General features: G+C 45.1%; 3 protein-coding genes across 3 annotated transcripts in view; 1 reads left to right on the top strand and 2 right to left on the bottom strand.

Moving 5' to 3' along the window:
* Nucleotides 1-14,949, bottom strand: part of CENPF (centromere protein F) — a 22,048-nt gene extending 7,099 nt beyond the window's left edge. The window contains exons 1-12 of the mRNA XM_075267077.1: nucleotides 14,876-14,949; nucleotides 13,442-13,633; nucleotides 12,582-12,778; nucleotides 12,248-12,455; nucleotides 11,780-12,071; nucleotides 11,171-11,373; nucleotides 9,850-9,975; nucleotides 9,592-9,720; nucleotides 9,188-9,310; nucleotides 7,734-7,869; nucleotides 2,876-5,010; nucleotides 442-2,637 (exon numbers count right to left, since the gene is read on the bottom strand). Of these exons, the coding sequence (XP_075123178.1) occupies nucleotides 442-2,637; nucleotides 2,876-5,010; nucleotides 7,734-7,869; nucleotides 9,188-9,310; nucleotides 9,592-9,720; nucleotides 9,850-9,975; nucleotides 11,171-11,373; nucleotides 11,780-12,071; nucleotides 12,248-12,455; nucleotides 12,582-12,778; nucleotides 13,442-13,603 (5,907 nt within the window). The 5' untranslated portion in view covers nucleotides 13,604-13,633; nucleotides 14,876-14,949. The remainder of the gene's footprint in view (nucleotides 1-441; nucleotides 2,638-2,875; nucleotides 5,011-7,733; nucleotides 7,870-9,187; nucleotides 9,311-9,591; nucleotides 9,721-9,849; nucleotides 9,976-11,170; nucleotides 11,374-11,779; nucleotides 12,072-12,247; nucleotides 12,456-12,581; nucleotides 12,779-13,441; nucleotides 13,634-14,875) is intronic.
* Nucleotides 14,950-33,821: 18,872 nt separating this feature from the next.
* Nucleotides 33,822-104,751, top strand: PTPN14 (protein tyrosine phosphatase non-receptor type 14). The gene is made up of 19 exons (XM_075267099.1): nucleotides 33,822-34,043; nucleotides 55,025-55,346; nucleotides 64,200-64,369; nucleotides 76,196-76,293; nucleotides 77,454-77,521; nucleotides 81,370-81,440; nucleotides 81,823-81,910; nucleotides 83,288-83,376; nucleotides 84,475-84,562; nucleotides 89,679-89,761; nucleotides 90,242-90,299; nucleotides 91,718-91,784; nucleotides 92,509-93,986; nucleotides 96,226-96,369; nucleotides 98,213-98,431; nucleotides 98,663-98,791; nucleotides 101,737-101,971; nucleotides 102,743-102,906; nucleotides 104,490-104,751. Exons 2-19 carry the CDS (start codon nucleotides 55,173-55,175, stop codon nucleotides 104,616-104,618), a joined length of 3,552 nt encoding a protein of 1,183 aa, XP_075123200.1. The 5' UTR covers nucleotides 33,822-34,043; nucleotides 55,025-55,172; the 3' UTR covers nucleotides 104,619-104,751.
* A 7,166-nt stretch (nucleotides 104,752-111,917) lies between these two features.
* On the bottom strand, nucleotides 111,918-136,863 carry SMYD2 (SET and MYND domain containing 2). Its single transcript, XM_075267158.1, has 12 exons — nucleotides 136,598-136,863; nucleotides 128,881-128,944; nucleotides 126,405-126,515; nucleotides 122,144-122,204; nucleotides 121,914-122,038; nucleotides 119,460-119,527; nucleotides 118,686-118,788; nucleotides 116,050-116,160; nucleotides 115,829-115,949; nucleotides 115,355-115,529; nucleotides 114,680-114,788; nucleotides 111,918-112,750 (listed from the first exon to the last, which is right to left on the bottom strand). The coding sequence occupies exons 1-12, from the start codon at nucleotides 136,762-136,764 to the stop codon at nucleotides 112,673-112,675; spliced, it is 1,293 nt and encodes a 430-aa protein (XP_075123259.1). The 5' UTR covers nucleotides 136,765-136,863; the 3' UTR covers nucleotides 111,918-112,672.
* Nucleotides 136,864-144,179: the final 7,316 nt, after the last annotated feature.

The raw sequence follows: 144,179 nt of genomic DNA, 5'->3' as shown, positions 1-144,179 counted from the left end.
TCTAAGTCCGGGATCTGCAGAGCGAATACTAAGATGGATCTTACAGAACCTTAGATGGTGAAGATGATGATGCCAAAGGTTCTGGAAGTGGCACCAACTGCTGCAGATAAGATGATGACCTGACTTTGAAGTGGAGGGAACTATGGGCAGTATGGAAGTGAGGAGAGCTAAAACTCCTACGCGGACCTGTTTCCAGGGTAAAAGACTACAAACCCCCCTCTGTAGTCAGACCCAGCAGTCATACTCATTGTATCGCCCTACTTCTTACATACGTACACTCGGTAGGTTAGAAAGAAGTAGATCTCACAAACCTACTGTAGATGCCTACAAGCAATCACACTAAAGAACAGTGAACTTCCATAAGCAATGGCCGGCCGGAGCTAATGGACACTAACTAAAAGACAATGAACCAAGGGGAACAACAATGGACTAAGTCTTTACCTTATCTAGAAGATTTTGTTTTTCAGTTTTGGTGGATTCCATCTGCGCTTCAAGATCACTACAAGAGGTTTTCAGACCAGCCATGGTGGACAGAAGAGTCTCATTCTCTTCGGAAAGGGTCTGAACCTTCTCTTCTAATTCTTCTACTGCAGTCTGTAGACTCTTATTTGTGTTCCTCAAATTTTCACATTCAACTTCCAACCGGGAGACTTCTGAAGAATATTTGGTCTCCGACTGCTCTGCGTCTTTTATTTGGTTCTCGAGGGCCACCAGTTGTTGAGTCTTCTCGTCAAGTTGAAGTTTACATTCTTCTTGTTCCAAAGTAAGCTTTTCAAGAGACATCTTCAGGTCACTGCTAGACATCTGGGCCTGTTCCAACTCTTGCTGCAACTGTTCATTCTGCTGCTTCATCTTGGATGAAATATCGGCATATTCAGCCATGGTGGTTTCATGTTTTTGGTCAGATAGGGCTTTCTGGGCAAGTAAGTCTTCAAGTTCTACTTGAAGCAAATCCTGTTGTTTCTTGAAGTCGTCCCTATACTGAGTACACTCAAGGTCTTTATTCTCCAAAGTTTTCATAATGGTTCCAATTGTGGCTTCTAACTCAACAATTTTCTCACGGCTCCTCTCAAGTTCTTCTTCCAGTTCCTCGATTTTCTTCCGTAAACAGTTTAATTCGATTTCTAAAGCTTCTTTTTGCTCCTTGACTCTCTCCACTTCCTCCTTCGCCGTCTCCTCTTGTAAGATGGCGTTCTCCAAATTCTCTTCAGACATGACCAATTCTCGTTCCAAGGACTCGATCTTGTCATTCAACTTGTCAAATTTGCGCTCTGACTCTTTTAGCTTTTCCATTGAACGTTGCTTCTTCTTCTCATCAGCTTCGATCTTGACTTTAAGCTTCTCTATTCCAGTACGCATCAGAGTAACCTCTTCCTGAGCAGAATTCAAGCTTTGGCCCAGCTCCTTCTTCTCATGTTGACATCGTTCCAGAGTTCTCGAAAGCTTCTCGTTTTCCGCTTGCATCGTACTTAGTTGTATCTGGAGATCTTCTTGCCCAGTGACCAGTATTTTCTTTTCTTCTTGAATTCTTAGGACCTCGTTCTTCAACTCTTGAACTTGTGTCATCTCATTTTCTTTCAAGCCAACCATAGAATCCCTTTCTTCCTTGAGTTGTTCTGCAGTCAATTTTGCAGCTTGAAGTTCTTCCTTCAGTGTTCGTAATTCAGCTTCCAGAATCTTTATTAGCTCCTTGGAGCTTACTTTACTAGATTCCAACTCCTGTTCCTTTACCTTAAGCTTGTGATACATTTGATCAAGCTCTTCCTTTTCTTCCACTAAACTCTCCAGTTCCCGATTTAGCTGACATTTCTCCGCCACAACAGTATTAAGATTCTCCCGAATCTCATTAAAGGACCGTAAATGGCCTTCGCTTTCCTCTTGTAAGCGCTGGCACTTGGACTGAAGGGCATCCAGGTCAGCTTCTAGAGATAACGCGTGGTTCTCAATATTTGCTTTATCAGATTTCGCCCGCTTTAGCTCAAGCTCTGTTTGAAGATAATTTTCTTTCCATTCTTTGCTAGAGAGCTCCAAGCTTTCTCGTATATTAGACAACTCGGATAGTTGCTGCTTCAGTATCTCCATGGCGTTTGAAGAATTCTGAAGCTCTTTTTCAAATTCCGCAATTTTATTTGCCGACTCCGATTTCTCGCTAGAAATCAACTCAATTTGTCCTAGTAATTCCAATCTTTCGATTTCGAGTTCTTTCGATTTGTTGTCAAGGTCTTGGATTTCTTGGTCTCTATTAAGAAGTTCCTCCTTTAGAACCTCAATTTGGGCCGACAGGTCTTTGATTTCCATCACCAGACTCTGGTTATCTTCTCTGTCCTTAGTCTTACAAAGATTCTGCTTCTCTTCCGTCTTGAGCTGGAGATTTTCAGGGGCATCTTGATCTTCTAGTTTGTCTACATGAGCTCCTCTAGGACTCTTCCTTCTCTTTCTCTCCCGGGAGGAGTTCTCATTATTTTCTATTTTTTCCTTAGGACTTTCATGATTAACCATCTTGGTTATGTTCTCATCGACAGCTTCGCTTTTAACTTTTGGACTTTGCTTTAGATGTCCTTGGTTGGCGAGAGAAAGGCTTCCGATGGGCAGAACGGTGCAGATGGTTTGATTGGCGGTATCGAGTTTTCCAGTTAACTAAAATAAAAAAGTCACTTAAAGTTATTACAACGTAGAAAAAAAAGTTTTATTTCAAAAAGTCTAGTTCTAGACATAGTCTTACGAAGCCAACCAATTTTTCACACCCTACGTTGAACAACTTTTTGGAATTTAATGAAAAATTATGGTTATGGATAAGTAAATGGCAAAAAGTTTGCAGCTTTAAGTCATCCAGAGGAAAATATCTCACAAAAAAAGTTTCCCCACGCACACTTACATCATCATTATCGAAGGACAGCAGGGAACGTGCACTTAAGTCGAAAACCTGGAGTTCAAGTCTTGCAGCCTCCAACTCCTGAGTCAAACGCTCCGTCACAGCCTTCTCAGCCGACAACTTGGTCTCCATTTCCAAAACTTGTTCTTTCAATTTCTCCTGCCACGTGGCTATCTCCGACAGGTGCTGTTGTTGCAACCTACTCAGTTCCATTTGGTAGACCATAAAGTCTTTCATTTCGTCAGATTCGTTGCTCTTTACGTCCAAGCTTAAGGCCTGTTGCTGCTGAGGAGGAGACTGCTGGAGGAGCAAGTCAACAATCTCGCTGGTAATAGACTTTCTACTTTCATTTCTGTCCACCCTTTCCTTTGCAGGGGGTGATGTAAAAGGTGACAAAACTGGCAGATTTTTGATGGCAGGTTTTTTGGACTCTCGCTGTGTAAGATCTGGTAACATCAGCGTGGTGTCATTAGCTGAAGCCAAAGAAAGGTGGTCCATGTTGATCAGTAAGGTCAAGTTTTCTTCTCGGTTCTGCGGCCCGACTGACTGATTGAATAGAGAAATATCTCCAGTGATATCCAAAAGAGAATTATCCATAAAGATTCCATCAGTGCCGATCAGCGCGGTGTCATCAAGACTATGGAAAATGGTCTTCTTCTCTTTTTGACTTTCAGGACCATCTTGAGAGACCTTCGTAGACTGTGAGCCATTACCATTGTTTGGTGGGCTCTGAAGGTCGATCAATTGTTCCTGGACTCTTTCCACTGGAGGATCTTCCTCTTTACCACTTTTGTTCAGCAATTCTAACTTCGTTTCTATGTTTCTTAAAGATGTTTCTTTGTCCTTCAGACAAACCCGTAAATCTTCTAGACTCTTATGTAGCGAACATTCATTTTCTCGAAGCTTCCCCACCAACGAAGACAATTCTTCATTAGCCCGAAGCAGACGACTATTCTCTTGCTGAATTCGGGAAACTTTTCCCTTCCATTCCGCAACTTCTCCTTTCAGATTTTCGTCTTGGCTTGCGTTTTCCTCTCTAGACCTATCGACCAGGCTATCTTCTGCAATGCTGTCGCTCTCTGAAGTGTCAATCTTTGCAGTCTTGAGTTGCGTCTTCTCGTTCTTCAGCACATTGCAGGCTTCGCCCAGTCTTTTCTTTTCCTCTGTCAGCTTCTCGATGTCTTTTTGATAAGAATTAATTGCCTTGGCCAGCGTTTCCCTCTCAGCAGACCAGGACTCAGACAACAGATTCAGCTCTTGTAGCCTATTTATAAGTTCTTTGTTCTTCTGAGATACAGACTCCATCTCTGCTTTAGCCAAGTTTAGTTTTTCTGATAATGTGTGGATTTCTTCTTCTTTTTCCTTGATGATCGATGCAAGACAGTCAACATTGGGCTCGGATGATCTGGACTCGTGCTTTTCTTCAACTTCAGACGCCTGTTTTTGGATTTCTCGTTGACTTCTCAGAAGAAGGTCGTGTTGACTTTGCAATTCTGAGTTTATCTTTTTCTGCGTCTCCAACTCGTTTTCCAAAAAGGACACCTGGTTTGACCAGACTTCTTGAGTCTTACGTTGTGTCTCCAGTTCAGATATTTTCTGTAGGAGGTTTTCTATTTCTTTTTGATATTTTTGACTTTCCGATACCATCTGGCTGCTCAGGTTTGCGCAGTTTACCTTCTGGACCTCCAGATCAGACGATCTTACATCAATGATATCTTGAAGGGTCTTTATTTGGGTGTGTAAGTTTTTCTTATCGTTCTCCAGTAACGTTATCTGATCTGTTAGACTCTGGACCTTCGTATCCAAGTCTTTGATCCTTCTAGACATTTCATCCTTCTCGGTGAAGAACTTGATGGTATTATTTTCATATTCGTTCTTCCACTGAGCCAAGTCTGTACATTCTTGCTCTTTACAATGAAGATGATTCTTCAAAGTGGTCAGTTCCTCGGACAGTTTCGCTTGGGCGTTCTTCATTTCGGTCAAGTCGTTCTCTCGCTTCTGCAGCATTTCCTTGGCAAAATCTTTTTCTTTCTCCAGGTTTGTCATGGTTGCTTTAAGATTTTCTAAGCAGGACGTGTCTTGGTAGTTAAGTTTCTGCACGGCCGCTTTCATCTCCACCTCCAATGTATTATTTTTGTCTGTAAAAGCGATACAGAAAAATTACACAATTGAGTAACGTCTTGGCTAAAAGTCTATCTCCAACTCTAAGCAACGTCTTATAGTGTATAAAGTCAAGCTACACAGAAAGTCGTCATTTTGTACACCCTTAACATTATATATCTTGTGCTGATCATAAGTTACAGTCTGTAGTCTACTCTAAAGCTGCATTCAGTTCTGTAGCCTTCAGAGCTGAAACCCTGAGTCTTTACAATCTTAGAAGTCATCTATACACCAGGTACTGTAAAATAATTTGCTAAAGACTTCCCTTCTTCCATAAGATATGTAGATGTGTGAACTACCTATGTGACCCCAAAAATCCCTTTCAATAATAACATTTTGACAACCTGAAGGTGCCACTAGAGGGAGCTTATTGTATCCAGAGTTATACAGTTTTGACTAAACCGCTCCATTCAAAAAGGAGGGGTGATGGGAGACTGCCCAGAATTCTTTATTTTTTTTTTTAAAGGGATTCTACCATTAAATAGCTATTTTTTCGGCTTTAGACGTTGGAATAGCCTTCAGAAAGGCCATTCGTCTCTTACCTTTAGACGTGGTCTCCGCAGCGCCATTCCTTACAAATCCTGGTTTTTACCAGTATGCTAATGAGTTCTCTCGCAGCAATGGGGGCGGCCCCCAGCGCTCAAATGGCGATGGGGGCATCCCCACTGCTGCCCGAGAATTCTCTCCAGCGACGCCTCCTTCTTCAGCTGCATCCTCCCTTTCTCTGTCGTCTTCCTTCTGCGTCAGCTCCGACGCCTGCGCAGTCGGCTCTGCCAGTGAGACACTAGTAGAGCCGACTGCGCATGCCGGCCGGCGGCCATATTTTTGAGGACACAATTGCGCGCACGCTCCTCGAAGTCTTCACCGAACAGAGCGTACTGCGCATGCTCAGTAAGGTCTGTACAGACCTCCGACGCACGAGTGAAGTCATCCAGGCTTCGGAGGGTCTGTACAGACCTTACTGAGCATGCGCAGTATGCTGTGTTCGGCGAAGACTTCGAGGCGCGTACTACGCGTGCGCGCAATAGCAGCCTCAAAAATTTGGCCGCCGGCCGGCATGCGCAGTCGGCTCTACTAGTGTCTTGATGGCAGAGCCGACTGAGCAAGCGTCGGAGCTAACGCAGAAGGAAGACGACAGAGAAGGGGAGGATGCAGCTGAAGATGGAGGCGTCGCTGGAGAGAATTCTCGAGCAGCAGTGGGGACGCCCCCATCGCCGTTTGAGCGCTGGGGCCCGCCCCCATTGCTGCGAGAGAACTCATTAGCATACCAGTAAAAAACAAGATTTCTAAAGAATGGCGCCGCGGATACCACGTCTAAAGGTAAGAGACGAATAGCCTTTCTAAAGGCTATTCCGACATCTAAAGCAGAAAAAAAATAGCTATTTAGTGGTAGAATCCCTTTAATGTGGATTGTGAGCCCCATATAGGGATCAATGTACTTTTTTCCCCCCTATCAGTATGTCTTTGTAGAATGGGAGGAAATCCACGCAAACACAGGGAGAACATGCAAACTCCTTGCAGATGTTTTTCCTGGCGGGATTCGAACCCAGGACTCCAGCGCTGCAAGGCTGCAGTGCTAACCACTGAGGCACCGTGTTGCCCCTTTACCCAGAATTCTTTTGATCCTTGGCAGGTCCAGAATTTGGAACCCACAGCTTACAGACATATCACTCTAAGGACAACCCTTTAGGTTACATTCACACAACCAAAACGGACTTGGCTAAGCGAGTGCAGGATCCATGCGGCACCCATTTTTTCATGGATGTGTTAGTCCACTCTGTAAACAAATAGCGCATGCTCTATTCATATAGATCTCAGGTGCCCCGTAGCCGATGTGCTCAGTTATCCGAATGACGGGTTAAAGGGGTTGTCCAAGATATTTTAGTATTGCAGCAGAAGGCCGGGGAAAGTGAAAAAAAAAAACAAAAAAACACATACTCTCCTTTCCCCACTGCTGCAAAGTCCCAAAATGCTGTCCGTTCCTTGAAATTTTCCCCCAGTGACCGCTTTGGCCAATCAGCAAAGGAACCAGGACGACCCCGTTCATTTCCATTGGTCGCAGATTGGTCTCAAAGGACTGGGCAGCGGCTTGGGATACTGGAGCACCAGGGATAGGCCTCCTGCTGAAATACTAAATTATCCTGGACAACCCCTTTAACTGTACCTATGATATAATGGGATTCGATGGTTTATAGAAATCTCCGCATCCATAGACAAGTTAGGCTATGACAATAAGTTCGCCGCACCACAGGAACTTTATAACGGCCCCCAAATATTAACGTCTACAGAAAAACATGGATCAAAAAATTACAATGAAATTGCAAAAAGAAAACAAAGAGCGGCCTGTGAACATGAAACCGCTGAACCCTTTCATTGTGGCTGTATTACAAGCATAAAGCAGCGGCGCTGGCAGCACAGTCGCGCGTTCTGTCTGTTTTCACACTACGCAGATCAGACTTGGGAGCTCGCACGTAGCCCGGGGCTGAGATTTTCTCATTACACCAGAACACATTTATCAAAGTCGCCGCTTCTGTATTTCTTCCAAAAATCTACTTTGTGTTGTATTATTAGTAATTAGCATAACAGCGACGTCTAAGACGCCGCGATACGGGGATGGCGCAGAGAGGAACGCACCACGGCCCAATAACTCCAGACCGGGGTGTATTAGTGTCATACAAACATGCTGCAGGGGGGCACTTACTTTTCAGCTCATCTATGAAGACCTGGTTCTGCCGCAGAGTCTGATTTGCTGTTCGGAATTCTTCGTCTAGTTTCGCGTGTTCTCTCGTTTTCTGGTCGAGTTGACTTTTAAGCGCATTTTGCTGAGACCTGGCGTCCTGAGGGCAACGACAAGGAGAGCAAATCCGGTTACAGAGGTTCAGATTTGGTTTTATTAATTCAGATTTTTTTAAATTCTATTTTCTGTACATGATTGTGGAGGCGGCCATCTTGCCCTATAGGCTATACAGCAGCCACATGGACAATAGAAGCCTGTAGTTTGGAGATGACTCCTTGGCTTCTATGGGACAGTGTTGTGGGCATGCTCTGTGACCCGTGCAGAGGTCACCGTGCAGGGAGGGGGAGGAGGTGAGCAGTGCCTCCTCCCCGAGATGTCCAACTCCTTTAATGTATAAACCATATGCAATAAGTGCCCTCTAGTGGTGGCTACAAGCAGTCAGATTTTTTTTTATTTAAAGGGGTGACCCAAATTTTAGTGTCAGAACTGGGACTGAACTGCGCGCCCAGGCCAATTGACCAATGAACATGATGTCACACGGCCTGTGAATTTGTTGCCTCAAACAGCTGATCTACAGGGGTCCTGGAAGTCGGATCCCCACCAATTTTATGATGGATATCCTATGCAAACGGAAGTCATGAATCTCATAAGCCCAGAAAATCTCTTTTAACGCTCATGTTGATGCAAAGGCCACTAGAGTATACACCAAGCTGTGTACTTGCAATATTAAAAGGGGTTGTAGCTAAAAACAGCGCCACACCTGTGCACAGGCTGCATCTGGTACTGCAGCTCAAAAGCATTCACCTCAACAAGTGTGGTGCCGTTTTTGACAGCACAAGATGACTAGCTGCAGCTAATGGGAGCTGTAACACAATGGCTGCCGCTTCTTACAGCGAGTCCGATCTGTGTTCTTTTGCTTCAGCTTGTCCTTCTGCACTGTGTATTTTAGGATATGAGGCAGTAGACACCCACCTACTATTATAGAGCAGAAAATCACAATTCTCCACCCGTGAAGCCTCCACAACAACTGTCACGGAACATCTTGCGATGGGGACGCTCAGATTATATGCAGTGCCCTAAATCTTACGTGGAGGTCAGGAGAATCTCCTTGGCTTCACTGAAGTGCAAAATCCAGAAAAATAAAGCACAAAATGGATAATCTGCAGCTTAGTGTGGCCGTGTGATATGACCGGGCACACACGTATGTACAGAAGCTGCACATTAGATGGCACATCCCATAATGGACATTTATTACCTATATACAGGATAGATGATACATGTCCAATGACTGGGCCCCCACAGATCACTAGAGCAGGGGTCCCACGTTCCCCCTCAAGGCATGACCACGATGAGTGGCGGTCACACATGCACTCTGCAACGCCTATGAGGCTGATGAGCGCCGTCTCCGGAACATTTACCTCCAGCTCCTTCTTCAGATCGCTCACTTGATTCTGGATGTTGGACGCGGTTTGTTCTGCTCTGGATAATTTCTGCTTTAAATCTTCTGCTTCGTGTTCCAAAATCTTCTTCCCATGAGTCACCTAAAGCAGAGGACAAGTCACGACCATGGAGGGAAGCAACGTCTGGATGTGCAGAGATACAAATAGAATTTAATTGGCGCCCAACACGTGACTACTGAGGACAATAATATGGTCGCCTGAGCCCCAGCAGTCCAAGGACCGGAGGCACCAATGGAACCGAGCACCACAGGTAGGTACTCATCATTTCTTTTTTTTATTTTATTTTACCCCCTCCTGTGGATTCATACAACACTGAAATTTTTATTTTATGGGGAATACTCAATGATCAGCAGACGTCTTACCCGGTCCAGTTCTGACTGAATGGCGTTAAACTCGTTCTTGGCTTGCTGGGACTCTTGGCTCAGTTTGGTTCTCGTCTGGTTGAGTTGTTGCTCCATATTCTTCAGGGCAGTCTGCTGACGGGACAGCTCCTGTATACACAATGAGAGGTGTTACACGGCAGCCAGCAGGGGGCGATGGCCGCTCGGGGTCTATGCCCTGCACACAGCACTGACATCCCAGCGGGCAGACAGGAGACAATACTAATAGAAGCAATGGACCTGCTGATGTTCCTTCTCCTGCTCCTTCAGTTTCTGCTCCAGGGTCAGCCGGGCGCTCTCGGCGTTCTGTCTCTGACAGCTCAGCTCTTCTGAAACCTTCTTCAGCTTCTGCTCGGCCGACGTGCACTGAAAAATAACAATGGATAGGTTAGATAATAGAAGACCAAGGAGATGAAACTGCCCGCGAGAAAAATACTACAAGAAATACTGGAGACGAGACAGACTGCAAAGGAGAAGCTAATTACCTATTGTTAAAGGGATTCTATCATTAAAATGCAATTTTTTTCTGGGTACCACGTTGGAATAGCCTTAAGAAAGTCTATTCTTCTCCTACCTTTAGATGTCTTCTCTGCGCCGTTGTTCGATATACATACCATTTTTCGTCGGTATGCAAATAAGTTCTCTCGCAGCACAGGGGGCGGTCCTCAGCGCTTAAACAGCACTAGGGGCGTCCCCAATGCTGCAAGCGAACTCTCCAGCGCCGCCTCCATCTTCTTCTGGAACGGCCTCTCTTCGCTTCTTCTTCCGGAGCTGGCATCAAACTTCTAGGCCTCACCGACTGCGCATGCCCGCCGGCCACTAGAAAATGGCCACTTACACAGTATTGTAAGTGGCCATTTTCTTGTGGCCGGTAGGCATGCGCAGTTGGCTCTGCCCGAGGCCTAGAAGCCAACCCCTTTGAAGCCAATCCTGGAAGAAGACGCGCAGAGAAGCCGTTCCAGAAGAAGATGGAGGTGGTGCTGGAGAGCTCTCTCTGAGCGATGGGGATGCCCCCAGTGCTGCAAGAGAACTCATTTGCATACCGACATAAACCGGGATTTCAAGCGAACGGCGGCGTGGACAAAACAACAAAAGGTAGGAGAAGAATAGCCTTTCTTAAGGCTATTCCGATGTGTTAATGAGAAAAAAATGTGTTTGAATGGTAGGATCCCATAGACAAGCACTATCAGGAGGGGAGGGGACGTTCCTCCCCGCTCACACAGCACAGCACGATAGGCGCTGCTTTGAAGAAGGACGTTACTGGCAGACTGTCAAGAACGCCCTTCTGACTGTAAAGAGCTACGGTAACGGGACCGATAGCTCTTCACCCGGGGCACAGATCGTGAAAGCCGATAGTGCGCTGAATTCACTGCACTGTCAACTTTCCAGCAGTATATAGAACGGCCTGTGCCTAAGTCCTCTTTAAGGAACAGCACAGTCCCTTCAGTCAGGTGATCAGTGGGATTGCAGGGGCCCCCACCATACATCAATGGATTATACTAAGGATATGCCATCAATACTGTATTCTTGGACAACCCCTTTAAGAATGACATTTACTTACCTTGTCTATAGACTGCTCATACTGTACAGTCACCCGCGCCAGGTCATCGCGGCTCTTCACCAGGGTCTTGTCTCGCTCGGCCAGCTCGGCCTGCGTCTTCTCCAGCAGCTTCTGAGTCTCCTGCAGTTTGTTCAGCTGATTTTTCAGCTCCTTCTCTTGGACTTGCACTCGCAGCTCCAGATCACCGACTTTAGATCTCAGCTCTGCAGAAGGAACGGAAGTAGATGCAGCGATCAGTACAGTACAGGGGTATATATGTATACTGCAGAGATGGCGATGTTCACCTATACGCCTGATGGGTGTTATTTCTGTGTTGCACCTATATACAACTCCAATAATAACATTCAGATACGATATTATAAAATGACTATTCATGTCTTATGTGCTCAGTTAAAGGGGCTTTCCAGGATTAACATATCGAAGGCTTATCCTTAGGGTAACGCCATACATATCTGATTGGCGGGGGGCTGACAACCTACACACTGGTCCATGGCCACCCATCTGTGCAGAGAACTAAAGGGTGGTAGGGGGTCGGCTGCAGTAACATAGGGAAACGTGGTGGTCCTAGAGGTGAGACCCCCACCTACAAAACAACCCATGGCCGCTCACCTTGATTCTGGTTCCTGAGCTGATCGTTTGCAGGATTGTTGGAGGACTCGGAGAAACTCCTGTTCACGCTGTCAGATTTGAGGCCTCTTTTGCTCGGCGTCTCTTCTTGCTCCCACGGATAGTGGATGGAGCTGTAATTCCTCTTCAGGGAAGCGTCATGGCTGCTGGATGTCGTGCGACTCGGCGTTCGCTCTTGCTGCCACGAGAACACCGAGGAGGAGGTCTGGTGACGAGCGATGTCGCGGTGGTTCATTGTATTCTGGGGCGTGGGCTGAGGCGTCTGGTTCACCAACTGCACAGACGGAGGCAGAAAGAGCTCGGTCATTGCAGACACGAGACAGGTACAAGAATACGAAAAAGCAACGACTGGAAACAAGCAGAGCTGCAGTGTAAAGCAACGACACGAGCCAAGACCATCTAGGCCATCACGTTCCCCTCACACCCTTCCTGAGGGAACACCTTACTTACCTTAATTTGCAGTATTTTTAACTCCGTCTCCAGCCTCTTCCGCTCTTCCACCTCCTTGTTATACTTTTCTTGCAGATCTTCATATTTAGACTCTGTACAAATATTACCATTAAATTTGACCGGCGTGATCGCGGCAGTAAAGCTTTTCTGAGGGGTGACGCACACAGACATGTCCGACTGCTGGCTCCTCTCCAGGTCATTCTTATACCTGCGGGACAAAAAGGGAAGGTCCACCATAAAATCCAGTATTCACCCCTTAACTCTGGTCAGATATATACATTTCCATGCTCCTCGTGGGAGGGGCCTAGCACACATTAGCCCCGCCCCTGCTGACCTCTTCAGCTCTTGCTCCAGTTTCTCTATGTGCTTCTTGCTGGCGCTCAGCTGTCCCTCCAGGAAGTTGATCTGCGTGTCCTTCACCTGCTGCTCGTGGCTCAGTTTCTGCCGCGTCTTCTCCTGGTTGTCACATAACTCTATCAAGCTCTGGTTCTCTCTTTTCAGCGCCGTGACTTCACTTTTCTCACTTTCAACCTGTTAAAGGCACAACTTGAGGTTACAAAAAGCTAAAATTTCTCTCCATCTTTATAACAATTTTTTTCTTAGCTTACACAAATACATCTTGAATATGAAGAAACTTTATAAAATGTTCGTATTGCGTACACAGTTCCCATGCAGACTAATGTGTTAGCATGGTTACAGACTACAAACACATCCCATGTAGTCTGCTTGATGGCAGTTTACCAAATGTATGTAAGCATGGGGTAGGAGGCCAAAAAGGAATAGGACTGCAGGATCAGACTGCGCAGGATCTGTTTGTGGTCTGTAACCATGTTGACACATAGGCTAACACAAGAGCTGTATACACAAAACGGTCTGATATTTAAGATGGACATCTCCTTAAATTATTGTATAAAGGTTTTGCTCTGTGTCTATTTCTCATTAGATATCTGCTTGCTGTCAGTGACTGAGAACATTCATAGATTAAAAGGGATTTTAGGATTCGGACCCCCCTGAGCTATCCAGTCTAGGCAACCCTCTAGTCTGGACCGTACAATGATATAAGTTACCTGAGCTGATACATTGTAACAAATAGGAAAGAGATTTGCACTGCTGTATAGTGAGAGGATCTCATGGGGGCCCCTGTATCAGCCACACTGGGGGACATAGATGGGATCTAACGTGTAGCCCCGATACCTTCTGTTTCTGTTTTTGGAAGGCCGCCTCCAGGGACTCCAGCTGGAACTGTTTCTGCTGTCGCTCCTTCTTCAGCTTATCCAGCTGACTCTCCAGCTCCTGGATCTTCTGCAGGGTCTTGGTGGGCAGACCCTCCTTCCACTCCTCCACCACCCAACTCATCGTCCTGCTCTGCGGGGTCCACTTGTAGTTCTGTAACATAAGAGAATCATGAGGTTCCGATCTACAGGAGCCCTAGTGATGAAAGGGGAACTAACGGGGCGTGACATTCACATCCAATTATACGAGCCTGAGTATATAGCGCCCAACAAGACTGGAGACCCACCACATATAAGGCAGGTGCTATATACAGCACAGGGGAGAACTATCTGATCAGTGGAGGGCTGACCACTAGGACCCCACTGAACATGACGTCACAGTACAGGGATAATACACACAGTGATGTCACAGTACAGGGATAATACACACAGTGATGTCACAGTACAGAGATAATACACACAGTGATGTCACAGTACAGGATAATACACACAGTGATGTCACAGTACAGGGATAATACACACAGTGATGTCACAGTACAGAGATAATACACACAGTGATGTCACAGTACAGAGATAATACACACAGTGATGTCACAGTACAGGATAATACACACAGTGATGTCACAGTACAGGATAATACACACAGTGATGTCACAGTACAGGGATAATACACACAGTGATGTCACAGTACAGAGATAATACACACAGTGATGTCACAGTACAGAGATAATACACACAGTGATGTCACAGTACAGAGATAATACACACAGTGATGTCACAGTACAGAGATAATACACACAGTGATGTCACAGTACAGGATAATACACACAGTGATGTCACAGTACAGGGATAATACACACAGTGATGTCACAGTACAGGATAATACACACAGTGATGTCACAGTACAGAGATAATACACACAGTGATGTCACAGTACAGAGATAATACACACAGTGATGTCACAGTACAGGATAATACACACAGTGATGTCACAGTACAGAGATAATACACAGTGATGTCACAGTACAGAGATAATACACACAGTGACGTCACAGTACAGAGATAATACACAGTGATGTCACAGTACAGAGATAATACACACAGTGACGTCACAGTACAGAGATAATACACAGTGACGTCACAGTACAGGATATTATATCACTATGTTACTGGAGGCAGAGTTGAAGTTATTTTCATTGCTGTATACTGTATGTGAACTTGTCACTGCAGTAAATAGCGGATCATGTGACCTGCACGGACGTTGTAGTAAGGTCTGATGACACGATCACATTGTATAGGACACCAGATCTAGTCCATTATGATCGGGCGATAAGTCCCGGTCACTATATAGTGGTGGACTGTCCTCCCCTGCCGGGGGCGCTGTTGTTCCTCTCACCTGTCTCTAGGATCACCGCCCGGCTCCCGTCATCTCATCCGCTGCGATAACGAGTCAAACACCGCGCTGTCCCCAGCACACAACAGACACACAGCGGGACCGCCCATGTACGGATGAATCGCTGTGATTGGTTCATACGCGTCCCTTCACCCTGTCATTGGACAGAACGCATCATAATATCCCGCCCCCCAATCAGACTCACATCGTGGAGAGAGCGGAGTGGGCGTGGCTTCAATTCAAATATCTCACCGGGAAATATAAGCCTGAGCGCGATTGGCTGCTGTGAAGACGAATGTGATTGGTGTTTGTGCTGTGACCTCATTGTCCAATCAGAGCAGTGCGTGGGGAATTTTAAAAGCTGGAGGAGACTGCAGTGGGCACTGTGTGAACAGGCGCGTATGTGGCGGACGGTACCGGGGCTGCTATAGAGGAGTCTGAAGGCTGGGACATTACTAATGTGCTGGTTTCCGTCATCAGTGCTTTGTGGCTGCGTCTAATTTTAATCGCAAACGATTTTTTTTTTTTAATGTACACTTCTTTTCACCAGTATAACCTGTCTCTGCTATCACTGCCTGTCATGGCCTGTACAGGTGAAGCCCTCTGTGACTACCACAGCCATGTGTAATGGACCTTTAGCTCTAAGGGCTTGTTCACACACAGTTACTTGACCGGTATTGACACGTTTTACATGCACTGCAGTAAGTTCCCATCTGCTTCTATGCATATGATGGGAGTTTTTTTCCCTCTGTTGTATTGGAAGACCCAAAGCAACATGGAAATGTGCCAAGAAAAAATGTGCACCCATTATTTTTACTATGTCTGGGAAGATATAAAAGAGGGGAAAATGTCTGTTTTTCACTTTTCATTATTATTATTATTTTTTTTATTAAACACAAAGTGATACTGAAAAACTTTATGATATAGTTTTTACTCTCTGTTACGGTCATTTTTAGGTTTTATGGTGTTGTTAGGGGTGGGGCTAGAACCTTTAATAAGGGTGTTTTACTAGCATTTTTTTTTTTTTTCAAATTATTTTATAATTTTTTTTTTACGTGTTTGTGTATAATATATTTATATAATTTTTTTTTTTTGTACATTGTGTTCCCATAAGGTCATATTAGACCTTTGGGGGATATCTAATCACTGTTTGTTTGGTTTTTTTTTGGGGGGGAGACTGATTTTTCCCTGTAACTGGTGCCCGTTCTATAGAGCTGATCTGGGTCCTCTAGCACCCAGCAGCTCTAATGCCTGGTTCACATCTGCGTAGGTATTCCATCCGGGGGAGTCCACATGGGGATCCCCCGAATAGAATATTGAACACAACTGCAGGCTCTGTTCAATAAAAGCACATGTACCCCATAGACTATAATGGGGTCCGTGTGCTTGATGACAGATCTTTGCAGGGTACATGCAAACAGGAAAGTACTTGACAATCTCCTCTCCGCATGATTCGTGTGCACGGCAAACACCCCTACCCCATTATAGTCTATGGGGTCTCTGTGCTTTCACTGCACACCGCTTGGTATTCTGTTTGCGGACTCCCCTGGACGGAATACCAACGCAGATGTGAACCAAGCATAACACATGCTGATCCTGAGCGGGTCACGTTACCCAATAGTCAGCCACATCATGGCAGCGCCTATAGCAGTGTATATACAGCGCTCATTGAGTGGTGTATACTGTACACAGCATTTGGGAAGGTAATAAACTTTTCCTGCCTTCTCTCTTGGAGCTCTGGCTGAAGTTACAGCCGGCTCCCTGTTTCAGCAGCTGCATGGACGTACCAATACATCCTTGCAGAACATGGCAACCACCTTCCGGATCTAAAAACCCAGTGGCTGGCCTGGAAGTGGTTAAATAGGACCCTCCATGTCCTCTGGCACCAGTGCCATTATATACCTCTAGAGAGCTGCCGCTATGTGCTGCGGATATTGGTGCTGTTGGGCCCTGTTCCCACGGAGTAACGCAGCACTCAATCTGACACTTAAACATGTGTCAGAGTCAGCACTTCAAAACAGAATCCCATTGACTTCAGTGGGTTCCGTCTTACGCGCGCTACACATTGAAATTAACGGGAGGCTTTTTAACCCATTGATTTCAATGTGTTCCGCACGTTCAACGGAAGCCATTGAAGTCAACGGGATTCTGTTTTGAAGCGCTCACACTGACACGTGTTTAAGTGTCAGAATGAGCGCCGCGTTACTCTGTGGGAACGGGGCCTTAGTTTTGGCACTGATATCCCTCCACTGTCAGAAAGGCGAGCGTTACAGGTAAGGGTTGCTCCCCTTTTCCAGTTGTAAGTCGGTCACAACTACAATTCGAGCAGGTAGACTAGTGCTGGCTCTTTGTTGTAGCAGCTTCGGTCACCATGAGCGGAACGTCAGAAGATAAATTCTAAAACTTGGACCAATTCCAACCCATGGAAACAAAGATCAGCGCTTACCCAGTAGATGGTGGAAAATATTCCTTCTTTTATTGATACAGCAGCCATTGAAATTAGATAACACCCCTTTAAGAGAGACTGTTCCCCTAAGCTTTTCTCCTTCGCCAAGGTAGAAGCAGGCACTGCCACCAGTATGACTTGAAGTAAATCTTTAAGCGGCAATGGTGCTCAGGTGAGCGCTGCTTCCTCTTCACAGGCCAAGTTCATCAGTACCATGGCCTGTTTGTAGCTCAGTCCCACTCAAGTGAACAGGCTAAGCTGCAATACCAAGCACAGCCACTATACAATGTATGGCGCTGTGCTTGCTAATCAGTGGAGAAGCTGCAGCTCTTTTCCAAACGGTGCAACCTCTTCAGACAGCTGATCTTTGGGGCTTCTGGGTGTTGAGCCCTCACCCGCTGGTATTGGTGGCCTATACTATGGGGCAGATCATCAATGTTACATTCCGTGGAAACCCCTTCAAGCTGCCGTTTCCAAAAACCTATAGAGGTATAATGGAAGCAGAAAGTCCACAGGAGAAACCTCTGCAAACTTTTTGTACAAAGCGTTGGTTCCATCTACATCTCTCATCTGATGTCCATTGTAATGGATAAGAGCAACGGACATTGAATAACAATGTGGACTCACCTATACAATTGGCCAACCGTTGGCGCCCATTTTTGAACGGATGTAAAAAAAATTTAAAAAATACATGATGTGAATGCAGTCTTATAATGCTCAAAACTTCTACTATAGTATAGAATGTTCCACCAGAGGGCGCAGTAACATTAAAAACTCAAATCTCGGCCTGTTCTTATAGACCTGCTAAGGCAGTGCCTAATTATGTTCTATAGGATCTGCACATGGCACAGTCTAGTTAGAGGGGGTATAGAGAGGGCAGTTGTATTCAGAGGACCCCAATACAATAAACATCACTATTTGTTGGGGAGCCCTGGAGCAGTTTTGTATCTGCCGAGCTCCGGAGGTTCCCCTTACACCCCTGCAGTATGTCTTTATACAGGACTGACCAATACTGGGCATTGTAGCCCACAAATTTCAAGCCCGGGATACCCCTTATTTATCAGCACTCAGCAGTTTGTCTTATAAGTGTACTCCTGTTAGATTCCATAAGATGGCGCTCTCTAGCAACAAAACTGAAGGAGGGCGCATTCGACTTCTCAGTGCAAAACGTAATATGCTCAGATAGGAAAATGAATAATACATTTTTTGGAGAAATCTAATTTTGTGGGTTATTTGGGGCCAAATATATTAAAAAACAAAAATACATTATTGGGCAAGTGTCCGAATTTTTCTTCTTCCTGCCATGGAATCCTAAAGCCGAGACACCACATTTTGGAAATGCTGCTTTTCCAGCAGTATTTTGGAGCCAAAGTCAGGAGTGGACTGAGCAGAATGTAGACGTATAAGAACCTCCTTTATATATCTTGTACATCTTGTTTGCACCGACAAGATTGAGAAAGTTGTAGCTGTAAATTTAAAAAAAAAAAAAATTGCCCTAAAAAATTCTTCCTGACCTGCAACCTTGTAGTGACAATCTCACAAGTTAACTCTCCAAAAAGAAGAGAACAGTTCTCCAGAATTAGAAGGGGATTTTTTTATTTTTACAGAAACAGCGCCACCCTTGTTCATAGGCTTTGCCTGGTATTGCAGCATCGCTTCATTCTCTTGAAAAGGCATGAGCTGCAATACCAGACAAAGCCTGTGGATCTGCGCTGTTTTGGGCATAAAGATCTTGGGTAACCACTTCATAAGATGCTGGTAATTTCAACTCTTCACTGTCAGGTGGGCGGTCCTTGGATGGAACCTAAAGACAGAGTCCGCCCACCTGACAGTAGAGAGCTGAAACTAAGAGCAATGATTGCTCAGGAACGGTGGGGGCTAGAGAAAAAATTCCAACGGTGCCAAAATCAGTAGAGCGGTGTCTATTGAAACATGTAAAGAGATAGAGGTGGTGAAAGGTCCTCTTTATATTGGTGCATGCATCTTAAAGAAGTTGGTGCGGCAGACGCCGGTGAAGTGTCCTCATCCCTAATCTAATATAATTCACAATGTCTTATTCTGTCAGCTCTCCTCACTATTACACACCACCCTCTCCAGCCCCAGGCCCTGGCCTGCATTCTTTCATGAGAAGGTATAACATGCATTTCACCTGGCACACAAGCCGGGACACGTCCCTACAGAGTCCTCACCGCCATACGTTCACAGCACATAGCTCTGCTAGTATGCGTGTGCAAAGCTTCACAGTATTCTGCTCTCCAATCAAATTTCATTGCAGAGAGAATAATACAAGATAATTGCAAAACTTATACACCCCCATCCCCGTCTGCCTGGATATTACAAAAAAGGGTATACTACATGTCCTCTGTGTGGCCATCTTCATCTACAGCAGCTGGACCCTGCAGCAGGTAGCTGATCCACGGCCACAATGTATTATGAATCGGTGCAAGAGAGTTAGGATATTGTTCCCCTTTCCTTGCTGTAAATATTCACAAATCACCTCAGTTCCCAATATAATCTATCTGTTAACTGTAAATCAACTGGGAGGAGGGGGATGCAGCTGCAGTATATTTCACTTTCAGTGTGCTGAGACTGTATGCTGTGAGAGGGGAGGAGGAGGAGCCATCACAGGAATGATGAAAGAAGATATACACATGCATCAGTAGCTGCCTGAGGGGTTATCCAGATTCCAAAAATTACCTGCAAATACATCCACACCAGTGCTAAATCCTCACAGTTCAGCCTTTGCATGACTTTATTTTACTTGTTGCTCCTTGTATCATTGTTATTTACATCTAGTGAAAACCTGGATAAACTACATTTCCCATGATTTATTTGCCTGCTCTCACTCTCTGTGTACCCGTCCCTCCCCTGCCACGAAATGACAGGTAATAAATCTGTGCTGTGACGTTTTGTTTGCTGGCTGCACTGCTCACAGGGAGGGGTAGTGATCTTGTAAACAAAACATTGGAGCTGAAAATAAATCAGATGGTGAATGAATTTAAACAGGATATATATTAGGAAGTGTTTTGTGTTCATGCATCCTGTTATTTGGCCCTTATTTTTAAAAAACTGGAGAACCCCTTTAAGATTTTTTTGTAACAATAGCGTCTTTCTAAAGCGTACTCCCACTTGTTAAATGACTTTTTAAAATTGAAAATTATGGGTGACAATATGAACCTTTGTAACATATCTTATAGCAATCCTTCTCCAGTTATTAGGCTGTCCCGTTTATCTTCACCTAAACTGTTAGCTCTTTGGTCTCACAGACAGAAGTCTATGGAGAGGGGAGGAGAAGGGGGCTGTTAATCGATTCATTGCCTAATTCTGTGCAGTGGTAGAGTCTTATCTTCAAGGTGTAGAAGTGTCACAAGAGCTCCTTCAACCAATGTAACAGTATATGTTTTTTTCCAGCAGTCTCCTGCTCCCCACTCCCCTCTCCATAGATGTCTATGTAAAAAGTAACTCAGACTGATAATTCGAGAAGTAAAGGCGTACTGTCAGCTTTCTCAGTATGTGCCTGGGTGCTGGAACTTTTGGCAACAATACTCCTCCATTGCCAGATGGGCGTGCCTTATAGCTCAGCATCATCCCTGGGTGCTAAGAAATGCCCCCTCTGACAGTACAAGGCTGTGGAAGAGTGGTGTCGGGCGGGGGCACAGTCATCACGGCCTACAGATGTTGCTGAGCAGTAAGGCCTGCCTTTCTGACAGTGGAGGGGTATTGTTGCCGAAAGTAACAGCACTGATATCTCCTGCACCCGGACCATATCGGGAAAGCTGACAGTACGCCATTACTTCTCAACTTATCAGGCCGCGTTATTGTCAGTTTCTAGCGGTATATAATACTGCCGATCTGCGACAACATGGCAGGTCCCCTTTAAGTGTTCCAACGGACAATTCAGAGAGGGCTGGATTTTGCAAAACGAGTCAGCCAAGTGCTATTTATGGGAAGGCAACGTCCATGGAATATCACCCACACTGGCCTCATTGCCAAGCATAGTAGGCCAGTTCCTAGCAGACGTTTCGACACCGCACTTTCCCAGCAGACTTTGCATTCGGAGTGTTGATATGAGTTGACATTAGTAGGAAAAAAATCTCCATTTTATATGTCATGTATTCGGAGGTGATTTTAGCCACCCACAGGCCTGCATAGAACAGGGTGGTACTATTTCACAAGAGCGGTAATATTCATAGCTATGGGGCTTGGCCGCATAGGGGGGCGCGGATTCCAAAATAAACAGGATCTTGAAACGGGCTCCTGTGTCTTCAATATAATTATTTCTCTAGACGGCGTTCAGATTTTGCAGTACTGTATACGTGTATGACGGTAGCCTTTATGGTAACGTTCGGCCATCTTGTCAACTGGGGAAAATTTATAATCGGAAACTAGACGGTCTTAAAGGGGTTATCTACCTTTATCAAAACTGATGTCCTATCCATAATATAGGGCATCTATTATAGATCAGCGGGGGGGTGAATGTCGGGACCTCTACTGATCAGCTGATTCCCCTGTGAGTGTGTGAGCTGCAGTGCTCCCTCGCTATACTACAGAGAGGTCATAAAGATCACAGTACGTGCAACCGCCCCATAGCTCGCGCACTCAACGTTTGGACCCCTGCCTATCCAAAATTGTTGTCCTACTTTATGGACTTTAACTCCTGTACTGTATATGACCTGCTTTATACTACACCAGATTTATCACAGTGTCTAGTTCTAGAATTTGAAGCTGATTCGGCTTGATGAAAACGACATGGAATTTGACGTGGATTTTCAATTTGAAGCTGAATTTGGAGAAAAGTGCCACTTGCCTGGTTCGCGTTTATTGGGCAAGGCCAAATTCCGCGCTGATATTTTGCGCCTCCCAATCATTTCAGTGGATGTTATCAGGCGGAATACACCTGAAGAACAAGCAAGATGCTTATTTTTTTCGGCTGCATTCACAGGGCACACCTACAGGTCCTCCATTTGCTATGAGTCCCAATGGTTGGACCTCCAATGATTAGAAAGGTAGCTCCTAAAATTTATCAGTAACCATTAACCTGATTATTGATGGTTTCCTTTTTTTTGTAATGTAAATTTTGAGCCCCATATGCTCACAATGTACTTTTTTTTCTTCCTATCAGTATGTCTTTGTAGTATAGGAGGAAATCCATACAAACACGTGGAGAACATACAAACTCCTTGCAGGTGTTGTTCCTGACGGGATTTGAACCCAGGTCTCCATCGCTGCAAGGCTGCAGTGCTAACCACTGAGCCACGATGTTGCCCTGACTGAGCCTCCGTGTTGTCCCTACTGAGCCCTCCATGTTGCCCCTACTGAGTCCCCCTTGTTGCCCCTACTGAGCCCCCGTGTTACCCCTACTGAGCCCCCCGTGTTGCCCCTACTGAGCCCCCTATGTTGCCCCTACTGAGCCTCCGTGTTGCCCCTACTGAAACCCCCGTGTTGCCCCTACTGAGCCCCCGTGTTGCCCCTACTGAGCCCCCCGTGTTGCCCCTACTGAGACCCCCGTGTTGCCCCTACTAAGACCCCCATGTTGCCCCTACGGAGCCCCCCGTGTTGCCCCTACTGAGCCCCCATGTTGCCCCTACTGAGCCCCCGTGTTACCCCTACTGAGCCCCCCGTGTTGCCCCTACTGAGCCCCCTATGTTGCCCCTACTGAGCCTCCGTGTTGCCCCTACTGAAACCCCCGTGTTGCCCCTACTGAGCCCCCGTGTTGCCCCTACTGAGCCCCCCGTGTTGCCCCTACTGAGACCCCCGTGTTGCCCCTACTGAGCCCCCCGTGTTGCCCCTACTGAGCCCCCATGTTGCCCCTACTTGTTGATGGTTTTCAATTACCATTAGATTTATTTAAGATCCGCTTTTATTCTCCAAAAAATAACAAAATATTGTATAAAAAATACATCTAAAAATATATTAAAATTTAAAAAAATATATATTTAGAGATTATATTTGACATTCTAAATAGATTTCCCCCGCGCACAGACCTTCCTTTCTAATGTATAATCCAATCTCTCGGCCCCTTCTCTAATTCGCTGCTGTTTATATCACGAGTTCAGAAGTCGGACTTGTTGATTTTTCTTAGGACCCGGATGTTTAACCTCGAATAGGGTCAGCAAATACAATAACAGTAAGCAGTTCAGTATAATGTATTCCACGTGTCGCCCGCGGGTCACCCTACACAATTCACTATTCTGTTCTATCGCTTCTTTTTCCTTCCCAGAGGAGTAATAATCTGCATCACAGCAAAAATGAAATTTAGACGCCTGTTTTATAATTAGGTTGGGCTAAGATACAGAGCGGGGTCAGAATTTCAATTCATACAGTAGTGAATGGAGCCCATTCTTTGCTGAGGTCTAACCACAAACCACACCTACTCGAGGAGATTCCAAGCCCCTGAACTCTGTCTAATCCTGCAACTTTCCTCAAGATGTAGCCCCCCCTTCTTCCGAAATTACGGTCTTAGATTGTAAAAACATAGCAAAAAAAATAATAATTTACAAATCCTAGATATAATTTGGGTCGTACTCTGCACGTATTGACATCTGTGTTGCCTGTGCACCAGTTTTGCTACCGTGGCCCCATTTAGTCAGGCCGGCGAGCATGCACCACAAAACGGCAGGAATAGGATTGGTCTGCGTTTTTGTCACGTCTCACGACCCCATACACCGGGCAATACACAGCCATGTGTATAGGGCCATAGAAAGGAATGGCTCAGTGTGCTAGACATCAAAATCACAGCTAACACAAAGGGGCAACCCGGTGGCTCAGTGGTTAGCACTGTAGCGCTGGAGTCCTGGGTTCAAATCCTGCCAGGAACAACATCTGCAAGGAGTTTGTATGTTCTCCCCGTGTTTGCGTGGATTTCCTCCCATACTCCAAAGACATACCGATAGGGAAAAATGTACATTGTGATCCCTATATGGGGCTCACAATCTACAAGAACACCCCCCCCCCCCCCCCCCCCCCCCCCCCCCCACAGCCAACACACTGACTGTGCGGAGCATATGGCCTAACTGAGCCAACGGGGCTTTCAGGGTAGTGGGAGGTCCGGGTTGTAGTCCTCTTTGGATTGTAGGGTCATGGTCACATGGCCTGTATGCAGTCCAGTCCTATTCATGTGAACGGGATTGAGTTATAATGCCAGACACAGCCACCGTATAATATATGGCACTATGCCTGGTATTCATTCGAGTGCTACAGTCTCTCAGAAAGTTGACTGGCAAGGGTCGTCAGGGCAGAGCTTTGGCCTATTATGTTAGATCCAAAATGGCGTTCGCTGTGCGTTGGAGGCAGAGACGCTGCTAAAACGGGTCTGTCGTTTTGAAACTGAAAACGTTGTGTAGGACTTTTTCCTCTACCGATTTTCGGTGGACACTGTGACAGAGTCTCCAGTGCAGATGTCAGTATAGCCTTAGTGCCTTTTCAGCACCAGTATATGGGATTTAGACTGAGTATTTTGGATCGGAATTTGACGTGGAGACCGCCTCAGGTTCCGGTCTAAAATACGTGGGAACTGCAACAAGGCGATCCAGATTAGGCCCAAATGAATGGGCCTAGTCAGGAATGTCTTCGGGCGATTAACAATCTGCCTGAAGAATGAGCATGTCCACTCTTTTTCCCGGAGCTGGAACAAATGGCTCCCGGAAAAAAAGAAACAACCGGCTCCCATTGAAATGACGTGCGCCCTGTAATATTAGTGCAGGGGATGTGTGAATAATCTGGAAACTCTCATGGTCCGGTGACAAGATGACTGACTAATCCTGTAGTACGGAGACATTCTTGGTTGGTGTCTCATAGTCCCGCTCTGTACCGTTCTGTAAGCCTTCCTGGACAGACCATAATACACTATGAATAATCCATTAGGAGCGTGGCAGTCTCTGGAGAGGAGGCTATGGCGGTGGCGTTTACAATCTCATACACATGGCTGTACAACAGATCTGTCCTCCATTTTATACCAAAGACCTTGTGCCCAACGTGCACCACAAGACCCAATCCGTGCCTCGATCGCTACATTGGGCAATCCCATGGCCCAACAAGTTTATTATAGGTCATGCCAACTTCTTGGCATCAGTTAGAATGGAAATCTACACCAGTTCCTTCCTGGCATAGGTTTCTATTCTGGCACAGGAACATCCAACAGATTTATGGCGATACCGCAGCCTCTATGGAAATTTCTCATTCAAGCACCAATTGGGATTTTTATTAAGACTGGCATATGATACGCCAGTCTTCATGAATTTGCCCCATTATTTATGACACTGCTATTCTCTATAGGTAAAAAAAAACTGGAGCAGATGTATTAAAGGGGTTGTCCAAGAATGGATATAGATGGCCTATCCTTAGGATTGGTCAGAACTGTCAGATAGGTGGGGTCCAACACCCGGCACTATCATCAATCTGTTTGGAGCCAAAAACAGTTTGCTCTGTACACTATGTAGTGACCGTGCTGGAAGGCTGCAGCGCAGTCCACATTTGGGAGTATGAGCTGAGCTCCATTAGCACAGTATAGCTGCCTGCTTCCTGCTCCAGATTGATGATGGCGTTACATCCCCACCACCGGAAAGGCCATCAATATCCAGTCTTGGAAACTCCTTTAAGACTGATGTGTAAACTAGGTCCTCAATAAAAGATCAGTGGAGGGTCCAACAACCAGGAGCCCCTGCTGATCAGCTGTTTAGTGAACCAGGTGCCCCTGCTGATCAGCTGTTTAGTGTTTGTTCTAGAACCGTGACCTCTTCACTGTTTACATTGCAGCTCCAACTCCTGGACAACCCCTTTAGTAAATCTTGCACAGTTTTTACCAGTCCATGTGCCAGAAAATTAAACCTATGGCTCTGTTCCCACAGAGTAACGCGCCACTCATTCTGAACACGTAAACACGTGTCAGATTGAGTGCTGTAAAACAGAATCCCGTTGACTTCAATGGTTGCCGTCTTACGCGCGCTACACATTGAAATCAATGAGAGGCTTTTTAACCAATATTTGGCAGTGAATGGGTTAAGCAGCTATAATACACTAAGATATAAACTAGTAGAAGGGTGAGAACCCATAGTCATACTATATACTATACTATATACTACTGCTATATACTACCCAGGTGTGGAATCCTTGGATGTAAAAGTGTAAAATAGGCTTTGAGATGTAAATCCGGGGTAATGGTGATAAGGCAGGGCCTGCCGGTGACAGAGCTCAAGTGCAATGATTGCTTTAAGGGTGTGTTCACATGTGGCAGATTTTTGGGGGAGAAATTTGTGTGTCCAATCATTAGAACTGATGTTTAATTATAGAAATTTCTGCAAGAAAATACGACGTGTATTAACATATCCTAAGGCTATATGCACGTTTGCCGTAGACATGGGTGCCGTTAGTTTCGACACAGGTATCCTTCCACTGTCAGAAGGGTGAGCCTTACAGCTTAGCGTCAATGACCCTTGACTGTACTCTTCCATAGCCTCGTACTGTCGGGGTGGGTGTTCCCCACAAACCAGCGATGAGGCTAGGCTGTAAGCCCCGCCCTTCTGTCAGTGGAGGGATATCTGTGCCGAAACTACTTACACCCATGTTTCCAGCACACAGGCATGTACTGGACATTCAGTGCAATGTCAGCTTTCTAACGGTATATAATACCACCGGTGTCCCTAAAAGGTCCTGTTTAGGCTGAGGCCCAATGTTGCAGAAACGCAGCTTTTTTGTTGCAGATTTTGCTGCAGTTTTTTGAGTCAAAAACCAAAACTAGCTACAAAAGGAATTGGAAATATATATAGGAAGTTATTATACATCTTCCTTCTGTTCAATCCATTCCTGGCTTTGGCTCAAAAAACCACAGCAAAATCTGCAACAAAAAAGGCTGCGTTTCCACAACGTGGGGCCTCGGTCTCAAACTCATCCTTCATACAGAATATGATGCGCATGCGTTTTTGAGAATCACAGCATGGTAATCTTAGCCGGGGAATCATAAGCGTTTTCCCTATAGATTTCATAAGGGAAGGAAAACACGTAGAGGAAACGCAAACGCTGTGAAAAAAGAATGCAACGCTTTTTGCTTACGTTCCCCCCACCCGGAGCTTTTTAGCTGCATTTCACTACATGGATCCTTATGCTAGGTTCACAATAGTATCGGAGGACCAGAACAATGGACAAGCAAATGGCTAAAAGATCGGACACATACAAAGCCTGGCAGATCACATTGATTATAACGGGGCCCATTGGGTGTTTGTCGTGGTCGTGCGGGAATTTTTCAGGTGGACACTGAACTGAGATGTGAACATAGGTTTAGGGTGCCTTCACACGGCATAGCGCGCCGCTCCTTTAGACACGTATACACGTGTCCGAGCGCGGCTCTTCAAAACAGAGCCCATTGATTTCAATGGGTGCCAATATACGCACGCTACCCATTGAAATGAATAGGTAAAAAAGCCTCCAATTGATTTCAATGGGTAGCGCGCGTATATCGGCACCCATTGAAATCAAGTGGCTCTGTTTTGAAGCGCCGCGCTCAGACACGTGTATACGTGTCTAAAGGAGCGGCACGCTACGCCGTGTGAAGGCACCCTTAGGATGTCTAGTTTCTTGTCCATGGGGTTGTATTGGATATTGCAGCTCACCCTATGAACTGGAATGGGGTCACATTTACAATAGATGGGATCTAGCAGCCGTTGTAAGTATTATCAATACATAGTGCCCCTTTAGCCTAACAATGGGCACCCCTATGATGCAAACACTGGGGTCCCCTATTTATGTCTATCCTTCTGTGGCACTCGGGGCACACGTGTCCGTATGGTGCGACACACTGGAGCCATAGTAGGAGCGTATACATGCTATAGGTGCAGTAACTGGGACCACCATGTGACGTATACCCCACCTATATCCACGTGCACTGAGCCTAATACAATTTCCCCTCAGTTTCAGTCCCATAGATCCGTCACTGAGCCATAAAATATTCAGCCTCATTACGTTCCCGACATTTTTTAGCACTTCAAACAAACATAGATAGTAGATAAGACTTATGAGGCATATTACAAGCCGGAGAGCAAATATTAGCTCACTGCCCATAAAGCAAGCTATACATTCCTAGCAATAATATATTATCTGTGTGTCTGCCCCGGAGAGAAGCGATGAATGAATGAATGGCCGCACAGGTGCAGGACGCAGATTATTCATCCTAGACACTTTGGGCCTATTCACACATTCCTGTTGTTCTGACATGTATTTCACAAGACTGAAAAAAAAAAATCGCTGCAAAAACCCCAATGCAATCGTAAAGTGTGAATATACCCTAATAGTAAGGGCCACATTTATAGTTGCCTACAAATCACAGTTTTGTCTATAGGAAACAACGCGACCATTCAGTGGCTTAACTAGGAATGGTGGGGCACCATGGCGAACTTTTGACATGCCCCCCCCCAACCGACGCCAAAGACCCCGACCGACCCCCTTCTCCCCCCCATATCCTGCACACACTATTATGCTCCATAGTGGCCCCTACACATACTATGACGACCCATAGTGGCCCCTGCACTTAATATTGCGCCCCATAGTGGCCCCTATACACAGTATTTTGCCCCATTGTGAACAGACATGATCAATTATTATACTCCGGGGTCTTTTCAGAGACCGGGGGGTGGGTGGGAACCAACATAAAAAAAACAGTCACTTACCTATTTCCAGCGCCGCTTCAGTCCTCAGTGGCGTTGGCCATCTTCAATGACGTCCGGGATGTCACATGACCTGGGACGCAGGTCTTGGTCATATGACGTCATGGACATCGCACAATTAGGCCCGAATCCTGCCCGGAGAGGTAAGTAACACTATTTTTTATGTTCCTTACCTCTCCTGGGCCTCCAATCATTATACTCGGGGGTCTGAAAAGACCCCCGGGTATAATAATAGTATTTGTGGGGCCCGTGGTGTCACTTACCGATCCTGGCCCCTGCCAGGAGAAACTCCAGCTGGTAACGGCCTATTAAGAATAAAAAAAACACAGCGGTAGCGGCTGTCACCAGGCTCCTAATGTCCCGAGCCCTGTGGCAGCCGCTACCCCTGCTACCCCGGTAGTTACGCCCCTGCGACCATTACAAAAAACTTCCATACAAAAATATCAGGAGGACTCGACATGACACAGACAGCACTTTGATTTCCATATACATCATGTAATGCTTCATTTCCCCTGTGGTGGCGCTGCAGGGAAATTGAACACTTATTGGCGACAACTGATCTCTGGAATACCCTGTGATCAGCTCATTTGTGGGGCATTCTTCTAATACGGGTAGGGAACCTTCGGCTCTCCAGCTGCAGTGAAACTACAACTCCCATCATGCTCCATTCTCTTCCATGGGAGTTCCAAGAACAGCAGAGCAAGTATGCAGTACAGTCAGTGAAAAAATTAAGCAAGAAAAAGATTTGATACTCAGCCCAAATGTTGTCGAATCTCGGTTTCCATGTGTAAAGTTCCTTTTCACCGATATATCCTCGGTAAGGCTATGCCCGGAAAGTTAGACTCCCTGGACTCGGAGTAGTAGGTACAAATTTCAAAAGTAAAAAAGATCCAGCAAAAGCCAAGGTAGATGGTTCAATATAGAAAAATTCCTTCTTTATTATAAATCGCACATACTCAATAAAAACCGCAACGGTACAAACATTACTAGCAAAAAATAGCGTCAGACTGACGCGTTTCGGATCCTATGTCCTTCCTCCAAGAGGAAGGACATAGGATCCGAAACGCGTCAGTCTGACGCTATTTTTTGCTAGTAATGTTTGTACCGTTGCGGTTTTTATTGAGTATGTGCGATTTATAATAAAGAAGGAATTTTTCTATATTGAACCATCTACCTTGGCTTTTGCTGGATCTTTTTTACTTTTGAAATTTGAGCAAGTATGCATGCTGGGAGTTGTAGTCTTGCAACAACTGGAGAGCCGGACGTTCCCTACCCCTGTTCTAACAAGAATTCTCCGGATGCAGATGAGTTGAAGCTGGGACGCAACCAGAATCCGGAACTGTCCTGCCGAATCCGGGATGGTTAGCAGGTATGAATTCCTGTCCAGGCTGCAGATAAAGAAGACCGATTCCATTCCCTGACAGCAAGCAGAGATCCTATAAGTATGAGGAAACGCAAAGTCTATTAGAACGCCGCAGAACGTCTCCTTATATAATACGGTAGGCCGCGTCCCATCATTGAGCTGTTGTTGTATACACGTGCCAGAGATGGACAGATATGAAGATTTATATGTTTGGAAAGGATAAATCCGTATGAATGATGAAGACTGAAGGAATGTGGAACACGGCTCCAAAACAAGTGGGTTTGTAGTTATTCTGTAGCTGTGTGGCATTCGTGCCACTGGGTGATGTCTTCTTCACCCCGGGCCCTGGGTGCCCGGACATGCCCGCTCTTGTAACCCTCAACTTGTTTGTTTATTGGGATTGTGTAATGAACATTCCACCTGCAACATCCAGAATATGACTCAATGGGTGGAATCGCTGCCTGTTTACCAGGTGGAGCTCTGCCGCTGCAGGATAGCACTTTTCAATGGGTTACTATTTTGGGGTATTTTCTTGAATAAACATGAATGGAAATAAATCCCAGTAAAACCTTGTATAACATCATATAATCCATATACCGTAATCCTCCATTGGCCAGTGTTGGGTGACACACTGACACAAATAGAAGGCAGGTTATATCAATATTCACGTATATCAAAAATCTAATAAAAAGGGTTACTTTTCACTGTAGGATACCGGGTACGACCATGTGAATTATTCTATATTGCCTCTGTGGTCATGTATCTCCAATTGGGTATATAGGAAGATATCCAGTGTTTGGGGCCATGAGATAAAATGATTCCGGGGCCCACCCTCTGGCACCCTAGGAAATAGACCACAGCACCCTTATGGGGTGTCTTCTGCTGGACCATTATTGTGTTTGAGCCTGGGCCCACTGGAAAATTCTCTGTTTAGTCTGGTGGACCGTTCCAACACTCACCCTTTAGGCTGAGGCCACACATTGCGGAAACGCAGCTTATTTTGTTGCGTTTTTTTTGAGCCAAAGCCAGGACTAGAGTGAACAGAATTTAGACATTTTTAAGAGCTTTGTATATATTTCCCATTCCATTTGTAGCCATTCTTGGCTTTGGCTCAAAATGCCGCAACAGAATCTGCAACAAAAAAAGCTGCGTTTCCACAACGTGGGGCTTTAGCTTTAAAGAGGACCTTTCACCGATTTGGGCACAGGCCGTTCTATATACTGCTGGAAAGCCGACAGTGCACTGAATTCAGCGCACTGTTGGCTTTCCCGATCTGTGCCCGGGTAAAGAGCTATTGGTACCGGTACCGTAGCGCTTTACAGTCAGAAGGGCGTTTCTGACAATCAGTCAGGAACGTCCTTCTCCACAGCAGCGCCTATCGCGCTGTACAGTGTTAGCGGGGAGGACGCCCCCTCCCCTCCTGATAATACTCGTCTATGGAATAGCCTTTAGAAAAGCTATTCTTCTCCTACCTTTATTTTTCTGTTCCGTGACGCTGTTTTGGAGAATTTTTGTTCTTTATTTCTTTATTCAAATGAATCTTCAGAAAACATAGGGGGCGACCCCTGTGCTCAAAGAAGACGCTCTTCCAAAGATGCAGCGCCACCTCTCTCTTCTTGTGCTGATCGCTCTCCATCAGGACCCGCTGAGACACTGTTCGGGATTCAAATCCCACGCATGCTCAGTCGGCTCTGCCATTTTGCATCGGACAGAGCCGACTGCGTACGTCCAGTTGGCAATTTTCATGTGGTCTGTTACATGAGTCAACAAGTCGCTCATCGTAAAGTTCTGGCACGACAAATACGCCCGGTATGCTTCATAATGGTGAGATCAGACGTCCATCCAAGCACTGTGTGACACGCATTACGCAAATCTGGAATGGTGGCCCGAAAAAATATTCTTGCAATACAATTCTATATTCTAATTACAACCCCCTAGGTAATGACCCAATGTCATTCTCAAAGCTGTAAAAATGTATCAGAAACAGCAGCTACAGCCCCCATTGGGGGTGGCACCCCATAGACTTATACAACTCCTACTGAAGTCAATGGAAATTAGTTAGTGGTGAGTCTGAGAAATGAAGGTGCAAGCTGGTTTTGACCCTGATTTGCATATACCCCTGGCCAGAATCTATCCCGAATTCTGGGCCTCGCATCTGTGATCCACAGTTTTCATGCTTTAATTTTTGGGTATTGTAAAAATTTTAATTTTACATTTTTTTTTATTTTGCTATAAAAGTAAATCAATCTATTCCGGTGACGCAATTCATCCTGAAGATTGACAAATGACTCCAGAGCTAATGATCTGGCCATAAAAAGCTGAAGGTTCAGGAGCACAATAGAGTGTCACATTCTGCACCTCCCGGACAATTTGTGATGTGCTACTGCTCCCCAGGTGGCGGTGTGTTTACTGCGGCCACTCTGTTATGCAAATGCACAATCCAAAGTCCAAAATCTACAGTATGGCAAAACCCATTGGGGGCCAGACAAACCGCAGCTTGTGCCCATTCTCTGACCCCACCATCAATCAGGAGGGCATGGGACCAAAAGTTTCCCTAAAGCCCCAGTGCAGTTCCTTGACCGGCGCTCCATTCACTGCCATGGGGCAAGAGTAATCTCTAGGAGCGCCACATTTGTATCCGGGTTTTGTCGGGTACTGCAACTAAGAGCAGTTGAAGTAAATAGGGCTAAGGTTAGGTTCACACTTGCACCTGGTCACTTCTGGAATTCTGTCCCCAAATCCTGCAAATAAGACTTTTCTCTAAACATTTTTTCAGGTGGGAACCCGGCGGACCCCATCCTAGTCTATCGGGTCAGCGGGTTTCCGTGGATTGGGTTTCTATTTTTTGGGTCCACTTCAAACGAAAACGCAGGTGTGACCTGCACATAACCAGAGGAGCTGGAAGTGAAGGGGGCGCTGGTCTTGGTAGCACACAGGAGCTCCATTCACAAGGAGTTTTTGGTCCCCTGTTCTCCAAATTTCTGCAAGGCCCCCAGTGACCGGACACTTATCCCTTGCCCTGTCAGTGTTCCTAACGGCACAACTCCTTCCATGCGGTTTTATCGTCACCGTGTGAATGCCCCCTTAAAGTAAATTCTGGTTTATTTTTGGAAAGTCAGGTCTACAGATTTAACCCCTGGCTGCACGCTCCTGCACACCCCCTGTAATTGCAGCAGGTTCTTGCTCTACCTCTTCCCTCCAGGAGGGGGGCTGCTCTGTGTATCCCCCTTCCCTTTGATTAATAAGAAAGCAGTAACATCCCCAGTGGCTGCACATTCCAGGGATTCCAGCAGTGTGATGTAAGAAGGAAGGAGCTAGAGCAGTGGCCATCAGTGCACTTCACACCAAGGCACATTGTGAGTCCCAGGCACACCCTCCAGCTTCTCCTCCTCCTCTCTCCCCACTCCCCTCCATCCTCCTGTGACTCAGCCCAGGTTCTGCAGCTCCCTCCTCCTCCTCTTTATTCCTCCTTCTTTAGCAGACTTTGCAGCCAAAGTTTTGAGCTTCTGATGCCTTCCAAAGCCCTGATCCTGGATGGAGATCTGATGCTGTGATCCCGTCAGTGCTGAGGATCTGCAACAGTTGGAGGGTGATTTATTGTCTGGTGGAGTAGACTTGATTGCAAAGTGCGAGGACTTCTCTTCCATTATTTTTGGATGTAGCTGTTGGTGCTTTATTTGGGATTGGAGTGGAAGGCGACTCATGCAGGTAAGTGCACACATGGCTCACATCGCCAGCCCCATCACGCGACGGTGACCAAGTCGCCACCTGTTGCACAAAAAATGGGGCAATGTGAATTTGTAAATTTAGGTTGGATTTTCTGACTGTTTGGCTTCGGACAGGCTGGTGCCTCGCTGGTCCTGGAGGTTGGTGAGACGGTGGTACCCCCAGCCCACAATTTGTCTCCTATGGAAAGGCAAAGATAAGGTCATTAAACAGTTTTTTTCGGAGACGTGGAGACTCCATTTGCATTTGTGATATGACCAAATTTGGCCGCCAGATGCTGATTTTGGGGTAGGGGATGGAATTGTGCTTGTAGAATAGACTATATATACTTGTGCTACAAGGCAGACACTATATACTTTACTTTATATCCATAAAGACATACATATCACGTCTATATAGTACATGTCAACAAATAAACCCCTTCCCTTGTAGCGAGATCATGTCCGAATTATGCAAATTATTGGATCTGATAGCTGTGCATCGCCGCATTTTGTCCCTGTAACACATCCACTGACTTAAATATTTGTTCCCCCCCCCGCCAATATTAAAAGGATTGTCTAGGATTAGAAAGACATGGGACAGTGCCACACCTGTCCCCTGGTGGTGAGCGGTATTGCAGGTTAGCCCTAGTCACGTCAACTCCTCTTAGTTGCAATACCTCACACAACCCGTAGACAAGTGTGGCGCTGTTTCTAAAAGATGGTTTTCTGGCCTATCCTTTTGAGGATACTAAACTGTTGCGTCTTTATTGTGCGCTTGCAAAAAAACCCCACCGAACCTGAGCTGAGTTTGTCAGTACGATCGAGATGGCGGTGATGTGTGACGCAAGTGATGGGGATATCCCTACAATCCGGAATGCAGAATAGGGAACGGTGGAACGACAAACTCCTCTCTGCTACATCTGTTCTTTGCGTCTACGCGAGCTGCAGATGGGAATCGTTTCGTGTTATGGAGACGGACGTGGATTTTTAATTTTTTTTTTCAATAAGCTGCACCCTCGGCAGTGAAGCGGTTAACCCCCAGACAGCACGTTGTCGCCTGGTGCAGATCTGTGCTAGGACATGTCTATTCCTCCATCGGATGATGTGCGCTCTGCCTGGATCTGTACACTGTGTGTTTACACTGGCAGCCTGCGGCCCGCCCACCGCTTCCACAGCTTTACCTTGTCCTTTGTTAACTATCAGTCAAGTCTGCACTGGCCATAGAGACCCCGTCCTCATCTGGTTACAACACGCTCCCCATGTTCCTGACATTCCTGCTTCTCCTAGTGTTTCACCTGAGCTCCAGTTTGCCGTATTTCTGCGCCTTCGAGCAGACTTTCCATTTGGGACTCTAGGAAAGCTGGGTGACAAACCTTGCAGAAGTCGTAATGTCCGCCATATTGGATGTCGGGGTCATTTGACCTTGTCTAAAAGAAAAATCGTCTTTGTTGCCCGTAGCCGCCAACCGCAGTTCAGCTTTCAGTTTTGTTCTGCTCTGGGCTGTGATTAGTTGCTTTGGGCAACAGAGACCATTTTTCTTTAAGGCCAGGGCTGCACGGCGACTTTGGCTACGACTAACATTGCACATTTGAAGATCGCCATGTGACTAATGTAAGTGAATGGATTCGCATTGCGACCCCTGAGGGCTTAGCGTTTTCAGGTCGCAAAAAAAAAAAACCGCGACTCCCATCTTTTTGCGACTAGAAGCCGCAGCAGTCTTGGGGTCACAGTATGACTCTGTTCACTTGCGTTAAGGAAGGAGTTGTTGGGTGGCGCCGCCATCTTTGGTCGAGGGCAAAGTTGCCATGTATCCCTAGCCTTGGGGTAAGTTCACACACTCATTTTTGGAGGGGATATAAAGATGGTCTTCCGCCTCAAAATCCTGTTTAAGGCCGGGGCCCCCCACGGACCGGAAACTCCGCGATTTTCCCGCAACGGAGACGCTGCGGGAAAAATCGCTGCATTGTACAGTGCAGTCAAAGTGGATGCGAATCCCATCCCCGCTTTGCGGAAAAGATCGCAGCGCAGACATGCTGCGATGTGCAAAGCCGTTGCGGCTTTGCAAATCGCAGCATGTCAATTATTTCTACGGAAACGCCGGCGGCTTTCCCGTAGATATAATGTTAAGAGAAAGTCCGCGGAGGAAAACTCTGTGAACTTTTCTCTTAAAAGCGCTGCGGAAAGAACTGCAATGCGTTCACGCTGCGGTTCTTCCCGCAGCGCTTTAGTGCTGCGGATACGGCCCGTGGGGCCTTAGTCTAAGAACCATCCCTAATTGTTGGCTAGAAGTGACGCTTCTGTTTTGAGCACACGGGTAAATAAGAGGGGTACTACCCGATCCTGACGCAGTGACTGGCGCAGGCACACTCCTAAAACTGCGGCATGTGTCGTCATGCTGATGAGCCCCAAAAACCAAAGGCTCAGGCTCCGTGTGTTCCCCAAGGGTGTTTTTGAGCAGGTTTTTGAGGCAGAAGACCACTTTAAAAACCTCTTCAAAAGCTACCCTGCGAACTTACCATTACACATGTCTTGTCACCCAGCTTTCCAAATTTTCCGGAATCCGTTGAGGTATCGCCAGTATCCTACGGTTTTGTGTGTACAGATCTCACGCAGATCTATGTGTCTCCATGATAACAGACCTCAGAGATGCGCGTTGTGCAGTCCTATCCTGCAATCATTGCAGTGTCTTAGTATAATATGGCCCTTGTGACTGTAAGGAGACGCACAAAACGTGGAAGATCTCCAGATACGGGATCCAATTCTTCCCAGCCTTGCGCCCTTCACCCTGCATTCCTGACCCCTGACCTTCTGATTCCACCTGCTGCTTTTTTTGCTGGATGTGTTGGTTGTCACACTCCTTCCTAGGTCTGCGGTGAGACATCCTCCTCTTACTCATTGAGCCCGGTGTAACTTGTCAGATTTGCCACTCAGGAGTCTGGGAAGCTGGGTGCCAAGCGTCGGTGGCTAGTAATGATCGCGCTAGTTTCCCAAAAAAGGCTGGTAAAAAACTGGTGCCGAGCCTCGGCCTTCCAGGGTCGGTTTGCACGCTGACTCGCCTCATATACAAGGGTCACGCTCGATTCCCGAACGTGCATGAGATAAGGAATGGCTATACAGCGCTATGATATATGTTGGCGTCCTACAAGGCAAAGACGTCTTCATTGCTGTGGAGCAACAAGCACTGACAACAGGTGTTGTCCTAGGGACACAAAGTATAATGTCTAGAACTTCAAGATCTTCTAAGTCTTGTACGTCAACCAGATGTTAAGGTGCAGATATTAAAAAAAACTGAGGAATTTGGGCTCATTGATTCCATTATCAACCCCGTCTGGGTTGGACGCCAACGTTATCTCTATGGAACGGGAGGGGTAAGGGCCAAGGAGTAGGGGGGGGTTGTGGGTTTGACCCCTTCAGCAAATTTTTGCAGGTCGGTGGAGCTCATAGTAATTAAAGGTGGGCCTGATTGCCCAGGGGGGCACATTCCCTAGCATGGGGGCAGCACGGGAGAAGTCTCAGAGAAAGGAAGTGAGTAGGAGGATGTGACAAGGTAATGTGATAGCTGGAGGTCATTAAAGGCATTGGTAAACACAGATAAAACCTGGAAAGGTGCAGCACCGGGGAGAGCTTTTTGGATGGAAGCCAGACCTGGTAATTGGAAATAGTCACTGCACTGGCTTCTCTATCGCGGGGGAACATGGGGATGGACAAAATTCCAGTAAAAGTAATTTCTTTTTTTTTTGAGTAGCCATTCAATGAGAACTTCCATAGACTTCAAAAAGTTAGGTGCCAGCTGCATTGTCTCGGCATCTGTCCAGCCCTGGGGCAACATTTGTGAAGCTTTTTGATGCATTCATCAGGGCTCACTGAAGGGCAGGAACACATTTCTGCTCGTAATTGAGAAGGTAGCGAGATCTCTTGTCTTAGATCACGTTGGAGTACAAGATGTCACCATCTCTGACCGGTTTTAGAAGCTGTGTATTGAGCCGGGAGATCTGAAATGGTGACTGTGGTTTTTGGATAATGCTTTGATCCCTCACCCATTGTGTGTTTCCACCTCTATGTAGGTCCTTCATGGTTTTACATTTCCTGATGTTATTTTATGGTTCTGAACACTTCCAGTGTTAGAATTGGGGTCCTTGGGTCCACCAGAGAAGGTTCTCATGGCTCCATCTCCATACAGAATATATCCATTGATGGGCACTTTCATTGATGGCCTGTTTGTAGGATAGATCACCAAAATCACGTTTTGGACAACTCCTTTAAGCTAAAAACAGAAGTGCTGGAGTTTCCATCAATTGGAGACTAGAGTACCTTCTCTATGGCCAACGTCCAGGTAATGTGGGGCCTCTGGGTGCATTTAACATATGGACCAGGAGCTTTCCCAGCAGACTTGCACTGTATAAAGCCCTCACTCAGTGTGAGTTTACTATACTTGGAAATCTTTAGGTTAATGGTCTCCAAGACCCTTGTTGTCCGCATGGTGGTCTCGACTTGATGGTACCTCCAGGGCTTCTGCTTTCTGCTCAAAGAGGTTGTCCGAAAAGTGATATTGGTGATCTATCCTAAGAAGAGGTTTGAGAAGGTTCGACGCCTGGCACCCCCACTGTTCTGGTATTGATGACCTATTCTAAGGCTAGGCCACCAGTATTATCTCTTAAAGGGGTATTCCCATAACTCTTGTTCTGCAGCTGGCAGGGCTCTGTGCTCTCTTCACTTCCTGGATTTCTCGGCACATTGGTGGGCAGGGTTTCACTTGTTCTGCTATCTGCTATGTTTGCAGTCCGTAATGAGGGATTGGTTGTAAATGCATTACTACAGTATAAAGCTGATGTGGAAACTGATGTAGCAGAGCTGTATTTGAGTTAGCTTGCATTACATACAGAGGTAACGGACTCCTTATCTCAGCCCTTATCAGCCAAATTCAATTAAACTGGCTGATAAGTGTAAAAGCTGAAGATAGACAGCACAGTAATCCTGGAGCTCTCACCTCCCCCCTCCCCTATCTGAGAAGCTCCGTTGCTTGTCAGCCCCTTCCCCCCCTTCCTGAGAGCAGGCAGCTACATCACTTGGGAAATGAGCAGACAAGCCCAGTGACCATAGAAACGTAGTATCAACAATGAAGTGAATAAATTAAGATAGCGGCCAAACAAAGCAGTTTTGATAAAGCAATGTATTTAGGAAAAGTCTTAAATCCACATAAACTAGCAGTATAGAGAGGATCCTTGTTATGGGACAACCCCTTTAACTGTACGGTACAGCACGGTACACCACATTATTCCATATGGCGCCATCCAGAAAAGGCATACCATTTTTTTTAATAATATGGATCCCTATGGGTATGGCATCTGCTGCCAACCTTCTTTTAACTTATGGGCCAGTAGTTTTTGTAGGACATACGGTAAATGTATGCAAAAGAATTGTTAGAAGGGTCTTAAAGGGGAGGATTTCAATACTTCCCGCGGTTCTACTGCAGACGAACCACTGGTTACCACCCTGGTAGAGGAGGCCAAGCAACTCGGGAGGGGAGAAGGGGTGTTGGAGATCCTGGGTCCCGTTCCAATAGCTCCTTTAAGTTCTTGATAACCTAGTTTATCATACACATAAGGTCCTTGTGGTTGTCCTTAAGGACCTCTTTGGCCCCATTATTGCCTTACAGCCCAAATCCACCAAAGGGTCTTCTGGTGAGCCAGCCCTCCCAGTGTTGGTGTGGCTTTATGGGGTGCACTCAGGCCCTGGTTCCTGTCGCCCCTTTGCTATACCAGTATTATAAATTGAACTTTTTTTATTTTGACAATTTTTAGTTTTGTTGTCGTCCATTTAGTTTTATCCGGGGTGGCTGTTCAGTTTTGCAGCTGCCAAAGCCTACTGAGAATTGCAGTAGGATAGAAGCGCTTCGCCTAATCCCGGCTTAAAACAAACACACATTAAGTGTGTTTGTGTATTTAAAAGGGGGAGAAAAAAAGCAAAAGGAAAAAGTCATGGAACATCTGTTTATATTCAGGTTTTATTAATGTCTACAATGCTTACACCGAGCTCAAGGCTGAGGCTACAATTTAGGGCACCAACTACTTTGCCCTTCGCTGTGAACAATAGGATGTATTGAATAGGGTCATACAAAGAAAAGAATGAGGTGGAATTTTTTTTGTGGAGGTATCTTACGTTCCTGCGGCCGTGGCACTAAATGCTCTATGACCCTGTTTTTATGGTCATCAGCTAAAGGCCACTGTTTGTCAGAGTGGATCAGCCCCGGAGTGTATGGAATGCATTGTTAGGGCCAACACTAAACCTACAAGAGGAGGAAAAGAATGTCCCTAAAAAAGGTAAAAAAAAAATTCAGCAATTTATCACCAATGTTGGAATTGTCATAATGCATCCTTCTTCTGCTTATGGCGTGAAATCCATGGTAGGAACTCAAAACTAAAAGGGCATGGCCGGGTCTTCTTTTTGCAGACCCCGAGTGTTGAGCGTAGCTTGTGAGATCTGTCAATTGTAGGAGAAACCTGTGAAGTCGGGAAACTTGTGTACAAATAATTTTCTCACTTGTCCGTTACATCCTTCTACAATCGGCCGGAAAAACAAGGAACTTGTGGGATGTTGTGTGACTTGGAGCTCAGAACCCAAGGTGGAAGTGGGTAAAGCTGGCCATCGGACATTTCTCCCTGTGCCCAGATTTTGTAAGGTGGGAGCCTGTCAGTATTTTGTGCTGCCTGTGTGGAGGGCAGCATGGACTTACTGACAGTTTCCCTTTAACATTGATCGCCTCTCCTTAACGTAGGCCTTTAATGTTTAATCCTTGGGCGTCTTGACTTGACGACCCCCCAGTTCATGCAAGTGAGAGTAAGAAGATTTACTTGAAATGTGACAGGTCATATAATATGGTTTGTTCAACAGGGGGCACCACTGAGTAGAGATAAAAACTCCTGCTGTGATGAGGACATAATGGTTGTAAAATTTAGAATGAAAAGGAAAACTATTACGCAAATTTTATTTAAGGAAGGTTTTGGCAACGTCAGACTCGTCTCAACGGAGGTTCATAGCGTCGGCCCTGCAAGGAACAGCTGATCTGTAGGGTGGCTGTCTTAGAGGAAACGTCTTCTTGACTCTTTCCATCACTCCCATAGTGTGCAACATGTCAACTCTCTGTTCACTCTTCCTTGGCGTTTTCACGGTGAAGGAATTGGGGCCTCCGATTTGACCAATGGGGCAAGCCAAGCAGTTAGGCCACCACCGATCTACCATTTTCAGTGGATAGGTCACAAGTCATGCCCCCCTTAATGTTTAGTATATTTACCATATAATTTTCATACATTTATGCCCCCATCTTTTTGTGGTTATGTCACAATAGCACATGTAGACAAGTGACTGTGGCGAACAATTTTGCCACCATAGAATGTGGAAACGTGACTGGAGTGATTACTTAATTTCAATGGACAAACCAATGTTGCACCAAGATGACCAGATGCTGACCATAAAAGGGTTTTTTGGGACTTTAGTGTTAATAGTCTATCCTTAAGGGAGGTTATCATTATAACCTGAGTGATGGACCTCCCACTGATCTGTGCACCACAGATTTTTTGGGTACATGATGTTACAGCTCCTTCCTATTCAAGCAAATGATCCAGAGCTTCATGTAGTACCACGTACTTCCACTACAGACTGGATGGCACTGTACTTGCTAATGAAGAGGGCACATTGCTTGCCCAAGTACCGCAGCTCCTTAAAAAAAAACAAAACAAAAACTGGTCGGTAGGGGTACTGAGAGTCAGACCCCCACTAATCTACAATATTCTAAGGCTAGGCCATCAGTCATTAAAGTCCTCGAAAACCACTTTAAGGCTAAGACCCCACGTCGCGGAAACGCTTCTTTTTTTGTTGCAGATTTTTGAGCCAAATCTAGAAGTGACCACACAAGGAATGGGAAATATATAGGAAGTTCTTATACTTCTCCCTTCTGTTCAATCCATTCCTGGCTTTGGCTCAAAAAAACGCAACAAAATCTGCAACAAAAAAAAAGCTGTGTTTCCATATCGTGGGGCCGCAGCCTAAAAAAGATCTTTCACCACCTCCACCAGTTCTTTACATCCCTTAATAGGCACTGCTCCACTGATTCCGACACAGTTGGAATTTTTTCTCTAGCCTCTACCGTTCCTGAGCAATCAGTGCTGTTGTTTTCAGCACCCAAATGGGCAGTCCTAGACTACCTGCTCCAGTGCAAGACTGCGTATCTGACTGTAGAGAGCCTGCTTCACATATCTGATGGTAAAAACTAACAGCACCATTTATTCAGGAACGATGGAGACAAGAGAGAAAATTCCAACTGCGCCAGAATCTGTGGGAAAAACTACTATTGATGGACACAAAAAACTGTGTTTGGTGGAGGTGTTGAAAGTTCCCCTTTAAGCAAGAATGCAGTGAAATTTAAAGTGTGTGGTGAATGACGCCTATTCCTGATGGTCGGAGACCCACTTTAGAATGAGACTTCTGTAAATATGAAACAAATGTTGTGGTCTGATATGTGTACCCCATGCCTCCCTCATGTCCTTATCTCTTGTTAGGCCGCCCTGTTCCGACGTTGAAAATATTCCCATGATGGATAATTGGAAAAAATGTTGTGGGTCATAACATGGGGACATTGTTTTGTGATCAGCAGGTGCTTATCTTCACCAGATTCTGAAATTCACACGTTTCGTGCCTGTGTAGTTTCAGCGAGGCGTTTCAATATCATGCTCCACTTCCTGTGACTGGTCCATAGTCGCTGACCTTCTTATTGTTTCAGGTCACTATCCAGCATGTACGCCGATCTGTCAGAGATCCCGAGCGGCCTTCCACTGTGGAAAATATGAGAAATGTGGCCAGGCCCGGCTCTCGGCATGGGAATGTGATGTTTAATTTGTAGGTGGAAGGAACAGCTTTAGATTAGAAGGCTTAGATTTCTTCTTAAAGACCCCTGCTGGGGCTCATAACGGCCATGGTGGGCCTGTAGATCCTTTATTCCCAGGGATGTTTTATTTTGTTGTGGTTTGTTTTTTTGTTTTTTAATAAAAAGTTGAACTTTAGAATTTGATGAGAGAAGCCTGACTGGGGCCGGAGCACTGTGTTATGGCGCATCCCGATTGGGGGCCGGTGCACTGTGTAATGGGGCGTCCCGACTGGGGCCGGAGCATCGTGTTATGGTACTTCCCGACTTGGGTGTGAGCACTGTATTATGGGGCATCCTGACTGGGGCCGGAGCACTGTGTTATGGGGTGTCCCGACTGGGTCTGGAGCACCGTGTTATGGGGTGTCCCGTCTGGGACCGTTGCACTGTGTTATGGGGCATCCTGATTGGGGCCGAAGCACTGTGTAATGGGGCGTCCCGACTGGGGCTGGAGCACCGTGTTATGGGGCATCCCAACTGGGGCCGGAGCACCGTGTTATGGGGCGTCCCGACTGGGCCCGGAGCACCGTGTTATGGGGCGTCCCGACTGGGCCCGGAGCACCATGTTATGGGGCGTCCCGACTGGGGCCAGAGCACTGTGTTATGGTATGTCCCGACTTGGGTGTGAGCACTGTATTATGGGGCGTCCCGACTGGGGCCGGAGCACTGTGTTATGAGGTGTCCCGACTGGGGCCGGAGCACCGTGTTATGGGGCGTCCCGACTGGGGCTGGAGCACCGTGTTATGGGGCGTCCCGACTGGGGCCGGAGCACCGTGTTATGGGGCGTCCCGACTGGGGCCGGAGCACTGGAAAATCAGGTCCATAACAAAGGCGGATTTCCCAACCTGAATCTGGCACTCTCTTATAGGGCATCTTTACTGCGTCTGGCATTATGTTATGGGGTATCTTGACTAGGCATGGGGCAAAATCTGGTCTGTACATAAGCCAGGTTTCTCAACCCAAACTTATTCAGCAGTTGGGACTCCTTATTTAGGAGATGGGACTCCTTATTCAGGTGATGGGACTCTTTGCATCATAGTGATGTGTATGTTATAGGACCGTAGATCACTATGATGTAAGGTGTCCAAGACTCCTGACTGGGTTCGGGCCAGAAAATCTGTCCCATGTGGGATTTTCTGGCCTAGATTCCCCTATGCACATGGGGATCTCTGCTTGCTGCCACTCACTAGGAACCTTCACTGTTTGCTTCCAGTGGATAAGAACCTGTCCTGGTCATGTAATGGACGCACAGGTGGACAGCTCGCCGCGCAGCGCTCTGATAACTACATGTGTGACGTATGGGCCAGTCATTGATATTAGATTTTGGATGCTTGTGTTGCATTGTGTTTTATATATCTTTTGTGCAGTATTGTTGTATCCAGCATGTGCAGGGTGGAGATAAGCGAGCAGCTCTCGCCTCACCTCAGATTTATTACCAGACTCCATTTCCTGCCTGGTAATTGGATGACGTTCCTACTTTTCCAAACTACTGAGCTGGTAAACAATGCTGTGTCACATTTCACATAAAGACATCTTGTAGCGTCTCCTTTCTTCATGAACGCTCCCGCTTATCCCGGATGGGATTTTAGGTTAAGATGAAAACGCCATCCCAAACCAAGTCTAAAATGCTGTTACCTCTCAGGGTTGTCACCCAGCTTTCCTAGATTCCTTAACAAAAGTGTCATATAGTCAATATTCCAATATCTGTGACAGTCCCTGTGATTCATATTAGCTATCACCCAGCTTTCCCAGAAACTGAAAGAACTAAGAAACCAAGTTTAATGTTAAACAATTTTTAAGAACTTTTAATATTTTCGTTAAATATTTTCCATGTCGGTAAAATTTTTTATTTTTTTTATTTATTTATTTTTTTAAATCTTGCAATTTTCCCTCCCAAGCCTAAAAATAACTTGACAATTGGGTTTTCTTTGCAGCAGTCACCTCATTTACACCACAGACAGGATTACAATAAAAGATAACACCTCTATAGATAACACCACTGACCCATCATTACATCACTACTGACAATAGATGGTGTCACATTTTATCTCCTCCCCTTCCTCCACGGAAAATGTCTAGAAAACTTTCCCATAGAACCATCCTTGAATAGCGATGCCTGTGTACACCAGAAGAGGTCTTTAGACTGGGCGGTAAATGGTTTTGGGACCTAAGGTTTTTCTCGTACCCATCTACCGTAATTTGGGAATAAAAATCAGAAAAATAAGTAAAAAAAAAATAAAAATTGAGTCCTAGTCCGACTGCCAACGCTTTTGGTTCTCCATTTGGTATGGTCCCATAAAATTGCTGACAATGTGATAATTAGGGTTTAGCCGATCTTGAGAGGGATCGATTTTAAAATCCGATTTCCGATCATTTTCCAACCGATCGTGAAATTTGCTCGATTACCGATTGGGATCCCATCTTTCCCGATCGCTCAACCCTAGTCAATGCTTCTCTATCGGAAAAGTCACTTTTAGGGTTGAGCCAATCTTGAGATTTCAAAATCCGATTTCCGATCATTTTCCAGCTATCGTGAAATTTGCTCAATCGCTGATCGGGATCCAATCTTTCCCATCCCTCAACCCTAGTGATAATATTATATTATAAACTGAACAAAAATTTTCTTGCCTTTGTTTTTTTATCCCCTGGTTTTGTGGTAGGAATATTTGCATGCCTGGCATTGCTGAGCAGAAGAGCAAGCGGCTAATTATGAGCAAGCGGAAAGGTGGAATCTTGGCTTTTGCCGGAGTCATGAAAGACTCTATTCTTTAGACATAAATCCACCTAAATCCTGTGTGAAACGCTCACCGAGGACTTTAGATGCTTTTCAGAGTAACAGATGTTTCACCTGGAAGATCAAGGATTTGTGGCGATGCCGAGTGTACTAGTTACGCTGGGTATCATGACGGAGCATGCTGGGAATTGGAGCCTGACGACAGCCGTGAGCTCGCAGGTTGTTCAGGAATGTTTCATTGTTTATCGAAATGTGGAACAGAAATTTAAATTCATCATCGGTAGTGGAATAAATTGCAAAATCTCTTGGAGCCGGATAGCCAGTTGGCTACCACTCCAAATTTGTTAGGTGGATCTCGATTGACCTCTATGAAAGTGGCTCCTAAAGTGGTCAGTCTGGCCCCTAAAGCCTCTAGTGTGCTATCCATCTTTGGACAACAAAACTAATCAGGTTGTCGTCAACCTTTTTGGCTACTAGATGGTCAAACATTTGGTGATCCCGAAGAACCCAGCAGATACAGTGTAACCTCTCCAAATGGCCACCTCTTTGAGAAGACCTTACCCAGACCATACGTACTTTCTATGATTGATTTGAGGTTTCCATGTGAATCTTCTTCTTTGAAAAGACCACCACCCTAGAAGGCCACAATTTTGGTTGGACATCTCATAGAGTTTTCACTATATATGTAAAGCCACCGCAGTTTGTCGTTCCCTAAAATGAGACACAGGTGCTTCTCTGTAGCCTCATCCATCTGGTCAGACGTAGGACTTCTCACCACCGAGTGTCAATCTGTCATCCCTTGATCTGCGGAAACATCCCTCACCTGGAATTGAGGTGATCGCATTCTGATACATTCATACAAATCCCTCACTGTGAACGAGACTGTCTTTATTAATAATGTCTTATATTGCCTCTGAGTGGAGGGTGTACTGCTTAAGAAGTGGGGGAGGGGTATTGACCACTTCGGACTCAAAATCTTGGTGACTAAGTTACAAACTCACTTTAAATTCTTGGCTGTAGAAAAGCCTACAAATGTCTACAGTATAGTTGTAGGCCTATGAGAATGATCTGAATATTTTTGTATATTTTCTGACTTTTTTTTTTTTTCCTGTATGATCATTGGGGTTGAGCCGATCTTGAGATTTCAGGATCGATTTTAAAATCCGACTTCCGATAATTTTCCAGCCGATCCCGATCGTGAAATTTGCTCGATCGCCGATCGGGATCCGATCTTTCCGGATCCCGATCGCTCAACCCTAGTCAATGCTTCGCTATGAGAAAAGTCACTTTTAAGGTTGAGCCGATCTTGAGATTTCAAAATCCGATTTTCGATCATTTTCCAGCCGATCGCGATCGTGAAATTTGCTCGATTGCCGATCGAGATCCAATCTTTTCCAATCCCGATCGCTCAACTCTAATGATCATTGAAGGTGCCCATATATCTTAGACAGTTAAGGGCCCACATCTATATTTCCGAATCCCATACACATTCATTTTCCATTCAGCCGAGGGCACTTGTGTTTTTAGTAGAGAGAGGGGAGAAAACAAAGATCGGACTTAATAAAATTCATAGTGCCGATCCTTCCTTTGCCCGATCTCTTCTGTTAAGAGGCCCACATGAGGAAGACCACCGACCGTTCCCATCGAAACTGGTGTGTATATGGGCACCATAAGGGTCTTGTCGCATAAATACAGTTAATACTATATCTGGACAACATAGCGGGAGGTTCCCCTCTCGAAAACCATCCATCTAGGGAGTGGGATCTCTTATAAGAACATAATAAGGCTTTGTTCACCTTCCATATGAACCAAACGTTTGCCATATGGGATTGAACTCTATTCTAAAAACTTGCCCGGTTTAGGTTTGGGAGTTAATGGGTCACCTATATTACTATATGCTTTTACATTGGCACATGTAGGCTATACCTTGTACGCACCTGATAGACTCTGACGTAACGTGAACGAAGCCTAATTTGGACAACCTCCAACCATCGTAACACAAAAGCCTAAAATGTTCTTTAATAACACTTGCCCGTGAACACAATATAAAAAAGATAATAGAAAAAGATTCCAAAAACAAGAATCTCCCCACTACGTGTTCTGCAAGCTTTAGGTGGCACACTTAGCCCTGGTGAGGAGCCAATCTTTTATATCCTCTAAATCTACGTGAATCAGGACTCTAAGAGTTGGCATTTGTCTGGAGTATTCACATGTTGCCAAGCACTACACGGGAGTTTAGTCTGGAATTAGTACGACCACAAAATCCCAAGTCTTTAAGAAGAATGTATGAATGCTCGGAGCAGATGGCATACTGTAAGATTGTGAGAAGGTTTTTGGGAAAACCCTGATGGCTAGACGACTGCCTGAGAAGACTTGAAATGAAACCGTTCTTGGAAAAGAAAAACTTGTAGATGGTTTTAGACTTTGGGGTTTATATGGTGTCCACACATCTTCCTTCGTAGAATATTAGGACTATTGTCTTCTCCGTCACCTATATTCCTTTCACCAGTCTTAAAGGTGATCTGAAAAGCCCAATGACTTCAATCATCTGAACACCCTGAACATTTTGGTGTTTTGTTTATCAAAATCCGTTCAGCCATTCCAAAGATATAAGCCCTGTTAGTAGTGATGAGAATTAAGGTCTACTAGCTAAGTGGGCGGTAACACTTTTGTTCTTTGGGGGCGGGGACTTCAGGTGCTGTAGGTTACACAGTGTTTCGACCATACCAACCCAACAGGGCTTATATCTTTGGAATGGCTGAACGGATTTGTATATGCAAAATATCAAAATGTTCAGGTTGATGGTGCCGATCACATGTCATTGGGCTTTTTAGACTTGGTGACTCTTTAAATGGGTTGTTCCATCAAAACAACCCCTGTCCACATGCGCTATGAGGACATATTAACGTCATGGTGGCAATTCACCGAGTCTATGAAACAGTGTCTTTCCCTCTCGTGGACTTATTGGAATGACGACCCAGTAATACCGTATAGCTTGGCTGATGTTGGCTACCCCTGGTTGAATTGGCTCTTTGCCTGTGTTTTGCCATATGAAAGATGCCATTTTATGATTGGACAACCCCTTTAATTGATGATTTTCTTCTCTTGCATTTAGATGGGTGACTGCTGATCCCTTTATCACTTGGCCTCCTTAAAGGCCTTTCTTCTTGGAAATATAGCTTTATATTTTGGAAGGCTGGTATATTAGTGGATAGCTGGTCACCTATGCCCGAAAAGGTACAAGCCAAACTTGCCATCTGGGACACCATAAAAGTTAGAATTTTTGTATTGGATTTCTGCAGTGTCTGAGCTCAGGCTGAGAGTATAGACTTTTGGTCCCATAAAGGTCGTTGTGTGCCCTTCTAGCTATGGGGGAGGCAACTGAATAGGGAGGTTGTTTTTCTAAGTGTTCCGCAAGAAAAACATGGGGGATTCTTCTACTGTTGTGTAACACATGGAATGCAAACGTGATTCACTCACCTTGGAGATGACTAAGACATTCCTACAGGAGAGATTGCATGTGCTTAGATTAAGTTGTCATACGTGATATAATGGTGCACTCACTAACTCAAGACTGTAAGAGACCGGACATCACAGGTATATTAGGATACAGTATGAGTAGAGTAGGTGTCAGGTCGGGTTTTGGTTATTGAAGTATTACGGCCATAAACCATTACAATTCCTGCAGATAGATAGGTTAGTGTCACCAGACCCAGCATATCACCCCAGCCCTGCAGATAGATAGGTTAGTGTCACCAAACCCAGCATATCACCCCAGCCCTGCAGATAGATAGGTTACTGTCACCAGAACCAGCATATCACCCCAGTCCTGCAGATAGATAGGTTACTGTCACCAGACCCAGCATATCACCCCAGCCCTGCAGATAGATAGGTTAGTGTCTCCAGAACCAGCATATCACCCCAGCCCTGCAGATAGATAGGTTACTGTCACCAGTACCAGCATATCACCCCAGTCCTGCAGATAGATAGGTTAGTGTCACCAGACCCAGCATATCACCCCAGTCCTGCAGATAGATAGGTTAATGTCACCAGTACCAGCATATCACCCCAGTCCTGCAGATAGATAGGTTAGTGTCACCAGAACCAGCATATCACCCCAGCCCTGCAGATAGATAGGTTAGTGTCTCCAGAACCAGCATATCACCCCAGCCCTGCAGATAGATAGGTTACTGTCACCAGTACCAGCATATCACCCCAGTCCTGCAAATAGATAGGTTAGTGTCACCAGACCCAGCATATCACCCCAGTCCTGCAGATAGATAGGTTAATGTCTCCAGAACCAGCATATCACCCCAGCCCTGCAGATAGATAGGTTACTGTCACCAGAACCAGCATATCACCCCAGCCCTGCAGATAGATAGGTTAGTGTCTCCAGAACCAGCATATCACCCCAGCCCTGCAGATAGATAGGTTACTGTCACCAGTACCAGCATATCACCCCAGTCCTGCAGATAGATAGGTTAGTGTCACCAGACCCAGCATATCACCCCAGTCCTGCAGATAGATAGGTTAATGTCACCAGTACCAGCATATCACCCCAGTCCTGCAGATAGATAGGTTACTGTCACCAGAACCAGCATATCACCCCAGCCCTGCAGATAGATAGGTTAGTGTCACCAAACCCAGCATATCACCCCAGCCCTGCAGATAGATAGGTTAGTGTCACCAGAACCAGCATATCACCCCAGCCCTGCAGATAGATAGGTTACTGTCACCAGAACCAGCATATCACCCCAGCCCTGCAGATAGATAGGTTACTGTCACCAGAACCAGCATATCACCCCAGCCCTGCAGATAGATAGGTTACTGTCACCAGAACCAGCATATCACCCCAGCCCTGCAGATAGATAGGTTACATCACCAGAACCAGCATATCACCCCAGCCCTGCAGATAGATAGGTTACTGTCACCAGAACCAGCATATCACCCCAGCCCTGCAGATAGATAGGTTAGTGGCCCTGAGTTTTGTCACAGTTGCCACTATTTACATTCCCGATGCATTTGCAGTACTGATGTGATGTCTTACCTCGTAAAGTCACATATATCGAATATCGGCAGCAATAAGAGTAACAGACGTCACAGACAAGATTGGTATACACTGTCTGACCCTGTCAATCAGAGGGAGGGGAGAGCTGTGAATTCAGGTGACCCTAACCTCTCTCATCATGCAGGGCTGGGTTCTGGTGACCCAACCCCCTTTAAATGGTTGGTTCAGGGTCCAGTCCAAAATTTCTCACGTGGGTCCAGGAGCTTTGTGTTATACCTTTTGACATTGGGAGAAGGATTTGGTGTTGTATGTGGTGTTCGCAACCATATTGGTTTCAACTGAGGCTGACTCTTGGACTTTTTTCAATGGCGTGTTTTTTTTTGTTAGTTTTTTTTTTTTCTCCAAAGGAAGACTTTTTTTTTTTGGTTAATAATTTCTCCTGGGAAAAATGAGTTTTAGCCCTTCTGAAGCCCCCTTGTTCCACCGCACCAATCAAAGATGGCTGAATCACTTCAAAGAAACCTTCTTTTCGACAGTCTCATAAATCTTCCTTGTTAGTATCGGGCTCGGATGGCCAAGTTTCTCTCCGTCAGCCCACACTGTGGGTAGCACAAGCCTGTTTTTGTCTGTACTACGTGCACCGAGGGGCTGTGTATTTAAGATATTTCTGTGAGGGAGTGCTTCGGCTTTGAAAAGGATTCCAAAATTTCCCTTGTACTTGGTTAAGATCCTGTGCTTGATACTTTGGCGGAAAAAAAAAAAATCTACTTCAAGAGGCCCAACAAGTCTTTTCATGTCTTTCTTCGCCGTTTCTTATTTACAGTGTGAAGCCGTATTGTTCTCCGTGGTATTTGGTGGTTAAAGACGTCTGTTTGTCTTTTGTCATTTCAAGTAATTTTGAAGTCGATCTGATAAAAGAACTTTCTGGAATTTTAGACTTTGGCCGTCTAGCGTTGAGGTGTTTGCCATAAAATTTTTAGGTTTTAATGGGATCCTATCATTAGAATCCCTTTTTTTCTAACTAACACGTAGGAATAGCCTTAAGAAAGGCTATTCTTCTTCTACCTTTAGATGTCTTCTCTGCGCCGCCGTTCGCTAGATATTCCGTTTTCAGTCTTTATGCAAATGAGTTCTCTCGCAGCACTGGGGGCGGGCCCCAGCGCTCAAACAGCCCTGGGGGTGTCCCCTGTGCTGCGAGAGAACTCTCCAGGGCCACCTCCATCTTCTTCAGGAACCAACCTGTACGCGTCGTCTTCCGGCCTTGCTTTCAATCTTCTGTGCGTGCGCAGTCGGCCATTTTTTTGTGGCCCCTTATTACAGGAGCTCCCGTGGCCTCCTAGACCCATGTTAAATTGAAGTTGGTGCAGAACTCAACGGAGCCCCACATCCCCTAGAATTCGTCCGATTTGTAGGGTTGCTGAGAGTAGCCAACAGACATCCACTGTTCATGGCCTATCCCAAGGATAGGCCATCAGTTTTCACATGCTGGTTGACCCCTTTATAGCCCCCGACACATAAGCGAATTGTTGGCTGAGCCCATCTATGTTGAGTTTGAGGTCCTCCTGACTCTCTTTCGATGGAATTTGAATGCTCGAACCATATGTCCTTAGTGGATAAGCAATTCATGTCAACATAGGAAATCTGGATTCCAGGAGCTTAACGCGCTGCATGCACCACAAGGATTTTTGAATGAGGCCACACCCTTTTTGGTGATTTGCACAAAATGTTTTGGAAGTGACCGGCACAAGTCACCTATAAAATGTCTATTAGCCTGGCACATGTGAGAGCATTCCACCAGGCCTTGGGAGACTTTTCTGTTCTTCTGGGATTTCAGGAGGTCACCCCTTTATGGGAGTCTTCGAGCATTTCGGGAGAGTGGGCAAGTATGGGATAACCTATCACTAGTGTTATCGAACTGCAACTTATTCCCTTCTCTCCTTAAGAAAATCTGGAGTAATAGCTGTTGGCCAAATGCTGTTGAAGATGTATGGCCATCTTTAGTGTCTTGTAAGGTTTTGTCACGCTTGTACGTTTCATCTTCTCATGTCACACAAGTATGGCAGTTATCGGCTACAAACCCGAAAGGGATTGGTCAATGGGGATATGCCCTTTCCATATAAAAAATTAGGTCATATATGGACCATAGAGTTGCGCCCATCGGGATCGCACTATGTAAACAGATTGGAGAGCTGCTACAAAGAGCACCCTCGTAGACTCTACATGACCACGTGCCACATGGCCGACCACATATTACTACATTTCCCATAACCGGCCGACTATACAACAATTCCCCCTAATGATAATGTCTGGACTTTGTGCGTGATAAAAGTTGGACATGCTACAATTTTTTTCGGCGTCCGGGGCAACTTTAATTTTTAAGCTTTTCAATTGAAATCTTCTTTATTGTAGTATTTGGAATTTTTTTGTGGTTCAGAACTCTATGTTAACAATCCGGCTGGTCGCCATTAGTAAAAGACTACGGTTCATCACCACTCTGTTGTCAGTCACGTGACCAAGCAGCTTTCTCTGACCATCTCAGCTCCTTCACCGCTTTGCTCTCCAGGAATATTCTGTATTCTCAAAATTTCAAGCTCCTTTTGTCTCTGGAGTTGACGAAACGTTCTGATCTAAGTCAGGTCTGATGCGATCTTTCACGAAGAGTTAATGCTGGTGTTGGAATGTCAGGGTTGTGTTTGTCATAACCACACGTTAGTTTATCCAGCAGAATGTGACTGATGAGACATATCTGCTGATCCGCTTCTAATATTACACTGTGGTACTCCGCTGGTGTCAGGGCCAAGGAGGCTGCAGTCTCGCACGGATATAGCAGAGCTGATTTTGTCTGTTTTGCTTATACGGTTCGTGGAAATCAGATTACTGCCTAGTTGAATGTGCTCTATTGTCTTCTGTTATCAGCCATCTACAGGCTAAGGCCGTCCCTAACTGTAGGCGACACTTTAATAAATTGCATACCACCATGATGGATATTTAATCGCCTCCCCCACCCATGGTAAACCACTGCTACCGTATAATACTGTACGGGGTATCAATACAAGTCCAACCGATTTGTGAATGAGGTTCACGGTGCACATATGGATGGCAATTAAGGAACAAGGAGAAAGCACCATTAACTAAGTGCATGGAGTACAGGGTGACTTTTGGATGGAGGAGACGAAGTGTTAGCTTAGTGTCAGGAAATGTAGCAAGGCATGATCAAGTAGTATGATGGACCTGCTTAAAACGATGTCTTTTTAGGGCACATTTTGAAGCTGGGTATTGAACTGATTGCCCAGGGTAGCGCATTCCAGAGAACCGGTGCAGCTCAAGAAAAGACTCCGAGATGGCAGTGAGATGTTCAGATAATAGAAGATGGCAGTCTAAGGACACTGACAGTACAGAGAGGATGAGTAGGTTAGTAGACGGAGACCAGGGAGTAGACGTAGGGAAGTGCAGAGCTATGGAGGGATTTGTGTTGGAGGGTACCTCCACATTTGAAACCACGTCTCATAATGGAGTAGTGCAGGTGAATATAAGATACTTTGTAATATATCTTATTAAAGAAATATCTTTCCTTCTCCACCTATCAGACTGTTCTTCTCTTCCTTGACCATATAGAGTCCATCTCAATCTCACACACAGGAGTCTATGGAGAGGGGAGGAGGAAGAGGAGCTGCTTATTGATTCTGTGCAACGGTCTTATCTTGAAACACAACAGTGTCAGAAGGGCTCCTTCAATCACAGTATATCGGAGCTACAGCTACTTTTCCTGTAACCACCTCCTCCCTACCCCCCTCTCCTTAGACTTCTATGTAAAAAGTAACTCAGGCAGATAAGAGGAGAAGGAAGCAGATTTCTTTAATAAGATATATTAGAAAGTTTCTTCTATTGCCCTGAACTATTCATTTATGGAAAGTGGTTTTGTGGCGGATGGGCAACCAGTGCAGTTACTTGGTAGGTAGATGAATATCCCTTTAAGACTCTGGGTGTAAGGACAGCTTCCTTAAGAGCAATTATTTTACTCATAATTTTATTTTTACCTTCTTTTTCTATTCATCGCTGTGTGTGGGAGAAAAATCCTGGGTTGAGCTTTGCTATAAATAACCGGTCTACAGCTCGACTATTCTTGAGGTTGTCTTTGGTTCCTGATTATTGTATGATTTTTTTTCCGGCTCTTCTTTTTCCGTATATCACCATAGTAACCGAGTGATATGTTCTGAAGTCGCACATTTACAATCCATTCTTCATTTCTCCGGTTCGGCTCATGATCTGGCCATAAGTCACTCCTAGGCTGCATATTGATGCTGCATCTTGTGTTTGTTGCAGGTAGCGGGGACATCTGTTGAATCGCACTGGGTATGGACGACTATCCCGACACTTGGAGGACAAAAGTAGTTTGTGGTGAGAGATTCAAGGCAAAGATAAAGTGAAGGGGCTGCCCTTGGGGGGGGCAACCACCAGCAAGGCCTAAGCCATGCCTTTCAAGATCAAGCTGCGGAGGACCAAAAGGTACAATGTCCTGAGCAAGAACTGTTTTGTGAGTCGCATTCGGTTGCTGAACTCCTCCGAGATCGAGTGCACGCTCAATGTGGACAGCACCGGACTGGAGTGTCTCGAGGCCGTGGCCCAAAGACTGGAGCTTTGTGAGGTAAGGTCATCTGTGACGGGGTTTTTTAAGAGCAATTTGTGTATTTTTCATGATTGGTAATTGACTTGGGCTGCAATGAGGTTTTTCAAAAATATCAACAGCAGTACAGAGTATTTAAAGGGGCTCTATCAGCAAAATCATGCTGATAGAGCCCCACATATGCGTGCATAGCCTTTAAAAAGGCTATTCAGGCATTGGTAAAGTTATATTAAACTACCCCCCCGTTTTAAAATAATAACCTAAAAAAGAATGTTCTCTACTTACGGATCGTGCACTGTGGGCGGGCATTCAGGGTGTGTCTTCATCTTCCTCCACGCCTCTTCTTCCTCCGATGTCCTCCGGTCCCGTCCTCCTCCGGCGCTCGCTCGCGGACACTGATATAAAAAAACGGCCTGGGCGCATGCGCAGTAGCACGCGGCTTCTACTACAGCTACTGCGCATGTGCCCAGGCTATCACTGTCCGTTCGCGAGCGCTGGAGGAAGACGGGACCGGAGGACATCGGAGGAAGAAGAGGCGGGGAAGAAAATGAAGACACACCCTGAATGCCCGCCCAGCGTGCACGTTCGGTAAGTAGAGCACATTCTTTTTTAGGTTATTATTTTAAAACGGGGGGGGTAGTTTAATATAAGATTTACGGTGCCTGAATAGCCTTTTTAATGGCTATGCACGCATATGTGGGGCTCTAACAGCATGATTTTGCTGATAGAGCCCCTTTAATCTTAGATTGCACCTAAGTTTTGTTGCCCTTGACCCATGTATCATTGGCCTGTATTGTCTGTATTTTTGCCAAGACTTCCAAATCGAATCAATCCTCTAACCCAGGGTCGTCCATGATTCTGACCAGATGGGGCCATTTTGGCCATAGTTGAATTGTGCCCCCCTCCCCACCATATGGCAGGTATTGGCTGTAATGCTGTTTCTGAAATTAAGGGGTAGGTAGGCATAGACTTGAGCCTTGGCAATTCTCCAGCAAGAAATCTCCCTTGGCTGGCAAAATTACCTATTTGGCATGGGTGACTGGACTCGGGGGTAATAAGCTGATTGCCCCAGTGAGTCCCATGATAAGATCACCTCTATGGAGAAAATATCAAACTGGCAATACAAATTTTTGTGCACCCCTTATATAGGACCTTTCTAGATACCCCGATAATGGTGGGCTATGGTGCTTGCACTGAATGGGCACCCACAAATCTGCCACTGGAACAAGAGAGCCCACACTGTATGTTAGGGTGCATTCACACGGAGTAACGTGGCACGTAGACGGCGTGTGAGACTGCGCGCCGTAAAAGCTCCCATTGATTTCAATGGGAGCCTGGATCGTATACGCCGCGTTATTTTGCGGCCGTGATTTTGCGGCTTTCCCTAATTTACATAGATCTGATTCATAGCCTATAATCGCCTTGGCCACCATTTTTGCCTATGCGGACTTGTTTCTGTGGTAACAGACTACAAACAAACTCTGCATAGTCGGGTCCTGCGGTCATACATCCTTCTATTTTTTTACTACTGGTATATACTCCATTTTATATCACAAAGTAGGGGACAAAAGGCAGATAATCTGGCTAGGATCTGACTGCACGGGGTTTGTACCATGGAGACACATAGATCCGAATAGTAATCGGTAGTAGAGATGAGCGAACACTGTTTGGATCAGCCGTTCCGAACAGCACGCTCCCATAGAAATGAATGGAAGCACCTGGCACGGCGACCGGCCACCGGCAAAGTGTACGTGCCAGCTGCTTCCATTCATTTCTATGGGAGCGTGCTGTTCGGAACGGCTGATCCAAACAGTGTTCGCTCATCTCTAATCGGTAGTACATTTTTAATAATGACTTCGAAAAGTTGAGGTTACATGCCTGGAAGAAATAAAACCTTGCCTGTGGAGTTGGACCTGGCTATTAAAGGGAATTTTTCATCCAAGTTTTTTTATAGCACCGATTGAGTACCAGAAGCCCATTGTCCCCCAACCGCCCCCATCCCCGTTCCAAGCTGTGACGCCCATGTCTCCATTATAGTGAAACAGAGATATCCAGAAATATCTCTGATGGAAAAGCCCCTTTAAGAATGGACTAGGCTCCTACACATTGTAAGGGAGTAGGTGTTTTTTGGACGTCGTATTGTGAACAATGGGCTGAAACTCTATCATTTCACGTTGCTTTTCCACCACAAGCGCGGCCCATTATAATCTGTTTCCTCCCTCCGCATTGTGACCTGTAAAAATAGACCGGACAATGGCAATCAAATTCCACTGCCCGGCTCCGGAGTCTCAAATAGCACAAAAACACAAACCGCTGTTTGTTTCCATTTTTGGTTTATTTTCTGACCCGCTGTGACCTTTCTGGTTTGTACTTTTATATTTGACATAAAGCGCTGTCTAAAACCAGTCGAGATTTTACTGATATTTAAAGGGATCCTATGTTTCAAACACTTTTTTTCTGAGTAACACGTAGGAATAGCCTTATGAAAAGCTATTCTTCTCCTACTTTTCGTTGTCTTCTCTGCGCCGCCGTTCCGTAGGAATCCCGTTTTTTGTCGATATGCAAATGAGTTTTCTCGCAGCACTGGGGGCGTCCCCAATGCTGCGAGAGAACTCTCTCCAGCGCAGCCTCCATCTTCGTCAGCAAAGTTCTCTTCCTCCTCTTCTTCCAGCGCAGGTTTCAGACTTTTAGGCAGACTGCGCATGCCCATAAGCCACAAGAAAATGGCCGCTTGCACAGTATTGTAAGCAGCCATTTTCTCGTGGCCGGCGGGCATGCGCAGTCTGCTCTGCCCGAGGCCTAGAAGTCTGAAACCTGCGCTGGAAGAAGACAGGTGAAGAGGACGTTGCTGACGAAGATGGAGGCGGTGCTGGAGAGAGTTCTCTCGCAGTATTGGGGACGCCCCCAGTACTGTTTGAGCACAGGGGTCCGCCCCCAGTGCTGTGAGAGAACTCATTTGCATACCGATAAAAAACGGGATTCCTACAGAACGGCGTCGCGGAGAAGACAATGAAAGGTAGGAGAAGAATAGCCTTTCTTAAGGCTATTCCGACGTGTTACTAAAAAAAAATTAAAAAAAATGTTTGAAAGATAGGATCCCTTTAAGGGCTTGTTACAAAAACATTGTTTCCAAAAACAGCACCACACCTGCCTATGGGTTGTGCCTGGTAGTGCAGCTCTGGCTCACTAAAGTGATTGGGGCTGAGTTGCAATACCACACACAAACTGCAGACAGATGTGGCGCCGTTTTTGGAAGAAAGCAATCATGTACGTTTTCAATAACTGTCACCAGTTTCCTGTTTGCCAAATTTTTTTAAAAACAAAAATACAAAAAATTTCAATGTCCACTTGACAGCCATGAAACCATGAGCAGGGGCAAATGTTGGAGAGGAGGCCCTATAGCGAATGTTAAAACAGGACCCCGATGATGGTGCCAGGTTTTAGACCTAAAAAATCGGAGGGTCTGATGTTTTATGGGCACACTTTGGCGCTATTATTTAAGTATTATATGGCTTTGCGATAAACTCCACCAGCAGTTCCATCACATCTGACAATAGGAATAACGCAGCAACGTACAGCGCCACTCTTACCATCAAAATAGACACCGCAAATTAACCCTCTCAGACACCATTAGCAGTGGGTGGGATCACTTGGGTGTCCTCGTAGTCGTAGTCAGTCTGCCGCTGTATCATGACTTGTTCGGAACGCTCTATAGTTACAGATTTTGTGCTCCCAAGTGTAAATTCTCCTCCACGTTCCAGGGTTTGACGTATCGTGTCTAATGTCTAATACTTACTTATGCCCCGGGCCTAAACTAATATATCGCCTCAGAATAGGGAGTGTCGTTGGGGTGTCGGGAGACCTGATGCAGCACTTTACAGCCAGGGGATCCCATCGCTATAGCAGCAGACTACTTTACAGTCAAATATCACAAAATGGATTACAAAGGCTTTGAAATATTAGACAAGCGGCTTAGAAACCGTCATTACCTGTCAAAAACCTGAAATTTTTTTTCTTTCAATTCGTTTTTTTTTTTTTTTAATATGAAAATATTTTCCATCTCTCAGACATGTAGTCTGTTTTCGAGGAGCAACGATATTGATATTATGAGCACCATAAAAGAAAAACTTTTCACCAGAAATTTACCTATTTTGAAAGGGATTCTACCAATAAAATACTTTTTTTTTTTCTTCTCGTTGACACGTAGGAATAACCTTAAGTAAGGCTATTCTTCTCCTACCTTTAGATGTCTTCTAAGCGCCGCCGTTCGGTAGAAATCCGGGTTTTTGTCAGTATGCAAATGAGTTCTCTCGCAGCACTGGGGGCGGTCCTCAGCGCTCAAACAGCACTGGGGGCATTCTCAATGCTGCGAGAGAACTCTCCAGCGCCACCTCCATCTTCTTCAGAAGCCGCCTCTTCACGCATCTTCTTCCAGCACTGGCGGTCAAATTTCTAGGCCTCGGGCAGAACTGACTGCACATGCCCACAGACCACAAGAAATTGGCCACTTACTTACTGTGTAAGCAGCCATTTTTCTTGTGGCCGCGGGCATGCGCAGTCGGCTCTGCCCGAGGCCTAGAAATTTGACCGCCTGCGACGGAAGAAGGCGCGTGAAGAGGACGTTCCTGGAGAAGATGGAGGCGTCGCTGGAGAGTTCTCGGGATGTCCCCAGTGCTGCTAGAGAAGTCATTTGCATATGGACGAAAAATCGATATTTCTATGGAACGGCGGCGCGGAGAAGACATCTAAAGGTAGGATAAGAATAACCTTTCTTAAGGCTATTCCTACGTGTTATCGAGAAAAAAATGTGTTTAATGGTAGAATCCCTTTAAAGTGGTTTTCCAGGGAGTAATACAACTTTATTACTGATAAACAGTCTGACCCCCAGGGCCAAATTACCCTTCTGGAGGGCAGTAGGGGAGGCCTGAACTCTTCTTCCGGTGCCTCGCCTGAAGCCATCCCATCTTTTAACTCCCTCTATTGACAAGGATCTGTTGGATACAGTGGAATCGGTCATATTACCAAAAATAAGAACGTCAGCAGAAGAACGAGTTCTGGCCTCCCCAGCTGCCCTCCCTATCCGTAACAAACTGGGTTCCAGGGGAGCGGCCGTGCAGCAAATGCCCTTCTATGCTTTACTACTCCCCATAATATCTATATTTGACCAAACATACTAAAATCCTGCAGCGTTCACTCTGGCCACTAAGCCTAATAATTGTCTGACAATGTCCTGTTCTGTAGAGATCACTTCTCAGCAAACGCACATCAATATACTCTACTAACAGCACAAGATCCACCATTCGCAATAGGTGATGGACTCCCTTATCTACTCCCCATCTGTACAGCTCACAGAGCATGCCCACAACACTCTCCCTTAGTCTGGAGATGATCACTGAGATCTATGTGGCAGCTGAAAAGCATATTTCTAAATGCTGTAAAGATAGCTGTCGCCATAAACGTGTACAGAAAATATATTTTAAAAAAAATAATAAAATCGGGAAGAAAAACATTTTAAAAATGTGTTTTTTTTTTAATCAGTAAAAAAAAAAATCTAGGCGATCTGTTCCCCCCTCCATGATAAATGGCACCTACGTAACTATAGGGCAGTTAATGGGTACATGGCTTCTATCCATCCTGTTATTCGGTATCCTCCCCGATCTCTCCCGTTGGTGTAGCGCGCGCCTTCCAGCTCGTAATTAGCAGATATGTTTTACATTATGTCGCTGCAATTACTGGCGTGGGACCCGGGGATAGGAAGCCGATTACAGCGAGTAGCACTCGTGTATCCCACACACAATGTCATTTCATTAACAGAAGACGCGCCCACTCGCCCCGGCCCGCCAGCTGCCGTACTATACGACTGGCTGAGAGTCAAACAAGCTGCGTGTAATGACCACTCCACCGCCACAGGCAGCGCTATGACAATGAGGCACTGATTATGTGCTGATATCAAGGACCTACAATGTCACGCTGACCGCGGCTAAAAAAACGGAGAACCTTAACCACTTCGGAAACGGGACAATTTTACTGATTCCGGCCTGGACACCGTTTTGTTTTTGTTTGTTTTTTTATTTGTCTTTAGTGTGCCCCTCATAGGGTCACAATCGACCTTTTGGGGGACATTTTAACAGCATTTTATTCTATTGGCTGATTTGCCTTGTAATCCACGTCATAATCTGTGGCGTCCGCAACCTCCGGAGTCGGCCCATTCATTTGAGCCGCGACTATCGGAGGCCGCGATAGTCGTGGCAGGCGGGTTTTGACCTGAGATTGACGCGGCTCCCCGCGTCTCTCTCGGTGCCAAAATCCGCCCTACTGCCCCCCATGTATACTAAGCCCAAGTGTCAGTATATTTAAGATATTTCCAGGAAGAATAACAGAGGAATGACACCATTCAAAGATGCTTTAGCCTTACATCCTGTTACTTACTAAAATCGCGTTGTCAGGACAGTGGACGGCTACGCGGTAATGGGAAGCTGTAAGAGTTGGCACCCAGCTTTCCCAGCATGAGATATAATACAGGACCAGGAACGCCGTTTGTTTATTGAGAAGTAAACGCTGTGCATGAGATGACTTCTATTAGAGAATGTGACAGGTTGTATTTCCAGGCCTTCGGCTCCCAGTGCCAGAGGAGATGCTGCCAACGCTGCTGTCCCTGTATTACGGGAAGCAAAAAGCTTCAGCCCCACGTACACGTATTATCTGATCATCGACGGATTAATGGGTGGGGATGGTATTGTTATACGAACAGTACGTATAGGAAATACGACAGAATATTAGCATATGAATATATTTTCTGTTCATGATTATGGGGGCGGCCATCTTGCCTCTTCTCTGCTAACAGCATTTAGTGATCTGCTTTACAGCGCAGTCCATAGGCAGCCATAGCCTTGAGCTGACTGATTGAGGTCTATGGGAGGGTTTTCTAGACGTGCTCAGTGCAGCAAGGGGGTGGAGATAGGATGTGACATCATCTATAGTCAGTAGTGATGTCATAACTGCTTAGCGGTGTTATCTATAGAGGTGTTGTCTTCTATTGTCATACTGTCTGTGATGTAAATGAAGTGACTGCTGCACTGAAACCACCTACAGAATTGGCAAGTGTCAGTCTGTTATTAGGCTTAGTGGCCAGAGAGAAAATTGCATGGTATGGTACTTTTTTAAAGGCGTTGTCCGAGTTTAAGCCAGGATAGGCCATATATCTCTGAACAGTAGGGGGCCAAGAGACGGACCCTGGGCTGATCAGCTGAATGGAGCCGCTTCTGTTCTATACACAGTACAGGGCTGGAAGCAGAAAGCTCCGTTCCCTGTATAGTGTCCTAGGGTATCCCTGCAGCTCAGCGCTCATGGTACAATACAGGGGACGGGGCTTTCTCTGTACAGATGATCAGGCCAGGCTGATCAGATATTTATGGCATATAAAATCTTGGATTGATAACGAATATGAAGGAAATTACAGCTCCCAGTAGTGTGGTCACCCAGCTTTGCCATACCCCTGTAAGGCAATAAATCCGTATTTTCCGGACTATAAGGCGCACATAAAAACCTACGATTTCCTCAGAAATCGTAAGTGCGGCTTATAGTCCGGTGCGCCTTATATATGGATGGAAGCGGCGGCAAAGTCTGCGTGCCGCTTCCATACATACATAAAAGGCACCGTAAGGGTGCATTCACACTACGGAACGCCAGCGTGTATCACAGCCGTACACGCCGGCATTACAGCAGGGCTGCCGGACACTTCCCATTCATTTCTATGGGAGCCGGCATGCGAGCGCTCCCCATAGAAATGAATGGACAGACACTTCCCATTCATTTCTATGGGAGCCGGCATGCGAGCGCTCCCCATAGAAATGAATGGAAAAAAGCAGTCCATTCATTTCTATGGGGAGCGCTCGCATGCCGGCTCCCATAGAAATGAATGGGAAGTGTCCGGCAACCCTGCTGTCACGCCGGCCTGAAACAGAACGTGAAACTTACCCAGCGGTGCAGGGCGGGCGGGCATTCAGGCCTCCTCTTCCTCTGATGTCCTGACCACTTCCTCCGGCGCTCGCGAACTAATGGCCTGGGCGCATGCGCAATATCATAATGCTTCTACTACTGCGCATGCGCCCAGGCCATTATCAGCGAGCGGCGGAGGAGGAGGACGGAACATCGGAGGAAGAGGAGGCCTGAATGCCCGCCCACCCTGCACCGCTCGGTAAGTTTCACATTCTGTTTCAGGCTTTTATTTTAAAGGGGGGGGGGGAGGGTAGTTTAATCTAACTTTTACGGTTGGGCTCTATCAGCATGATTTTGCTGATAGAGCCCCTCCTCGCCTGCCGAGCGCTTCCAATAGAAGCGGCTGGCACGCGGGGGGTTAAGCGGCCGCTGGCAAAGTCTGCCTGCCGCCGCTTTCAACAACATATAATGCGCACCGGACTGCGGCTTATAGTCCGGTGTGCCTTATATATGAACCGAGACGGACTATAAGGCGCTCATGGCCAATGCGCCTTATAGTCCAGTGCGCCTTATAGTCCGTAAAATACGGGTAGTTATGCAGCAATATAGGAGTAGCATAACTGGTGGCCCCCCCTAGCATCTAGAAAAATGTACGTGACCCCTTGTACCGCAGATCAGCGGATGTATTATATAATCTATAAAATCTATACCTATAAGAATAAATAAATTTTACGCAAATATTTTATCTGTATATATTATTATTTATTTTTATTGTTATTATTATTATTATTATTATTATTATTATAATATTTATTTTCTTCATTATTTATTATTATTATTATTTTTATTTTCATTATTGTTATTATTATTATTAATATTAATTTTTTTTATTAATTTTTTTTTTATATATACATCTATTTTTCTTCTTCCTTCCAGACTCATTATTTTGGCCTCTGGTTTGTGGGAAAGTCTCAGCAGGCGCGGTGGGTGGAGCTGGAGAAGTCGCTGAAGAAGCAGCTGGACAAGTTCTCCATTGAGCCCCTGCTGTACTTTGGCGTCATGTTCTACGTGCCCAGTGTGTCCTGCCTGAACCAGAGCATCACCAGGTACGTGCCCGGCCACCTCACTCTTAAAGGGCCAGGCGCATCTTTAGTCCATATGCGATGCGTAATGGAATTTATCTTCTAGGCCGACGCTTCTGTAAAATCCATTTGGCAGAGAGGCCTGAAAACGACCATGAAATGGCCGTAAAATGTCACGGTCTGATGTATTTATACATGTGACGGGTCTCTTATCTCCTGTCATGTGACACTGGTGATGTTCCCCATAGTTGGGGTAGGTCAGTGACTTCGGGCATGTGAGGCCAACGTAAGCGAATCTGGTTTTTCTACCTTGGGTTATAAATTGTCACGAATTCCAGAACCTCCACTTGGTGTCAGTGAATATGACTAATACTTCACAGCAGAGGGTTCGTTACAGTTATATCTATATGGGGAGTCATAGATTCTACCTGCCTCCATATAGAGACCCTCACCATACCCTACACACTGGGGTACATGGGACCGAATGACCGTACTAAGCGCAGTCACATGGAAGAAGGGGGCGCTGTAGTGGTGAGCTCATGGCGCCGCCGCAGGTGTCCCGTCCTAAACGCTCTGCCATTTTTTGGGGTCCTAAAGGTTAGACCCCAGTCCATTTATTTTTTCTGAAAGGAGATGACACCTCTAAGCGGAGTGTGCATGTGAATGGGTGTTTAAAGAGGGTATTTCTAGAAAGTGGATAATCCCTTTAAAATTCTCCATAATATAGGGGATAAAAAGCCTGACCTCTGAGACCCCCACCAATCCCAAAAACGAGGGCGTTGTTTTTCCTCTCTGGTGACCGGTGGTGGACCCCAGGCCCATTCACTTCAATGGGTGCACCAGAGACCACAATGGACGGGCAGTGCGTGCAGTAGATACAGGTAATAGGAGCGGCGCTGTAGTTCACCGGAATCGCCACTATGCAGTTGGCGGAGCTCCTTATACTGAATCAGAGGGGTTCTGCACATATAGCTTTCGGGACTTCTAGAACAGCTGATCTGCGCTCGGTCTGGGCGTAAGACCCCAACAGATCACATAGTAATGACCTGTCCTGTGACTAGGTCATCAGTATGAAAATTCGATTTGGGGCCGGAAAACCCCCTTTAACATCAATGGGACTCCCTGCCAAGGAATGAGTAGAGGGAGCCAGGTGTGCACTGTCTACTGCAGAGAGAAGGGCATGTCTGTTTTCTAGGTGCTCTATACCTGTACATATGTCCTAAATGTTCCATAGCAATCTGATTTACTTAAAGGGGTACTCCTATCTATTGTTCCCAGTTATCAGCCACATAATAGAGAATAAGGGTTATTATGTAGAAAGCCCCTTTAAGGCTGGGCAGAGGATGTCAGTAGTGTTTCAGGAAAGCGTTATAGATAAGATATAAGGAGCGCAACTTACATCATATAATGTAATATAATATCTTATATTATTTCTCAGTAGAAACAATACGCAGACGCCTCCTCCGCTCTTGTCCTCCCGCAGCGCTGACCTTGGTGGATTCTTCTGTAGATCTTGAGATATTTTTCTTGTGCTGTATTATTATTAGTATAATGTTTATGGCTTCCTTAAAGGGATTCTACCATTAAAATCTGATTTTTTTTCTCACTAACACGTAGGAATAGCCTTAAAGGGGCTCTATCAGCAAAATCATACTGATAGAGCCCCACATATGCGTGAATAGCCTTTAAAAAGGCTATTCAGGCACCGTAAAACTTGTATTAAACTACCCCCCCCCCCCCCCCCCCGTTTTAAAATAATACCCTAAAACAGAATGTGATAAACTTACCAAACGTGCACGGTGGGCGGGCATTCGGGGTGCGCCGTCTTCTTCATCCACGCTTCCTCTTCCTGCGATGTCCTCGGATCCCGTCTTCCTCCGGCGCTCGCGAACTGACATTTGCTAAAAAAAAAATTCGTTTGAACCCAGCTTCTTCGGGAGCTGGGTTCAAACTTCAGGGCCTCGGGGCTGAGCCGACTGCTCATGCCCACAGGCCACAAGAAAATGGCCGCTTGCTTACTTGCCATTTTTCTTGTGGCCGCAGGCATGCTCAGTCTGCTCTGCCCGACGCCTAGAAGTTTGACCGCCAGCGCCGGAAGAAGACGTGTGAAGAGCCCGTTCCTGAAGAAGATGCAGACGACGCTGGAGAGTTCTCTCGTAGCATTGGGGATGCCCCCAGTGCTGTTTGAATGCTAGGGCCCGCCCCCAGTGCTGCGAGAGGACTCATTTGCATAGCGATGAAAAACGGGATTTCTACCAAACGGCAGCACGGAGAACACATCTAAAAGTAGGAAAAGAATAGCCTTTCTTAAGGCTAGTATCCCTTTAAAGCGGTTTTCGGCATTTATGGCTTTATCCACTTGCAATCAAAAACTGGCCCCGTTCTCCAGATCGGTGCAGGTCCCAGAGGTGGAAGCTGACGCATCCTATGAATATCGCCATAAATGCCAAGGATAAGATAAGATAAAACTTTAATAGTCCCACCATAGGATAATGGGGGGGGGGGGGGGTGTCAAATGCCAAGGAGGGTATATACCTCTTTAAGCAGTTCTCATATTCTTAGCATGGTCTCTGATTGAAAAGGTCACTAGGTGTAATATCCGGGAGCGGCGACATCTTATAATAACAAGGTCTGGATAACATGGCGGGGATGATGAAGTCATCAAAATCTCAATGTCAAACCCTACCCCCCCCCCCCCCTCCCCATTATTGACCTTCTATATTTTACGGCTGAGAATTTGCTACAGTTGCATCCAAAGTGCACTGGTGCTCATTCACAAAAAGGCTTTATGGGGACTTTTGTTACCCTGATCTGATCCCTGGGGGGGGGCACCAGTCAGACGAACCCCCGCCCCCAGTTCTATAATCCCTATGGAACTGCCAAAAGGAGCCGAGTGTTATCACTGGCAGGCAGGATTGAACCACTCAGTAACATACATGTGAGACCTGCCGGCCCGTTCATATAGGGCACACGGGACCCTTGTTCTCCTGACCAGTGGTGGGGCCCGCACCAATCAGACTGTTATTTCCAGAATATTCCCTCTTTATATAATGTCTATGACCAGCTATACCAATGCCAGTGCCTGTTGTACAGATATTATATGTGTCCGCTAAATTCAATGTGAAATCTCTTAAAGGGATCTTCTGGTTTTGGAGCAAGAAAACTGAATCACTTTATAAATAAGAAGTTCTGCAGCTTTCTAATATACTTAGTATGTAACTTTCACCATTTCCAAGATCTCTTCTTGCTGTCAGTGAATGAGAACACGCATGCTTCCATTCAGAGCAGTAGTGCTGCTCTAAGTTGAGAATGTCTAGACAATGCTCTGTGAGCTAAACACAGCAGTAGCTGCACAACTCTCTGGTAAGTATCAGTCTGAAGTCCAGGATGGTTAGCTCACAGAGCATTGTCCAGCCTGAGCTCCAGACACACATTGTAGCAAACCGCTAGAGTGATTTATGCAGCTGTTGCTCATGTGTTTAGCTCACAGAGCATTGTCTAGATGGGAAAATGTTACATGCACTTCTGAGCTTAGGTTCTACAATTATCAATATAGGGCTAAAGGCTGTTTAGCTCACAGAGTATTGTCTAGCCTGGATACAAGTGTACTACATTGTAACTAAGCTTATAAAGGATCAGTTTTGAGTCTTCTAAGCTTGTTTGCTAAAATGTATCAATATTGAAGTCCAGGCTGTTTAGCTCATAGAGCATTGTCAAGACTGGATACCAGGCTGATAAATTGTAGCAAACCACCAGAGAGAACTGTGCAGCTGCTGGTAAAAATATTTAGCTCACAGAGCATCGTCTAGATGGGGAATTGTTATATTCACTTCTGAACTTAGTTACTACGATTATCAATATTGGGGTTCAGGCCATTTAGATCATAGAGCATTGTCTATATTATATACAATTGAATTCCCTTCTAGGCTTGGGCTAAGTTCACACCTGTGTTTAAGTGACGAAAATTCCTACATGGATGACTTTTCTCTCCGCCACTTTCCATATAAAAATGCTCTTGTAGCAGACGGGCTCTCTGGCATTCGAGTTCCCCGGTGGACCCAAAGGACTGAGAGCCTGGCGCAAGTATGAACCTAGCCTTAGTTCTCTACATTGTATTAGTATTGGAATCTAGGCAGTTTAGCTCACAGAGCATTGTCCAGTTTGGACACCCGACTGATCAACTGTAGCAAGCCACCAGAGAGAATTGTGCAGCTGCTGATGTGTTTAGCTCACAGAGCATTATCTAGAGGGGATACAAGTGTATTCCTTTCTAAGCTTGGTTAGTTACAATGTATGAGTCTCGAATCCAGGTGGTTTAGCTCACAGAGCATTGTCCAATCTGGACACCCAACTGATCAACTGTAGCAAGCCACCAGAGAGAACTGTGCAGCTGCTGCTGATGGTTTTTAGCTCGCAGAGCATTGTCTAGAGGCCAAACTGTTATATTCACTTCTGAGCTTAGGTTCTTCAATTCTCAATATTGGGGTCCTGGCTGTTTAGCCCACAGAGCATTGTCTAGAGAGGATACAAGTGTATTCCTTTCTAAGCTTGGTTAGTTACAATGTATCGGTCTCGAATCCAGGTAATTTAGCTCACAGAGCATTGTCCAATCTGGACACCCAACTGATCAACTGTAGCAAGCCACCAGAGAGAACTGTGCAGCTGCTGCTGATGTGTTTAGCTCACAGAGCATTGTCTAGCCTGGATACATCTGTATTACATTGTTACTAAGCTTAGAAAGGATTCGTCTCGAGTCCAGGCTGTTTAGCTCACAGTGCATTGTCTAGACCGGATACAATTGTCTCCGCTGAGATTAGGGTTACGGCCTCCTAGTGTTCTCTGCTTGCTGTCAGTGAATGAGATCTTCGAAATGGTGACGACGTGAAACGCAAAGTCTATAAGAAAGTTGTAGAGTTTATCACTTTATCTGTATAAAACCAGAAAGCCCCTTTAATTCCTGGATGTACGGGCGCCATGTCTCCATGTTTAGTATATACATAGTGCAGGGCTTTTGGGGCCTATTGGATGAGATTACTGATGTTTATTGTGCTTTCTATCAACCACAAACTGAGCAATCCCCATGGTGGCGGTGTGACACGGAGGAGGAGGAGGGGAGTATTCCTCCTGGCCTTTTTATAGGTTGTGTTGGTGTTTTGCATGCACTAATTCTCCTGGTATTTGGGATTAGCCCTGATGAAATTATAGGTTGCGGTCGGAGAATGTATTGTGCTGCGGAGCTGGAGTTCTCTCCCTGTAATTTGGAATAATGAATGCAGAAGTTGAAGGCTGGAGAGCGAGATTCAGGTTGCAGCTTGCGGCCTCCCCTGCTGCTGGCGTGCCGCTACTGGCCTCACATTGCAGAGTTCATGTGTAAAGTTTATTTTTAACAAATAGTGGCCTTTTAGGGTGAAAATCCACGGTGTTCCTTCTCTGCAAAGGCAAACAGTGAGATTCCTGGCTGACTGCTGGAGATAGCCAGTGTTTATTCTGTAATGCTAGCTGATGGCTTCTAAAAGGGCAAGATCACCGCCAGGAGAAGAGGAAAGCTGGCAAAGCCTTCATACACGGGCCAAGGAGGATTGTAGTTTAGGCTCTGTTCACATCTGCTTTACATTATTTCTGTCAAGAGCTCAGGTATATTTACCGCAATAGTAGCACAGTAATAAGACTGAAATGCTGATGTAGTTACATTACTTATCCTGACTTACATGTATTATACTCCAGAGCTGCACTCACTATTCTGCTGGTGCAGTCACTGTGTACATACATTACATTACTTATCCTGTATTATACTCCAGAGCTGCGCTCACTATTCTGCTGGTGCAGTCACTGTGTACATACATTACATTACTTATCCTGTATTATACTCCAGAGCTGCGCTCACTATTCTGCTGGTACAGTCACTGTGTACATACATTACATTACTTATCCTGTATTATACTCCAGAGCTGCGCTCACTATTCTGCTGGTGCAGTCACTGTGTACATACATTACATTACTTATCCTGTATTATACTCCAGAGCTGCGCTCACTATTCTGCTGGTACAGTCACTGTATACATACATTACATTACTTATCCTGTATTATGCCCCAGAGCTGCACTCACTACTCTGCTGGTACAGTCACTGTGTACATACATTACATTACTTATCCTGTATTATACTCCAGAGCTGCGCTCACTATTCTGCTGGTACAGTCACTGTGTACATACATTACATTACTTATCCTGTATTATACTCCAGAGCTGCGCTCACTATTCTGCTGGTGCAGTCACTGTGTAAATACATTACATTACTTATCCTGTATTATACTCCAGAGCTGCGCTCACTATTCTGCTGGTGCAGTCACTGTATACATACATTACATTACTTATCCTGTATTATGCCCCAGAGCTGCACTCACTACTCTGCTGGTGCAGTCACTGTGTACATACATTACATTACTTATCCTGTACTGATCCTGAGTTACATTCTGTATTATACTCCAGAGCTGCGCTCACTACTCTGCTGGTGCAGTTACTGTGTACATACATTACATTACTTATCCTGTATTATACTCCAGAGCTGCACTCACTATTCTGCTGGTACAGTCACTGTATACATACAATACATTACTTATCCTGTATTATACTCCAGAGCTGCGCTCACTATTCTGCTGGTACAGTCACTGTATACATACAATACATTACTTATCCTGTATTATACTCCAGAGCTGCACTCACTATTCTGCTGGTGCAGTCACTGTGTACATACATTACATTACTTATCCTGTATTATACTCCAGAGCTGCGCTCACTATTCTGCTGGTGCAGTCACTGTGTACATACATTACATTACTTATCCTGTATTATACTCCAGAGCTGCGCTCACTATTCTGCTGGTGCAGTCACTGTGTACATACATTACATTACTTATCCTGTACTGATCCTGAGTTACCTCCTGTATTATACTCCAGAGCTGCACACTTTATCCTGTTGGCTACCATCGGAGGCTGTATACAGCTTATCTGAACTCCTATAAGTACTTTTTCAGTGAATCGGATACAAAGTGTAATTTTTCCACAAATGAAATCACTGTATTAACATGCTGACAATTTTGGGAGAATTGTGAGTGCAGCTCTGAGGTATAAAACAAGATGTAACGCAGGATCATTGTAAAGTAAGTAATGCATGTACGTAATAATTCAGTTTGGCAGGTCCATGTTATATCTATGGTGTGAATGGGGTACAGAGGAGGACATGGCCTCCTATATACCCTCCGCAGATGATACAACTGCTGCAGTTAGTCACACGTATCAGCGAGCTCAAAGCATCTGTGGAATCTGATACTGGCTGGCACGCTTTGCACAATTTCTGTGGGAGCTACAAGGAATGCTGGCATCAGGAGGGAGGCAGACAGGACGCTACAACAGGCTCAATGAGCTATTTCACAGTTCAGGAGCTCGGCAGGTCATAGATTTCAGGATGAAGACAGAACGACCAATAGCACTACACAACAATGGCCGCCAGACACATATCCTTCATAAGAGATCTCATCAATCCTATTAATATTTGTGTGTTTGGATGTTTGTTCCTTAATCACGCAAAACCTGCTCCACCGATTTGGCTGAAATTTTCCACAAACATAGTCACTACACTGGATTGCGCAATAGGCTACTTTTCGTCACAATAGCGCACATACGTTTTTCCCAGGACCCCCACAAAACCCAAACTCACATCACTATCTCTGCAATCTCACACACTTTGGGCCATAGCAAGCCACAAAATTCATATTACCCTCTACAGCAGAGGTCTGCAACCCCTGGCACACGTGCCAAGAGTGGCACTCCTGCCATATTTCACTGGCACGCCAGCAGCACAGGACCTGCAAGAGTTAAATGAAGTCCGAGCGTCCCTTCAGTGCTCTGCTAGAGCTGAGGCATAAGGACACTCCCCTTTGAGAGGGGTGCAGGAAACCCAGGGGGTGGAGCTTAATGGCTCAGGTCTGTGCCTGCTATAGTGATAGCTCCTGCCGTCTGCATCCTGCAAAGATTCCCCGAGGAGGAGAGGAAGCTGCTAGCAAAGTGAGGGTGCATTCACACTGAGTAAACGCTAGCTTATTTTGTAGAGTAAAATTACACTTGTAAATTTTGCTATCCCATTGACTTCAATGACATTTTACAGGCGTATTTTTACAGGCGTATTTTTTACAGGCGTATTTTTTACAGGCGTATTTTTACACTTGTAAAAAAATATCATTGAAGTCAATGGGATAGCAAAATTTACAAGTGTAATTTTACTCTACAAAATAAGCTAGCGTTTACTCAGTGTGAATGCACCCTGACACTGACAAACACACAGGTACATAGGATTACTATTCTCATTAATGTCAGGCATTTGGGGTTATTAGTTTAGTCTTAGTAACTCCATGTGCCTCACATTAATAGGAATACCCCCCATCATGTCCCTCATATTAACCCCTGTGTGCCTCATATAAAGGTTACTAATATGTGAGACATATGGAGGTACTAATAAAAGACCTCAATAATGAAGATACTTAATTATTACCTCCAAGTCTCTCTCATATCAGTAACTCTTACACAAGGGTTAATGTGAGGGACATGATGGGGTTAATTGCTATTACTAAGAGGCACATGGAGTTACTAAACTGTCATGCACAGGGCCAGACTTTATGTTGCTTGCTCAAGAGTCTCCTGTACCCAAAACTTACATGTACTGGCGCAAAATAACAAATCATACAATGTCGTATATCGAAGTATATTCACTTGTAATACCTCTGTCCCAAAGACACTATGTACAGATTATACCAACACCGTATAGCGGCTGAAATACTAATTACATTCATCACAAAAGTCTCATGTATTCTCAGAATTACAGCAAAAACAAGATACACAGTTACATTTCATATCCCATACCTTATACACAGTACAAAAACCTTACCCGTGCCTGTATTCACCCACTTCTACAATCACCGCAGACGAAGTCGCGGGTACCAGCTAGTATTACATATATCTAAGTGATGAGAACGGCCCAGAAAGAGTGAATTAGTAATGTATGTACAAAGCAGAATAGTGAGCGCAGCTCTGGAGTATAATACAGGATAAGTAATGTAATGTATGTACACAGTGACTGTACCAGCAGAATAGTGAGCGCAGCTCTGGAATATAATACAAGATAAGTAATGTAATGTATGTACACAGTGACTGCACCAGCAGAATAGTGAGCGCAGCTCTGGAGTATAATACAGGATAAGTAATGTAATGTATGTACACAGTGACTGCACCAGCAGAATAGTGAGCGCAGCTCTGGAGTATAATACAGGATAAGTAATGTAATGTATGTACACAGTGACTGCACCAGCAGAATAGTGAGCACAGCTCTGGAGTATGATACAGGATAAGTAATGTAATGTATGTACACAGTGACTGTACCAGCAGAATAGTGAGTGCAGCTCTGGAGTATAATACAGGATAAGTAATGTAATGTATGTACACAGTGACTGTACCAGCAGAATAGTGAGTGCAGCTCTGGAGTATAATACAGATTGTAACTCAGGATCAGTACAGGATAAGTAATGTAATGTATGTACACAGTGACTGCACCAGCAGAATAGTGAGCGCAGCTCTGGAGTATAATACAGGATAAGTAATGTAATGTATGTACACAGTGACTGTACCAGCAGAATAGTGAGCGCAGCTCTGGAGTATAATACAGGATAAGTAATGTAATGTATGTACACAGTGACTGTACCAGCAGAATAGTGAGCGCAGCTCTGGAGTATAATACAGGATAAGTAATGTAATGTATGTACACAGTGACTGCACCAGCAGAATAGTGAGCACAGCTCTGGAGTATGATACAGGATAAGTAATGTAATGTATGTACACAGTGACTGTACCAGCAGAATAGTGAGTGCAGCTCTGGAGTATAATACAGGATAAGTAATGTAATGTATGTACACAGTGACTGTACCAGCAGAATAGTGAGTGCAGCTCTGGAGTATAATACAGATTGTAACTCAGGATCAGTACAGGATAAGTAATGTAATGTATGTACACAGTGACTGCACCAGCAGAATAGTGAGCGCAGCTCTGGAGTATAATACAGGATAAGTAATGTATGTACACAGTGACTGCACCAGCAGAATAGTGAGTGCAGCTCTGGAGTGTAATACAGATTATAACTCAGGATCAGTACAGGATAAGTAATGTAATGTATGTACACAGTGACTGCACCAGCAGAATAGTGAGCGCAGCTCTGGAGTATAATACAGGATAAGTAATGTAATGTATGTACACAGTGACTGTACCAGCAGAATAGTGAGCGCAGCTCTGGAGTATAATACAGGATAAGTAATGTAATGTATGTACACAGTGACTGTACCAGCAGAATAGTGAGCGCAGCTCTGGAGTATAATACAGGATAAGTAATGTAATGTATGTACACAGTGACTGTACCAGCAGAATAGTGAGCGCAGCTCTGGAGTATAATACAGGATAAGTAATGTAATGTATGTACACAGTGACTGTACCAGCAGAATAGTGAGCGCAGCTCTGGAGTATAATACAGGATAAGTAATGTAATGTATGTACACAGTGACTGCACCAGCAGAATAGTGAGCGCAACTCTGGAGTATAATACAGGATGTAACTCAGGATCAGTACAGGATAAGTAATGTAATGTATGTACACAGTGACTGCATCAGCAGAATAGTGAGTGCAGCTCTGGAGTATAATACAGGATAAGTAATGTAATGTATGTACAGAGTGACTGTACCAGCAGAATAGTGAGCGCAGCTCTGGAGTATAATACAGGATAAGTAATGTAATGTATGTACACCGTGACTGCACCAGCAGAATAGTGAGCGCAGCTCTGGAGTATAACACATGTATGTATAAAGTCGCTTGCCCTCTTGTGTGTACAGGTTTTGTATGTCAGATATTGTCTGTAGGGGCATTTAGGATAATCCCTAATCCCGTAGTGTTATCTGAGTACACTTTAATCTTTTTTTCCAGTTTTTTTGTACAGTAAGTGACAGATTTTCACTAAACATGTTCTGTGCTCAAAATAGAAATCACATGAAAGCTTCTGAAGATTCTGTCCTTGTTCTTATAAAAAGCTCCCTGTCTCGTCTAAGGAACGTAACACGCAAGATGTCTCGCTCTTCGGCACTGTGATCATCAGTGCGCGCTCACTACAACATGGCCAGTAGTGTAGTGGAAAACTTTGTATGTTTGCACATAGTTGACATTCATAGTGAAGCACAGCATTGGTTGATCTTGTTCTCCTAAATCCTAAGAAAAGAGGGCTACCCCCTTACTCCATCTTCACACTTCCATGGTTATCCTGTCTTGCAATGGTTATAAAGGACACTAGGTATAAAGTGGATATTCAGTTTTTAGCCTAAAGAATTAGAAGGACCTGGTGCATTGTACCAAAGATGGCGCCACACTTGTTGAAAGGTCGTGTATAGTATTGCAGCTCATCACCATTCACTCCTGGTGCTTAGATGCAATACCAGACACAACCCCAGGACAGAAGTGGCGCTTTTTGTGAAAGACAGCCTAAATTGACTCTTGACTTTTTGCTATCCTGAATCTTAAAGATTCATGGACAGGATCTAAAGATCTCCCTGTGGAGTTTCCAGTGACCACTGCTGTAAACAGCACGACATGTATGTAAAGGGTGGTCACCCAGACAGGAAGTGAAGTGTTACCAGGCAACATGGACGTACAACAAAAATTTTAGCAGTTTTCCTTATTTTTTGAGGTCTTGAGCACTTTTAATGGAATGTAGACTGCCTCCTATTGGTGAGAACATGTTTGAGCGGTTCTCTAATCTTTTTGTCCTAGGTACCAGTATTACCTCCAGTTAAGGAAGGATGTGCTCGATGGCCGTTTCCGCTGTACTGTGGATCAGTACATACGTCTAGCCGCGCTAGCCGTGCAAGGTAATGCTCCTTTCGGGGTTAGTCTGTATTCTGTACGATTGGGTTGATGTACTTTTAGATAGATACTGTTTTTTTTATTTTTGTTTTTTGCTATTGTGTCAGGGGGTTGTTTGGTGACCATTTTTGTAATATGCTTTATTAACCTATCTAACTTCCTTTTTAATAGAAAACAGACTGTAACATTCTCCTTATTAACCCTCTATTGCTAGGTTCACGCTAACGTTTGGGTTACAGTTCTTCAGGTCTGAAAAAACGGAAACCCTATCCACTTAAAAAGCTGCGGAAACCTGAGGACCCCATAAACTATAATGGGGGTCTGCCTGGTTTCCAACATGGCGGAATGGGGGACGGAGTTCCCAGACGCTAAAGTGAACCTAGTGTAACGGAATTGTTACTAGAGAGAGTCCATGGTATTGTGAATATTTGTAGCTGAAGCATTTACCAAAAGGTCACTTCATCTGGCTGTATCTCTGGTTATATATCCCCTACAGCTAGTACTTCAATCTTGGCAGAATTTTTCTAGGTGGTATAAAACCAGAGATACAGCCATTTGAAGTGAACCCTTCCCCCCTCCCCTTTGTCTGTACACCTGTACTCCATGCAGTAAGTAAAACCAGTCTCCCTAGCATTGTTTAGTTAGAGCATTGCTAATGGGAACTTTCCAGCCTGTTTTCTAGAAGTTAGATAGGTTAATAAAGTATATTACAAAACATGTTCACCCCCTTTTCTCCAACGCAACGACAAAAAAAAAAACATGGGAGTTAGAATTTAAAGTCGCAATGTTTTTTTCGAATGTGTGTCTGGCCCTGCACAAGGGATAAGGAGGGGCGATGTAGTACCGCCATGGGGGCTGCTATGGGGTCCACTGCTTTTTCTTTTTTCTTAGCCCGATTTTTCACTTGCCTTTCCCTGCTACTGTCCATGGCCACCTTGCGTGTAGAATATGATACCCCCCCCATGATAATGTGTCAACACCTTCGAAAATTGGTTTTGCCCCATTTTATATTTCATGGTACTGGTTTCCATAATATGTAATAGTTTTGAGTAATTGTGTGTATGTGTACAATATGTATGTATATTATATGGCCGCTGTCTCGTCTTTCCATTTGCAAATAGTTTGATGTTTGTGATAATGAACTGTGACTTGTTTTGTCTTGCAGCGGAATTTAAGGATTATCCTCCATTTGAGACACATGACTTCCTCGGCGAGTACATGCTGTTTCCTGCGGTATGTTTCCATCGTGTGTATACGGTATTTTTTTTTTTTTTTGTCATTGATTATATACAGACGTGCACAAGTCACCCTCAGACAGGATGGCCTATTGTTGGCGTATTGTCACCCCTAAGCCTGAGACTCCTTTACATGACAAACACAAGGTTGGGGGAGGGGGGGGGTGTAGAAAAATGCAGACAAATGTGAAACGTGTTGGAACAATGGGTGCACAATCTGCGCGTGCTTACTAGATCCTGAAACTACTACAGGCACGTAAGGTCGGGTGTATAATGCTGCCGTATGTGCAATCTAGAGACAAGATGGTTATCTTTAGTAAACTATAATCCTCGTAGGCCGTGGAGATCCTCCTATGGAACGTATAGAGAAGTGACAAATCGGCGGGATTTTTCGTGCGGAAACCACATGGACCCCATTATTGTCTATGGGGTCCACAGGTTCCTTCGGTAACCCCAAGCGGCCTCCCAGAATGGAAACCCCAATGCAGATGTGAACCGGGTCTAAGTCTCACAGACTGTTTATAGATGCGTATTTTATGTGCGTGCTGTGATTGGTTGCTGTGGGTGACTTTTTTGACAATTTCATACCCCTATTTGCCATTTCATGCGATGACACCGTCTGCCCGTGACCATCAGGTCCGTGGTGAATTTGATCAGAACGGGACGTTTGAGTGTGAATTACGTCTGACTTCACACCAAAAGCCACGATTGTCATGGTCATGGTCCTGTTATCTGGATAATCACGAATTTGCAACTCGGCCTCATATAATGTTAGAAGAGTCTAGGATGTGTGACTGAGTTTTTCACGTAATATTACTAACCAGCACTACATGAATTTAAAAGAAAAAAAACAAAACACAAAAAAACCCAATTAACCCGATCGCGTTTCATGTTCCCAAAATCCGGAGAACTCCAGAGCTGAGTGGTTTGATTTGGGTCCGCTCAAAATCTCCATGCCACACTTCACTCCAAAGGAGATATGTTGTCCTCACGATCTCTCAGTAGTGCAGCCTCGGGTATCGGGCCTTTAACTTCAAGCAGTCAAATTTGTATTGGGGCAGATTTATGAAGACTGGCATCACTAGTGCCAGTCTTTAGAAGCCCATCGCCAGTGGATTTTGCGTCTCATGTTGCGCACATGCTCCGCTAGGACGTGTACCTAGCAGACCTTAAAGGGATCCTATCATTGGATTCCCTTTTTTTCTAACTAACACGTAGGAATAGCCTTAAGAAAGGCTATTCTTCTCTTACCTTTTAGATGTCTTCTCCGCGCCGCCGTTCGGTAGATATTCCGTTTTCTGTCTTTATGCAAATGAGTGCTCTCGCAGCACTGGGGGCGTCCCCAATGCTGCGAGAGAACTCTCCAGCGCCGCCTCCATCTTCTTCAGGTATCGGCCTCTACGTGTCGTCTTTCGGTCTGGCTTTCAATCTTCTACGCATGCGCAGTCGGCTCTGCCCGAAGCCCACAGGCAGAACCGACTGCATCTGCGCGCGGCGATTTTTTTGTGGCCACTTATGTGAGCTCTTGTAGTAAGCGGCCACAAAAAAAAGCTCTGCCAGAGGCCCGCTGGCAAAGCCGATTGCGCATGCGTGGAAGATTGAAAGCCAGGCCGGAAGACGACGAGTAGAGGCCGGTCCCTGAAGAAGATGGAGGCGGCGCTGGAGAGTTCTCTCGTAGCATTGGGGACGCCCTCAGTACTGTTTGAGCGCTGGGACCGCCCCCAGTGCTGCGAGAGCACTCATTTGCATAAAGATGGAAAACAGAATATCTACCGAACGGCGGCGCGGAGAAGACATCTAAAGGAAGGAGACTAATAGCCTTTCTTAAGGCTATTACTACGTGTTAGTTAGAAAAAAATGGACTCTAATGATAGGATCCCTTTAAACCAACAGTGAATGGTGAATTTCTGCTCCGAAGCCTGCAGAATTATGATTGCAGCTCTGGAGTAAAATACAAGTTGTAACTTGGGATTGGTAATATATTGTATCTATGCAGTGGCTTAGCTTTTTCTGCAGATGAATTCTATCCATAAAGCATAGACTGGTGCTGATAGGCTCGCCCTCTCATAGGCTCGCCCTCGCTTCTTTGCTACATTAGTCTTCCATCCGATTTGGTCTAGATATTACTTTGAGGTGTTTTTTTTTATTTTTCGGCAAGTTGCATTCTGTATGTCGCAGCTGTACAGACTTGTATCCTTCTGCTTATCTCTGGATACCTCTCCCTCGTGCATACTTGTGTGACAGAAGAAACAAATAGTATGTGCAGGGCCTCAGGGGAAGGACTGGAGAGCTCTGCTGAGCACAATACCCATTGCCCGGGGCCTTGTTTTTCTCTGTAGCCTTCTGTCACACTGTGGTCTCGTTGCGTTGCATTCCTTGTGTGTTTTATTGCTTAATCCGTCAGCCATACTTGGCAAAACTTCAGAGACCTATTCAAGGCTAGTGAAGCGGAGGTGTGTTCCTTGGTTGGAACGACCGCCGTGATGTAGATGTCCTTCTAGTCAAGGTTGACCCGTGTGGGTTCATCAGAATGGACGTCATGGAGCTCGATGGTATTATCTATGAGCCGATTAACCAGCGCCATTGTAGTCACAGCACCATCGGGATAGTACATCACACATCGGAAGGAGGTCGCCTCGTTTTTTGGTTGGCTTCTGCTTCGCACTAGTTCTCCTTGATGGTTCACACAATCTATCAAGTACTGGAGTCTGTATTTTGGGCAGAGGGACCTGTCAGGTGTAACCTCTGCTGTCCCCATAGTCATGGCCCTCATACTCTTGTGTCATAGTTATCAACCCCCAGAGCACGTCTCCTGATACTTGGGGCGTTTTGCAAATGATTTGCCTAAAATTCTAGCGTAGAGTCCGAGGTCATGAGTTTGATTATTGATCGTAAAGAGTAGTTGGGACAAGGAACCCTCAAAGGTCAAAAGTCAGAAAATTGGTAGACTTTGGAAGCCAATGAAGACCAACTCAATAGCGATGGACTCACCAAGAACATAGTTGGTAGAAAACCAGATATGTTGCCTGTAGCAAGGGTCTCCGATACTGTGGTTGCACATCTCCTGGTTTGGTCAACCTTGGCACAAGGAAATTGTGGTGGTAAATCTCCTGGCAAAGTGCACAAGGAAAGGTGAGGTTCCTTGGTCTCTGGATCTTAAAGAAGAGACCTAAAGAGGACCTTTCACCAACTCTTTGAATAGGTGTCGCTCCACTGTTACCAAATTGGGCGCCGAAGCTAGCAAATCATTTAGGAACCGTGTGGGGCTACAAAAAAAATGCAACTTCACCAGAATCAGTGGATGGCGCCTTTTGAAGGAAGCAAAGAGTTGGTGGAGGCAGTGAAAGTTCCCCTTAAGGCTGGGGCTCACAGTGATTTTGGCCGCGACCCCATCGAGCGACTGGTCGCTTTAGGACTCTCTCATGTTAATGAATTGAGTTGCATTGGAACACCGAGAGTGCTGCGATCATCAGAAATTCCCAATCTTTTTGGGACTTGACGTCACGGCACTCTCAAGGTCCATTCACTAACATGAGTGACCTGGCGATCTTTGGTGCATGACGGGAGCTGCAGTCAAAATTACCGTGTTGCCCTAGCCTTAAGTTAATGGAGCGGCTATATTTATATCTACAACAGCGCCACTCTTTGCTAAAGGCAGTGTCTGGTATTGCAGCTGAACCTCATTGAAGTGAAAGAGACTGCACTGCAATGCTAGGCACATCCCATGGATACGAGTGGTGCCGCTTCTGGTGTGGGCAGCGTCCTATGTGTACGCATACATGTATGTCCATGTACTGATACAATGATCAGGTTGGATCATGGACTTGTGTTTGTGTTTTATTTCAGGGCTGGACCCACGACAAAGCTCTGCTGGAAGAATTACTTCACAAAGTGGCCTTGGAACATAAAGCTCTTAGGTGAGATCTTCACGTTACCGATTATATAGCGTCCTTGATGTGCAGACCGTTACATCTCCCAGAACGCAGCGCAGCGAGGTCCAGTGCAGTATATGAGCCCCATATGGTTTTTGGGTGATGTGACGTAGAATTCATTAAAAATCATCCGACTCCGATCCGATCATGTGAGGAATGGCAGAAAGCTGTAGACCTGTATACCTACCCCTATAGAATTAACCTGTTGTTGGCCATCTATAAATTGACTCCCGCCCTATTCTATGTAGTGGGCCTCCCCAATTCCAGATTTTTGGAGCCTCCTGTTGTAACGCAGTCGTCTATAATAATCATATGAGCAGATTTTTGTCTTGTTGTCTTCGCTTCATGATCTGACTGTACATTATAGTGGAATGCCTCCAGAAGAAGCTGAAATTCACTATATTAAAGAAGTGGAACACTTGGACGGCTATGGCAAAGAATGTTTCCATGTCAAGGTATGTACGCTGCAAAAATTGTGAGCGACTCCATGCTGCCACCTATCAGTCACCGGTTGTATTGCACAAACTAAAAATTTTTGCAATGAGTCCTGTGCTTGCTTTGCCTGATGCAATGAGTTGAAACAGATCCTTTCACCACCGCAGATCATTACTATTAATATTGTAGTGGATGACAGTCTGATTTATACTCCTTGTATGAAAGATCCCATTACAGAAATACATTACAATTTATTTGAGATTCCAGAATTTTTCCATTCCTGGATAAGCTTTGAGCCTTGACAGGTTTTAGGAAACCAGTGCTACCAATTTATTGATTGCTGAGTGGTTCTTGATATGAAAGGGTTAAAGGGCAGGGGTCTGCTTTATAATATTGATGGGCTATGCCGGGGGCGAATAATGGGGATAGTATACAATAGTGTCATCTGTCATGGAGACCATATACTGTTTCCGGGGGCCAATAAAGGAGGCAATATATTTTATGGGGTCAATAAAGGGGCAGTATACAGTGTGTGGGATCATAGTAGGGATGACGATCGAAAGTTTTCTATGTCCCTGCAGTGTCTTTATTATACTGCATAACATTGAAGTTTATGGGACAGTGCTGCAATACCTACAGCTTGAACGGCAAATGAGCAGCGCAACTCCCCCCACCCATACACAGTGACAAACCGTGTACAGGTATCTGCTAGAAGGGAAAGGAAGTGAATTTTAGTACAGGATTTCACAGATAGGAGCCAAAATCCTTTAATATAGTATATTACGATGTGTACTAATGTCACAAATGGCGACAAAACAGAGTATGATAAGTGGAGGCCCAGGGGAGACGATGAAACCTAAAAAACAGTGTTACTCATCTCTCCTGGGCTCCGGCGCAGCTCCCTGCTGTCTATGGTGCTGATGGTTGGGCCTGAGCGGTCACATGGGTCATGCAGTGTCCTGATGCTCTATGTGTTACGACGCCATGTGACCACCTAAGGCCCAGTCACAGGTTTCGGTGGTCTTCAGTTAGGGAGTCGCGCCGGAGTCCAGGAGAGGCGAGTAACTCTGTTTTTTTGTTTGATCACCTCTCCTGGGCTTCTGCTTATTATACTTTGGGGTCTGAAGAGATCTCATAATATAATACTGGCAGTTCCGATTCGGACGTTATCGGTCCAAACAACACTGCAGGTAGAACCTCCCTAATATTGTAATAACCAACGTGAACAAAATCATATGGGTTATTCTGGTTGATTTTCGATTATTTTTCGATCAGTCGCCCAGCCCTACCTCCTAGTATGAAGAGCACTGCTGTATACTCCTATACTCGTAGATACGGACAATCCCTTTAATCTATACGTGGTGTCATTAATCTTGCCTTATATTTTGGGCTTGTAGGACAGTCATGGCAATGACATCAACCTCTGGATTTTCTTCATGGGGATCTTTGCTGGAGACAGTCATGGAAAAGCAACGACATCTTACAGGTAAGGGTATTCTGCACATTTTAGGATGTGTGTCTTACTAAGACTCTGGTCACAACGCAGACGGTACGCCATAGGTGTCACATGGTGGCTAGTGGTGCTGTGACTGTGGCCTGGAGACTTGCCAGGTCTTCTGGAAGTCTAGGAGGTCTCGAGCCTCTTAGACCTTCCGGGAGTGTTGGCAAATACGACATAATGGGGTGAAATCCGCTTTGAAAATTCGCTGCCTTTTTGCTTTGTTTAGACTGGAACTTTCAATATCTCGTGCCCATGAATTGTAGGGTCACGTACTGGTGGTGGTGCAAAATCTGCATTGTAAATCTGCCATGTCTGAGCTCGCTTATTCAGATGCCTGAAGAGGTGGCGGAGGAGTCCGAAAATAAAGGAGGCTTCAAAAAATATCTGTAATATCCATATTTACAAGACCCCAAGGAACAATCATCCCCTCACTCCTAGCCGTGTATGTTTCTGTATTGTTCCTTATTGCTGGCGGGCACAATATTCGCCCAGGAGCCATTGTGAACCATACGGGAAACATACGTCCAAGCGTACACGACTGCCCTTGGTAGACTTTCCTTAATATGGCCCCATTGTTCTTTGCCATTGCCTAATATCTTTATAATTGTCGGTCGGGGACACATTACCGCTCATGAATACATCTCTCGATGAGGTCTGATGAATCCGTCCCATGTAACAAGTGTCCGTGTAAAGTAATATCGGCCATTATTCTGCAGATGGGCTATGTAATAAGTTCCTAGGGAGAGATCCCCCCAATATACGGAGTGTAGGAGCCTCCGAGGCCTGGAAGTAAAGCATCCCCTGACCGCTCCTTTATCTACATACAGGCTAGAACATGGGTATTTTTTTGCCTAATCTTCCCGCTAGCAAGTGGATGAATAGAGCGCTTCTATGTCCTGACATGGTCTGCTAGAGATATGTTTCAGCCTTGCAGAGATGAATAGCTCTTGAAAGCATCCTAATGGTAATCTGTCCCGAGAGCTCTGCCAAGCTGGAGGCTGGACGGGTAGAGATATCGCTGGCGTGACTGTGGAATGTCGGAATGTGAGTCTTGGCAGAGCTAACCTGAGATCTTGTCTCCAGGTGGAATGACATTGGGAATATCACACACAACAAGTCTGCAATTGTACTGGAGCTGAACAGAAAGGAAGAGAGTGTCTTTTTTCACACGGTACGTGAGTAATCTCCTCTCACCACCCTCACATTCCTCATGTTATTCACCCCCGTTATAATGAGCATTGCAAAACAATAGTTATACTATCTAAGCTATATAATGTTGGGGATTGTTACCTCTCCATAGCAGTGCTTGACAGGGGAAATACATGTATTTATAAGGATTCTCCACTCTTTATGTATATTACATTACTTATCCTGTATTATACTCCAGAGCTGCGCTCACTATTCTGCTGGTGCAGTCACTGTGTACATACATTACATTACTTATCCTGTATTATACTCCAGAGCTGCACTCACTATTCTGCTGGTACAGTCACTGTGTACATACATTACATTACTTATCCTGTATTATACTCCAGAGCTGCGCTCACTATTCTGCTGGTGCAGTCACTGTGTACATACATTACATTACTTATCCTGTATTATATTCCAGAGCTGCGCTCACTATTCTGCTGGTACAGTCACTGTGTACATACATTACATTACTTATCCTGTATTATACTCCAGAGCTGCGCTCACTATTCTGCTGGTGCAGTCACTGTGTACATACATTACTTATCCTGTATTATACTCCAGAGCTGCGCTCACTATTCTGCTGGTGCAGTCACTGTGTACATACATTACATTACTTATCCTGTATTATACTCCAGAGCTGCACTCACTATTCTGCTGGTACAGTCACTGTGTACATACATTACATTTCTTATCCTGTATTATATTCCAGAGCTGCGCTCACTATTCTGCTGGTGCAGTCACTGTGTACATACATTACATTACTTATCCTGTATTATACTCCAGAGCTGCGCTCACTATTCTGCTGGTACAGTCACTGTGCACATGCATTACATTACTTATCCTGTATTATACTCCAGAGCTGCGCTCACTATTCTGCTGGTACAGTCACTGTGTACATACATTACATTACTTATCCTGTATTATACTCCAGAGCTGCGCTCACTATTCTGCTGGTACAGTCACTGTGCACATGCATTACATTACTTATCCTGTATTATACTCCAGAGCTGCGCTCACTATTCTGCTGGTACAGTCACTGTGCACATACATTACATTACTTATCCTGTATTATACTCCAGAGCTGCGCTCACTATTCTGCTGGTACAGTCACTGTGTACATACATTACATTACTTATCCTGTATTATACTCCAGAGCTGCGCTCACTATTCTGCTGGTACAGTCACTGTGTACATACATTACATTACTTATCCTGTATTATACTCCAGAGCTGCGCTCACTATTCTGCTGGTACAGTCACTGTGCACATGCATTACATTACTTATCCTGTATTATACTCCAGAGCTGCGCTCACTATTCTGCTGGTACAGTCACTGTGCACATACATTACATTACTTATCCTGTATTATACTCCAGAGCTGCGCTCACTATTCTGCTGGTACAGTCACTGTGTACATACATTACATTACTTATCCTGTATTATACTCCAGAGCTGCGCTCACTATTCTGCTGGTACAGTCACTGTGTACATACATTACATTACTGTAAGGATTGGAGTCAGGGTCAGGCAGTGCAAAGTGACACAACTGGGAAAGCAACACTGTGCAGCTAATGAAAAAGGGGTCGCAGGCCCTGCAGCTATAACTATGCTGTAATATCTGAGATGAGGCAGACCAATGCACTTCCTAATTGAAGTGCGCCTACCACGGCTCCTAACCTTCTATCCGGCGGCTAGGATAAGGGGAGAGGAGGCCCTGAAAGTCCTAGGGACTGGAGTCACGGGGTCACACCTAAACAGAAAGCACAGTGTCAATGCAATGCAAAACAAAAGACTAAACAGCATGGAACCAGGGAGGACCACAAGTCCCAGCAAGACACAGAAGAGAAGGCGAGGTCAGACGAGCAAGAAGTAAAGCCAGGAGATATAATAAAAGGTACCAAATCAAAAGACAAGGGATAGTCAAAAATACAAGCCGGGCAGATTAACCAAGAAACATATGAAATACAAACAGACAGGGAATCAGACTGAGCAGGGGGACCAGGAAACACAAAGTGAATGGCTGGCAAGGATCCATGCCTGGGTGGGGATTAAATAGCAGCAGAAAAACACCTGATGGCTAATGACATGGAGACTGAAGGCAAGGAAAAGATTAACCCTTAATGACCTAAGCACACCCAATAGAACTCCTAACACGTCTCCCAGGCAGCAAGGAGACCGCGGCGACTCCGTATCCTGACAATTACTTATCCTGTACTGATCCTGAGTTACATCCTGTATTATACTCCAGAGCTGCACTCACTATTCTGCTGGTACAGTCACTGTGTACATACATTACATTACTTATCCTGTATTATACTCCAGAGCTGCGCTCACTATTCTGCTGGTGCAGTCACTGTGTACATACATTACATTACTTATCCTGTATTATACTCCAGAGTTGCGCTCACTATTCTGCTGGTACAGTCACTGTGTACATACATACATTACTTATCCTGTATTATACTCCAGAGCTGCACTCACTATTCTGCTGGTACAGTCACTGTGTACATACATTACATTACTTATCCTGTATTATACTCCAGAGCTGCGCTCACTATTCTGCTGGTACAGTCACTGTGTACATACATTACATTACTTATCTTGTATTATACTCCAGAGCTGCGCTCACTATTCTGCTGGAACAGCCACTGTGTACATACATTACATTACTTATCCTGTATTATACTCCAGAGCTGCGCTCACTATTCTGCTGGTGCAGTCACTGTGTACATACATTACATTACTTATCCTGTACTGATCCTGAGTTACATCCTGTATTATACCCCAGAGCTGCGCTCACTATTCTGCTGGTACAGTCACTGTGTACATACATTACATTACTTATTTTGTACCGATCCTGAGTTATATCCTGTATTATACCCCAGAGCTGCGCTCACTATTCTGCTGGTGCAGTCACTGTGTACATACATTACATTACTTATCCTGTACTGATCCTGAGTTATATCCTGTATTATACCCCAGAGCTGCGCTCACTATTCTGCTGGTACAGTCACTGTGTACATACATTACATTACTTATCCTGTATTATACTCCAGAGCTGTGCTCACTATTCTGCTGGTACAGTTGCTGTGTACATACATTACATTACTTATTTTGTACCGATCCTGAGTTATATCCTGTATTATACTCCAGAGCTGCGCTCACTATTCTGCTGGTACAGTTGCTGTGTACATACATTATATTACTTATAGTGTATTATACCCCAGAGCTGCGCTCACTATTCTGCTGGTACAGTCACTGTGTACATACATTACATTACTTATCCTGTACTGATCCTGAGTTACATCCTGTATTATACTCCAGAGCTGCGCTCACTATTCTGCTGGTGCAGTCACTGTGTACATACATTACATTACTTATCCTGTATTTTACTCCAGAGCTGCGCTCACTATTCTGCTGGTACAGTCACTGTGTACATACATTACATTACTTATCCTGTATTATACTCCAGAGCAGCACTCACTATTCTGCTGGTACAGTCACTGTGTACATACATTACATTACTTATCCTGTATTTTACTCCAGAGCTGTGCTCACTATTCTGCTGGTACAGTCACTGTGTACATACATTACATTACTTATCCTGTATTATACTCCAGAGCTGCGCTCACTATCCTGCTGGTACAGTCACTGTGTACATACATTACATTACTTATCCTGTATTATACTCCAGAGCTTCGCTCACTATCCTGCTGGTACAGTCACTGTGTACATACATTACATTACTTATCCTGTATTATACTCCAGAGCGGCACTCACTATTCTGCTGGTGCAGTCACTGTGTACATACATTACATTACATTACTTATCCTGTATTATACTCCAGAGCTGCGCTCACTATTCTGCTGGTGCAGTCACTGTGTACATACATTACATTACTTATCCTGTACTGATCCTGAGTTACATCCTGTATTATACTCCAGAGCTGCGCTCACTATTCTGCTGGTGCAGTCACTGTGTACATACATTACATTACTTATCCTGTATTATACTCCAGAGCTGCGCTCACTATTCTGCTGGTGCAGTCACTGTGTACATACATTACATTACTTATCCTGTATTATACTCCAGAGCTGCGCTCACTATCCTGCTGGTACAGTCACTGTGTACATACATTACATTACTTATCCTGTATTATACTCCAGAGCTGCGCTCACTATCCTGCTGGTACAGTCACTGTGTACATACATTACATTACTTATCCTGTATTATACTCCAGAGCGGCACTCACTATTCTGCTGGTACAGTCACTGTGTACATACATTACATTACATTACTTATCCTGTATTATACTCCAGAGCTGCGCTCACTATTCTGCTGGTGCAGTCACTGTGTACATACATTACATTACTTATCCTGTACTGATCCTGAGTTACATCCTGTATTATACTCCAGAGCTGCGCTCACTATTCTGCTGGTGCAGTCACTGTGTACATACATTACATTACTTATCCTGTATTATACTCCAGAGCTGCGCTCACTATTCTGCTGGTGCAGTCACTGTGTACATACATTACATTACTTATCCTGTACTGATCCTGAGTTACATCCTGTATTATACTCCAGAGCTGCGCTCATTATCAGTAATATTTATGGTCCTTAAAAAAAATTCTATGTTATTTTAGTAAATTTAGTAAATTCTTGCTTGTGCCATGAAATAACAAATCTGGAGTATGTAGTTAGATGTGTGTTATGTTGTTCCTCAGCTATTCCTCCTGTATAGATATAGATAGATATGAACCAATTGACAACTGGGTGTTACCATTCCCCTTGTAAATAGGATTTACCTTCTCTGATGCTGTCCAATCAGTGCTGCCAGTGTCTGTAGGGACACACCCCATTGACACAGACACTGGTAACCTGACAGACACTGGTAAGGAGGAATAACTCATCATAAAATTCTATGAAATATTGCTGCAGACTTGTTATTTCATACACGTATTTACTACAGCAGAGATGCGGCAGGCCGTTGTTCTGCTCCTTTGTTCCTGTTCCTTGGTTGTACATAATACAATAGGATTTCTTTGTGTTTTGCGCAGATGTGATGACATGCGCTTGTTTATTGTGTTTCTACAGGATGACATTGAGAACAGCAAATATATATCCCGACTTTTTGCCGCTCAAATGAAATTTTACAAGGACCATAAAATCTGCACAGAGTAAGTGATGGCTACAACAAGGGGACGACTTACATCACATAGTGATGACCTATAGGTCAGCAATAAATCCAGGAAAAACCCTTTTAACATTTCAGGAGCTTCTCTTCTAGTGATCTTCTTAGATTAGAACATCTAAGTAACATCATTACAGGTTGTAATTCACAACATGACCACTGGGTGGCCGCACATATAGAACAGACATCTTGTGACAGAATATCACAAAATCATGTTTGTTTGTTTTTCTACTAAAATGCTGGTCATCTTGTAATGCAGCCAATGGGTATTCTTATCGCCACCTCCCTCGGAAGCCCTCTCCTCTAACTTTCTTCCATGTTGTTTGCAGTTCTACAGTATAAGGACCCCATCAAATGGCTCTCCATAGCTCAGCTTCCCGAACCCCTGTGAGCCTGGTGCAAATATTGGGGTTGAATGCAGACTTCGGTTATTTCTTGTAACATCTTATTTGCTTACGTTTAACAGAACTCACAATACGCCACCGACCGTTCGACGACATTCCACATGGGGCCGATCCTCTATGGTATGTGTCTACTCCAGAGTCTTGTAAAATGTTAAAGGAATTCTACCATTAAAACCTCTTTTTTTGTGGATAAGATGCCGGAATAGTCTTTAGAAAGGCTATTCGTCTCTTACCTTTAGATGTGATCTCCGCCGCGCCGTTCCTTAGAAATACCGGTTTTTACTGGTATGCAAATTAGTTCTCTGGCAGCGATGGGGGCGGGCCTCAGTCCTGGAAATGTGATGGGGGCGTCCCCACTGCTGCTCGAAAACACGATCCTGCAATGCCTCTATCTTCGGCTGAATCCTCCTCTTCTCTGTCGTCTTCCTCCTGCGTCACCTCCGATGCCTGCGCAGTTGGCACTAGTAGAGCCGACTGCGCATGCCGGCCGGCGGCCATTTTTGGGAGGCCGCTCTTGCTCTTGTAGTTCAATGCAGGACCGGCCTCCCAAAAATGACCGCCGGCCGGCATTCACAGTCGGCTCTTCTGGTGTCTCACTGGCAGAGCCAACTGCGCAGGCGTCGGAGGTGACGCCGAAGAAAGACGACAGAGAAGGGGAGGATCCAGCAGAAGATAGAGACGTCGCTGGAGCCTGTTCTCGAGCAGCAGTGGGGACGCCCCCATCGCATTTTCAGTGATGGGGCCCGCCCACATCGCTGCCAGAGAATTAATTTGCATAACGGCAAAATCCGGTATTTCTAAGGAACGACGCGGTGGAGATCACATCTAAAGGTAAGAGACTAATAGACTTTCTAAAGGCTATTCCGAGGTCTTATCCACAAAAAAAGAGGTTTTAATGGTAGAATCCCTTTAAAGGAGTTTTCTGGGGCTAACACTAATGACTGATCAATGAGGGTTCAGCTTCTGGGTTCAGATGAGTGCAATAGCCTCACTACGTACAAATAGAGATGAGCGAATAGTATTCGAAACTATAGTTTCGAATACCTCGCTCCATAGAAATGAACGGGAGCGGCTGCCGGCGCTTAACACCTTGCTGTTGACCCACTCCCATTCATTCCTATGGGAGCGAGGTATTCGAAATTCTAGTTTCGAATAGTATTGGCTCATCTCTACGTACGAAGCATAGCGCCTTACATTATATAGTGGCTGTTCTTGACATGGCAGCTCAGCCCCATTCTCTTGAATGGGACTGAGCCGCAAACAGGCCATATGACCTTACACAACATGAGAATTGGAAGTGGTCCTCTGTCAATCAGATACCCATGCCTATTGAGAACGCATGCACCCTGAGCTGAGATGAGTGTATGTGTATAGGGGCGGGTTAGACGGTCTATCTAAAGTATAAGGCCATCCTTATAAGTAAAGATCTTTCTCCAGTATGAAAAAGTTACAATACAAGTTCTAGACATAGTTCAGATTGGGATATAAAAATTTTAAGATAACCAATTTTTCCCCCCCTCTTTTCACTGTGTAACCAGTCACGGCCACAATCATCTGTATTATCTTCAAGACATATGCAGGGGAGCGATGCCTATATATCCGAAGGTAAGATCTGTCTGAAAAAAATCTACAACTCTATGAATATCTAGATTCTGAATATCTAATTTTGACATTTTAAAGGGACGGCCCTCCTTCAGAAAGGTTTGTGCCCCAGGGTTTCGCTTCAGATGTCACATCTAAACAGCCTAATTTTAGATATCCTGTAAGGGCATCGTAAAGGAGGTGGGGGGTCCCTGCTCTGAACCCCTCGATGTAGAGCCGACCTCTAGGGGGAGCTTAGTTCCATGGAGGAACATGAGGAATTCCTTTGCAGCTTTCCACCAATTATTAGCCCCAGATGAATGGGATGCCTCTGTGTTGATCAAGCAGGGCGCTTCGTTTTTTCGGATCCTGCTGTGATCTTCGCCTCCCATTGGAAACAGTGGGAGACCAAATCCAAAAACGGTCTGTAGTGCCCCCTACAGTATCGGTAGCTCCATATAGGTGGTAGAGTGCACTAGAGAGGTCATTTATGTTAAAGGGGATTTCTGGGACTAAAGTGTTGCAATACCATGCACAACCACTATACACTGTATGGTGCTGTGCTCAATAAGTAGTATCCATAGTCCAAGCACTGCGGTTTCTTCAAATGGCTGATCAGCAGGGTTGCTGATTGTTGGACCGTTACCGATCTGATATTGCTGACAGTCCTGGAAAACCCCTCTACTTATGTTGTACTACCTGTTCCTGCGTATTGCAACTATTGACGGTAGTAACATTTCCCTTACAGATAGCATCTTTCACATGGGCGAGGACACCTTCAACTTCCGATCCCAGAACAGCTTGGACCGATATATAGATTATAACGTCTTGAACGGTACCGTGCCCAATGGTAGCGTCTCAAGTGCTCAAAGTATGAACTCTCTGAACCATTCTCAGAACTTTATGCAGGCTTCTCCCATGTCCTCTAACCTCAGCATCACCGGCAATGACATCATGAGGTCGGACTACATCCCCAAATGTAGACATAGCGCCATCATCGTACCTTCCTACCGGCAGACCCCAGACTATGAGACTGTGATGAGGCAAATGAACAGAAGTATTCACCCTCCGGACTGCCAGAGCCAGTCTTTACGAAACCTCAATATTGGCAATACTCATGCCTACAGACATCGGGAGAACCTGGTCTACAGTCAGCCTGAAATGCAGGACCGGCCTCCGTACTTGGTGTCTCAGTCTCCTTATGCTACTCAGACTCATTTTGGTAACAAACCCATCAACCCAGCCGAACAAATGCCAAGTGGCCAGGCAACTACCAACCCTACTAATAGCAAGTCGATTTCCCATACCGTGAGCACCCCGGAGTTGGCCAATGTGCCCCCACAGACTTTTAGTGCTGCCCACATGTTTAGAAACTTCTTGTCTAGACCTCCACCTCCTTACCCACCACCCCGTCCAGCCAGTAGCACTCCGGACTTGGCAAGTCATAGACATAAACGTGTCAGCAGTAGTAGTCCCGATCTGGTGGCCCGAAAAGTTCAACAGTCGGTGAAAACTTTCCAAGAGGATAGCTCCCCGGTGGTCCGCCAGTCTCTCCAGGAGGTCAGCGAACTTCTAAAACCCCATAAGCATCATCCGGTTATCAACAAGCGGCACAGTTTTGAAGTCATGAGCCACATGGTCCGTGGGATGGAAGCCATGGCTTTAAAGTCACTGGCCGCTCCATTACCTCGGAGGAATACCTTAAGAGAACAAATGCCCACAGAGGAACCCATGCCAAAGGCTCATGAGGTCCAGCAGCTCCCAATGTACCACCATAAGAAGACCATTTCGGATGCCACCATGTTGATCCACAGCAGTGAGAGTGAGGAGGAGGAAGAATCCCACAAACCTGTGCCCCATACATCCTTCATACAGGGCGTCCCCTACAGCGCCCAGTTGCAGGCCGCATTGGCTCGCATACCAAATAAACCGCCGCCGGAATATCCAGGTCCGAGAAAAAGCATCAGCAACGGAGCCTTAAGGCACGATACGTCCTGTATATCGGCTGCCATAGCGAGAGCCATGAGCGGCCGGCCATCCCAAACACTGTGCATGTCCAGGAACGACCCAGCCCCCATAAACGGAACCTCCCTGGGACCTTCAATCTCAGAACCGGATCTCACCAGTGTGAAAGAAAGGGTTAAAAAGGAACCGGTGAAGGAGAGACCCGTGTCGGAGATGTTTTCTACGGAGGACGCCATCGTAGAGCGGGAAATCTTAATGAGGGTGAGTGCGAATATAGATATTAATATAGGAAAAGGAGGAGCGACTTTCTTAAAGGAGTACTAAGGAGTTCTACAGGTTCGTCATGTACTTTGTGTTTCAGATTTTTCACCATTTTCAAGAGCTCTGCTTGCTGTCAGTGACTCTCTTGGTCATGTTCAGAGGCAATAACCCTGTACGTGGCTAGTCCTGCTCTCGGCTGAGAAGTGGAGAGAATTGGATCCAGACTAGACAATGCTCTGTGAGCTAAATCCAGCAATAACTGCACAGATCTCGCCTAGTTTGCTCTAATGTACCGGTATAGGGTCCGTGTTGCTGATCGAGCATTGTCTAGTCTGAATAGCCTTGCTCTCCGCTACAGACCATGGTGTCCAGTCCAGACAATGCTCTGTGAGCTAAACATACCAGTAGTAGCTGCACAGTCCTCTCTGGTAGTTTGCTACAATGTATCAGTCACACAGGCTGTTTAGCTTACGCTATGTTCAGGTCTCCATTCTTCGGGTCCACTTGGGGACTCAAAAAAACGGAAATACAATCCACATAAAAAGCGGTTACCCACAGAAACCCACGGATCCATAGATTATAATGGGGTCTGCCGGGTTCCCTCCCAATTTTTGCCTGAAAAATGCAAAAATTGTCAAGTGAATTCGGGACAGTTCTGTGGTTAGCACTGCAGACTTGCAGCGCTGGAGTCCTGGGTTTGAATCCCGCCGTGAACAACATCTGCAAGGAGTTTGTATGTTCTCCCCGTGTTTGCGTGGATGTCCTCCCATTCTACAAATACATACTGATAGGAAAAAAAAATGTACATTGTGATGCCTATATGGGACTCACGATCTACATTTAAAAAAAAAATCCCTGTACGTAAACCAAGTGCTAGTGTGAACCTAGCCTTACAGAGTGTTATCTAGAATAGAAACAAGAGTGTTTTCAATCACTAACAGCAAGCAGAGTTATTAAAAATGGTGAAAAAATGACTAAAAAAACAAGCACAAAACTTTCATCTTTTTCATTGTCATGATTATTTTCTCATCATTACATGGAGGGATGTATGAAATTATTGGGTATAGTCGCTATCAGGTTGGTGGAGGGCCTACCTGTATTCAAGTTTGCAGTACCTTTCATGGCCACTACATGGTGTATGGAGTTGCTTAGTTCTGGTACACTGCAGTTTCGGGAAACAGCTGATCTTGGGAGTCTGATCCCCACCAATGTGATGGAAACCAGTTTAAAGGGATTCTACCATTAAAACCCTTTTTTGTGGATAAGACGTCAGAATAGCCTTTAGAAAGGATATTCATCGCTTACCTTTAGATGTGATCTCCACCGCGCCGTTCCTTAGAAATACCGTTTTTTACTGGTATGCAAATTAGTTCTATCGCAGCGATGGGGGCGGGACCCAGCACTGGAAATGCAATGGGGGTGTCCCCACTGCAGCTCGAAAACAGGCTCCAGTGACGCCTCTATCTTCTGCTGGATCCTCCCCGTCTTTCTTCGGCGTCACCTCCGACGCCTGCGCAGTTGGCTCTGCCAGTGAGACACTAATAGAGCCGACTGCGCATGCGCGCAATTGCGGCGTCCGAACTATGGCCGTGGGCATGTGCAGTCGGCTCTACTAGTGTCTCACTGGCAGAGCCAACTGCGCAGGCATCGGCGGTGATGCCGAAGAAAGAAGGGGAGGATCCAGCAGAAGATAGAGGCGTCGCTGGAGCCTGTTTTCGAGCAGCAGTGGGGACGCCCCCATCGCATTTCCAGCGTGGGGCCCGCCCCCATCGCTGTGAGAAAACTAATTTGCATACCGGTAAAAACCGGTATTTCTAAGGAACACCACAGTGGAGATCACATCTAAAGGTAAGAGACGAATAGCCTTTCTAAAGGCTACTCCGACGTCTTATCTACAAAAAAAAGGGTTTTAATGGTAGAATCCCTTTAAGGCCGGGTCCCCAAGCCCTTATGGAAATCGCAGCATGCCAATTCTATCTACGGAAATGCCGGCGACTTTCCCGTAGATATAATTGTAACAGAAAGTCAGCGGAGGAAAACTTTACAATAAGAGCGCGTTGACACTGATCAGAGGACACAATAGATAGGTCGGTTTTAGTTACCCCTCTACGTGTCCCATTATCGGCGGCTGCGGGGTTCTTCTTTCAGTGCCAGGTGTTGTTGGTTTTAAGATTAAAAACATTCCAATATTTGCTGGCACGACTGACTGAGATGAAAACTTGTCTTTTCTTGCCAAAAGAATTTACAAAAGCAGGAGATGGCAGCCCTGGAGGCTCAGAAGAGACCCTTGATGTTGGCAGCGCTGAATGGGCTCTCTGTCTCCAGAATTCCTGTGCCCGAGAACAGGCAGGACGACTCCATGATGGTGCCAATGGACGAGAGGGTAAGATCATGTTCTGTTGCCTTGTTTGTTTCGTTGTATACGTAAAGTTTGTTTGAGTTGAATTTCCTGTTCCGCGTAATTGTCAGTCTTGCGGGATTTGTTAGGTCTTGTTTTCTTTCTAAGATGGTGTCCTCAGATTTCACTGCTTTTTTGGCTTGTTCACCTTGTGAGAAATACAGTACGGCCTGGTTTGTGTCTTGCCAAGCATGCTTGTCCCATCTCTACCCTCCGGGACTCTCTTAGGTTCACATCTACACATGGCTCTCCGTCGTTCGGGACTGCCGGGGGACCCGAATCACAGCAAGCCGGACCACTAAAACAGCAGTTCCCCATAGACAGCAGCGGTCCCCATAGACTAAGATAAGATAATCCTTTAATAGTCCCACATTGGGGAACTTTCAGTATGTTACAGCAGCATAGTAATACAGATACAGGATAATACACAGTAATATATTAGACATAGACACACATATGCTGAGAAGAGAAGATATACTAGGAGTCCATAGCAGCTAAGGAACGGAAGAGAAAGAAGGAAGACTTCAGGACCATTTAGTTCTCTGTGCGGAGTGATCTTCGCTCGGACTGATGTAGATTATACAGCCTGGTCGCGGTTGGAAGGAAGGACTTGCGATAGCTCCTTCTCACACTTGGGGTGAAGCAGACGGTCACTTACAGTGCTGCCAAGTCCCATCAGGGTCCCATACATGGGGTGGGATTTGTTCTCCCGCATGGAGGTCACCACGGACAGTATCCTTCTGTCACCCACCACCTGTACTGGGTCCAGGGGCCCCCCAGGACAGAGCTGGCCCTCCTGATCAGCCTGTCAAGTCTATATTTGTCCCTGGTTGATATACTGCTCCCCCAGCAGGCCACACCGAAAAAGATGGCTGAAGCAACCACTAAAAAGTGGCCCCTGGACTCCGAAGGCCCTCAGCCTCCTGAGCAGGTAGAGTCTGCTGTGGGCCTTTCTGTGCAGCGCCTCCAGGTGATCAGCCCAGTCTAGTTTATTATTGAGGAGCACACCCAGATACTTATAGGTCCTGACTTTCTCAATGCATGTTCCTTGGATCTCCACCAGGGTCGGAGCACCTCTCCGTTTACTAAAGTCCACCACCATCTCCTTGGTCTTCCCAGCATTAATCCTGAGCTGGTTCTGCTGGCACCATTCAACAAAGTTGTTCGACATTATTATACTGAAACCGGCGGAGAGAAATGCCCTCCATGCAGTCCGATTTTGGCAGTTTCTGCGTTGGGACACCGGTGCACATGTGAACGCATGGCAACCAATTCAGCTTTGATGGGCCATCTACCCCATGACATACTCCTAAATTAAAGGGGTTGTTCGGAATTTGTGAAACAAAAAAATGCGACCTGCTGTTCTGTCCCAAGAGCTCCATTGTACAGTCCTGGGCTCCTTTCCCTCACATGCCAGGACTTGCTGCGCCATAAGACGAGACACTCATTTGACCGCCGAAACCAAGGGGTAAGGATTAGTGTTGGGCGAATAGTATTCGTCGAATACCTCGCTTCCATAGGAATGCGTGTAAGCGGCCGTCAAATATTCACCCCTTGGTGTTCAGCCGCTTACACGCATTCCTATGGGAGCGAGGTATTCGACGAATACTATATGCTCAACACTAGTAAGGAACCAACTATGTTTGAGAGTGACATCACCGGTCCGTTTTCAGTGACCATTTGGGCCACTGACCTGATATTTAGCAGTAAATGACTTTTGAGAAGTTGTTAAACGTTCTATAAACCTGTTACAAATACGACCGCCATTCCATCCCGGATCTGACCAGTCACCAGTCAATGTTTTATTTCCTTTTTTTCCCCACTGTAGTGTAAGACGTTACGGAGGAAGGTAGACGAAGGGATGGTCTTCACAGAGTTTGAGCAAATTCCCAAGAGAAAGGCGGACGGCGTGTTCACTACAGCAACCGTACCCGAAAACATGGAGCGCAATCGTGTCCGCGAAGATATTCCCTACGAAGAGAACCGGGTCGAGCTTGTGCCCACCAAAGAGAACCCAACTGGTTACATCAACGCTTCTCATATTAAGGTGGGGACCGGCCTCATTCGCTCAAGCCGTTATTTCCGTTTTCCTGCTATTGTCTTAAAGGGATAGTGACTTTAAAGGAGTCTTTCCATTAATATAACAATAATAATAAGTTAAACATTTTTGCAAATAAAAATTTTTCAGTGTTTTTAAAGCTTTTCTCTAATCCGAGCGGTGACTTCTTTTGTCTTGAACAGCTGCCAATGGATTTAAGGGTCTCCTTGTGTTTTTCAGATGGTCGTGGGCGACAAAGAATGGCATTATATAGCAACCCAGGGCCCTTTAATTCACACGTTTCCGGACTTCTGGCAGATGGTATGGGAGCAGGGTATAAATGTGATTGCCATGGTGATGGCGGACGAGGTAGGTATATCAATGACCCACCTGTTCTTTAGGTCTCAGTTTGCGTTCCGTAGACCTATGGCATATCTATAATCCAGGCAGCTAACATTACACACCTCGGTATCTAACTTTTCTGCTTAAATACACCCCACAGTGGAGTGTAGTAAGAATAGATTTGCAAGCTTTTGCTCAGGCTTCTCTAGGAGATCAGCGTGAGTTCCAAGCTTAGGCCATGACCCCCCTAGACATGGCTGCGCCCTCTACACATTCCTGTGCCCCCTTTGGGCGTGTCTGCACCCCTTTCCTGTGACATGGGCGCAAAATGTCCTGGCCAATCTCATTTTTCCATAAGAAATGATGGGCTTAGGATATTTGCCACCTCTTCTGGAAGGTCTCCTCCTTTATCAGGAGCCTCCTGGACATTCTGGGAGAGTTTCCAGGGCGCTCCGCCGCCTTTCCAGGGCTTACCGTGTTCCCTCGGGTCTCTTCTTCCTAGTCCCATTTTGACACCGTAAACCCCTAGAGAGGTGGGCACTGATATGGTCAGGGGTTGGCTAAGCCGGCATTTCAAAGAATTTTCTGTGTTGAGATGGGTCCTGGAGATGGAGAAAGATGGAACCCAGATGGTAGTGGTGGAGGTTACGTAAGTAATGCTTAATGTACTCTATGGGGATAACGTCACTCCCTAAGGAGAGATCACCTTCTCAGGCGTGTGGAGTCTTGCAAAACGCCATTTTAGCTCCACTGTGGGGATTATGGGAAAAATATGCAAATCTGTTTCCCAAGATGTAAATAGGGAAACAGTGCCTCTGTTTGCTGCCCTCTAGGGGTAGCTCCCTTGAACATCATTCCCGACTTTCCAACAAGCCTTTAGTGCAATGATGTGGGATTTTACCAAGTCAATACCCCAGCTATGGACAGCGCTGTTTCGGTCTGGTTGGATCTCTTCAGCACAGCGTAGGGAGAACTGACTTGGCAGAGGTGAGAGACGTCTAGACCAGGTTATGGGGATAATGTCACTCCCTAAGGAGAGACCACCTATTTACCGTATATACTGGAGTATAAGCCGACCCGAATATAAGCCGACCCCCTAATTTTACCACAAAAAACTGGGAAAACTTATTGACTCGAGTATAAGCCGAGGGGGGGAAATGCAGCAGCTACTGGAAAATTTCAAAAACTAAAATGGTCGGAGTTTTTGGGTGCAGTAGACGCTGGGGAAGGGGAGGGGGTGTTTTGGTTGTCTGTCTGCCCCTTCCCTGAGCCTGAGGACTGTTTTTTTTTCCCCCACTTGGAATTCAGCCTGGCTGAATATAGGGGATCTGCAGTGCTCCTATTAACCCCTTCCTGATGGAACAGGAACACTGCAGATCCCCTATATTCAGCAGACAGGGCACTGTCAGACACAGGGATACCTAATGTGTATGTGTGTCACAGTCATTTTCTACTTTTGTATGTATTCTAGGGAAAGGAGGGATTTACAACTTTTATTTAAAAAAAAAATAAAAAAAAAATTTGCACTATGGGAGATTCTATACATTGATATTGTGGCTGATCATAAACCCCCCTCACCCTCCTAAAAAAAAAATTAAAAAAAAAAATAATTTTTTTTTTTTTTTTTTTTGCTGACTCGAGTATAAGCCGAGGGGGGCTTTTTCAGCACAAAAACTGGGCTGAAAAATTCGGCTTATACTCGAGTATATACGGTACATCTTGGGAAACAGATTTTCATATTTTTCCCATAGTGTACTTTAGGAAAATAAAATAAATAATCCTCTCAAAAAACCCCTTTAAGATACCGCAAACCAAAAAATTGCAAAACCTTTTTTTGCAAAAGTTTTGAGCAACGCCCATCACTGGAGGCCTCCAATAAAAAAAAACGCACAATATTACGTTACAAAGTGTTTGGAGACATTTTCCCGTTCCCAGTCCCAGGACAGTCCTTATTATACAGGATTTGCTTCATGCTAATTTTTCAGAAAATATCCCCTTTCTGTGACTCCTCACCCCCTGCACATTTGACCCCTTACCGTAATATGAGGTACGTCTTTCCTTTCCAGGGTGACACTTTACTCCTCGCCGCTTTTACTTGATCCCCTGTGGATTCTTTTGTAGATCTTCCAAATTCAACAGTTCTATCTGCAGATATGATGTTTGGCTATGTGGCCGTGTGTCACGTTTTTGGCTCGGGGACTGCCAGCCTCACATTACAGAAATCTTATCAGTTCCCACAAAGGCAGAGATCGCTGCTATCCTTTATGACAATGCGTTTCATGGGATGCCAAGGAAAACACGACTGTTTCCAGTGCATGCTGGGACCTGAGCTTTGTGTATTGGCAGCGCCGTACTGTATCAGTCACCTGTGACTCTTCTGGTCAACAATGGGAATTTTTTTTGTATGTTTCTTTAAAGGAACCCCATTACCCGGGCAGGATCCTATAAAAACTACCCATTCATGTCCTCTATACAATAAGGGTATATTCGCACACAGCACATTTGTATCAGAAATTTCCACGACTGTCCCATTCATCTGCTTGCAGAAATCCATGTGGTTCCTGCACCAAAAATATGCAACACTCCATACCCTTCGTTCGGTATTCCGTTCGGGGAGTCCGCATGAGAGCCCCCCGAATGGAATAACGAATGCAACTGCAAGCGCTGTGCAGTAAAAGCATAGACTATAACGGGGTCCATGTGTTTGCCGCATGCTGCCCACACGAATCATGCGTGCAGGAAAGTAGACTGTGAAGTACCTTCCTGCCCGCATGATCCCTGCGGAGATCTGGCGGCAAGCACATGGACCCCATTATAGTCTATGGGTCTGTGTGCTTTCACTGGCACATCACTAGCAGTTGCGTTTGGGCCTTAGAGACAACCATTCCCAGAAAATAACTGATAGGTGTCTGATAACATGGATTTGAGACTCTATACATTTTTTGTTAATCTATATGTCGTGTATTTCACAGGAAGAAGCAAGAGCCAAGGGTCACCGTTACTGGCCCAAACTGGGATCCAAACACAATTCTGCAACGTACGGAAAATTTAAAGTCACAACAAATTTCCGAACGGATTCTGGATGCTATGCAACCACCGGGTTAAAGATGAAACATCTTCTATCTGGTCAAGAGAGGACAGTGTGGCACCTGCAGTTCACAGACTGGCCAGATCATGGATGCCCCGAGGAAGCCCAAGGGTTCTTATGTAAGAATTCAACTGAGTATTTGTATTTATTTATTTTTAAATTTTTTAAAAAGTCAGTTTTTTTTGTATTATATTGTTAAAGGGATTCTATCATTAAAACTTATTTTTTTCTGCCTACCACGTAGGAATAGCCTTAAGAAAAGCTATTCTTCTCCTACCTTTAGATGTCTTCTCCGGGCCGCCGTTCGTTATATAATCTGGTTTTCGTCGGTATGTAAATGAGTTCTCTCGCAGCACTGGGGGCGGTCCTCAGCGCTCAAACAGCACTGGAGGCGTCCTCAATGCTGCGAGAGAACTCTCCAGCACTGCCTACATCTTCTTCTTCGCGTTTTCTTCCGGTGGTGGCTTCAAACTTCTAGGCCTCGGGCCCAGGACAAAGCCGACTGCGCATGCCTGCCGTCCACAAGAAAATGGCCGCTTACACAGTATTATAAGCGCCCATTTTCTTGTGGCCGGCAGGCATACGCAGTCGGCTGCCCGAGGCCTAGAAGTTTGAAGCCACCACCGGAAGAAGACGCGATGAAGACCCGTTCCTGAAAAAGATGGAGGTGGTGCTGGAGAGTTCTCTCACAGTACAGTGCTCCGAGAGAACTCATTTACATACCGACGAAAACTGGATTATATACCGAACAGCGGCGCGGAGAAGACAACCAAAGGTAGGAGAAGAATAGACTTTCTTAAGGCTATTCCTACGTAGTAGGCAGAAAAAAATGAAGTTTTAATGATAGGATCCCTTTAAGGTTATTTCAGTATATTAATTGTGCTTTACAGCGTACCTGGAGGAAATTCAGTCAGTGCGACGTCACGCCAACAGCATGATGGACAGTAGCAGCCACTGCAACCCTCCAGTTTTGGTCCATTGCGGTGCAGGTGTGGGGAGGACCGGCGTGGTCATTTTAACAGAGCTGATGATGCGTTGTTTGGAACACAACGAGGTATGACACATTTCAATAGAACTTGATCTGAATAATAATAATAATAGTTCATTATTCAGAAATTATAATAATTCTTAATAAAATAATAAATCTCCATAAAATAGTAATACAAAAAATCATCAATAATACAAAATGATAAAAGCTATATGTCATTACTTAACCCTTAAGTAGAGATGAGCGAACACTGTTCGGATCAGCCGATCCGAACAGCACGCACCCATAGAAATGAATGGAAGCACCTATGACGCTGACTTTGCCGGCGGCCGGCCGGCATCACAGGTGCTTCCATCCATTTCTATGGGTGTGTTCTGTTCGGATCGGCTGATCCGAACAGTGTTCGCTCATCTCTACCCTTAAGTACTATCATGGTGTGTATCATACACCACTATCATTATGATAGACACCATGATGGTACTTAAAGGTTAATATTGCTTTTATTATTTTGTATTAGTCATGATTTTTTTTTTGTATTAATATTTTATGGAGACGACCTATTATTTTATTAAGAATTATGATTTATTTAATAGTAATAATAAATCTTAATAATTCTTTATAAAATAGTAATCACCATATAATATTAATACGGAATAATCAATAAAATCAATATTAAATTTATTATTATTATTATTAATAATTATTATGATTTATTAATATTTATTTTATTTCATATTACTTTGTTATGGAGATTTTTTTTTTCATTAATTATAATTTTATTAATTATTTAAATAATTCTACTTTTTACATAATTTTTTTTTTAAAACAATAAAAATTAGAAATCCGTATATACTCGAGTATAAGCCGAGTTTTTCAGCACAGTTTTTGTGCTGAAAAAGCTGTCTTTGGCTTATACTTGAGTTAAGCAAAAATATAATTTAATTTTTTTTTCTTTTCTTTTTTTTTTTTTTTTTGGGGGGGGGGGTGTCTATGAACAGCTGCAATAGTAATGTATAGAATCTCCCATAAAATATTGAAAAAAAAAAAAAAGCTTTAAAAAAATATAATAAAAATAAACAAAATAAAGTTCTAAATCTCTCTTTTCCCTAGAATACATATAAAAGTAGAGAATGACTGTGACACACAAACACATTAGGTATCCCTGTGTCTACTGAATATAGGGTATCTGCAGTGCTCCTGTTCCGTCGGGAAGGGGTTAATAGGAGCACTGCAGATCCCCTATATTCAGCCAGGCTGAATTCCAAGTGGGGGAAAAAACCCAGTCCTCAAGCTCAGAGAAGGGGCAGACAGACAACCAAAACACCCCCTCCCCTTCCCCAGCACCTACTGCACCCAAAAACTCTGACCATTTTAATTTTTGAAATTTTCCAGTAGCTGCTCCATTTCCCCCCCTCGGCTTATACTCGAGTCCAATAAGTTTTCCCAGTTTTTTCTGGTAAAGTTAGGGGCCTCGGCTTATATTCGGGTCGGCTTATACTCAAGTATATACGGTACATTAAAAATAGTATGAATTGATATATCACGGTATATAAAAATTGGCTGCTATTTACTATAAATCCACTATATGCAACTTTTTTCCAGAATGTATTAATTTATTTTTATTTTTATTTTTTTATTTTTTTTTTAAGAAAATCGAAATCCCAACAATGTTAAAACATCTCCGGGAACAAAGGATGTTCATGATCCAGACAATCGCGCAATACAAGTTTGTCTACCAAGTTCTCATCCAGTTCCTGGAAAGTTCTAGACTCATTTAATATTGTAATTATGACCGTTTTTTTTGTATCTATTTAAAATCTTATTTGCAGAAAATTATAACTTTTTTTTTTTTTTCTTTTAATAAGTTTAATTTATTTCTCTTAATAATTTATGTAAAAAGTTGAACAGTTTTATCGAACCACATTTTATAATGTGATGAATTTTCTGTCCAGAGTCAGAGGTCTGTGACTGTACGAGAGCTGGTGTGTAATAGATGGATATGCGGACGGACAGACAGACGGCTATGGCTCACAGTTATTCTGTTTTTTATTAGATTTTTTTTTTAGTAATATATATTCTTGTCTATAGCCTGCTGCAAAACGAATATACACAGAAAAAAAGCACCTTAAGCAAAGCAAAGTATAATGGATGGGTATAGAGGGCAAAGGGCCCCATGTATCTGATACCCAGCATAAGTGGTCATGTGGTCTGTAACGTCCAATCAAAGCCTAGCAATAGTTTTCTAAACTGCACAGGGAAAATAAAAGCTGAGCTCTGATAGGTGAACTTGCCCACATTTTCTTATAAATTTAATCGATATTCCCTAAGATTATTCTAAGGAGCAAGAAAAACCCATGGTAATTGGATGTGATTTTTATCTCTGGTCAGTTTAGAGGACCATAAAGTCACCTCCAACTCTTTGCTTCCTTCAATAGGTGGCACTCCACTGATTCTGGCACAGTTGAAATTTTTTCTATAGTTCCCACCGTTCCTGAGTAATCGCTTCTTTTACGTTCAACAAAACCTCTCTATTTTCAAGTAGGCGGTTCTTGGCTGGAGTAGTTAGATAGAGACTGCCCACCGCACAGCAGCAGATAGAGACTGCCCACCTCACAGCAGAAGATAGAGACTGCCCACCTCACAGCAGAAGATAGAGACTGCCCACCTCACCGCAGAAGATAGAGACTGCCCACCTCACAGCAGAAGATAGAGACTGCCCACCTCACAGCAGAAGATAGAGACTGCCCACCTCACCGCAGCAGATGGATAGAGACTGCCCACCTCACAGCAGAAGATAGAGACTGCCCACCGCACAGCAGCAGATGGATAGAGACTTGTGAAAAAATGAATAAAAGGAATTACTTGGCACTCACCGAGAATAGCGTAAAAAGTTGAAACTTTATTGAAGAATGTCCATACAAAGTTTTAAAAGCGGGAGGAGGCACGCTCAGCAACCGGGCGACAGCTGTTTCGTATACAAAATATACTTTTTCAAGCCCACCTCACCGCAGCAGATAAATAGAGACTGCCCACCTCACTGCAGTAGATAAATAGAGACTGCCCACCTCACTGCAGTAGATAAATAGAGACTGCCCACCTCACAGCAGAAGATAGAGACTGCCCACCTCACAGCAGCAGATAGACTGCCCACCTCACAGCAGAAGATAGAGACTGCCCACCTCACAGCAGAAGATAGAGACTGCCCACCTCACTGCAGCAGATGGATAGAGACTGCCCACCTCACAGCAGCAGATGGATAGAGACTGCCCACCTCACCGCAGCAGATGGATAGAGACTGCCCACCTCACCGCAGCAGATGGATAGAGACTGCCCACCTCACCGCAGCAGATGGATAGAGACTGCCCACCTCACCGCAGCAGATGGATAGAGACTGCCCACCTCACCGCAGCAGATGGATAGAGACTGCCCACCTCACCGCAGCAGATGGATAGAGACTGCCCACCTTACCGCAGCAGATGGATAGAGACTGCCCACCTCACCGCAGTAGATAAATAGAGACTGCCCACCTCACAGCAGCACCAAACAAGAGGAAGATGAGACTCCACGGACTGTTATACCCCAAACCACCCGCACCACCCCACCCCACCTCCCCATATAGTGCTCACCATCTAAGAGGAAGATGAGACTCCACGGACTGTTATACCCCAAACCACCTACTCCACCTCACCTCCCCATATAGCGGCCACCAACTAAGAGGAGGTTGAGAATCCATGGACTGTTATACCCCAAATCAGCCACCCCCCCCCCCATACTCTCCCCCTCGACTCACCCCGATAACCCCCTCCCCCCCCCCCCCCCCCCACACACACACTTTACTAGCTTTGGCAATGCCAAATATCCATTCGGACATACCAATAAAGTCTATTTGATTTGACTGCCCACCTCACAGCAGCAGATAGATAGAGACTGCCCACCTCACAGCAGAGAACATAATAGTGCTGAACGAATAAAAATGATTTGGGAATGGTGAGGGCTAGAAAAAAAATTCCTTCTGCGCCAGAATCGGCATTGCAGGGTGGAAGTGGTGAAAGGTCCACTTTAAGAATGTCAGCAACTTTTTCCTTCTTAGGAGTCTGACATTATGGCCGTTTATAGGCAAATTGGGTCCCTCCCCTAGTACATTTGCAAGCTGATTTATTGGTTTCTGCTCCTCTTAAAGGCTACATAGAACTCTTAGGGTAAGTTCACACTGGGTTTTTTGGACTGGAACCTGAAGCAGAGGCCGCCTCATATTCCAGTCCAAAAGCCGGGTCGCCGCGATTGAAAGCCGATGCACTGCAACCGCATCCAGCCGCGCACTCCGCTCCGGATTAGGCCCAATGAATGAGCCTAGTCCGGAGGGTGGTTTCTTCAGGCCAAATCGCGAGGCGACTCGGCTTGAAGAATGAGCATGTCGCTTCTTTTTTACGGGAGCTGGAAGAAACGGCTCCCAGAAAAAGTTCCTGAGCGGCTCCCATTGATTTCAATGGGAGCTGTCTTTTTGGTCAGGATTTTGAGGCGGATACGGCCTCAAAACCCTGACCAAAAAACTCAGTGTGAACTTTTTTAGGCTAAATTCACACAGAGTTTTTTGGTCAGGATTTTGGTTCCGTATCTGCCTCAAAAACCTGACCAAAAAGACGGCTCCCATTGAAATCAATGGGAGCCACTGAGGCATTGGTGCTCATTTGTGCTTCGCGATTCGGCCTGAAGACACTCCCTTCCTCCGGACTAGGTCCATTCATTGGGCCTAATCCGAAGCGGAGCACGCCATTGGATGCTGGTGCAGTGCACCGACATTCAGTCGCGGCTACCCATCTTTTGGACCGGAACCCAAGACAGCCTCCACCTCAGGTTCCGATCCAAAAAACCCCGTCTGAACTTACCCTTAATGGTTTGGTAGACATTTTGGCCCTGATGGGCATTTCCCACATACAGGTGTGATATCACTCAAAACAAAAAAAAACTATTATGTATTTATACATTCGCAAACTTGCCACTATAGTATTTGGTTTGGTATTGGGTAATTTTTTTGTACTTTATTTGACTGTAAAAGCGAATAAAACTTATAATTTTTTTTATTTTTTATTTTTTTTGGGGGGGGGGTTGTTTTGTTTAACCTGTACAGATTTTTTATTTTTCTTGCTGACTCTTCTTACACTTCCTTGTGCTATGAATTGCCAAATATGTCAATTAATTTATAACATGTCAAATTCTTATTTTTGCCACAGAATTGAGTCATGTGACCTCCGTGGCGCTCCGTCTTCTAGATTTTTCTAGTACCCGAGTATTTATGTCATTGCAGGTAGTTTCTCTCTTTTAGCCATATTTATATTAACGAGAGACTCCTTTTATAGTTTCTTTCTTACAGAATTAGTTTGTAGGTAAAAAATTTTTTTTTTACTAACTTTCCTAATAGAAAATTTAAAAAAATTAAAAAATAACATGTTATGGACTCCTGGGCGATTCTGAAGATGCCGCTCCTCACTTTGCCGTTTTTGGCACCATATATGAGCCCAACAGATGACTTGTTTTAAGACAGTCCGGCAGTGAGTTCCTAGCAACCAGTCTGTTCCAGAATCCTTAGCTTAGACACATAGCAAATAGGGAGGAAAGGGGCGCGGTGCTTGGCTGGACCATACCATCTTGTTTATCTGTCATATTGGTCAGAATCTAAAATTTAGGCCCTTATTAGCTGTGTTTTGAGATATGGAGGCGGGATGGATGTGTATATTGTATACTATGTACATGGAAGCACAGATATATCCATATAACCATGTCCTTGAAGGGATCTCCATAGAAGATTCCAAAGTTTTTGAAAAAGTTATACAATCCTCTTACCCTTGGTTCTGGGGTCCCGAACGCATTTGCAAGCGGCATGCAGTGAAAGCCCACGGACCCCATAGACTATAATGGGGTCCGTGTGCTTGCCATGAGATCTCCACACGAATAATGCGGTCAGGAAAGTAGATCGTGAAGTACTTTCCTATCCACATGTGCCCTGCGGAGATCTGGCAGCAAGCACATGGACCCCATTATAGTCTATGGGGTCCCTGTGCTTTCACTGCACACCACTTGCCAATGCGTTCGGTAGTCCGTTCGGGGGCAGTTCCCATGCAGACTCCCCCGAATGGATTACTGCCTTATTCAGACCAATGATACAGATTCCCTTAAAGTACGGCTGGGCTATTTTTGCATAATAAAATAAAATCTCAATTTTTTTTTCTGGCGATTTTTTTGATTTTCAAATTTTTGCTTAAAGAAACTCAAAAAGTTCCATGATTCGGCACAGGGAGGAGGAGTCAGAAATGGTGAACGTAGGTATCCCCGCCCCCAGTGGGAAGAGATGGCCTGCATACCGAACATGGCCTATGCACAAGGGTGGCGCTGTTTTTGTCAGGAGTCGGCCATTCATAACATAAGACCTCACATTCCTCTGTGCCTTGGGTGCACACTTTGTATATGTATACTATGCATTATATGTACAGTGATGAATTCACAAAAATTTTAAGAAAAAAAACCTTCTGAACCTGTTTGCACTGTGCGGATGTATATGTAAGCGCTTAGTTCCAATAGTGTATTATATTTCAGCTTCTGTATATTGGCCTCTGTGTTTAGTTCCCTTACCCCGTATAACACCTCATTTTTGTTTTCTATGGCTGTTTTATACTTTTTTTTAAAACAAGTTTGTATTCTGTGTATATTTCATTTTAAGCAATTTTTTGGATTTTTTTTTCTGTATTTTTTTTTTTTTTTCTTTCTGTAAGCGGGGAGAAGCCCCTTTAATTTTGTTGAGCAAAGATTTTTTTATATATATAAATAAACACTGAGTTCTTGCCAAGTCAGATTTCTTGTGTTTTTGGATATACTGTGCAATACAAGCAACTTGCCTATAGGGGGAGTAAGTGAGATCTATAGGAATTGGGAAATGGGGCGCGTAACAGTGGTTACCAGGTAAACGAGAGCACCCAAGATGACGTCACATGACCGGATGCTGAATGGTCGTGATGTCACTTCCTGAGAAGAGGAAGTGGAGCTCTTTTAAAGGGATTCTATCATTGGATAAACTTTTTTCAGTACTACCATGAAGGAATAGCCTTAAGAAAGGATATTCTTTTCCTACCTTTAGAATTCTTCTCCGTGCCGCGTTCCGGTGATATTCCTGGTTTTCGTCGTATGTAAATGAGTCTCCAGACAGCACTGGGGGCGGTCCCCCTGCAGTCAAACAGTACAAGGGGCATGCTCTGTGCTTCCTGAAGACTCTACAGCGACATCCTTCTTCTACAGTAGCATGCGTGCTTCTGTGTCGTCTTCCGCTTAAGGGATGCCTATACAGAGCTACTGAGTATGCTCTCTACTCCGTAGAACTACACGAGCGTATTACGCATGTGCAGTATGCTCATGTAGCGGCCACAGAAAAGTGTCGATTGCACATGTCTTGTCGGCCATTTTTCTGTGGCCGCTATACAAGTGAAGGCAGTCTTGCCGGAAGAATGCACAGGAGGATGCGCACAGCTCTCCAGTGGCTGAAGAAGGGCATCTCTGGAGAGTCTTCAGGAGACTGTGCTGTCTGAAGACGTGCGTACGGAGAAAACCGGGAATATCACCGGAATGACAGCACGGAGAAGAATTCTAAAAGTAAGGGAAGAATAGATTTTCTTAAGGCTACTCTGATGTGGTAGTACTGAAAAAAGGGATTGTAATGATAGGTACCCTTTAAGTCGTTAGTTTACAGTGAATAGGCTGCTTTCCTTTTACCACCTTTAGAAACTGCTTTCTCTGCCCTGAACTAAACATTGTACACTAAGACCCCCACCCCCACAAAAAAAAAAAAAAAAGTCTGTGTACTTGTATCTATGTCTGGTGTGATTACGGATGGTAAGGCTATGCCCGATGTTCAGTGTTCCTGTATCTTTTCATCAGCTATTGATTTCCTATTGTACAGTTACTCCTGGCACAATTACATGTGACTAAACCAGTTATAGTAGTAATGGATAGGGGAAGGGGCAGGCTACTCTATTATACACGCACCCTGTGCTGCAGCCATAATGTGATTATTAGCAGCAGAAAAATTGATAGGACAGTGTATGGAGGATTACCAAGACCCTGCACCTATTTCAGCTGTTAATGAAAACTTGGGGACCCTTTTAGTCATTACAGGACCTAAGGAAGTATTCTAGGTGTATCAGGTTTATCCAAAAACCTATGTAATTCATCCCATGGCCATCATGTACTTGTGAAGTCTAGCCGCCTGGTTTTCTAGTCCTGTATGCCCCCTTTAACTTACATCATATCTTGAGGGCTGCGATGGAGCGCCGTGCTGTTCATGTGACAACCGGTTGACATACCACAACCCTTTACATCATGATACGCCAAGGGTCCAATAAAGTCATTGGAGAAGACGTAGGCCAGTAGTAAACGGGAAATATTGGACAATATTGGGTAGTATGCTGAATTTTTTGGGCCTGCTTAAATGGACACCGTCATAGAAACCTTATAGCCACTCGAGTTTGGGTGTATCAGGTACGTGTTTCGGTACTATTGTCATTACCACTATGGAGGAGGAGAGCAACAGATAAACGCACAGATGTAAAAATCTATATGTATTGGACTCAGTCCTGATTAGTTTAAATTGTCAGTATTAGGTCCTGGACAACCCCTTTAAATGGATTCCATCATTGGGAAAACTCATTTTTAGCTAAGCCTATATTTACATCGGCTATTGCAGACATACCTTTTGTATGTTAATCCTCCCAGTCATTTTTGAACGAGCCTGCTTTTATAGATATGCTTATCAGCCAGCAATGAGCACCGTAAGTTCAACGAGCACTGTGTGCACTGCGCTATACACACACAGCAGTCAGTGCTCACTGAACTTCCGGTGCTAATTAGCATATCAATAAAAGCGGGCTCCTTCAAAAACGGCCAGGAGGATTAACATACAAAAGGTATGTCTGCAATAACCAATGTAAATATAGGCTTAGCTAAAAACGAGTTTTCCCAATGATATAGTTTTAAAGGGATTCTATCATGTGTGATTGGAGCCCCAAAGTGAAAAAAATAATTACACATAATACATTTCTCTTTTATTACCTTGCAGTGTGAAACAGCAATTTTGTAATAAAACTCACAGGCAAACTTTGGTTTCAGGCAACTGCTTGCGGGGGAAGGGGGAAAAAAACAAAAACCCAAGAACAGTATTTTGCATTTCTTAAAAGAAATTAATTCAAATTCTATATTTTCATCCAAACCATAAAACGATGCCAAAATAATGAAGTCTAGTATACATTGAGGTGTGAACTCGAGGTGTATCATAGGGCCGCCTTCATCAAATGAGCAGACTGGATTCTGTGCAGGGTGTCAGATGTCAAGTTGTCAGAAATCAGTACTGCACAGTGACAAATTGGAGAGTCGAGTCAATTCCGAAATTCCATTCGAAGTAAAAAAAGTAGACAATTTTTTTTTTTTTTTAATTCCTGCAAATTCCAGGATTTTTTTTGCTACACAAGCATTGGACATGTAGCCCTTTAACATGCTACAACCCCTGCAGAGGCTACAGTTCACCGTAGGATAAGTGTTCCAAGACTGCCCCCTAGTGGAATTTGGAGGCATGAATAAATATTATCCAATTTTTAGATAAGAAGCCCCTGAGTGCTATGGGTGATCGATCGCCAAACATCTTACATGCCAAGACGGGACAAACAAATAGATTTCAGGTGTTCAGCTCCAACACGCGGGGTAAAGCAGCACGTCACGTAGCAGGTCCATCCAGACATACACATTGCATTCCGACAAACATTTACAGGGAGGCGCGATGCATAGGTCTCGGACTTCACTGCTCCAGCTCCTTCTTAACTTCCGCTATGTAATGATGATCAGCACCGTGGGCAATCTCCATTATAGCAATGGCCTGGAGGGGAGAACATGGTGTACAAAAATTAAGGGTGACCCTATAAAAAGTGTGTCCGCATTCTGAAACAGAGCGTCCTATAAAGATTGTTACAGGACAGCATCTGATACGCTGCAACAAACCATGCAATTTTTCTACATACAGGTTTTAGAATTCTGGATGGGTGTTTCAATTCACTGACAGCAAGCAGGTATATGAAGAGATTGAAAAGGGTTTAAAGACCAGAAAATAGCCTGAGGCTGTGGCTACACATGGTGCATTTTTGTTGCAGCAAAATCTGCAAAAAAAATTAAATAATTCTGCAACGTGTGTCCTCAAACTAGGTCACCAATAGCAGATTAATGGGGAGTTCGATACTTGGACTCCCACGGATCGGCTGTTCTGGGCAATGATAGGACCCGTTCCCACGATGTAATGTGGCGCTCATTCTGACACGTAAACACGTGTCAGAGTGAGCGCTTCAAAACAGAATCCTATTGACTTCAATGGGTTCCGTTTAACACACATAACACATTGAAATCAATCTGTTATGAAACCTCCCATTGACTTCAATCCCACTTCAAGACAGAACCCATTGAAGTGGGATTTTGTTTTGAAGCGCTCACCCTGACACGCATTTACGTGTCAGAATGAGCGCCACGTTACATTGTAGGAACGGGCCCATACAGAGAATGGAGCAGGAAGCAGACAGCTTTGTACTCTCTAAGATCAGCTCTTCCTCATTTGCATGGAAACTAAGCTGCAGTAACCTGGTTTGGCCACTATACAGAGAACAGAGCTGTCTGCTTCCTGCTCCATTCTGTGTGTATCAGTTTCGCTGAAGAGTGGGAGTGTCTTTTGTTGGACCCAAACTGATTCTTAGGATAGGGCATCAATATTTTAACTCAGAAAACCCCTTTATGCTGGGACCCCACATGGTGTCTTACAGTCACAGCAAATTGGATGGGTTTCTAGCAAATCCCCATCCCTACTTTGAGATTTCCAAAACGGTTACAGTTTTGCTAATCACAATGTGTCAATTGTATGTACGGAGACGCCAGCGTTTTCTCTATAGGTATAATTACGAAATTTCTGTGCAAAGCGCTGCAGGAAGATCTGTGATGCATTGCTGCCACGGTTTTTCCCACAGCGCTTTTTTGCTATGGGACACTATGTGGAGCCTTAGCCTTAAAGGAATATGGCTGCTTTCTTCTTCTCAGGAAGTGACCTGATGTCCATTCCCATGGCAGTACAACATCTCCATCCTATTGAAATGAATGAGAACAGCTGTGTAACTACCGCGGAGGCAGCTGCCACAGGGCCCGGGACATTAGGGGGCCTCGTGACAGCCGCTACCACTGCGTTTTTTTCTTTTTTCCTAATAGGCCGTTACCGGCTGGAGTCCAGCCGGTAACGAGTCCTATTTACTTACCGATCCTGGCTGGGCCGGGATCGGTAAGTGACACTGCGGGCCCCGCAAAGACTATTATTATACTCGGGGGTCTTTGCGGATAAAGATCGGAGGCCGGGAGAGGTAAGAAACATAAAAAACTGTGTTACTTACCTCTCCAGGCAGGCTTCGGCCTAGTTGTCTGACGTCTCATGAACCCGGCCTGCTTGCTGGGTCATGTGACGTCCGACGTAATTGAAGAAGGACGACGGCAGAGGCAGACAGCGTAGGAGCCGGGGACAGGTAAATAACAGTAGTTTATGTTTTTATTCCCCCGGGTCTCAGATTATTATACTCTGGGGTCTGAAAAAACCTCGGTTGAGGTCTTTGGCGTCAGTGTCGGTCAGAGGGGCCCATGTCAAAGGTTCACCATGGGGCCCCGCCACTGAGTGAGACTAAGCCACGACATGGCCATGTGACCAATGGACATGATTTTGAGGTCCTGCACAACCCCTTTTAAGAGTCAATACTGGGTTCATACAAGAGGAAGCAGCAGATACCTTTTTCAGGGCTTTTATCCCGGCCGATTTCTTTTCCAGCCCCATGTAGAGTCGTCCCAGCTTCAGCCACATGGAGGCGACATTCAGGGAGTAAGGAGGATAGTGCTTACTGGAAGACACAAGATTGCATTGTATGTAAACTTCTATGACATCAGCCATATGTACCCTGTAGTGCCCCCTATACTCCTTGTAAGCAGCCTAGAATCAAGAATATACTAAGTTATCATTTTTGCACGTTTTATGTCGCCGTTGTGCTGGCAGCAGTATAACAGTACGTATATCTGCTTGGCAGCTAATGGCGCCTCTGGTCGTACATAGGTGAGAAGCGTACGAGACGCTAGTGCACAGTCCTAGGTCTGGCTCCATACTGTACCTTCGTATTATAGCATACCATTACATATGAGGCATCGTGCCCTAATGATACAGCAGCGAACAGAGTGCAAAATGGGCATCGCCTTGTGCATGAGTCTAAGGATACGTGCATATGACCATAGCTCTATCCTCGTGCACAGGTTGTGTGGTGAGATTACAGCTCCAGTGAACTGCAATACCACATACCACCTGAGAACAGGAGTGGCGCTGTTTGTGGAGGAATTGAAGCTTTTCTTCTTCTGTACAGTTTCTTGAATTAACCTTAAAGTCTGATCTTTATTTAAAAATTACACACACCGTTACCTGTAGGGTTTGATAATTTTTTGCCCATATTTCAGGGCCCCTTCCCATTCCTGCTGATACAGACAGACTCCCATGGCCTGGTACATCATATGTAACATGTATACGTTGCTCTCGTCAAACACGGCTCCCATCTTCTCGATGCTCAGCTCACACATTTCCAGCAGCTCGCTGGGAGGTGACGCAGTTAAGGCGAGACAAACCGTGAGAGATGGATTAAGAAGAGGATGGTGAAATAACCGTAATTTGCCAATTTGTTATAACATTTAACTACATAGTATGGTGCCACCTGGTGTTCATAGCGCATAGCAGTGTACACGACCACCTAATGAGCTGAGGATTGGTGGACGCACATGCTCAGTCACTCTCCCTATAGCTTGGAGACTACCATTATGCCCTAACAGTCCGCTGGGTTTTGCAGGGTCACAGGTTGGAGGCCACCGATCTAGAGGACTATGGTAAACCAGAAAAGGATATTTTTGTAATGTTTTGCCCTCCGGAACTCCTCCACCACATTACGGGCGTATCTGACCATGTCTCGTATGGTCTGAGGGCTCGGGGGCTCAGAAAGTTTCCTGATCTCCATTTTAGCTGGATCCTGTAAAGACAGAGAGGTGAGTGCACCAGACCACACCTAGTAAGGACACCTGGAGATCTACAGGGCTCCATGTCAGAACACCTTGAGATGATCCTTTTACCTTTTGCTTGGTGGTGCACTCCTTGCAGTCACAGGTGAAGAAATAAGAATCCTTCAGTCGGTCATTTCGGTCTTCTGTAGGGTACAAGAGGTCTATGTAGCTGGTGAACACCTGGAATTAGATCATGATCAGGTCACCAAACAGATCACGAGGGACCGAAATAATGTCACCTTTTTAAAGGGTAACTAAACTTTTTTTTTTTTTTTACATTTTTGATCAGTGAGGGTCAGATTGCTGAGGCCACCCCCCACCGGTTGTCAAAATGGGGGGTCAGGAGCAACACGTTCCTTCATCTTGCTTTAGCCCTGCTCGGCTGACCTTGTAGAGTCCGGTGCACGGTCCATTAACAACATACAAGTTCAGACACCAAATGCAAGGTCGTGGTCTGTGCACGCTCAGGAGGGTTCCAGGTACCGAACTAGTACAAGACCACCCCTTTAACACAACCTGTGTAAAACCAAGGACTCTCCAGCTTTTGTAAGACTACAACTCCCAGCAGCCTAGCAATTGTAGATGTACAACAGCTGGAGATCCGTGTGCAAAGAGCGTCTCCTGCTCCGGAGGAGCAGCGAGTAATATTAGATTTACCCTGCGGCATAAACCGGTCACATCTCAACTTGAATGGCTTTACAACTTGAGAGTCCCAAATTGTTGCCCGTAACATTTTGGAATAAAGCCCGCTTGCAACTGCGACTATTAGCCACAAGAGGGACCCAAAGGACAAGGCAACGTTACACTGCAACAGCTGGTGGCGGCCATGTCTGAAGACCCCACGTGGGGACATTTCTAAAGGAAGGCCATTTCATCACACATTTATACTTGTCTTCTAGATCTTATCAAGATTCCAGGCAGTAATCAGATTTACAGAAGGAGCGGACAAGTAAGGGGACGGCTGCCAAGATGTGACCGCGTCATGTAATCGTGTATCCGGATAATCCAGCGCCCAGTTCTAGCCTTGTGTGTTACTATCCGCTCATAGCCGGATACCCCCGGGCACTCCTGTCTTACACATAATGGCTGACATCCAGCAGGCTATACCGCATGGTGGAACTCCCTATAGGTCAGGTCTTTTTATAGCAACGGTTTCTCAAATGTCCTCAAACTTGAGGAATTTCCCAGGGGTCTCCGGACATGCCTCCCATATAATGTCAGGGTATATTTATATTATGGGAAGAGGCCGGGGGTAGGGATTAGATCTTAGAGGACTGAATGGAGAGCGAGAGGCCACATTTACTAAGAGGGTCTCATTTTACCCTGTTTAATTTCCTATTGATTTTGGATACAATCAGTGGCGTAACTACCGCCATAGCAGCAGAGGCAGCTGCCACAGGGCCCGGGACATTAGGGGCCCGGTGACAGCCGCTACAGCTGCTTTCATTATACTCAGGGGTCTTTTCGGACCCCCCCCGAGTATAATGATTGGCGGACCGGGAGAGGTAAGAAACATAAAAAACACTACTACTTATCTCTCCACAATCTGGGCAGGCTTCAGGCCTAGTCGTCTGACGTCTCATGACCCCGGCCTGCATCCCGGGTCATGTGACATCTGACGTCATTGAAGATGGACTACTTCGGAGGACAACAGCGTAGGAGACGGGAGATAGGTGAGTAACAGGTTGGTTTTTTTTTAGGTTTTTCTCCCCCTGGGTCTCCGATTATTATACTCTGGGGTCTGAAAAGATATGGGGCATAATACTGTGTGCAGGGGCCACTATGGGGTATAATACTGTGTGCAGGGGCCACTATGGGGACATAATACTGTGTGCAGGGGCCACTATGGGGTATAATACTGTGTGCAGGGGCCACTATGGGGACATAATACTGTGTGCAGGGGCCACTATGGGGGATAATACTGTGTGCAGGGGCCACTATGGGGGATAATACTGTGTGCAGGGGCCACAGGTCTTCAGCATCAGTCGGGGGGGGGGGGCAGGCATGTCAAACATTCGCCACGGGGCCCCGCCATTCCTAGTTACACCACTGGATACAATGAAGGGTATTTATGAAGGACGGTGTATTCCACTCCAGTCTTCATATCCCCGGCTCATGAGCCACCTCTGGCGTTTCATAAATGCGACCGCTTCCCCTTTTCGTCTGACGTCTCTGCTGAAAACTACGCCATCTTGTAGCAGGCGAAGAGTTCAGTGGCCATTTATGACAGTAACCATTGCCATGTATCATACTGACGTCTTATGTGGCCCAGTGCATAGCCATCCAGTTGCCGCTGCTCATGGGATGGGAGTGTATTTATTTATGAGGCAGGGAGTTTTATTTTATTTACAGGTTACCCCCCCCCCATGCTGGACCTGAGGTTTTGGGCTGGTTCCATCCCTGCATTAAGTGATCAAAAGCCGCGGCCGGCCCTCAGGTCGCACCATCTCCTCCTTCCTCTCTGGTTTTCACGGCCAGGTACCAGTTCTATGGGCCCTGGGAGAATATAATGAAGCCACCCCCATAGCACAGGTGAAAGCGAGGGAGGAGACGGAGCAAACCATGGCGGGTTGAAGGTTCCAATCACGTGACAGAACCCCCAAGTCCAGCATGACAAAAACACCCCGGAAGAAGTAAAATGAAATTCCCTGGACAACTCCTTTATAACAGACACAGTAACTAAAGAAAGAAGACAACATGGTCACCTCATCTCCAGCGTGAATCTCCTGCACGGCCCGGACCTCGGCCACGGTGCCCTTGTAGGTCACAATCACGTTGGGGCAGCAGCTGTGGTTCATGAGGGCAACGCTGCAACAGGAATTCAGGAACAGAAAGAGTTAACTTACAACATACAAATCCTTAAGTCTGCTTTAGCTGTGAATGGAGAAGAAACAAGAAGCCACAGTAAGTGAAGGATTTATAGAGGAAGGGAATATGGATCATCTGAAGTGCTCATGGCCGTCTCGTATGTGGTATGACCAACAAAATCGCAATTTTGGTTCTATGCAAATAAAAAAAAAAAAAAAAAATTATGACTTAAAATTTGCACCGCCTTCTCCCCTTTCATGAACATAGGGCATGGCAAAGGCGGAGGAGGGGTGCGGTGTGGGCGCATCAGACCTGCCAAGTTTAGAAACATTTATGCCAGAATTCAGGCGTAAATGACAGGGGAAAGGTAAAATTTCCCCAGAGGCGCACAGGTCGTGCACCTTGTCATATGTAAGTCGCACCCTCTGACAGCACCAGGATGGTGAAGACTGGTGTGTGGAACGCCAGTCTTCATAAACCTGGGCTACAGAGTCTGAATAAATTGGCCGATGATCAGACCCAACACTAGTATTTTCACCAAAGGGAACAGGATCAGCCAGGACTGTGGCCCCTCTTATCCAGGGCCCCACACTAGTCACATGGTCTCCGTGCTAGGAGAGGTATCAGGTCAGTAAGAATCCATCACGCAACGTGCAGCATATATCACATACTCAGGGAATATGGCGGATCCTAAGTGGGACAGCTCCTCGTCTTCTATGGTGAAGCCATTGCAGTTAACCTAGAAGAATACAGAAGGATTAGAGGGGAACAGGGTGTGATAATCCTCCGGTATATTACCTTTATATACATGGGGCAAGTGAAGTATCTAACCTTGCCCCTCAGATGTCAAATTCAAACGATTGTACAAGATTAGAAAACATGGCGCCACTCCTGTCCACAGGTCTTGACTGGTACTGCAACCACTTCAATGGAACTAAATACCAAACATTCTAGGGACTACAGTCTTGAGATTGAGGACAACCCCCCTCCACCGATCAAACATGGTACTGCTTCAGTAAATGGGAACTTGTAAAAGCAATGAAAACTTGCAACAAGCAGAGAAATAGTTCAAGGAAATAATACCAATAAATCCTTGTAAACCCTTTATCTCTAACACAGAAGATATATCAGATCTCTGCTTTTAGACAATCTGTTCTCACAAAGATCCTTTGACAATAAGATGATGAGGAAACCTGGCAGGAAGTGTTTAGTTTCCCTGCAGCACCTCTGCAGGGGGGGATATGGTATTACACTGTGCCTATTTGAATCAATGGGCTGTGTGTGTTATGTAGGACAGGACAGTCCTCCAGAGCGGGCCATGCTCTTTGTAACGCCTCTCCACTCTGGGCAGGCGGTGAGGATCCTAACCCTGATGGGGTGCAGATGAAAATGAGTTTTCTAAACTGGATAACCCCTTTAAAGAGAGTACAGGTACTGTAGGAGCCATCACCGTATGGTTCTTTACTCCTTATGGTGTTCACCTCCGGTGGCCTGCCCCTCAACCACACAGAAGTGACAGCTGTCACGGAGATAGGCAGATCGATGTCCTTACTGATCCATTCTTGGACGACAGCTGAATATTCACTAGTCATCAGCTGTGCCGGAACCAGTGGCAATGGGGCTGCAGTCTATAGGTAAGGACAGCTGTCACCGCCATCCATCACGGTCACATCTATAGGTCCTGACAATGCATTGTGGGTAACATACATGCCTCAGGTTCCATGCACACGACTGAGCTTGGTCAGTGTGCTAGCCATGTTTTTCGCACGGACCCCTTTATTTCTGTGGCCGCATACATATTCCTGTATTATCATGGACAAGTGTTTGCAGCCGTGAGCCCGGGGCAAAACTCAGGACAGGTCCTAAACATAGCCATTTTGCAGTCTGACCGTAATAGGGCCATGGAGGCACAGGCAACATGTGGGCATCATCGCACAGCCCCACTATATGCAGATGCCATCAAGTCTGTTTCCATTCACTTTTCAGTTTAGTCTAGATTGCATGGGTCTCCATAATCCACATGGATCTAACAGATCTGGAAAATATCCATGTATTGGCGTGACGGACATCAGAAAATGGAGCGGCTTTATTAAGATTGGCATATAGTACGCCGGTCCTAAAGAACAGCCTTAGGGTGCATGCACACTGAGTAACGCCGGGCGTGTATGAGAGCCGTACACGCCGGCGTTACAGCAGGGCTGCCGAACACTTCCCATTCACTTCAATGGGAGCGCTCGTAACAGCGGCGTTTACGAGCGCTCCCATTGAAGTGAATGGGAAGTGTTCGGCAGCCCTGCTGTAACGCCGGCGTGTACGGCTCTGATACACGCCCGGCGTTACGTAGTGTGCATGCACCCTTAGTCTAAATGAGGTCTTAGGATGGGTCATTAATTAAAGATCCCTGGGGGGCAGACATCCAGGAAAACTGCGGATCAGCAGCACTGGCATTCCCTTCCACTTCACAGGTCATGTGATGTCATGTTCCGCAGTCCTGTTCACAGCTCAGACCCATTAAAGTGAATGGGCTGAGCTGCAATACCAAACACAGCCACTATAAAAATGTATGGCGCTGTGCTTGGCAAGTCGTGGAGAGGATGCAGCACTCACATAAGAGCCTTGGCCTCGTCAAACAGCTGATCGGGAGAGGTTCTGGTGTTGGAGCCCTGCCAATCCATGAACAAGGCGTGATAAAGCAGCCTCATTCTGCATATCCGTAGCTGCAAATTTTTGCTGATTTCTTGTTGGATCAGTATTGTGCTAAAAGACACATTCCTAAGGGTATGTTCAATACATTATTTTTGGGAGGGATATCTTACTTCAGACAGCAACCCACATCCCATGAATAGGAACAGAAGAGGGGGGGGGGGAAATCAGAGCGATTCCTCGCAGGTAAGCCGGACCCAGATTGGGCTAATACTTGCACAGATCTGCAACACTTCCTAGTGCACTAGATTTTCTACAACGCAGTACAGCAGGAAAGAAGAAGTGTACAGCCAACAGAGAGATGTCATCTTACTGCATTATGAAAGTTACAGGAAGCAGCTAGAACTTCAAATGCAGCTTTGGCTGTGACTAGAGTATTTGCAAAGAGCACACATTGAAGAGCAATTACAAGGCGCCATTACCTGTGCAAAGAGAACTTCAAGTGCAGCATTGTCAGAATAGTGCAAATTCTTGGAGTAGAAGTGATGCAAGGCAGCGATATCATTTTGAATGAGTTCTCGCTTTTCATTGTCAAGTTTGTCAAGGTCTAAAAGCGAAAATGAGAATTATTTATGAATGCGAGGATAAAAGAAAAAAAAAAACCAAAAAAAAAAACAAAAAAACCCTATATTTATTATGAAACAAATCTTACGAGATTCAAACTCCTTCACCGACAGATATTTCTCTGATGCCGTCCTTTCTGGGTGCAATTTCTAGGAAAAAAATAAATAATTAAAAATAATTAAAATAAATAAATTTATAAATAAAATTAAAGATGTTTTTATAAAGGGACCAGTACCCAACCCCACGTACATAGGTAAATTAAGGACACCAAAATCAAGTGGTATTTTCCTCTCGTAAATTGCAGTTTTCGTTAATATGCAAATCAGCATTGGGAGCAATTAGGGCGTGGCCATTGCTCCAAAAAGCTCATTTGCATATTGGCAATAAAAACGATATCTCAACAACTGAGGTAGGGGGAAAATACTGATTCTGGAGACATTAACCTATCTATCTGTGGGGCTGGGTTCTGGTGACGCACTCCTTTCAGATTTTTAATATATATACCCTACTAATATTCTAAGTGTGGGTTTGGATGTTTGTTCTTCAATCACGCCAAAAAGACCGAATGGATTGGTCTGAAATTTCACACATACATACCTTGGCACCCAGATTGAAACATAGGCTATTTACCATCCAAATAGACCACCGGACTTCACTGTCGCGAACGTAGATTTGCACTTCGGGATCTGCTCAAGGACCTGAGATGACGTCATCCCAGGCCCTTGACCTGCTCCCTGATTGGTTGGCACGAGCTACTGTCCAGCCTGCAGGCAGAAGAAGATGGCGCCTCTGAAATCTCCAGAGCATCCCGAGGAAGCGGACGTGGTGTCGGCCCGTGAGAACTTCATCGACTGTGCCGGCAATGTACACACACCGCGGGCCTGAACTCGTCCGCCTCTGCCGGGGATCAAGCAGCTGCGGGCTATGGAGGCTGCCACACAGTCAGGGATCTAGCAAGCATGCAGCCTCTGTCTGCAGTCGCTGACGGTATAGCATGGAGAGCTTTGGTGAGTAGGCCGGCATATTCTGGTCTGCAACCTATGCCGTGGGAGGGGGTTTGGGGTGGGGCCAAAGAACCACACAGGATGGGGCGGCCACATGGCAGGGGAGTTTGTGGAGGGGTGGTGTTCTGAGCGGCAGGATTTGGGGGTGTCCTGGGTGGGGGCAGCGGAAGGGAAGGCGCGGGGTTCATGGCGGATCCTAACCAACACAAATTAGCTAAATAATAGCAGCTCAGCGCAAACGCCAACCCGCAGTCATGGGCAGATGCTAGTGTATATATATGTATATTTAATAAAATGTAGCGTAAGAATTGAGATATTTAAAAATAAAAAAAACTTAAATATAAATACAATAAAATATTCAATATTTAATAGCTCGGCCTATACAGATGAATAATCCTCCGCACAAGTTACAGCATTTTATATAGATTTTTTTTCTGCACTACATTGCCACGGGGTGATAATCAGAACTTCCTCCATCTGCATGTATGGCGATCAGAAAAATAGCAGGGTTTATTTAAATATGTAATTTCCCTTTGTTTCCGATGCATCCAAATAAGGCCGGCTCGCAAGTCGGACTTTGAGGTAAGCGAATCCACTCGCTGTTGACAGAGTTGAAACGCGCTGTTCAGCTGTTGGCCTAAGGCCAGTACTTTGTAATCTTGCCCATTAAATATGGGTTTGCAGGTGGCTCAGCAGCTGAGGTTAAGAGGACTGGATTTTGCATATTAAGCTTTTCAGAAAGTCGACGGTGTTTATCTATTCCTACAAACTCGCCATCGCCGCCTCTTGCCAGTCAGTTGTGGCGCAGGAAAGATCATTTGTTTGTGCACCATAAGACTTTCCCTTCATGACAGACAGAGCTCCGGGCGCAGCAACTCAACTCTTGCCATAGCAGTTTCTCTTTTGTACAAAGACTTGAAATGATATTAAAATTAAAAAATCTTTACGGCTCCGACAACTCCAGCAGCGCTTTAGAAAAGGGTTTTGAATGTTTCTGCAAATAGCGGCGGCGGTGGACTAACTTAGGCTTTCAGGGTGACCTTGAAAATAATAAGCCTGGATTGTGATGGGTATAGATTAAACTATATAATATAATATTATTATTAATAAATTTATTTTATTTTGTTTAATTTAAAAAGAGGCCCGGATTTTGAGACAAATAAAAAAAAAAAAAATTCAAAAAAGGAAAAATAAATTATGGCTAATTTACTATATCACGGGCTATGCAACATTAAAGGGATCCTATCATTCAATCACAGGCTATTAGGCTATTCTTATCCTACCTTCCTCTCCACGCCGCCGTTTGCTTGAAATTCCATTTGTCTGTATGCATATGAGTTCTCTCACAGCACTGGGGGCGGTCCTCAGCGCTCAAAGAGACACTGGGGGTGTCCCAAACGCTGCCAGAGAACTCTCCAGCGCCACCTCCATCTTCGTCAGGAAAATCCTCTTCACGCGTCTTCTTCTGGCACAGGCTTTAGACTTCTAGGGCAAGCCGGCTGCTCATGCCCGCCGGCCATGACAAAATGGCCACTTACACTACTGTGTAAGTGGCCATTTTTCTTGCGGCCGCGGGAATGCGCTGTCGGCTTTGTTCTGAGCCCGAGGCCTAGAAATTAGAAGTCACCGCTGGAAGAAGACCTTGTTCCTGAAGAAGATGGAGGCGGCGTTAGAGAGTTCTCTCGCAGCATTGGGGACGCCCCCAGTGCTGTTTAAGCGCTGAGGACCGCCCCCAGTGCTGCCAGAGAACTCATTTGCATACCGAAAAAAAAAAAACAGAATTTCAAGCGAACGGCGGTGCAGAGAAGACATCTAAAGGTAGGAGAAGAATAGACTTTCTTAAGACTATTCCGACGTGTTAATGAGAAAAAAAATTTGATTGAATGATAGGATCCATTTAAACTATATCCTATTAAAATAATTAATAATAAATAATTCATTATTATAATTAAAAGGATTGTCCACTTTCAGTTCAATATCACCTATCACATGACCACAGACTGATGTTTATTAACTGGGAGTGAACAGAGTGAATGACAGCAAGCAGAGATCTAGAAAATCGTGTGGAATCGATACAGAAGGTATATTGGAAAATTGTGGAACATTTTATTATACAAAAAAAAAAAAAAAAATTGGTCTCAAAGAATCTGAAAGAGTCCAACCCCTTTCTTTTACAACCAATCATAGCATAGCTTTTTTTTTCTTTATATAGATTGTGAACCCCATATAGGGCTCACAATGTACTTTTTTCTCTCCTATCAGTATGTCTTTGTAGAATGGGAGGAAATCCACGCAAACACGGGGAGAACATACAAACTCCTTGCAGATTTTGTTCCTGGCAGGATTCAAACCCAGGACTCCAGTGCTGCAAGGCTGCAGTGCTAACCACTGAGGCATCATGTTGCCCCCGTGGCTTTCATTTCTTATAGTGCTCTTGAACAATGAAAGCTGCGCTGTGATTGGCTGCTGTAGTAATACATCTGCCCCTATTCTGTCTGCAGGGACCTACTATACAGAGGTCGCTGTGAAGTGTCTATTGGGCTTATCCACCATCAATATCTATATGTATACAAAGAACATCGTGTGTTATTGTGGTTTTTTGCAGAGAAGAATAGATGAATGTATATAATACTGTGACGTGCGGCCATGTCTTCTGTCTCACCTCGATGCTCCACAGCTGCCTTACTGACACCTCCCAGGTTCCCCACAAACAGTCAATGACCCCTCACCACTGCAGTGACCACCCCAACCACTACTTGTCCGAGCAAGATTTCCAGTATGTCATGATGCAGTCCTAAATATAGAGTAGCCGGGGACCTGGGAAGTTTAGGAACTCTAATGGTGGGGGATGGGTACAATTTGGTGTGACCTTTGCCCTTTGCCTTTCATCAGTTCTTCTTGGTACAGACATTGTTTGGCAGAACTGGGCAGAGACATTGTTCTCGTCACCATCTTGGAGAACCAAGCACAGATCTGTGGATGTAGACTTGCTCCAATCCGTCTGTCTATTCATGTCATCCCAGACAGACTGGATGATGATGAGACCAGGGCTATATCTGTGGGGGCCGGATCATCACTTCCAGGACTCCTCCTCCAAAGGGCAGAGGTCACACCGAATATTGATGGGATTTACATTCCTCTTCATTTATGAAGTTATTTTGTAAATTGAAAAAATAAACTATTAACCCTTTGATTTCTGAAAGCATTCTTATGGTGCAACATTTTTTTATGCCTAAAAATACAACCCTGCATATACAGCGTAGCCAAGCAGTAAGCAGCTGCAGCCTCCCTTCCCCTTTCCATAGCAGCGCATATACATACATATATACACACAGACGTCCTCACCTGCTTGGCCAGTATCCTTGCAGTAAGTCTTACAGTTTCCGAGGGGTTCCAGTTCTGTCCATACGTGCACATGGAGGAACATTCCAACTTGTGCATGGGCCAGTCTCCTTTCTACAACGGCAGAAGAGAAAAAAAAACACGGCAGAGCCATTAAAACAAGGATATAGATGTCTTCTCTGCAGTCAAAGGTCAGGTGAAATATGTTTCCTTTACAAATAAGGGATGACACAAAGGATGAGAACAAAAATAAAACACAAATAAGTTACAAAGAATCTTCCAGGATATCCATAAAATAGAATAGAAAAAAAAAAAAAAGTTAAATTATGACTGCCACTATCTTCCACTAGAGGGGGCTGTACATGCATTGATACACGTGCCACTAAATAAGGGGCAGCAGAAATCTGTATTATGAGAGCGCCACCTAGTGATCAGAAAAGATAAAAAAGATGATAATCTCAAACGGTGGGGAGAAAACAAGAGTCATCTCCGATTTTGTATCACAATAATGGTGGCCATTATATTTCTGTAACTACTAGCCAACCTCTGAGAGCATCCAGATTACTGCCCCCTATAGTTAAAAGTGTGACTGCAGGAGATTTAGCTATAGCTTACAATGGTGCCTTGAGGGACTGGTACAAAGGTTGTATACATATTCGTGGGTCTTTGAGGGTCTCCTCAAAGCAGTTCGTTCCCTCCAATATCACAGGTTTTATGTTTTCTAGAGTCTTTCATAGGGAAGATCAGAACCAAAATGGCACAAACGCCCATCTCGAGTACTGCTGATGACCAGACAGGCTCCTGTCACACAGTTATAAAGGATGACGATGGCAGGGCAGCTTCACTGACTGTAATACTCATCACCTATTTGGTTATCCTTCTCTATAGTCTCCTAAAAATCTCAATGTCCAACCAGCAGGAAGAGATGGTCCTGTCTCTAACTGTCCATGAGACACTGTGCTGATATAGAAAAAAAGAAAACTAAAATCCAAGACGGCATCGGATCTGAGCAGAAAGGAGGAGGAACCGCAGGGATGAGAGATAGATATTTTTTTCCTGAACTGGTTCTTTAAAGGGGTTGTCCATCCACTTAAAATTTTTTGAAAAACCACTTAGGTATAAAATAATAAAAATAGTAATAAATCGCCTTATTAATCCCTGCCGCTCCCATTCTGCCCGTCTGTGTATACTGGCATTAGCAATGACCCCTGTCCATCTGTGTATACTGCCCCCCAGCAATGACGCGTCATCATGCACGTGTGACCACTGCGGGCAACCACCAGCCATAGCAGTGGACTATCAACACCACTAAGGTCACTATTGCCGAGACCCCCCGCGATCAGACCATCAACACCTTGTGACCTTTGGGGACAACCCCTTTAAAATTTGGGACAATTAAAATAATTTCTAGAATCCAAATACATTTCTTGCAAAGTGAACATTTTTAGTTATTTTTTTAAACCTTTGGCCACAACTTTATTTCTTTTCTTCCGATTAAATTTTTGGAAAAGGTAAAGAAAAAAAAAAAATAAAATAAAAAAATCTAAAATTAATTTAGCGCAGAATTGGATATTTCCCCCGTAGGCATTTCTAATTAAATCTTATCCTCAGGCAGGATCACACAGAGCTGAAGAAAGTGTGTCCGGCAATTCGGATGATTAATAGGTTGACGATTTTACGTTTCAAATTATTTTGTCCAAAAAAATTGGCACAAAAAGTGCGGCATAATGTGTACTGGAGAGGAGGGACGTGAGCGATGGCCTCATACTTATGGAACTAATGCACTAGAAGAATTGAATTAAATAATCCAAATTTATAGTTAACCATTACGACAAAGTGGCACGAACTATAGGCGTACAGATACAATAGTCACAAGAAGCCACAAATAGATTTGCTAATTTGGCGCAACGAGAAAGTAAAGCATTGCTCTTCCAAAAAAAAGTTACTAGACAGGCTTCTCTTCGTATGAAAATATGATATCTTCATGATATTGCAAGTGCACGGATACTAAGGTGAAAATCCGAATTAGTCTATGCAAATTTCCTATCACCTTGAAGAGGTCTCATCATGACAAACCCTACAAGTAAGGCTCCACCCCCGAGGAGCTGACCACTGGGCTCCACCTCCTATGGCAGGGTTACAACTGACAGGCACTATATTGGTCTGTGAATACGTACATAGATAGTGGCACCGAAAATCTTGGGTTCAAAACTCGCATGGCCATTATTCACTGCATGTACACACAAGGCCTTAAACCAACAGGATTCAAAGGGAAGACGGGAATTGGGAAATGGAGGTTCCTGCTATCACAGATTGACGGATGTAAGACATAGCTGGCAGATTACATGTCACCCTCTGGGATTTAGAGGACTGAGAATAGGCATGTAGGTCTCTTTTTGGGTTTCTACTAGAATCTAGAAGAGACAGGCTCCTACTTGAATGCAGAAATATAAAGAAATCCAAGCAGGTGAAGTCTTACCTGACAGTCCACATTGCAGTAGAAGGCCTGCTTACATTTGCCACATTTGGAAAGCCCTTCTTTCCTGAGAAAGGATAGAAAAAAAAAAAAAAAAAAGTATTACTTATTAATAAATTGTTTTGTTACATTAATCTATTGTATCATACATTGGGGGGATAGCTACAATTAAAGGGGTTGTCCAGAATGTTCTGCCTTTTGACAGAAGGCTGGGAAAGGTAAAGTATAAGATACAAAAAATTTAAAATATATATATTATATAAAAAAAAAAAAACAAAAAAAAAAAAAACACACACACACCAGTGCTCCGGTGTCTTAGTCCGATCCTGCGGTGCCCTGGGGCTTTTCTGGTGGAATTGTTTGCCACATGTAACGCCAGTCAACAGCTTCAGGAAAGGCCACGTGAGGTCACCTGGACCTGGTTCCTTTCCATAGGCTGCTGATTGGCCTCAGAGGTCATGTGCAGAAGGGACTTCCAGACAGTGACCTGGGACACAAGGGTATGTTTTTGTTTCGTTTCTTCCTCCCAGCCTCAGTAATACAATATTCTGGACAACCCCTTTAAAGCACAACATTAGGGGACCTTTAAAGAGGACCTTTCACTACTTCCAGCTCTTTGCATCCTTCAACTGGCATCACTCCACCAATTCCGGCACGGTTGGAAGTTTACCATAACGTTACTATATACAGTATACGGTTCATCATATCCAGTTGAATATATAGCACCACATAAGATCATGTTTTTGTATCCTTTACACTGCAGCTCGTCTTACTCAGATTGGCTGCCGTGTATGAGCACAAGCCCACCACAAGGTTTACAAACTTTTCTGACTTATTAGCAGACAGTGGCAAGAGAAAGATAACCGGGGAACATCTACAGATCTACTGACAAAAAGGAGACTTCACAATTACAAAAACATCAGTCTTAATCCAAGTTACATACACCACATAAATTTAAAAAAAAAAAAAAAAAAAAAAAATGTAATGTTTTCCGCTACACATGTAAATGTTCCCACACCAAGGGCTTCACATGTCTCCTATCTAGGAAGACTTATCAGTGACTGCACTACATCCAAAGAAGGCATCCGAGACCCAGCGATGGGGGATCTGGTTAATGTCAGACGCCTCTCCGCAGCGAATAACACCGGCTATCTTGAGTTGGTTTGAAGATTACAAATGTGCTCAGGAAAATGTGCTCAGTTTGATCCTCAAATCCAAGACAATAGAAAGGCGACCAAATAGTGGACCACATCCAAAGGGAAAATCTCCTCCCCTTTCCTAAATCAGAGTCTATTAGTAATCTAGACTGTCCACTAATCTGCTATATGGACTATACATAGGGTATGCTGACCATTTGGGCTTGACGGTAGACCCAATGGCCCACGGTTAAAATAACCTGCTGAAGAACTGCATTATGGGACTGTAAAAAGAACGGAAAAATATATTGTAGGAAACTAAGAAAAAAAAAAATCTATATGGAGGTTTGCAAAAAAATTTCTGAACATGATAAGGGTTTTCGTGGCAGGAAGAACAGTCATTTGTGTGGTGGAGATGGGATATGGATCAGAGGCATAGCCAAAGATATCCCCCCTGGGACAGAGCAAAACTCCACAATGAACTGAGTTATTTCCTGGGATTAAAGGGATTCTACCATTAAAAAACTTTTTTTTTCTAGGTAACATGTCGGAATAGCCTTTAGAAAGGCTATTCGTCTCCTACCTTTGGAAGTCTCCGCCGCGCTGCTCATTCGAAATACCGGTTTGTACCGGTATGCTAATTAGTTCTCTTGCAGCGATGGGGGCGTCCCCCAGCACAGGAGATGCGATGGGGGCGTCCCCATTGCTGCTCGAAAACCGACTCCAGCGCCACCTCTATGTTCTTCTGTATCCTCCCCTTCCTTCTTCGGCTTGACGTTGGACGCCTGCGCAGTACGCTCTGTTCGGCGAACTTGCAGTGTTGGCACTATGGCCGCGGGCATGCGCAGTATGTTCGGCGAAGTTCGCCAAGCTGAGCGTACTGCACAGGCGTCCAACGTCAAGCCGAAGAAGGAAGGGGAGGATGCAGAAGAAGATAGAGGTGGCACTGGAGTCGGTTTTCGAGCAGCAATGGGGACGCCCCCATCGCATCTCCTGTACTGGGGGGACGCCCCCATCGCTGCGAGAGAACTAATTAGCATACCGGTACAAACCGGTATTTCGAACAAACGGCACGGCGGAGATTACTCCTAAGGTAGGAGACGAATAGCCTTTCTAAAGGCTATTCCGACGTGTTACCTAGAAAAAAAAAGTTTTTTTAATGGTAGAATCCCTTTAAGGAAGGATTTTGGTGTGAAGATGTACTGCCATCTAATAATGCTATGACGCACACTATGTGATCATAAGTATCCAGACACCCCCAAAAACAGACGTTTTTCATATAAGGTGCATTGTGCTGCCCCCTACTGCCAGGTCCTCCATATCAGCGAGCTCAGTAGACATTAGACATCGTGAGAGAGCAGAATGGGGTGCTCTGCGGAACTCACAGACGTCGTACGTGGTCAGGTGATTGGGTGCCACACATCACGCAGGTCAATGCCAAACGACGCCTCGCTTGGTGTAAGGAACGTAAGCATTGGACGATTGAACATTGGAAAAACGTTGTGTGAAGTGACGAATCACGGTACACAATGTGGCGATCCGATGGCAGGGTGTGGGTATGGCGAATGTCCGGTGAGAGTCATCTGCCAGCGTGTGTAGTGCCAACAGTAAAATTCGGAGGCGGTGGTGTTATGGTGTGGTGGTGTTTTTCATGGAGGGGGCTTGCACCCCTTGTTGTTTTGCGTGGCACTATCACAGCACAGGCCTACATTGATGTATTAAACACCTTCTTGCTTCCCACTGTTGAAGAGCAATTCGGGGATGGCGATTGCATCTTACAACACGATGGAGCACCTGTTCATACTGCACGGCCTGTGGCGGAGTGGTTACACCACAATAACATCTCTGTAATGGACGGGCCTGCACACAGTCCTGACTTGAATCCTATAGAAGACCTTTGGGATGTTTTAGAACGCCGACTTGGTGCCAGGCCTCACCGACCTACAGCGATACCTCTCCTCAGTGCAGCGCTCCGTGAAGAATGGGCTGCCATTCCCCAAAGAACCTTCCAGCACCTGATTGAACGTCTGCCTGCGAGAGTGGAAGCCGTCATCAAGGCTAAGGGTGGGCCAACACCATATTGTATCCAGCATTACCGATGGAGGGCGCCACAAACTTGTAAGTTATTTTCAGCCAGGTGTCCGGATACTTTTGATCACATAGTGTATATCAGGTCAGGGAGGGTAGCCTTTCTCCTCGTGGAGGCTGTCAGTTGGTATCTAGTGTATACAGCTTCCAGCTCTCTATACAGTAAAAACGCCCGGGAACTGCATCTCTGCCCCAAAGTCAACACAGAGCTGCTTGCTAATTCTTCCAGAACGTCCATGAGACCGCCAAAAATGGTTACCTGGAGTTCTAGAAAACCAGCAACATTTCTTATTTAATATGTGCCATTGTACCACATCCCCTTCTGCTTTCTGCAAGATGTAATGTTGCTGTTAGAGACGCTGAGCAGATATATTATGCCTAGTATACCAGTTTTCTGATGTACAGGGTATAAAAAGTCAACTTTTTGGTGCAAAAAAATTTGTAACTTTGAGCTACTCTGTCCATTTTCCCGAAAAGGAGCAGTGTAGAGAGGCGGTGCAGGGGACGAGGCCTCAGGCCCACTAGATTTATTATCCAGGAATCTGGTCTAAAAGATGAGGGAAATATTCACCAGCTATGAGCTAATGTGGTTATCACTGCAGGCACATAGCCCAGCATAGGGCGCGCCCTCATATATGAGTAGGGGTACGTCGCGGCACGTACAAGGAGCATCCTCCTCCGGCGATGGCGTTATTAAGACTGGAGCGGATAATGCCAGTCTTCATAGATCTCCCCCTTTGTATGGATCCAAATGACCAAAATCATGGGTATTCCTATAGTCTGGCCCACTGTCTCCATGACAACACAGCATCTCTTACTAAAATTCAGGCTTCAGGCCTATAATATCAATGATGATATGTCAGCATACAGGGAGGATATTAACAATATATATATATATATATATATATATATATATATATATATATATATATATATATATGGAGACGCCCTCATCACTGTTTGAGTGCTGGGGCCCGCCCCCATTGCTGCGAGAGAACTCATTTGCAAAACCGGTATTTCTGAGGAACAGCATGACGGAGACCACGTCTAAAGGTAAGAGACGAATAGCCTTTCTACAAAAAAAATCCACAAAATTTAAAAAAAAAAATTAATGGTAGAATTCCAAAAAAAAAAAAAAAAAAAAAGGAAGCAGATTTTCCACGTGGTTTTTGACAATTCCGCGCCCAAATCCGCAACACTGACTTTTTTTTTTTTTTTTTTTTTTTTTTTTTTTAACACTAGTGGATAAAAAAAAAAAAAAAAGGCAACAGAAACCATAGAATTCCATGGGGTGCCATTTTTTCCATGTGGATTCTGACACGGGTTCAGTGCCAAAATCCTCGCCAAAAAACTCAGTGAGAATGGACCCTTATAGTTGCATTTCGCTACATTGGGCCTTAGCCTGAAGCACAAATAAATAATAATAATTATACAGTCACAGTATATCATCTGTAGGCCAAATTGCGAGTCAGGAGTCTAGAAAATCTGTGTGACATCCCTTACAATGGAAGACATATAGAAGGTTACCAAATATTCGCAAAAAGAACCCAAACTAATGCATGTGGTTTGGCGGCAGTGGAAATACCGCAACAAAAACCTCAAGAGTTTTACATTCCCTGTAAATTAGATGGGATTGTAGCAATTCCCATCCACACATTGCATGAAATATACGCAGTGAAAATTCAGCGATTTCCAAAACCGTTACAGTTTTGGAACAGCATGTGAATTATAACTACAAGATCTTTGGCAGTTTCCCATATAATGGTATAATGGAAGCCCAATGTCCGCAGAGGAAACCTCAGCAGACTTTCTGTGAAAAGGGATGCAGGAAAAACCACAATGTGTTTCTGCCGCGGTATTTCATTGCGGCCTGCGACCTGAAGCCTTAGACTAAAAGGGGAAATACTTTTCAATCACCCAATATTAGTGAGCGCGTAGGCCAGACCAGGACTAGAATTTACTCGCGGATAAGTAATGGCGGCACCAAACACCGTAGTTTACTTTAGAATAATGCGCCTTGTTACCAAAGACAAGGCCAGTTAATTGTGTGGCTCAGGGTAAAGCTCACATGGCATGCACTTAATAGCCGGAGGGCTTAACACGCCGGGGACGGTTTATAAAAAGAAGCCGTGACATGAGAAATCAGATTTTACTACTAAGTGACAACAGGTGACGATCCCAAAAAAAGTACAACAGCTGAAATAACCTCGAAATAGGGTAAATGCGTCCACATCGTACACCGGCGAGCAACGTCCCATTTGATCTGTCACCATGTGTTGTACCATGTGTCTACCCTGAACGTCTTCGTACCACCGAGTGGGACAGGCACTGCTTTTATTGGCCGCCCTCCAGTCCTCCATCCGCATGAAGGATGTCAAGACTCAGCCTCGCACTATGTCAGAGGATTTCACGTGAACATCTGTTGTCACCCCCAGCGGAGAACCTTGACTGGTATGAGATCTTAAAGAGCTTTGCATGGCATGATTGTAATGCCTATTAATTGTAGAGCCGAGAACGTGTCAAGACGCGGATTAATGATTGATAAGATACTCAAACTTGGCTGGAGAGGAGAAAAGAAAAGATGGCTGAACTGGAACCAATAAACCAAAAACATTAAAGAAAAAATTGAGACACCAAAATAAACAAAATTCTGATTTTTATAAATGAATGTTATATACAGGGTTCTGTTTTTTTTTTCTGTTGACACCTTGGCGGAACCTCACAGTCCCCATTATTATAAGTGTCTTTTGGGAACAGGGTCTTACCCAGAGCTTCAGCTCCTTTGCAAAGCGAGCAGATATCAAGGCTTCAAAGCCCTATGGAAATCTGCATCCAAGCTGTGCGGGCTAAATATAGCCACCTAACAACCAAGGCGGCCCACGTCCTCCTCAAATTGTACGCAGCCATAGATACAGAATGTTAGGCAGAACAGTCAGAGGGTCCTGGAGGAACGATGAACCTGGGACTGAGCCCCATCATAGAGGACTATATGGTGCCCCATATACTACATGGTGCCCCATGTACTGCCCTGGCATCTGTCTGCCACCAAGCACTGGTTTAGACTTTCAGGTTGCCAACCAGACAAGCGTCACTTTGGTCTAGTACAGAGCCCAGCGAGTGTCTTCGCGTTCACCATTGCACCATTATACGTAGAGGTGCGGACGTTGATGCCAGAAGCAGAGGGTCCGGAGTGCCCATGTGCAATGACTGAGGGGCCTGCTGAGGGTTCGCTTCCAAGTCGGCCTAAGTAAGATGCCCCAGAAGGCGACAGGCAGTCATTTACACCTAGGGACTCCAGTACAGCTCAGTGCACATGGTGCAGCTTTTTTTGAGTTTTATTTTTGATGTAGATTACACGCAGTTTTCCACAGTGTAAGTAGACAATGTAGATTTTTTGCAATATGCAATTTTAAAATCAGCAAAACGTCAATTTTTTTTGTGAAAATTTTCGGAGGAAGTTTAATCTATTTTGAGGGGAACACCAAAATCCATGACAAATAAAGGACGAAATCCACATGAAGGATACCGGGTGAAACCACCACGCGGAAGTCGGTGCAAGGGCTAGTGTACACGGCAACTTGAGCGACTCTGATAAAACAACCGACAACGGAGAATCTGATCACGTTGCAATTGGAGACCACGATAGCAGAGAATAGAAACCGAAAGGATGCATGAAAATATTTGTGACTAGCTGCAATTTTTAGTGGGTCATAAATTGCGATCCCACAAGTCACCACGTAGCCTCAGGCTAGGAAGACATGATAACGTTGGCCATGACGTCCGTTGCGGGATGACAGATCGCCACGTTGTCATTCACTAATGTAAGTGAAGGCAGTGACAAGGAGGCTGCTACTTGTAGTTTTTGTGATTAGAAGTTGCAGCATCCTTGAGTCACAGGGTGCCTTATCCTACAATGGGTGTAATGACCACACTCATGCCCATGCACTGCACTTTTGCAGACCCTTTTTCTACGTCACGTTACGGAGTGCCGCCATATGTCCAGAGATATCCTCCTATAAAATAACGCTGCGGTTTACGGATTTAACATGGCTGCTACTCAGTTTACACCATGCACGTGACTTAATGCAATGATCACAGCGAACTGCAATGATGGCAGGGTCACAATGTCACATTACAAAACACTTAACATGGGATATGAAGCAGTATATGAATACTGGAGGGGAATAAAGGCTCTATGCACCACATGCTAGGTCTCCTGTCAGGATCTGTACACTCAGCACAGTCTCCTTCTCTGCACACTGCTTACATTGGGGCTTATTTCAGCCAAATATCTCCTTGTTACCAGAGACATCTGGAGGCGCTAGGACCCCGCAACCCTGAGGGAAATGTCAGCTTCCTCCCACGTGCAGAAGGAGAGCCGCCACCGTAATTCATGTAATATAGGCGTAGGGGTGAGGAGCCCAGGCCTGGGGGAATAGAGGGAGGCCGCGGGGCACTAAGCAGCCTGGGCCCGGGGTGTGGAGGGCGGGAGGTACCTGGAGAAGCAGAAGTCGCACTGGTTGCCCCGCTCATTGACAGTCAGCACCCAGGTATAGGCCGGGCAGGTGAAGAGCAGCTCGCCCAGTTTGAAGTCACGCAATGCCCGCATCTCTCTGCCTTTCCCAGGGCTTATGAAGCGCTCGAAGCCATCGGGGGGTCCCATGGTGTCCGTGGAGGGAGCTCGGTGTGTGGGGGCCGGAGAGACAGTGAGGCCGCTGTGCCGGGAGCAGCTATTAATGTCTCCCCGGGACAGGCAGACAGGGGAGGACAGCTGTGCAGCTGCGGGAGCCGCGGGGTCCTAGAGCCGGCACATCTACCTGCTGAGAACAGAGAGCAGTGACTACCTGCAGTATATAGTATATAACTGACTACCTGCAGTGTACAGTATATACCTGACTACCTGCACTGTACAGTATATACCTGACTACCTGCACTGTACAGTATATACCTGAATACCTGCACTGTACAGTATATACCTGACTACCTGCACTGTACAGTATATACCTGACTACCTGCACTGTACAGTATATACCTGACTACCTGCACTGTACAGTATATACCTGACTACCTGCAGTGTACAGTATATACCTGACTACCTGCAGTGTACAGTATATACCTGACTACCTGCACTGTACAGTATATACCTGACTACCTGCACTGTACAGTATATACCTGAATACCTGCACTGTACAGTATATACCTGACTACCTGCACTGTACAGTATATACCTGACTACCTGCACTGTACAGTATATACCTGACTACCTGCACTGTACAGTATATACCTGACTACCTGCAGTGTACAGTATATACCTGACTACCTGCAGTGTACAGTATATACCTGACTACCTGCACTGTACAGTATATACCTGACTACCTGCACTGTACAGTATATACCTGACTACCTGCACTGTACAGTATATACCTGACTACCTGCAGTGTACAGTATATACCTGACTACCTGCAGTGTACAGTATATACCTGACTGCCTGCACTGTACAGTATATACCTGACTACCTGCAGTGTACAGTATATACTTCCTGCAGTGTACAGTATATACCTGACTACCTGCAGTGTACAGTATATACCTGACTACCTGCAGTATACAGTATATACCTGACTACCTGCAGTGTACAGTATATACCTGACTACCTGCACTGTACAGTATATACCTGACTACCTGCACTGTACAGTATATACCTGACTACCTGCACTGTACAGTATATACCTCCTGCAGTGTACAGTATATACCTGACTACCTGCACTGTACAGTATAGAGGTGACTACCTGCAGTGCACAGTATATACCTGACTACCTGCAGTGCACAGTATATACCTGACTACCTGCACTGTACAGTATATACCTGACTACCTGCACTGTACAGTATATACCTGACTACCTGCAGTGTACAGTATATACCTGACTACCTGCAGTGTACAGTATACAGCTGACAACCTCCAGTATACAGTATAGAAGAGTCTACCTGCAGTGCACAGTATACTGCTGACAACCTGCAGTATATAGTATAGAAGAGACTACCTGCACTGTACAGTGTATACCTGACTACCTGCAGTGCATAGTATATACCTGACTACCTGCACTGTACAGTATATACCTGACTACCTGCAGTGTACAGTATACACCTCATTACTTGCACTATACAGTATATAGCTCACTACCAACTGTGTACAGTATATAGTACAGTATATAGTAAGTCATTCACGTGAATAGGGATTGCAGAAGTTCAGCAAGTAATTTTCATTCACATAAATCTCCACCACAAATCTGCCTTGTCTGATTCTGCCCTTATAGCTCCAGACACACTGAGGCCACTTTATTAGAGACCCCATCTCGCAGAGCATTGGGCCTCCTCTGGCCTTCAAAACCACGACAGTTCTTCATGTCATACACGATATCCACAAGTATCCGAGGACCCTGGTTGTGTCAAACAATCCTTCCCTCCTCATTCCTCCACCAGCCTGATCCGCTGACACCGGACAGGAAGGTTCACGTATTCCTGCTGCTCGCGCGAAAACTTCCCATCTGGTGCCCCAGAAATCTGGATCCATCTGTCCCGGCCATGTTTCTCCATTTTTTCTCCTTGGAGTCTTGTCTATCCATTCCCTTACACAGTAATGGTTCTCGCACTCGTTGTCTGCTGTTATAGCCCAGACTAACCAATCACATCACAGATCTCGATTTTTAGGAGCGGAATACGAAGTGAAATCTTCTCTGTGATTGGTTACTGTGGGCAAATAAGACTGTTTTGCTTTTAGACCATTTTAATAAATCTGCCCCATTGACTCCCATTTATCCCACCAAGGGTACAAAAGCTTCCTATTGGGTGATGTCCATCAGTATTTCTATACAAGTGGTCATCATGGAGAAGACTTTGGTGCTTGAAGGTTTGTGACCCTTCACAATAGATGGTTTTATTGCCACAACTCTTCTTTGGAGGTCCTCGGAATTTCCTTTGTCCATGATACACTTCCACAATTGGGCTGTAAAGATTAGACTTTGATAGATTCCTGTTCTATAACAGATCCCCGGTCATACCCGACTGTCATCCTGTTGACTAAATCCATCTGACTCTAACTTTGCCTTCATATTACCTGCTGAAGGTTCACATACTTTTACCACTCCCAGATATCTGATACTGGACCATTTCTTTTTTCTATAAATAAATGATCAACTCTGATATTTTTTACTCATTTCTTTGATTTGGTTCTCTACCTACTTTTAGGACATAGTCTTAGGTCGATTCTGAAGGGGTCACAAACTTTCAAGCACCAATGTATATTAAAGGGATCCTATCATCATTCAGGAGGAATTTTTTGTCCCTAACATGTCGGAATAGCCTTAAAAAAGGCTATTCGTCTCCTGCCTTTAGATGTCTTCTCCGCGCCGCCATTCCGTAGAAATAAAAGTCGGTATTCAAATTAGCACTCTCGCAGCACTGGGGACGGGCCGCTGCGCTCAAACAGCACTGGGGGCGTCCCCAATGCTGCCACAGAATGCTCCAGTGACGCCTCCATCTTCTTCAGGAACATCTTCTTCCTGTGTCTTCTTCCGACGTAGGCGGTGAAACTTGTAGGCCTCGGGCAGAGCGGACTGCCCATGCCCACAGGCCACAAGAAAATGGCTGCTTACTTACTGTGTAAGCGGCCATTTTCCTTGTGGCCACGACTCCGAGGCCTACAAGTTTCACCACCTGCGCCGGAAGAGGACGCTCCTGAAGAAGACGGAGGCGTCACTGAAGAGTTCTCTGGCAGCACTGGGGACCCTGCCAGTACTGGGGCTGGGGACCGCCCCAAGTGCTGCGAGAGAACTCATTTGCATACCTTTCTACGGAACAGCGGCGTGGAGAAGACATCTAAAGGTAGGAGACGAATAGCCTTTCTTAAGCCTATTCCGACATGTTACAGACCAAAAATTCCTTCTGAATGATAAGATCCCTTTAAAGTCAGGGACCCAAATGTACAATGTCATCGATTCTTATAGGGAACTGAGATTGGTTCGCTTGGACCGTGGAGTGTCCAGCTGTAAAATTCCTTGCTTCTATGGGGTAATGTGTACAGTTGGGTTGCATGGATGGTCGCTTTATGGCAGCACATATAGTCCCTATGGGTCCACATTAAAGAAACATAGGTACCCCAATACGGTGTTGTGCAAATGTATTAAAGGGGTTGTTTGAGGCTCAGGGATAATGGACAATGATGACCCACCCACGGCAAAGATCATCAGTATCAGTTCGGTAGGAGGTCGGACACCAGGCCCTGCATGATGTATAATAGCTGTTGTGGCTCCCAGATGTCATATACCATGTATAGTCAGAGATGTAGTTCCCTGGTATCACATCTACAATGTATAAAGGCGTACATTGTCACGTTGGTGCTGGAACTGCTCCCATTCACTTGAATAGGAGCAAACCTGCTGCCGGCCATATACCTGGTATGCGGCTTCCATTAGCCAAATCATTACAGGGTCCGAGTGTTAGACCCCCAATGATCAGATACTGAAGACCTATCCTATGGATGTCACCAGAATCTAATATACCTGGGTCTCGGCAATGAATGAAGACTATGCAGAGCCCTACGAATCATATCGGTAACATGGCCGTGTATATGGGCTCCTTCTCCACACGCCATGTTGTTCTCCCTGAAGGTTAAAACACTCATAAGCGCCCCTGAAATCCCCGGACATTTCATATACAGAGTTACTGTGTATACAGTATACATATACAGAGTCAGTGCCATCCCCCAGCTCTGGATGATACGGCTGGCTCCCCGCAGTGACCGCCTGCTCCGCGCCAGCTCCTTCTGCTCCGTGCAGGATCCAGTCATAATATTTCACTGCCTTGGAGAAAAAACACAGATTATCTGGAGGCGATTGTCAGAGGTCCATTACTTCTTAATTTCATCGTATAAAATCTGACATGCCTCCAGGACTGTTGTGTCCGGAAGTAATGGACCTTCAAGAATCGCCTTCTGTGCACACCCGGCATTAGATTCCTTATGTCCTGGGCTATGTCTTACATGACAGTCAGTCACAGCCTGCTGCTGGGAGAGCGATAAAGAAGAATTTCTGAAATTCCCAAGCTTTTATTTTTAGGTTGGTGCCCGGCGTTGGCTGTACGCTGATCGTTTCCATACGTAAGGTCATGGTGGCTCTACGGTGGACATTGTAGATGGTTTTATGAGCCAGGCATTGTGTTATTCACCTCGCCATAGTCCAGCGGTGGGTCGCTGGTGGTTGCAACTTGGCAAATTGCTCACAGCACTCGCAACGTCTCCCGCTGGTACTGTCCACTTTCTGGCACATGAGGTTGTCAAGGAAACTGGCACTCCTGGATGGCATCGGCCCGGCTACCTATCTATAGGGAACTCCAGCCAAACCCTTTGCCCGTGTATTGAGATACAACCGGCGCCCGGCACTTGACCGTTATCCTGCTTCTGTTCCTGACCTTAGTTTTGTTTCTTTATTTCGCTCTGTCCCACCCTTTGGTTTTCTCACCTGGCTCCTGCTGTCCTTTTCTTGGTTTTGACCCTAAGTCGGTTCTCTGACTGCATCTTCTTCTGATCGTCCAACTTGTTGCCTCCTGTTTGGTTTTCTCTTGATGACCTTTGACTTTGGTCTTGACGCTAGGTTAACCTAATCCGCTTAAAAGAGCGATTACCTTCGGAAACCCACGGACCCTATAGTCTACAATGTGGTCTTGGGTTTCTTCCCAGTTTCCGCCAGAAAACCTACTTGCAAGACTTCTCTCTCCGCATCTTTAAAGCGGAGCAGGAGACGGAATCCCCAAGCGGAGACCCGACGTTAGTGCCCGACTTCATTACCGTTCTTTCCCACCCTTACTGCCAATGATCGACTATTTTGAGGACCATGACCTGGGATGCAAACTGGGAAATTCCATATCTCTTTGGGACACCCTGGACAGCACAAATTACTTATCGCACCCCCTTTTAGACAAAGAGGTATAGACTTTATTGGAAGAAGATCCCTGGGTCACAAACCCCAATAGGTAAGGATTGGCAACAGTAGGCCAATATTGAAGTAATGCAGTCAGGAACAAAGACAAGGGTCAAGAACAAAGTCAAGGATGATATCCATGACTAGAACAACAAGTACCAGATATGGTGTTAGGGTAGAAGCAGTGGGATCACCGGAATCAAGCAATGTTTTCCCCCATTGCTGATATATCACCGTGTTGTTTCACAGAACAGCACTTATAAGTAGCACAGATAGCAGATGATAAACTCTTTTGTAGCACCCTGTCTTTGGCAGCACACCTGTGGGGAGGGGGCCTCCCTTTCCTTTCTCATGTACTTTCCTGGGGCAACCCTGGCACTTCCTTGCAGACATGTACAGTCTTTTTGAACAGCTTGTTATTTTTTTCTGCAACAGTAATACTTAGCTAAACAGATATACAGACTTTGTTCTTACAACAAGGCGACAAATATGTAGCACACAATCTAGCAATGTTACAACTGTCAAGCAACTAATTCTCTATTCATTGCTTGCACCTCAAGTTTCTTCTTAGTCTTCAGTGTAACAACAGGGCAATCTCTGGTTTCTCTGTCCAGACTGTGTACAGGACCGGATCTCCAATCTGCATCTGTGCCTTAGTCTTCCTGGTGGGCTGGGGCATGATCGTGTCTTCCTTGGGTACATGGACTTACAGGGTCATTCTGAATGAGTCCCAAGCAGACAGGTACCCTCTTCTGTCTGACTGCTGGGTACAGTTATTGGTCACTTTGGCTGTAGTATTCTGGTCTGGCCTCACAACCTAAGCCCTGGGGCTCGATTCCCTGGGACCTCTGCAGCTCCCTGCTTTTATATTTCACTGTTTAGTGGCTGTGCCAGAATACTGCAGCTCAGTTGTAAGTTATTGGAATGTTTGCACCATATACTGGCAGGCTAGACTATATAATGTGGTATTTCGGTGCACTTGATGGTGGTGTGAAAAGCGTATATAATATATGTACATAGCCTACAGAAAGCCTGTAGGGTGTTAGACAAGCATCACACAGAACAGACAATGCAATGGAGACCCAGAGGATGTCTGTGAAGAAGAGTTGGGCCCCACCAGAGTTCATCGCTGTCAAGTCAGTGACCCTGAAGATTCTTCTTGCAAACTACCTACAGTGTCTTGACCCTGAACAAGCGCGTTGCCTTGGTTGGGCCTTGGAGTGCTCTGGGACTGGAGATGGCTCTGTATCACCTATGCCTGTAAGTGTAGCCAAAGATGAGACACTGAGACAGTGCCAAGCCCACAGTGGCCCTGCATTCATACAAGGGGTGTTCCCACCTTCCAAACATTGCCAGGTTGGGAATGTTGGCAGTTATGGCTGTTCTGTGTTGTTTCTATGCTCGTATTTACAGCTTCCCTTATGGAAACAGCGTAGAACAGTGTGTTAGGCTCTCTCCATAACTTCAAACCACTTCAGAGTAGCAGAGATAAAGCTACTCCCAACTCAGCCTTTCATTACTGGGAATAACCCTTTAAGTATAACAGAGACTAACCATCAACCTCTGTGCTATTATTTGTAACTGTCAAGCTGCATACCCTTTTGAGAATGTAACCGCCAATCTGTGTTCCCTTATCTGTAACCGCCAAGCTGCATACCAATTAGAGAATGTAACTGCCAAGTTGGGTGCCATTATCTGTAACCGCCAAGCTGCATACCCATCAGAGAATGTAACCGCCTAGCTGCATACACATTAGGGAATATAATCGCTAAGTTGGGTGCCATTACCTGTAAACACTAAGCTTCATACTCATCAGAGAATGTATCTACCAAGCCCTTATTTGTAACCACCAAGCCATGTGCCATTATCTATAACCATCAACCTGTATGCTATTACTTGTAACCACCATAACATGTAGCCATGAGAGAATGTCATTGCCAAGCTGTGAGCCATTACTACTAACCACTAAGCTATGTACCAAGTTGAGACTCTAATGACCAATGGGACCAATGGCTACTGTTTGCAACCGTTTTTTTGTGCCAGAGTAAAGTTCTATTCCATTGATATCTGTGCCATCCTTGAGTGGCTTACTGTGCCATGGTCAAGG

The sequence above is a fragment of the Leptodactylus fuscus genome, chromosome 3 (genome assembly GCF_031893055.1).
Source record: "Leptodactylus fuscus isolate aLepFus1 chromosome 3, aLepFus1.hap2, whole genome shotgun sequence".
Classification (NCBI taxonomy): Eukaryota; Metazoa; Chordata; class Amphibia; order Anura; family Leptodactylidae; genus Leptodactylus; species Leptodactylus fuscus.
The sequence above is the reverse complement of the archived record's forward strand: the minus strand, read 5'-3'. Positions and strand labels throughout refer to the sequence as shown.

Excerpts from the sequence above, each read along its gene's own strand:
- PTPN14 (XM_075267099.1), top strand. The coding sequence starts at position 55,173 with ATGCCTTTCAAGATCAAGCTGCGGAGGACCAAAAGGTACAATGTCCTG. Across the intron at positions 64,370-76,195 it reads CTGAACCAGAGCATCACCAG|GTACCAGTATTACCTCCAGT; the intron begins GTACGTGCCCGG and ends TTTTTGTCCTAG. Across the intron at positions 76,294-77,453 it reads AGCCGCGCTAGCCGTGCAAG|CGGAATTTAAGGATTATCCT; the intron begins GTAATGCTCCTT and ends TTTGTCTTGCAG.
- SMYD2 (XM_075267158.1), bottom strand. The coding sequence starts at position 136,764 with ATGGGACCCCCCGATGGCTTCGAGCGCTTCATAAGCCCTGGGAAAGGC. Across the intron at positions 126,516-128,880 it reads ACTGCAATGTGGACTGTCAG|AAAGGAGACTGGCCCATGCA; the intron begins GTAAGACTTCAC and ends CTGCCGTTGTAG. Across the intron at positions 122,039-122,143 it reads GGTGAAGGAGTTTGAATCTC|ACCTTGACAAACTTGACAAT; the intron begins GTAAGATTTGTT and ends TTTCGCTTTTAG.